The sequence below is a fragment of the Nyctereutes procyonoides genome, unplaced genomic scaffold, assembly GCF_905146905.1.
Source record: "Nyctereutes procyonoides isolate TBG_1078 unplaced genomic scaffold, NYPRO_anot_genome, whole genome shotgun sequence".
Lineage (NCBI taxonomy): Eukaryota > Metazoa > Chordata > Mammalia > Carnivora > Canidae > Nyctereutes > Nyctereutes procyonoides.
In genome coordinates, this window is record NW_026575035.1 from 8367960 (window position 1) to 8512138 (window position 144179).

The following is a 144179-nucleotide window of genomic DNA, read 5'->3' on the forward strand; positions in this document are numbered from 1 at the left end:
TTTTGAAATTTTATCCATTCTAGTGGATGTAGTGGTGTATCATTGTGGATTTACATAGCATGAAAAACTGTTCATCATCATTAGTCATTAGTAAAATGTCATTTAGGGTCATAGGTCCTTTGTAAGAAAAGGTTATTTGGCCACAGACTAATTCTAAGGACTGTAAGCTTAAGATATAGTTAATGAAACCTCACAATGGAGCACTGTGAATTTTTGGCACTGATGTATTATGATTGGTTATGTGTTAATTTAAATTATGTGTTGTGACTGGTTTTATATATGCTGTTTTAAAAAATTAGTGTTATTTTGCATGGATTCCTCGAGACCTTAATTGTCTGGCCTCCTTTTGTGTTGCTGGGTAGCTCTTCCCTGAAACTTGGTCCTACCCTTGGAGGCCTGGCACTGCAAGTAGGTGGCAGGACGATGCCTGGTGGGATTACAGAAAGGCCACTTTCTGTCTACAGAAAGGTGAGCCACTCATCACGATGGTAGGAGGCAAGAGGACACATGGCTAGCTCATGCTGTTGGAAACTTCTAATGTTCTATCCTCCTGGCCAGATAAAAACTATTGGTTATTTGAGGACCTATGGTTGTTGGGGAAATCTCCTTCCCTATTCTATTACCCTTCTCAATGCACTGAAACAGGCCCAAGATCAATTTCTCCCCTCCACCTAGGTATTATTCCCCTTCCTATAATTGGGTCTTGGGAGGCCAGGAGCCAAATAAAAGCTTGCCTCTGGTCTTATACAAACTATATAAATTATCTCTCCATATGGTCATTTGACCTACAATCTAGAGAAAATGAACATATTGTACTTTAAAATTTGTCTTTCATCAGATCGCTGCAGGTCAGTCAACTAATTGCTTTGGGTTTTAAAATTTTTCTATGAGGGCTTTATACTAGGTAGTGCCTCATCCCTCCCAGCTCTAAACTCTCCACATTTGTAAACATCAATTTATGGAGGCGTAAAATTTGTTATGGTTCACAAAGCTTAACTGTTAGTTCTTTCTTTCCCCTTCTCACTTCCTATGTAATGGAAACATCTGGCACGGAAACTAAACAATATTAGGAATGTTGATTGAATTTTTTTAATTTGTTGGGTCGTAATCCGTGACGTATTTTCTTAGATGTTTAAATTTATCAGGAAATTTCGGTTGGCACTATCGTATTACTTGCCATTGTTACATATAGATTATTATATTATTTATATTTTGAATTACTCATGTTTACTATTTGCTGTTCTCTCATATAAAGAAAATTTGCTGTGAGGAAGGACAGAGGATTTATAAGTCAACTGGGTGGCAACCATCCCTTGGCTCCAAGAATTGGTGGGCACATTTTTCTTCTAAAATGGAAAATAAGAATCACTTTTTTTTAAAAAAAAGATTTTATTTATTTATTCATGAGAGACACAGAAAAAGAGAGAGAGGCAGAGACACAGGCAGGGGGAGAAGCAAGGCTCCATGCAGGGAGCCCAACGTGGGACTTGATCCCGGATCTCCAGGATCACACCCTGGGCCGAAGGTGGGGCTAAACCACTGAGCCACCGAGCTGCCCTAAGGATCAATTTAATTACTAGAAGAGGGCTATCACTTTGTAGAAATCAATAGTACCATAAATATTCTAATATTTTAAAAAACCCTATTATTTTTTTACCAAAGTTGCACGTTTTAAACAATCAAATAGTTTTCTAAGACTTAACAAAAAACTCTTCACTTTGATATCTCAACAGAATAATATGCTTCTAGATTGGACACTTCTTAATTTTTCAATTTCAGTCCTCAACTGTTGGAAATGTAAAACAAGGCATAAGCTCTTTTTCAGTTTCTCACAATAATACACACACACACTTCCTAAAGCTTCAGTTTATCATACCTCTACCTTAGTATTACTATAGTATAAAAGCTCTTAAAAGCTGAATCTTTTAAATATACAGTGATTAGTTTTCCTTTTCTACACATCTTATTTTCACTGGAATTAATAATTGTCCTATATTTATTTGATAACCTTTTTATGTATTTATTACTTGGAATACATAAGAAGCTTTTGAGTTGAGTTTATGTATTATTTAACCTCCAACTCTCCTTCAGTTATTCAGATCTTGCAACATGTCCAAATGTTGTAGATATTCTAGCAATTTCATCTTGAACGTGTCTCTCTCAGAGCTTTTGGACTTGTTTCAGTCTGGACTGGTTTTATCTTACTCCTCCCACTCGGGGTCATGGCGGGGGGTCCCCTCTCACCATTGTCCTGGTGATTACTCTCTCCTTCCCTCCTGTATCCTGTTTTCTGGATTCCATGTCTTCTTTTTCTCTCTACTCCCTTGGTATGGGGTGGCACATCCTCTTTCAGCTTCTTTAAATAGAAAGCATAGGAGATAACTTTTTCAGCTTGCTATTTATTCCATCTGAACACTTAGTTGATAGTTCTGGGTTTAAAATTTCAGTTTGGAGATGAACTTTATTCAAAAATTTGAAAGCATGAATCCATTATCTCCAGTCTTTCAGTGTGGTTGTTAAGAAGTCTCATTTTTTAAAATTATTTTTTTTCCTTTTTATAAAAATCTTTTTCTTCTCTCTTTGAAAGCTTGTTTTTCTGCAATTTCACTACACTTTTATATATTGTGCAGAGCACTTGGTGGGTTCTTCTATCTGCAAACTCCTATCTTTCTGTTTTCAGAAATTTTCTTCAACGATTTATTCTATTTTTTAAAAAAGATTTTATGTATTCATGAGAGACACACAGAGGGAGACAGAGACATAGGCAGAGGGAGAAGCAGGCTTCCTGTGGGGAGCCCAATGGGAGATTCAGTCTCAGGACCCTGGGATCACGCCCTAAGCCAAAGGCAGACACTCAACCACTGAACCACCCAGATGCCCCTTCAACTATTTTTTATAATTATTTCCTTCCCACCACTCCACGTTGGTTCCATTTTCTCTTTTTCCTTTTTCTAGAATTCTAAATATCTGAATGTACTCTATATTATTTTCTTGCTATTTTTCACCTGCTTCTCTGGCACATTTTCTACAAGATTTTCACAATCTTATTTTCTAAACTTTCTATTGAATTTTTAAATTTTCTGAAATGATCTATTACATATTCCAGGAATTTTATTCTCTGAATATTCATGTTTCATGGACATGGTATCTTCCCTTCTGTCTTTTATGATATTAATGTTAGTTTTCTTTTTTTAATCCTTTCTTCCTTCTGTCTTATCTCTGTGCCACACTTATTTGCTTCTATCTGTTCATTTTGCCTTCTATCTTTTGTGACTGGAATATTTCATTTTGCAGGTGTTGTCTTCAAGGTTCATCCATATTGTAGCATGTGTCAGGATTCCTTTGCTTTTTAAAGAGGAATAACATTTCATTGGATGTACATGCCAAAATTTGTTTATGCATTCATCTTTCCATGGACACCTGGGTTGCTTCTACCTTTTGGCTATTGTGAAAAAATGAATCTTGGGTGTGAACATGAACATTGGGTGTACAATATAATCCTTTTCAATTAATGTTGCTTTTGCTCAGACTCTTCTTCAAATATCTCCAAATTTCTTCCCTTTGGTGTTTCATTAAAATTTTCTTTCTTCTTTATTCTCTTCTCATAATTTCTCAGTAGCCCTTTCCTGAACTTACAGGCTCAAGAAGGAGAGTAAAACCATGAAGGCTCAGTAGTCAGCAGGGTTTAGCTAAGCCTCAAAGGGACTTGTGTTCAAAGTAACTCAGGACTCTGCAGATTAAAGGATCTGGTCCACATAAATAAATTAATATGGCTTCAGCTATTTTATGATATAGTTTTATATGGCCTATCTTAGAAATATAACTAAAATTTGTATTGAATTTTCTGTAGGAATGTACTGAATAAAGATTTGGTATAAAGATTTGATATAATTTGCATTGACCTATGTATCATGGCTACAACTTGTATCTAATTTGTAACTTAGTGGTATTTGTAGAAACCCAATATTTTAGAAACAGTTTTAGATAGAAACAAAATAATATGGTCATGGAATTGAATGGTACCTACAAGTCTACAATTCAAGTCCATGAACATTTTAAAATAAGTACATTTGAGGCTCTGGATGTAATAAGAGTAGCTACCTATTAATACATGCTTTAAATATGCTGCCATGATATAATCAATGAAATTATGAGGTGAGCACTATTACTCCAAACCCCTTGGTGGGAAGGTCTAGACTACCAAACCACACAGATGGTTTGTATGAAAATCAACATAGTTCGACTCGCATGTCAGTGTTCTTACCGCTCTGGCACAGAAACAGAAAGCACAAAAAAAGGCAGAAAAACTCCAGTGAAAAAGGGAAGGAAGTCTTGGCCTTCTAAGATGGACAGGGAACCCCCTCATAAAGTTTTTCATTTTAACCTTTGATTCCATTAACTAATATTAAAAAAATAACATCTTTCAAGAAGAATCTTAAAATTCTTTACTTGTGATAGAGTCACCATAGTAGAAGTTAGTGTGGTTCATTTTCTAAGGACAATTAGAACACCTTGTTGGTCTGTTTCACATATAATATATCATCCCTCAGTTTATTTAGCATGACAATACGGCTTCTCTACACAAGCAGTAGTATAATACCTGAATACGGAAGACAATTGGAAATCACATATTTAATTCAGTTTTATAAAGATCTTTAATCTTTAAAACATAGACCTATTTCTTTCATTATGATATTCTTAAACTTCATGTCCCAAAAATATAGTTTTAACTTTTGCCCAAAAAATATTTTATTCTTAATGCTTTCTAACAGAACCTAATCTATGTGACTGCATGTCTAGATGAGGTGCCTCTCTAACTAAAATTCAATAAAACTGTAACTGAGAAAAGCTTAAATTGAGATTTCTATAGAGTTCACCTGAGATCCAGATGGTCTTAGAAAAGAATCTTTCTAATAGGCTTAATTTCAGGAACTCATTTGCTGATTCCCTTGTTACTGGTGCCACTCCCTGAAGAAAACTGTAAAGATGATCTGAATCCAAGGAAGAAGGGGGAATGCTCTTGGAAGGCTAATGGGTTTTAAAAGCCTCATCATCTTCATCTCTGAGTACCCTGATGGGCAGCATTAAGCATCTGGAAGATGAAAAGTGCTTTGTAAGAGCACAGTTTTAACATTATTAAGCTTCTCACAGTGAATTGAGGTTTCTTATTCAGAAAAGTGCTGAAGGAAACCTCAACCCTGTTGAGTAGTAATAATGTAGGAACCTAGGACAGCAACAATAATTGGAAGTGGATGCCACAGTGAAATAGAAAAATTCTCCTCATAGAGTTCAATGGCAGTAACAAAGGAGGGAGAAAAGGTTTCTCAAGGTCAGCTAAGATCAAATCCTCAAACATTATTTGACTAATTCCAGCTAAGAGCAATAATTGTGCCACTGTGAACCCACTGCTGGTACATTTTGTCATGTGAGGTAAATAAGGTCTTCTAAGACACTAGAAGCAAAACTTTCTTCTTGATATATTAAATCATATTCCAACACTTTAGAAGAATGTTTACTTTCATAAAAACCATACTGGGTAGGTTTTCTTTAATAATGTAAGATGAAGACATCCCTTATGCATGAATAAGGACTTTTGGAGTTGAGCAGGTCAGAGCAGTGCCAAGTCTCTGGCTGGAACATGGCAATCATAGGGGCAAACCAGGCCTCCTGCCCTGTCCTTTTTTATACCCACCCCAGGAAATTGTATCATGATTCCCAGAGTGCCTTCTAGGCCTGGCTCCCTCAATTTTATTCTCTCTCCTTTAAACTAGTAGCCCTGGAACACCAAATCCTTCTTCTTGTTTTCCCAAAGCCCAGTTAAAGCAGTTTAACCTTTTTACAAGGATTATACTTAAAGGAGGCTGGTAAAGGCATATTTAAAGATACATATCTTTATGTGAAATATTTCTATACAAGTTCAAGGCAGTCATAACTGGTATAGAGTCTTGATTTCTGACTCCCTGATTCTCTCTTTTTAAAAATTTTATTTGACAGAGAGAGAGAGATAGAGCACAAAGTAGGTAGAGCAGCAAGCAGAGGGAGAGGGAAAAGCAAGCTCCCCAATGAGCAGAAAGCAAACATCGGGCTTGATCCCAGGACCCTGGGATCATGACCTGAGCCCAAGGCAGATGCTTAACCAACTGAGCTGCCCAGGCACCCCTTGCCTCTTTTTTTTTCTTTTTAAGAGAGAGAGAGAGAGAAAGAAGTGGGGATGGGCAAAGGGAGAAGAAGAAACAGGATCCCAAGCAGACCCCATACCCAGTGTGGAGTCTGACATGGGGTTCCATCTCACAACCCTGTGATCATGACCTGAACCCAAATCAAGAGTCAAATGCCTAACTGACGCCATCCAGGCACCCCCATCTCTATGTTAGAGTTCTATGTTAGGAACTCTTAAAATTCTTATAATTTCCTAACTGATAGAGATGATAGGAACATCTTTTGTTCTAATATTTGGCCTCTGTCCTGATTCTTGATATAGAGCTCCTAAATCCTCTGGAATTTCCTGAGTGATCAAAGTATCTTTTATTTGAATGAGGCAACTTTTGGAAGGATCCTACGTAGCTATAGGATGGGAGCTAGTCACCAGACAGAGCAAGACATGGTTGGAGGTTGGAACTTTCAGCCCACCCCCAACTCTTTAGAGGGAAAGAGGCTGGAGATTAAGGTAATCACCAATGGTCAATGACTTAACCAATCATGCCTACATAATGAAACCTCTGTCAAAATCCCTAAACAATGAGGTTTAGAGAGCTTCCAGTTTGGTGAGAGGGTGGCATGTCATGAGAGAGTATAGAAGCCCCACACTCTGCCTGTCCTCCTCCCCCATTCCTTATACTATGCATCTCTTCCACTTGGTGTTCCTGAATTGTATCCTTTATAATATACTGGAGTAGTAAGTAAACTAATAAACTGGTAGTAATAAGTATGTTAATAGTAAAATTATTAAAAATAGTAAGTTTTGTGAGCCATTCTAGAAAATTACTCAATGTAGGGAAGTAATGAGAACCCCTGATTTATAACCAAGTTAGAAAGAAGTGTGTATAATGTGGAGACCTACTACTTGTGACATGCTTCTAAAGTGAGGTCAGTCTTTGGGAATGAGTCCTTAACTCTGTGGGATCTGTGCTAACTCCAAGTTATTACTGTCAGAATTGACCCGATTTGGAGGACACACAATTGGTATCTGGAGAGTTCAAGAACTGGTTGGTGTGAAAAAAACCCACATATTTTATGTCAGAAGTGTTTTAAGTGAAAAGAACTCATGGGATCGTTTCTAGTAATGGTACTTGGGTGCTTATAATAAAACAATTTTTAAAACAACAAATAATTGTTTAATTTTATTCACATCCAAGTCATGCTTTAGAATGAACACATACTAGGCTATGTGTTCTTTGTGGCAGAGAAGGAAAACCTCCAATAATATATTTTACCTAATCCAATATATCCACAATATTATTTCAATATCTAATCAATATAAAATTATTAATATCATTTTAATACTTGAAATTATATTTATTTATTTATGAAAGACACAGAGAGAGAGGCAGAGACATAGGCAGAGGGAGAAGCAGGCTTCCTATGAGGACTCCGAAGCAGGACTTGATCCCAGACTTCGGGATCACTGAACTAAGCCAAAGGTAGACACTCAACCACTGAGTCACCCAGGTGCCCCAATAACATTTTAACACTTATTGCACATCTCCATGCAGACTAGACACTGCTCAATAGCTGCAAATGGTCCTGGTATTATGTGGGTAGGTATAACTCTAATCTTTCAAGACAAACTCAGTTTTACCTTCTCCAAGGATGACAACAATTTCTCCCTCTACTAAATATCAGTAACATTTATTTTTACTACCATTGCTCTGGGTTAATATATTCTTCTATGAAGTCAAAGAGGGTTTGCCTGAAATACTTCTAGGCTTTTTCACAGTATATCTAGTAACGTGTTCTGCATGATAAAAAAAATTATGCATTTACTCACAGTGATTATTTGAAAGAAAAGTGATATTTTTTGAAGAATGAACTAAATTATAATTAAATATTTATGCCGGAGTACCTGGGTGGCTCAGTCAGTTAAGTGTCTTCCCTCAGCTCAAGTCATGATCCTGGGGTCCTGGTATCTAGCCCCACAGTCAGCAGAGTCAGGCCCCTTGCTGAATGAGGAGTCTGCTTCTTCCTCTCCCTCTGCCCCTCCCCCTGCTTATTCTCTCTCTCTCTCTCTCTCTCTCTCTCTCTGATGGGATTTATTCTTCTACACAGTAAAAACAGAATTGCTTTTAGGGAGGAAAAGATAACTTGAAGTCCCTAGGAGATAATTTAGTATAACACATATTATTACAGGAATCAAATGTCCTGAATAAATTATTCATGAAAGGTCAGAATTACCTCATTCTCATTATTATACAATTTGAAGAGTCATTGTCCCATGGATTCCTGGGACCATAATGGATTTCAGGGAGTGCAGGATCCACCTAAAATAGTATGATTTTATTCATGAATTAATGTGTATTTTTTCCCTAGAGAAATAGCGTATAGTTTTTATCAGACTCTCAAGGGAATCCATAACTCAAGTGAAATTCAAAAAACCTCTTTCACCATTGCTCAATTAAGCTTATGCATATGTCCTTTTTAAAAATTTTATTTATTCATGACAGAGAGAGAGCGAGAGAGAGCGAGAGAGAGAGAGAGAGAGAGGAAGAGACACAGGCAGAGGGAGAAGCAGGCTCCATGCAGGGAGGCTGATGTGGGACTCGATCCCGGGACCCCAGGACCCCAGGCTGAAGGCAGGTGCTAAACCGCTGAGCCACCCAGGGATCCCCTACATATGTCCATTTTTGGGGTGGACATTTGTGGCTAGCTTTCCCACCATCCACCCTCCTCTTTTTCAGAGATAGCTACAATTTTTATTTGAGGATTCACTTGCCCCTATTCTTCACCCATGCCCAAAAGTAGCTTCACCCATGGGCTAGAGCCAATATGTTGTCTTTTTGTCTAAGAGAATTGAGGTTGGAGTCCCTGGAACTTGCAACCAAAACCCTACATTGACTCAACTTATCAACCCTGTGTTCTTGTCGTCAATTACTTGGCTTTGCTTTTTTTGCAGAGAACACCAAAGCCTGGCCAAGAGAAGCTGTCTTTCATTTACTGGAGTGGATTATATATGGGGAAACACCAACCTTGTGCTAACAGTGAATCTCCATCAGTTGACTTTTTTTCTCATCAGCATTTCATATACATTTTATTCTACTTTTTTTTTTTTTGCTACTCTTACAACTGTGGCTCCTTCCTTTCCTCAGTGGCTGTGATTGCTATTTTGCTATTCTGCTATTAAGAGAGGTCACTTTTTACCTTCCTTCTCTAGTACATTCTTCTATATATCATCATTTTTGTCCCTGGCTTCTTGCCCTAGGAAGGGAAGATTTTTAAATAAAGGCTAACTCAACCTCTGTTGAAGAACCTTTGGTTTCTCACTAAGTCTTCTTCAAAGTGATAGAAAAGCCATTCCCAGGAATTATATGAAAGAAAAACTGGATGCTACCTCTTGATGATGTTACATAAACCTCCATGCGTACACTCCTAACCTAGAATGGACTTAGCCCAACACCTCTGTAGACAGTTTTTTTTTTTGTACTTAATTAGGAGAAGCTGTACACATTCTACAAAGTAGGTGGAATAGTAATAGCAGACTAACCTTCCTGCTGAAACAAATAGAAAAAGCCAGGTAAATTATGCAAACTCGATTTTTAAAAGTATTATCAACTTGTGGAAGCAACAGAATAAAATTAACTGAAATAAATCCATTATGAAGTATACTGAGGGCTGTCAGATGTATTTTCTCTGAGAATACTTGAAAATTCTGAGTATTGGCTGAAGACAGACTTGAAAACACACAGAGGGCCTTTGCAGGAGAAGGACCAGCAAAGCTTTTAGTGGTTACGTGGGGCTGGAGTGAGAAATTGGAGACACAAAGGGTTCCACTGAAAGGAAAATTTTCCCATGGGTTCTTTTCTGAGTTCTAGGTCTGTATAGGAGGCTGAGAAGGAATGAAAAAACACTTCTAAAAAGCAGAGTGGTATTCTGTATAATTTTACCACCTAAAAACAGCAGCTAGCATCCATGGAGCTCCTCAACAAAATGTAAAGCTATGTGGGATAAGATCTAAATAGATCACCTGAGAACCTCTGAAGGCAGAAATAAATCTACAATGTTTCAAGATTAAGGAGGCAAGCACTTGAAATATCTCAATTAAAATCCCAGAAGGATGTTTCTTTAATATAGATATGAATCTGACTGAGAACAGGTCTTACTAAAATGTAACCCGGACATGACTCAGCAAAATCCTTGACTTAATTGAGATGTTCATCCTTTCTCTCTCTCTTCCTAAGAAAGGAAATATAGAAACTTCAGCTGTAAACTTCGTGTTTTTTTTTTAAACAGTAGATTCCATATGGTTCTTTATGGTTCTTTTGGTGGGAATTATATCAACTGGAAACTTCGTGGGTTTTTTAAACAGTAGATTCCATATGGTTCTTTTTGTCTCACATAGAATCAGCAATTACTAGACAGAGAGCTGACCTATGAATGTATGATCCACATGTCGGAGTTAACAGACAAGGATTTTCAAATTCCATCAGCATCATTAAGATGGTGTTTCACTGGTGCAAAAGTGGACAAGCTGAACAGGAAGACTAAATAGACCTGCCAGAAATAAACCTACATATCTAGATACATACAAATAAACTTACAAATCTAGATACCTGCATAATGACAAAATGACCTAGAAGTACAATATACAGAAACAGCTTTTATTTATTTTTAAAGATTTTATTTTATTTATTCATGAGAGACACAGAATGAGAGAGAGAGAGAAAGAGAGAGAGAGAGAGAGAGAGAGAGAGAGAGGCAGAGACATAGGGAGAGGGAGAAGTAGGCTCCCTGCAAGAGCCCTGGACCGATCCGGTCCTGGGATCACGCCCTGAGCCGAAGGCAGATGCTCAACTGCTGAGCCATCCAGGTGTCCCCCAAAACAGCTTTTAAATAATGGTGCCAGATTAATGAGATTTTCTTATGGAAGATAAGTGTACTTTGACTTCCTACCTCACACCACATATAAAAATCAATTCTCTAGAAATTGTAGATCTCTCTGTGACAGATAAAATATCAAAGCATTTGGAAAGAAAGTTAAGACATCACTTCATGACTTAGAGTAGACAGGTTGTTTAAAATAATACACAAAAAGCACTAGAGATAAAAGGAAAAGTTGCCAAAGTGGACTATGTTAAAATTAAGAACGTTTGTATATCAAAAGATAGCCTGAAAGAGTATAAGGACAATTCACAGAATGGGGAAAGATGCCCTCTTATGTACAACTAAGGAAATGTAACCAGTACATATTAATAACTCTTACCAATCAGTAAGAAAAACATGTATGTTCCTAAAATATTGAAAAAATACTTCAATATATACATCACAAAGGTGAATATTCAAATAGTAAACGTATAATAAAATGTTGAATTTCATTGTCATTAGGGAATTGCACATTTAAACCACATGATACCAAAATACTCTTGCCAGATATAAAATATGAAAAAGATGGAAAATATTGAGTGTTGGCAAAGATGTGGATAAACTGGAACATTATACAATATAGATGTGAATATAAATTGGTATAACTGTTTTTGCAAAACAGAAGCATCTACTACAACTTAACATACACATAGCCCTATGACCCAATAATTCTACATATACACTCAACAGCAACAACAACAACAAAAAAACCATGAACATATATTTGCAAAAGGACATGAAAGATAATTTTCACAGTGGCACTAACTTCAACAGCAAAATCTTGAAAATTTTAAATGTCAAACAGAATGAATTAGTATATAGTGTTATAGTCACACATTGGAACATATGCAGTAATGATTGATTTACAGCTACATGAAACAATTCCAAAATATGTCAACCTAACATTGAATGAAAAATCAAGCCACGAAGGAGTGTTTAATTTACCTTAATTACAGAATTAGGCAAAAATAATGATGTGAGAAGCCAGAACAGTAGTTAAAGTGGAGTTACTATTAAAGGGGCATAGGGATCCCTGGGTGGTGCAGCGGTTTGGCGCCTGCCTTTGGCCCAGGGCGCGATCCTGGAGACCCAGGATCGAATCCCACGTCGGGCTCCCGGTGCATGGAGCCTGCTTCTCCCTCTGCCTGTGTCTCTGCCTCTCTCTCTCTCTGTATGACTATCGTAAATAAATTAAAAAAATAAAATAAAGGGGCACAAACGGGGTCTTCTGAGGTTCTGGTAATATTTTGTTTCTTTATATGGGTGTAAGTTACCCTGTTCAATTTGTGAAATATTCCCTGAACATTGCACACATGCTCAAAAAGACACACATTAAACTCTATGTTTAAAATACCCCTCTTTCCTGTGGATCTCTATGCTAGATTTTCTAGCTTCTTTGAAGTGTTTTTTATACATTCTATTTTTGGAATATACCATATGTTGGCAAATTGAATTTAAATAAAAAGTATGAAATAAAAATAAACATTTGAATTTAAAATTATAAGAAGGTTCATAAGAATTCAGGTGGCAGAAAATGGAAATTTATCTTTCTGTAGCAAATTATAGCTTTGAGGATTCAGGTGACACAATAATACACTGGCCATGTTTATCATTGTGGTTTGGATATTTATATAAAGGAATTACAGTGCTTCTTGGGCACAGGATGTTTAAACCAATGATTCTCTCTTTTATGATTGTAAAAGGAATTTATATCATCATGACCTAATTTTACTCAACATGTCTTGATGTTAGGAGCCTTAGTCATCACCAAAAAGTGGCCCTATGCCCTTGAAATACAATGGTGCTTTCCTGGGTAATTTTTCAATTAATAAACTTTTATGGTGACAAAAGCAGAGTACATTGACAAAGCTATCAATACTGATTCTTCCCTCATTGTAATTGGCTTCAGCAATAGAACATAAGCAGAAAGTAGAGAAACTCCTGCTAGTTTATTTTGTTCTTGAAAATATGAGTCCTCTTATAAAACATAATAAATCCCCTTAATAAAACATAAAGCCAAAATTTGGGGGACTAATCTCTCCTTAATTTTGATTGGTTTCTTCTTCTTCCATCATCCAAGTGACATCATCCAAATCTGTGCCATTTTTAATAAAGGGAAAAGAGGAATGATAAGGACAAAACTGTTGTGTTTCTAGAATGAGTTACTAGTACTTTTCCTGTGTCACCATTGGCATTTCAAAGGGAAATTGGGAGAGGCTAGGCCTTTGAAGGAATGTTTTTAAATGCAAGTAAAAGAAAGCCTTTATTTTATTAATAAAAATAAAGCCTTTTATTAATAAAAAGTATAGAGAAAAGGGGATCCAGGATTGGTTTTGTAGCTCTATGATTGTCTCATAGACATAGAATCTATTCAGCCTTCTGTGTGTTGCCCTTAATATGTCACCTTCCATTCAAGTAGTTGGCCTCATGCCACAAAATGATTGCTGTAGATCAAGGCATTAAATCCTCACATGGCAGGGCACCTGGGTGGCTCAGTGGTTAAGCACCTGCCTTTGCTTCAGGTTGTGATCCCAGGATCCTGGGATCGAGTCTCGCATCAGGCACCTTATAGGGAGCCTGCTTCTCCCTCTTCCTATGTCTCTGCCTCTCTCTGGGTCTCTTATGAATAAATAAATTCTTTTAAAAAATCCTCACATGACAATGTCCAAAGCTGAAGGAAGGAAGGAAGTAGAAGTAGGAAAAAACGGGCCTTTCATCATATAGTTCTCTTCTTTAATCAAGGAAAAAAATTATTCTCAGAAGTCCACTGTTCCCTAGCCAACCTCCTCACACCTCAAGTTCTACATTAATACCCATAGGGTTTACCATGATCAGTTTAGACCTATTATGGCTTAATCCCTGGGGCTCACTGGGCAAAACTCAGTACTTTAAAAGAAAAAAGTGGAATAGATATCAGATAGGCAAGAAACAACATCTATCCTGGGTTACATTGTGGCTGTTTGCCATGTACCATTTTGAACAAAAGTCTTTATCTGAATTTTCCAATATTGCATTCTCTTATAAGATGCCAAATGTGGGTTTTATATGCCAAATATAGGTCAACAGAAATCAACAAAAAAGCAGAAAAAATAAAACCAATTTATTTCTTAACATTTTTACTGCACAGACATAATACCTATATATATTTTAATAGTAGGCTCATAAATCAGATCATATATTGAAATGTAAACTTGCTCTAGCTAAATGAGTAAATTGAAATGATAATTTTTTAAAGTTTTATTTATTTATTCATGAGAACACAGAGAGAGAGAAAGAGAGGCAGAGACACAGGCAGAGGGAGAAGCAGGCTCCATGCAGGGAGCCCGACGTGGGACTCGATCCCAAGTCTCCAGGATGAGGCCCTGGGCAGAAGGCAGCTCTAAACCGCTGAGCCATCCAGGCTGCCCGATGATAATTTTTGAACAGATATTTTCAGTCCTACAGTAACACTACAAAGTCAGTAGAAAGAAATGCTAGTAGATGAATTCAAGTTCATCACCACCATGCAAAAATAATTACAAACATAGGAACCTCTGATATTTCACCTTGGTCCCCCAGATCACTAAGTTATTTCTTTGAAATCAAAATAACACTGTGAAATGTATCAAAGAACCCCAAAAGATAGCACAAAAGTCCACCAAAGGAAAAATCAACAAATGGAGATGGAGATTATATAGTGGTTACTATTCCGGAACAAACACATCTGAGTTTATCTTCTCCCCAAATATTTATTTCATGTGCTAAGACAGTTTTCCCGATGTTTAAAACTTTTCATGTGCCTAAACACCCCTGTGAATATGCAACAACACTGTAAAACAGTGATGAGGCAACATTGCAGAAAATCAGGCAACATTTGACAATATAAATATATGACCATAAGAGAAGATGAACATCTGGGTAGAAAGAAAATTTGCTGCTCAAAGAGTGCATCAGTCTTTGGTGTGTAGTGTACCCTTTGTACCTCTGGTTGGCCAAGTTAGCCAGCATCTTGCGGGAGCATGCTCTACAAAGGGAACGGATTTTCACTGTTTGAACAAATGGGTGGAATTGGATTAGATTATTTTCCTGAATGAGACTGGACTCCTCATTAAAGGACGCTCACCCAAGAGAACAAAATATTAATATGGAAATGCAGGAGAAAAAGTGGAAGGAAGATAGCACTGGGAAGCAATGGGAAGATGATAAGATAAGCAAGCTAGAGGATGATCCCCTTCTTGTGAAGATTCCTAGATGGATTAAGGGGCTCCTTCTTAGCCCAAACTATTACTTTGTGTCACATTCTTTCCCCTAACCCAACAGCACCACTTAAAGAGGCAACACATTGCACCCAAATGGTTGGCTGCAGGAGGCACTCCCCAGGACATCACTCTTGGCTCTTCTCTCTCTTCAGTCTAGATGCAGCCCCAAAAGTTTGTGGTTTGGCTATCACAGTCTTTCTTCTTTCCCCACCCCTTCTTGTCCTGCTTAGCTGCTCTGGGAGGTGATTTTGTAGGCTTCTTTAGGGCTTGCTGATGGCTGTGGACACCAGGGGAACATTGAAGGACAGGAGGAGAGAGAAATCAAGCAATTCTTTCCTCTTCCTCCCTCTCTCTGGCGGTGGTCTTGTTCCTGCCAGGAGGTCCTCCTCTAGCCCTCTGGGTCCCCGTGGGCTCTGGAAGCTCTAGTTCTTTTCCTTCAGCTCTAGCAGGCTGTTATGCTTCCTAGTGCATTCTTGCTAGATAGTGGAAACCTCACCATCCACTGTTGGTTCTCTCAATCCAACCTGCCTTTACAAGAATAATCTAGAGTAATTCTGCTTCCTTTTGGGACCTTGATCATACAGTTGCCATCTCCTAAAATTGGGAAATTAAGTCTTGAGAAATCAGACTTGACAGTACCAGTTCCATATTCTCACATCAAAAGAATTATTTAGGGGGATCCCTGGGTGGCTCAGTGGTTTAGCACCTGCCTTCGGACCAGGGCGCGATCCTGGAGTCCTGGGATCGAGTCTCACGTCCGGCTCCCAGCATGGAGCCTGCTTCTCCCTCCTGCTGTTTCTCTGCCTCTCTCTCTCTCTCTCTCTCTCTCTCTCATAAATAAATAAATAAATAAATCTTAAAAAAATAATTTGCAAAAGAATTATTTAGAACAGAAAAACAAATCAACCTTTTAAATCAGTGCTTCTCAGACTTTAGTGTGCCTGAGTATCAACTGGGAATCTTATTAAAAAATATCCAGTAATAGTAGCTCTGGGACTGAGCCTGGGATTCTACATTACTAACAAGCTTTCAGGTAATGTCAATGTTGATGGTCCATGAACCACACTTTTAGTAGCAGGGCTTTAGACAGGATATAGTCACCCACACTTGTCACCCTCATTTATCTTACTTGCTTTCACAATACTTTTATTTTTTCCACTACCAATCTTCGCTCATTTATGATACTAGTATGGCTTGCAGTCTTTGCTCTCTGTCTATTCATTTTGCTTGATTTTCTCTACTCTGATGATCTCAACTGTCCCTTGAGTTCAGACTTCTTTTTAATCTTTTGATGAATGATACCACTTACCACCCAGAAATGGAATCATCTTAGAAAGAGGTCCCCTTTCATCTACCCACATTCAACTGCTTAGAATTTTAGCTGTTTCTTGGGGTGGCTGGGTGGCTCAGTAGGTTAAGCATCTGCCTTCAGCTCAGGTCATGATCCCAGAGTCTTGGGATGGAGCACTCTACCTGGTCCTCTGCTTAGTGGAGAGCCTGCTTCTCCCTTTCCCTCTGCTGCTCCCCTGGCTTATGCTTTCTCATTCTGTCAAATAAATAAAATCTTTAAAAAATAATTTTTGCTGTTTCTGTCTCCTATAAATCTTACCCATCCACCAGGTTCTCCATTTGTATTTCTACTGCCCCCTAGCCAGACTTTTAGCACTACCTGTCTGTTAGGACCTTCTAACTGGGCCCCTATTCTTCCTAGAAGCAAATTGAATATTGTTCCATCTGTGTGTATGTGTGTATTTGGTGTTTCATACAATCTACAGGATAAGAAAGCCATTAGCAAACTCATTTCCCCTTTGTGATGCAGGCCCTTGCTATTAATTTTATACTCCAAGAACATTGAAAAATTTACATCAGACTTCCAGTCCCTCAAACCCTTGTCTATGCTGCTTTTTTTCTTCCTGAAATGCCTTATCTACCATCTCTTGACTCCTGCAAACACACCTATGTGTTTTTCCTCCCAGGAGGAGGTCTTCAGGCCAGAAAGCAAGTCTTTCTTTCCTTTTTGTTATCTCTCACATCTAGTCCAGAGGGTCTTCAGGAAATGTTAATTGAACAAATGCATCATTTAAAGTGGGAGATTAGGGGAAGGTAGGTGTCTCAGTGGTTGAGCGTCTGCCTCGGGCTCAGGTTGTGATCCCAGAATCCTGGGATCCAGTACAGCATCGGGTTCCCCACAGGGAGCCTGCTTCTCCCTCTGCCTATGTCTCTGCCTCTCTCTAGTTCTCTCATGAGTAAATAAATAAAATCTTTAAAAAAAGTAAAATGAGAGATTAATGTCTGACCATGTATTTATTACAATATTCTAGTTTAATTTCTACACTAAGATTTATTTTAAATGTCATTAGAAAGCAAAACTATGATATTTATCTTGATGTTTTCAATAGTGGGGAAGCAATTTTTAAAGAAAGAGCTTAATAATCTTCACCCTGGCACTCTATTTGGCCTTTATTAGCGATTAATTGGTTATCTTCCTTGGATCTGTGTTTGGAATCTCTCAATGAGGGTGACAAATGATTTGTCCAATGTAAACCCTAATTTGGATTAATATTGTATCTTACTGAGCAAGTAAGCAACTGTAATTTGTTTCTTTCTCTTTAGCCACAACACAGGAAATTTATATCTGGAAGGATTTCCTCTTGGGCAGGCAATCTGCTTGGAAGTATTTATTGAGCACAGCCAGGATGAATTAGACAATCAGATCTCAGTGTTTACAGATAAAAATAACTTACATGAGTAGAGCAATGAAGGGAGTATTTGACTTTTTGATGCATAAAAATCATTAAATGTTAGAAGTGACAACCAAAAATGCTACAGAATCTCTATCTGTAACAGACCTTAAAAGCCATATACATTGATTTGGGAAAGACACTCCACCATTCTATGCCTTAATTGTCTCATCTGTAAAATGAGCAAAATAAAGAATCTACTTCATAACCTGTCATGAGAATTCACTGATGTAATAAATGTGAAGCACTCAAATGAGATAATAAGTATAAAACCTGGCTCAGTGTGATCATTAATAAATGTAGTGAATGGTGTGCAGTAATTACTGTAGCTTGGTGACTTTAGAATAAAGAGGAAGCAAAAGCATTATTTCCCCCCCTTTTTTTTAAAGTGACTCAGTTTAAAAATTACTCTACAGTCATTTCCCCAAAGGCTCATCTCATTCCCAAGAACCTCAGTAACCTTTAACTTTAGAACAGTCCAAGATTTAATGTTTCCCCACCTGAAAGTTTCATAAATGTTGCCTTGCATTGTGCTCCTAATGCTTTCTCCTATTACTGATCATCAGCATAATAAATAAGCATTTTGTTATGGTGCTTGTAAAACACAGATGAGTATGCTGCACTTTACAGTTTAACATTTTCTCATACACTAACTTGCTTGTAACATAAGCCTAGGGAGGCTGTTTTTACTATTTCCATTTTGTGCATAAGGGATGAGAAATTACATGACCAACCTAAGGACACGAAATTGCCAGATGGCAAGTTATGGGACTCAGACCTTGGTCTTATTTCAAGTCCTATGTTATTGCATGAACTTTTGGTCTTTTAGCCTGGAAAAGACTGGTTTAACAGAGCATTTGTGGAATCCTCTGTGAGTGGATGGTACTTCGGGTATAGGTTTGCTGATTTCCTATGAGGTGACAGACCAACATTTGTAGTGTCCTCTATATTAGTCTATAGCTGTTTTACTTTTCAATATAGAATTATTGCATTTACCTCATCCCTGGGGAGTCCACAGAAAAACAAAACCCAAAATAACCAAATGTAAAAGGCAGGTTATTTAGGTTTTTTTTTATAAGAATTCATCATAAGTTTAAAATAAATGTAAATCATTTGCCACTTAAGTTTTTGAGCTTCTCATAGAATATATTATGAAAAAGGTGCTCCATCTCAGTTTTTAAGAGTACCTGTGATTGTGTAACCAAATATATTCAATAGGTCAATTTCTCCATCACTTTCACTTCTTAGAGATTTTGTTATTCCAGATAATGCAGTAGTACATTTTAAGCTTTGAGAGATTGTTTTCTTAGTAAAACCATACTTTTCCATTCTACCAATTCCAGTTTTGCTAATCTTTATAAGGTACTTCTTATTCTTTGGAGATTTGGTATTGGATATGAAATGTCTGTTATTAAAATGTTTATATTTGATAATAAATAATAACTAAAGCATATTATTTGGTATAAGGATTGAAAAAATAATTTTTGACTCTGCATACCTTTAAATTTTGTCATAAATTCCAGAGGTCATTTTTGCTAATAGCATGATCTTCTGTCATTTTGATATTGAACTTTAAAAAACATTAGTGAAATTTCAACACTCAGCATGATGTTTTAGTAACAATAATCATATGCATATCATAATCAAATTTCCCAACAAATTTAGGCAGAGATGAAAGTCTTCCATATGGAGATATGTCAGAGTTGGAACTCCACTAATTCTGTATAGAAATCATCTTTTTTAATATTCAAAGCATAATCATTCATTTAAAAATTTGCCCAATATCATTGTGATAAACATCAAAGCCTCTTCCTATCTATAAGTGAATCATGTAAACACTAAGGTAGGCTGTACTGTTAACTTATCATAACAAATATGATATCATTTCCAATGTTATTAAAGTGCTTAGTATTAAAGAACAAATTTAAATTCTCATACTGCTGTTAGTAATGTAATCAGTGAGATTCTAGTTTCCACATTGAAAAGTTGACTTTTGATTTTCATTTTATTTTTATCATTTTGCAGATATTGTAAAATTAAAAATTTCTCCCATTTTGGAACTTCTCATCTCATGGCCTTCTGGATGACAGGACTTTTTTCTCCCTCCTCTCTGAACACATCTTACTTTTTCCTTCCTTTGCTCTCCATCTCAAGGAAACCAGGAAAACTGAAGCCATTCTACACTCTACTTTCACTCATCTCACTTCAAGTTAGTTGTCCTTGAATTTCTGTAGTGTCTATGTCCTAGACATCTAATAAATCCCACCCCATTTTTACTTCCATTGCCATGGTTCAGGACTTCTTCCTTCTCAACTTTATGGCCACTGTGCCATCCTTACTGATTTTACTGACTCTACTCTTGTCCTGCTTGCTTCATCCCCACCATATTGTTAGGGGGACATACAAAATATGGAGTTTTATGCCCTACAAAGTGAACAACCATGCTACAAAACCATCCATCGCCCTTCATGCTCTCTTTTTCTCCTATTCCTTCATAGGAACCCATGTTCTTGAAATGCCTTAATTTTACCATCTTCTCTCACTCCTGTGATTTGCATATGGCTCTTCCTTCTATCTACAATGATCTTGCTCATGTGCATCTTCCTTCACCATGCCAGCAATTTTCTCCTAGTTAGCTGCTACTCATCAAATAGGATGGGCTTTGCTTCCTGTAGAGAGCCATTTTTGACCAACCTTGCACCCAAGCTGTAGTTCCAGAGCACCTGCAGAAGAGACTATCAAGAAATACTCTCATTCTTGCTGCTGCTTGGTACTGTTTCCCAGCCTCCTTGGCAGTTATAATTATCATGCAACCACAACAGACCTAGCCCAAAGCAATACCTCTGGAACTGCTCCATGCTTTTTTGTCTTCCATGGCTGGATACAAATAAACAAGGCAACATGGAAAGTCCTGAGATGAAGATGGCAGAGTCACTATATGGGAGTATCCATGATCTCTGAACCAACACTTGAAGAAAAGTTTCTGGCTGATTAGGAATACCTATTTCAGACTTTGTATGTTTTAAGTACAAATTTTATTTCCACAGATAGTCTACATTAGTATACTCTGTAAACTCTAGTACAAATGTCTACCTTCTTGTCTAATTAAGATGGTAGTTCTTTATTAGACCCTAATACACTACGTAGTATATAGTTATTGCTCAATCAGTATTTCTAAATAATAATTAAATGAGTGAATAAAATGCTTTAGGGACAGAAAACAGAGAATACATCAGATGGAGCATCTTCAATCAAGTTATCTTAGGTGATGTGCAAAGTTAACTTAATTTTTAATTATTATAGCTTTCATAAGGTAACTAGATAATTAGTGTCTTTAGAAATGTATTTTTCTTCAATTCATATCTATGGTAGACACAGATATATGTTTATGGTATGAGGCATCTATCATATTTTATTTTAATAATTCTCTCTCAGATAGGCCAGTTTCATCTCCAATTTTCTGGTATATAGCAGATTTTAACAAGTGATAATGCAACAATCCTTTACTTTTCTTAGTAATCTTTCATTCGGTAGGAAGGCGGCAATTCCTTTCCTAAAAAAGTTAGATGATTCTCCTAAGCCTACCATTGTTATCTATTTTGATTTGTAGTCATAGCAGGTGAGATAAACCTACAAGCAATAATTATATTAGGTGATTTTTTTCAGTAGCCAATAATAAAACTTAAAAGCTGAAATTACGCAATCTTTGTGTTTACCCATTATTTATATGATAGTCTAATAAAAAGGCATAATATTGACTCTTAGAATGAACCACCCCTTGGATAATTATATGGAACTATAAAAGTGGGTGCCACCTATTGACTCTGTCAGAAAAAGAACAGTTTTCTACTTGGACATTTATATTTGTGTAACAACAGAAACAGGATGTCAATTTCTATGAATGAAGGTAAGCATAATTTTTACTATCTTGCAACTTTCATATTTTTAAAGGATGAATAGATTCAGATGTTAGATGAGTCAAGTATTTGAATATACAAAATTAGTATAATTTATTTTATTTTATTTTTTTATTTCAAAATTAGTATAATTTTAATACTAATTATATACCTGAAAGGCTAGTTCAGGTTTAAACTGAAAGAAATGTAGCTCTCATTTTACATTTGATGTTATTTAGTTTATATAATTTGACCTACTTCCTGACATTAATTGGATAAAATAATTTATTTTACAATTAATTCTATTCTAATTAAGGTATTGCCCAGAATTCACTAAGAAGCTTAAGACTTGAGATCCTAAAATGTTTTTCTCTTCACAGACTGGGATAAGTTAATATATGTTCTTGAAACAGTAAACAAGAACATCTGTAAATACTGAAAACAGATTTTGAAGCTCAGACATTATTAGTGTTAGCTACCTAGGACAGATCCAATGAAATGTTTTCATATTTTAAATATTTTTAAATTGAAATAATTAAAATATCCTTAGACTAAAAAAGTTCCATATATAATAAAGTTGCTAAGGTAAATAGCAGAGGTGTTAAAGAGAAAAGAGCTTTCTTTTGTATTCTTACTGCTCCAGTCTGAATGATCTATGTATAAATTAGTTATATGCGTATCAAGTAAAGTTGCACTATACAGACATTCTATAATCAGTAAGAAGCCTCAATTGTAATTTCAAATCCTATAAAGAAATACTACTACTACAAGAAATCTGCCATTACCTCTTATTAACTGGCAGACAGTATTTTAAATTCTGTTGCTTCAGCTTAATTAGAAATAAAAATTCACAATGTAAAATTAATTCCATCATAAAATTTTGGCTATCACTTCAGGTTAAATAGTTAGAAATAAAAATTCACAATATAAAGATTAATTTCATCATCTGATTAAGTTAGGGAGTAAAAGTTTATAAGAATTTAATACAAACAAAATAAATTTATAGCTAATTTTATTCTAAATTTGAAATATATTTTGCATGACCCAATTAACTTTTAGCAAGGTTTTCCTTGTCTAGAAGGTCACCTTAATTAGCTTTTTAAATATCTCACATTTTAAAGAATCCTATCAGATTTGCATTTTTATTAATTGTTCAAATAATCTCTCTAGACTATGGTTGCCTAAAGACCCTGAGAATGGTGCTGGTTTGGACAATCTATGTATAGCAATTGGTCTTCTGGGAAGTAGATAGAGCAGAATTTGCTTCAGGTTTCTCTATTACAAAGTATACCGAGTTTCTCTGATTCTCCAGTAGAAAAGAAAAGAGCATTACATAGATGTCCACAGTAGTGTGTGTATGTGTGTGTAATTTATCCATTTATCAATATTAAACAGAATTATCCATCTGAGACTCAACTGTCACCAGACTAACAGAACATCCAGGTGAGTAGAAGAATCTCAAGAGCATTAGTTTCTTTCCTTCCTCCCTGACACAATCTTTTTCTAATGTAACTTATTTCAAGAAATGCTATATGAAAAATTTCTCCTTTCCACACAATTTGGCAGAAACGGTAGTATTTTTAAAAATTACATAAAAAATAAGGAAAGCAATTGAATTAAGATGGTTGTCTGAGTACATATATTTATCTTCCTTTCCATCTGAAAACCTATGAAATAAAGGTTTTAATAAAGAGTGTATACAAACAAGGTAGGAAACAAAGAACAATGTCATCTACAGTCTAGAAATGTTAAAGAATTCTGGAAAGATAGAAGGTAGATCACATCTATAGAGATATAAATAAAGGAAAACACAAGCATAGGCAAAAGTATACTGAGGTGGGAAGAATGAAAGTGAAGCCAGGGGCCACAGGATAAAAGAGGTGGTCTTCTGAGTGTCTGGGTGGCTCAGTTAGTTAAGCTTCTGCCTTTGGCTCAGGTCATGATCCCAGGGTCCTGGGAAGGAGCCCTGCATCAAGCTCTCTGCTCACTAGGGAGCCTGCTTCTCCCTCTCTCTCTGCAGCTCCCCCTCTTTGTGCTGTCATTCTCTATCAAATAAATAAATAAAATCTTTAAGAAAAAAAAGGTAGTCTTCGAACATTCCTCAGAGCAGTTAAGAGGGGAGAAATGGTTAGAGTAAGGCTAGTCAATACCACTCCCCTCTCTAATTTTTAGGCAGCAGTGGGCAGCAATATTTGCTCATCAGTTAAAGTGAAATGTGGGTAATGGGGCCCTGGAGGTGGAGAAATGTTCCACCGAGGACAAGAGCTACTGTACTCAGAAGGGAAGCTGAGGCACACTGCACAGCCTCCCTACAGCACATCACCAGAGACTAACCTTGAACAGAAGAGGCAAGTGCATAGAGATACCAAACACAAAAATGAGCAAACAGGGATTACTCAACATTTGAGGGAAATGACCACTATTGTAAAGAGAAAAGGAGATCAGGATTTTAAAATAAAATGCCAATGTGAGAATATGTTATTTTACAGAGACTCAAGCAGAGATTTTTGAAATAAAAATTTCTTCATGAAATTGAAAAAAAATACTTGAATGACAGACATTCCTGGAGAGCATCAAGTCAAAGAATTTTCCCTTGATACTGTGTAAAAGGAAAAATAAATTATATGTACACACATATGTGTATATATGGGTATGCATTCATACATATAAATGAGTGATAGTAAACTTAAGATGCAAAGAAATGGATCAGGAAATGTTAATATGTAACCAGAAAAATCAAACAGAAATAGGGTATATAAACATCTACACATCCAGCTGGAAACAGCCAGTCGTGCTTCAATTGATCTCAGGGTGATGGAAATTATCCTTTTCCCATTCTCAGTCCATGCAATTCATGCAAAGTTGACTCCAAGTATGACTTTGACAAAGGGCATATAACTCTGATTTGAATTATCAGATCATTGTTTTTCTGGCTATGGTGATTAAGGTATTGAATTTATAACCTAATTAGAGCCAGTGGTGCATCATGAAATTTTGTAGAGCTGTTAGAAAATTCAGTGATCATATTCATGGATATAAACTTGAGAGATTTTGGGACACCTCAGTGGCTCAGTGGTTGATCTGCCTTCAGCTCAGGGAGTGAATCTGGAGTCCCAGGATCAAGTCTCACATCAGGCTCCCTGTAGGGAGGCTGCTTCTCCCTCTGCCTATGTTTCTGACTCTCTCCCTCTGTCTCTCATGAATAAATAAATAAAATCTTAAAAAAAAACTTGAAAGATTTTAGCGAGGGGTTGCTGTTAATGAGCCTTCAGAAAAATGGGAGGTTTCTTGCTCTTGATATAACAGAGAAAGAGAGAAAACCTTTTTTAAAAAAAGATTTTATTGATTTATTTGAGAGAGAGTACTAGAGAGGGGCAGAGGGAGAGAGAGAAGGAGAAGCAGATGCCCCACCGAGAAGGGAGCCTGACTTGTGGCTTGATCCCAGGGCCCAGGGATCATGACTTGAGCCAAAGGCAGATGCTTAATTGAGCTACGCAGGTCCCCCAAGAAACAGCTTTGATGACAGTGAGTCCAGGATCCATCTGGGTCTTAAGCTAGTTCTACCACAAAGCTTTTCAATTTAATTCAGCCAATTAATTCTAGTTTGGGTTAAGCCAGTTCTGGTAGTGTTTTTCTATTACTTGCCATGAAAAGATGTCTAACCTATGTAGAAATAAATAATGATACTAAACAAAATAGAAGAAAATTTCCCAGAGCTCAAGAAAGATAATCACGAGATTAGAAGTGACCACAGAGTACACAACAGGGTAAACAACAAAAGATCCCCACTGAGTTGCATGATGGTGAAATTTCAGAATACCAAGAATATGATAAAAGTCCTAAAGGTTTCAGAGAAAAGAAATGAAATAAAGTACCAAGAAATGAATGAGAAATAGCTTGGCATAAGATACTTTATCTGCAAAAAAAGGATGATGAAAGGAAACAATAAAGTTTTCAAATTTATGATGGAAAATGAATTTGAAAGAGTTTTATATCTATTAAACTTTCTAATAGAAAGCCAAAATAAGGAGAATTTACATGTAAGGACCTAGATGTTTTACCACCAATCTACTTTTCCTGGCAGAATTACTTACATATAGACTCTAGAAGAACTAATATGAATTCAAGAAAAAGAATGATAAAGATTATAACAATACAATTTATAATTATCTAAATATTATATAAAGTTTAATATCTTAAAAATCAAAAATTAAAATACTGGATGTATTACTAATATGGATGGAAAAGACAATCAGGGAAAAGAGAAATGCAAACATGCTAAGCTAAATGAGGAAGATATAGACAATCATTAACTTTTGAGGTTAACAAAAATCTTAACTTTAAGTAGTAACAACACTATTTTGATGATTTCTTATCAGAAACAATGGAGATCAGGATAACATTTGAGGTGCTTTTAAAAAAAATCAATTGTTAAACAAAGGTTTTCTATCCAGCAAAAGTATGCCTTAACATATTTTTCAAGCAGAACTGCCTTACAAAAAATTCTGAAGAAAATCCTCCAGATAGAAAAGAGAGGACACCAGACAGTAACTCAAATCTACAGGAAGAAATGAATAGTGGATATGGTAACTATAACACTTTATTTTGGAGTGCATATAATAAGAAAATAGCATTTTAAAAATGTACTAATAAGTGAATCATTTTCTAAAAGAATTGTTGAACACAAAAGAAGTCAGTAAAGAAAGAACAGATGGCAGAAAAAGATATGAGACATAGAAAACAAATATCAAAACAGAAGTATCATAGCAACAGTTACATTAAGTGTCAATGACTAAACATTAATTAAAAGGCAGAGATGATCAAGCTGGAAAAAAGAGCAATATCTAATTCTATGTTATGTATAGGAAAAACATTTTAAAGACACAAATACGTTAAAAGTAAAAGGATGGAAAGAGATTCACCATGGAAACGATAAATAGAAGATCTTTGGAATAGCTATCTCAGACAAAATTGACTTTAACGAGAAATATTACTTAGGACAAAGAAAGAAATCTCATAATGATAAAGGAAAAATACAGTATAAAACCAACAATTAACAAATATGCTAAATCTAAGAATAGAGAATCCCCCAAAATGAGGGAAATCCTGAACAGAATGAAGAGACTAGACAATTCAACAATTATAATTGAAATATAAACACTCCTTTCTTAGTGGCTGATGGAAGAACAGGAATAAAATAGTAATAGGGTAGCCTAAGAATATAGAAAGCCTGAACAGGCACTATTACCAACTGGACCTAACAACATACTCAGAAACTTGACCAAACCACAGCAGAATACACTTTCTTTTCAAGTAACCATCTCCAGGATAGACCACATGCAAGCCATAAAACATGTTTCAACAAGTCTACATTTGAATTTAGACAGACTGAAATCATTCAAAGTATGTTACCTGACCACAACCAGATTGCATTAGAATTCAACAACTGAAAGAAATTTGGGGAAACTCCACATATTTGGAAATTAAACATTACACTTCCAAAAAACAACTTGTGAGTAAAAGAAGCAGCCACAAATGAAAAAAACAAATCAGAGTTTATGGGTTTCCACTAACGCAATGTAGCTTTAAATGCTTACATCAGAAGGAAGAAAGGTCTAAAAATCAATAAGCTAAGGTTACATATCAAGGAAGTAGAGAAAGAAGAGCAAATCAAACCCAAAGTAATCAGGAAGAAAAATCAGAGAGAGAGAGAGAGGAAAAAAAAAAAAACAACAATGAAAACAATGAAACCTAAAGTAAGAAGGCAACAGAGAAAAACCAATAAAATTAAAAATTGGTTCTTTGAAAAGATCAAGAAACTTGATAAACTACTAGCTAGAAAAGAGTGATGACACAAATTATCAAAATCAGGAATATAAGAGGGAACATTAGTGCAGACCCTACAGTAATTTAAAGGATTGTAAGGGAATTTTATGAATAAACTTACTTCAAAAATTGACAACCTAGATGAATAGATACATTTCTTGAAAGGTAAAAATTACCAAAATTTACTCAAGGAAAGTATAAATTCAGAAAAGACCTATAAAAGATAAGGAATGCAAATTGGTAATTAAATACATTCCCAGAAAGGAAACAAAAAGCCCAGATAACCCAATTCACAAGGCTACACTGATGACTGGTATCAGAAATTTTAGAAAGAAATAATACCAATACTGTATACACTACTTCAGGAAATAGAAGGGAACATTTCTCAACTCTATCAGTGAGGCAACTATTACACAGATACCAAAGCTATACAGAGACATTATACTAAAGAAAAGCTACGGACCGATATTCTTCATAAACATTAACACCAAAATCTTTAAAAAATATTAGCAAATTGAATTCAGCAGCATATAAAAGGTTGATTTAATATTAGAAAATCAATTAATGTAAAATACTGTAATAGACTGAGAAAAAGCATATAATCACTTTAATAGTTGTAGACAAAGCATCAGATAAAATGTAACACCCCATTATTAAAAACCCTCAATAAAGTCATCATGGAAGATACGTTTCTCAACCTAATAACAAGCAATTATGAAAATTCTAATATTAACATCATGTTCAATGGTGAATGACAATGAATTTCCACTCTCTGGACATCTATTCAAAGATGTCCTGGAGCTTCTAACCAATGCATTATGGCGGAAAAAAGAAGTAAGGCATACAGTTGGGAAAGGAAGCCCAGAGCTTGATCCTGGGTCCAGGCATCCAGTCCCGGGTTGGACTCCCCATAGGGGGCCTCCTTCTCCCTCTGCCTATGTCTCTGCCTCTCTATGTCTCTCGTGAATTAAAAAAAAAAAAAAGACGGCACTTTTGTCAAATTGGTCTATAGACTAAGTGCAATTCTTATCAAAATCCTAGCAAGCTTTACCATGGAAATTGACAAGCTGATCCTAAAATTTATAGTGCCAAGAACTTAGAAGAGCCAGAGCAATTTGGAAAAAGAACAAATTTGGAGGATTTATACTATCTGATTTCAAAATTTACTATGAAGCTACAAAATCAAGACTGTGGTGTTGACTTACTTATGCATAGACTTATGGAGCAATGGAATAGAATATAAAGTCTAGAAATAAACCCATGTATTTATGGCTATTTGAGTTTTGACCATGGTCCTGAGGCAATTCTATGAAGAAAGTATAGTTTTTTTTCAACAAATGGTTACAACTGAATATCCATATGCAGTAAAAATGAACTTACACCTCTACCTCACACCACATGCAAAAAGTATCCCAGAATGAACTAAAATCATAAGCCTTTTTAATGTGTTTTGCATTTCAAAAGACATCATTTAGAAGAGAGAAGCCACGACTCTGCAAAAATATTTGTGAATCATTTATCTGATACAAGACTTGTATGCAGAATAAAGAACTCCTACAATTCAATATTGACAACTCATTTTAAAAAATCAAGTGATTTAATAAGCATTCTGTTAAGAAGACATATGAATGGCTAATAAAGAATGAAAAACATGGACAATATCATTAGTCATTAGGGAAATACCAATTAAAACCATAATGGGATACCACAATATACACACTAGAATGATTATAATCAGAACGATCGCTGACACCAAGTTTTGGTGAGGATATGGAGAAACTAGAATCCAGTGCTGGTGAGCATGTAAAATGGCCCAGCCACTTTGGAAAATGGTTTGGCAGTTTCATATAAAGCCAAACACTTGTAGGACCCAGCAATTCACGAGTAGGTATTTAACCAAGCGAATTGAAAATATGAAAAGAAAAGAAAATATGTGTCCACAGAAAGATTTGTATGAAAGATTTCATAGCAGCATTACTTATGATAACTTAAAATTAGAAATAATCCAAATGCCCAACAACCGGTAAGTGATGATAACTTTAATATTATCTTCCTAAGGAATTCCATCCCAAGGGACAATTGATGGCAACCTGCAAAATCTATTGATAGCTCTGAAGGGGGGGGGCAGCTTCCGTAGTTCCTAAATATCACCATGCCACTTTACCTCCCCTTAAACTCAGCCCAATGTAGCCCCTGGGTCAAGTAGTCCACACACCTTTATTTAGCACAGGATCTATGCCAGGTCCTGGAGCCAAGAGGGTCTAGTGACAGGTGCTGGAGATGAATATGACAGTCCAGGGTGACAGGTGCTGGAGAGTGCCAGGTCAATATGACAATCCAGGGCCTCAGAGGAGCACACAGATTGTCCAAACAAGGGACAGCCAAAGCTGAAGTTTTGGTCTGTTGCAAAGTGTAACCAGTTTTTGAAAAAAGTCTTTCCCTTTTAACCTCGTAGACTAAACGTAGTTGCTACAGTTTCAAAGGCTCCACTGAATGAGCCAGAGAATTAGCCTTTTCAATTGAGGGGAGACACCTTCCACTCCACAACTTACACTCGTGCTGTTGATTAATAGACGCAGGGCCGGCCCATGGAGATAAGCCTTTCACAAACACAGCTGAGGGAAAACGAGCCCACAGCGGTCGATATGATTTACCTTTAGACTGACAGTCATTTTTTTTTTTTTAAGCCATTGTGAGACACTGAATCCTGAGCTTACTACTGCCATCCACAGGAAAGGGGACCTGAGCTTCCTAGATTGGCTCAAACCAGCGCTAGGATTTCCTCTTTCTCCCTGATCTCCAGGAAAAAGAAGTTTGCATAAAAACCTTACTTCCAAGTCAAAGAGCCTAAAGAGGGAAATTCAACCTCAGAAGCTTTCCTTGGGGGTGGGGGTGGGGGTGGGGGGAGTCCTAAAAAAGAAAAACCCTCCCAACACACTCAGCCTTCAGTTATTCTCAATCTCAACCACCACCATCCCCCGCCCCCCGCCTCGGTCCAGCCGGTGGGCGGTTCTTACTGTTTTTCCTTATAAAAGCTTCCAGATTCCTCGGATCCACCCAGCCCTGACACCCTGATCGGGGGTGCGCGGCCCGAGGTCGGCGTCCCTGCCTGCTTCCCCGGCGCCCCCTGGCTTCCTGCGCTGCAAGTAGCCCGGGACGCGAAGCCCTTCCCGAAGTTCCCGGGGCCGGCGGGGGAGCGGGTGGCGGGCGGCGGGCGGCGGGCTCCCGGCTCCCCGCGCTCCCTCGCCGCAGGTGCGGGCGCCCGCGCGGAGCAGCCGCGCAGCTGGCGCAGGTGGCGCAGGTGGCGCAGGTGGCGCCGGGGCGCGGTCGATGCGGCGCAGCCTGAGGAAGATGCTGAGCCCTGGGAAGCAGGAGGAGCCCCAGGGCGCAGTGTACCGGGGCGTGGAGAACCACACGGACGACTCCATGGACGCGCTTAAGGTACCCTGGGCGGCGGGCTGGGCCGGCGGCGCTTACCTGGGTGCTGGGTGCTCCGAAGTTCCTGGGGCTCCGGCCGCCAGCAGCCCCGGGATGCGAGGAGGCCGCGCACCGGGGGGGGGGGGGGCGTTAATGAGGCGCCGCAGCAGCGCCTGCAGTCCGGGGAGACTTACCCCAAAGGGCCGGGCTGGCGGGTTCCTCCAGGGGGCGGGGGGCAGGAAGGCGGGGAGGCCCTTTGCGGGGTAGGTGGTCTTCGCGAGGCGCCCAGGGCTAGGATGGGCGTCTGTCCCCCACACCCCGGCGTCAGGAGAGGTCAGGGGGCCGCGCTTGGGGGCTCAGCGAAGCAGTCCCTGGCTTTCCGAGCAGGGCCAGCAGGAGGGAGGGTCTCTCTCTCTCTCTCTCTCTCTTTTTAAATTTTTTTTTAAAGATTTATTTATTCATGAGAGGCAGAGACACAGGCAGAGGGAGAAGCAGGCTCCATGCAGGGAGCCCGACGTGGGACTCGATCCTGGGACTCCAGGATCACGCCCTGGGCTGAAGGCAGGCGCCAAACTGCTGCCCGGAAGGGTCTCTTTTTGAATGTTAAAATACCACGAGTCTCTTCTGCAAACTCCCCGCCCATCCCTTTCCAAAGTGGAATCTAGTTAAAGTTCCTCAGGTATTTTCCAGAGCACAGGGAGAGGGGGAGTTTGCACAAATTCACGCACGTGACTTATGAAATTGTATTTTAGAGCGCTTTAAAATTCAGCACCTGGAGACGTACCTCACTCCTTTTTGCAGCATTATAGTATTCCCTTGTGTGAACGCATCCTGATTTACTTCACTAGTGCAGCATGAGTGGGCACTTAGGTTGTTTTTGTTTTATTTTGCTATCACACATGTGATTGTGTCTGTGAGCGGGGATACGGCTTATTGTTTTAGTACATTAGTGAATAGTATGTATGTTAAAGTCTTAGCAGGGCCAAGTGGTATGCCTAGCTTTGATTTTGATGGAAATCATCAGATTGACCTCTAAATAGGTTGCACAAGTTGACACTGTTGCCATCGTGTGAGTCAGGCATGTGTAGTAAATCACATAAACGAACAAACCAGACTTCCCCTTTTTGCGCATCCAGATTAAACACTGATCTTTTTTTTTTTCTCCTCCTTAATGTTAGCATATTAACTAAGGGTCTTTTGGCTTAATCCAAAGAATTGATGACATGAGTTGATTTCAAGCACTAGGATAGTGTCTTTGGAATTAGTATTACAGATTGGAAGAAAATTTTATATTTCAAAAATCTCATCAGAAATATTTCATTTACCAGTGTGGTTTTGTTTTCAAGAGATAGTTGCTGAAGGATTTCTCTAGCACAGAGTCTCTAACTTCATGTTTTTGTCTTCATTTAGTTTTATTGCCTAAGTCAAGTAGAGCCATTTATATTATTTAAGGCTTTTAGAAGCCACAATAGAGCTTGTTAGTTTGAAGGGCTTATGTATTTTATTATCTACAGTAATGTCAGCCCTGAGACCAATTGCAAATCAGTATGTATAATATTGTGGAAAGTTCTGACTCTAAGGATTTACTGATTAAAAAGACACAGTATAGGGGCAGCACGGGTGGCTCAGCGGTTTAGCGCCGCCTTCAGCCCAGGGCCTGATCCTGGAGACCTGGGATCGAGTCCCATGTCGGGCTCCCTGAATGGGGCCTTCTGCCTGTATCTCTCTCTCTCTCTCTCTCTCTCTCTCTATGTGTCTCTCATGAATAAATATACTAAATATACTAAATATTAAGAAAAAAAAAGACACAGTGTATAGTATTTTCTCCAACATAGACATACCATCTCAGGAATACTAACAAAAATCAAAGGATGGAAGAAACCTTACAAGATGAGAAAGGTGGGAAAGAACCATCTGACTGAAGCCTTTACCTATTTCCATGTCTTTCTTTCAATAGAGTCAATACATTAGCATTTGACCCTTCATTTGCAGGTCTTTCACCTAGTTTCCCTCTTTTTTACCCCATTGCTGCTTGTGTGTATTTCATTAAAGCAACTTAGAACAAATGTATTTGACATCTCTGTTTTAAAGTGCTTAGAATGAGCTTCTTTAAAAAGTCATGTAGTCTGTTATGTTCTGTATCTGGTCATATAGTTCAGAATCCAAAAGAATCTGAAGTAACCCTGTGACAATAAAAAGCTATATTGAGTGAATATATAATAACTTTGTCTAAATGACATCCTGGGTTACTTCCAGTACTTTCTTTAAGAAGTCTCTTCAAAACCTGACTTATCATATTGTGTACTGAATTCAAACTGTTTAGCACTTCTGATGAACTTATATAAAGTACTTAGATGCTCTTTTGTCATTGTGAATTCAACAGTACCTTATGTGCGTCTGAACATAGTACTTGTTCTCAAGAGTGTGTAATGGGATTTGTATTGACAGCACATCAATGAACAGACCTGTAAATTGTTCTCTCTGGCACTGGGGGTGGGCAGTGTAATCCCTTTATTATCACTTGGGAGATCATCAAATTCAATACTTCCAAATGTAATTAGATACTTTCTTTGATATAGTGAGACATTGTGAAACAGCTCATTTCTGTAAGAAGCTTATTTTAAATTTATTGCTGAATCTGTTTAAGTTTAGAAATGTTTAAAAAAAAAGTTTAGAAATGTTTGCATGCTCATTGTTCTATCCTTCACTAAAATTGTGTGTTTTGTAGTTGAAAAGTGATACCTGTGTATTTAAAGGAGTCATAGAAAAGTGATTTCTTTGGTACTGTTGTGTGATAATAGCAAAAACCAAAATTCACAATTTAAAGGGATTTTGTCTTATTTATTTCAGCCTGGCATTTGTTGAATGAATGCTTTTGTTGTTGTTGAATAAATCTAATATGCTCCATGTTTATTAACTATTTTAAAATACATTAGGTGCTTTAATACTTTATTTCATGTAAGCAGATGTGATCGGTCACAACAAAGGTAGAATTAAAGCAAATATCTGGATCATTTATTTTAAGAAAGTTTCTGTATTTTCAGGAAGTAGTTATTTAAGGTGATTCCTATGGTAAGGTACTGTCTCGTAAGATGTTTTGGTTCGTGTGATGAGATATTTGTTAAGAAATACCTTCAGAAAATAAAACAGACAGATGTATTATTTGGTCACATATATGCAAAGCTGGGAGGGACATTGAGAAATAATTTTATTTTATTTTTTTAAAGATTTATTATTTATTTATTTATGATAGACATAGAGGGGGGGGGAGAGAGCGAGAGAGGCAGAGACACAGGCAGAGGGAGAAGCAGGCTCCATGCCAGGAGCCCGACGTGGGACTCGATCCCAGGACTCCAAGATCGTGCCCTGGGCCAAAGGCAGGCGCCAAACCGCTGAGCCACCAAGGGATCCCCGAGAAATAATTTTAGTTTATATATTACCATAGCAGTGGAATGAGGTTCCATTAATTTTTCTCATTGATTTCTAAAAATGTAGTCTGGGAGGGTCTCCCTTCATGGAGCCTGCTTCTCCCTCTGCCTGTGTCTCTGCCTCTCTCTCTCTCTCTGTGTGTGTGTGTCTCTCAAGAATAAATAAAAGGTAATCTGGAAAAATTGTAGGGTGTATAATAGTCTATATGGCTCCACCTGCTGCTCTGTAAGAGCTCTGGGTCTTCCTTTCTTTTCTCCTTCCTTCACTCTCTCTTTCTGGAAAACCTATTTGCATATATAGAATATCATCCAAAATAAGTATGCAAATGTGTAGTATACATACAGCATACATAGTGTGAGGAATGACTAGAGAGTATTTCTCAAACTTTTTTTTGTCTTAGAATCCCTTTACACATGAACAAAACTGAAGATTTTAAAGAATGCTTGTTTATGGGGTTAAAGCTACCAATATTTACCATATTAGAAATTAAAGTGGAGAAAAAATTCAAAACATGAGAATACATGGCACACATTCCAGTAACTGTCAGCACTGTAATGTCACCATACATTCTATGGCCTGTGTCTCACTGTGCAGTCGTGAGAGACATAAAGGCTAAGCTAGAGGAATGGCATCTTTTAGCTCTTGTGAAAGTGTCAAGAAGGAGGGAGAATTTAAGAGGGCATTAGGAAGGCGAAATGGAAAGGAAAGAGATAAGGGCCCACTTCGTTCAGGTGGACAATCTGGTATAGCTCAAGCTAAGCACAACATGAACACAGCATCGTGCTAGAAGAGACTGGCATCTGGAGTAGAACACTTGTATGCAATTCAGAGACATGCCGGGGTTTGGCTACAGCCTCAGTTTTAGGCCAAAATCTACAATTTGGCTTTGGCAGTCAAATAGCAAAATATGTAATTCAGTGCCATTTCTGATGTCTCTGGACTGATGTGTTATCAGTAATACCACCATACCTAAGCAATATGAAAATGTTATCAGTAGAGTAAGATCATATTTCTTGATAATACCTAAGTGCTTTCAAATATAAGGAATTCTAGAAGCAACTTTGAATAAAACTTGTCAATTGAAGCATAATAAATATAATTAAAATCTATTTTTTTGAAAATTCTTAATCTCTATAAAACAGACACTAAGAATTTTCAAGTAGGGAACTAGAATAGGGAATTAGAGATTGTCAGTTAAGAGAGGATGCATTAGACAATTTTTGGAAAACCAATATACTTTTGATCTAAAATATTTGTGAAAATTTAAATAATGCAAGGCAGGATAATAGAACCAAGTTTATCACATGAAGGCTTTTATAAAATTTTGTTTGTTACATTTATAACATCAAATAAAATTATTTTTAAAGATGTATTTAATTTTTAGTAAGTCCATTCTGTTTAGGCCATGAGATTTTCTAGAAAAAATTCTGTTTGGGAATTTGTGATATCTTGTGAGAACCAATCAAAAGCAGAATGTCAACACTGTCACCACAACTTCCTTCTTTTATAAGGAAGAAACACAATGTCATTTATGATAAATTATCCTGAGTCCAGTCATCATAAAGAATATAAAAAGCATGAGAAAGAAAAGAGAATGTTATAGAAAAATATTCAAAAAAAGCTCTTACTCCTCCCCTGATATCAGAGGAAGCGAACATGTGTTTAGAGTTACGCTTTCACAGGCCAGAGACCATAGCCAACTATGCCTAAAAACCTACTGAACTTGCTTTCTAATGTCTGTTCTTATGGTTTATAATATCTTAGTCTGTCACACAGCTCATTCTATGACAATGGTTTTTACCCCAGTTTCTATTGTATGTTGGTTTTTCCAGCATTCACCAGTCAGCCAAAATATATATTGGCTGTTGGCTATATTCCTGTTGAAATTATGACTTTGCCATTGACTGGGTACCTTTGGCCAAATTGTGTAACCTCTCAGTATCCTTGTATCTGCTCCTTAGTATTAGTGCACAATAATGCTTGCATTTTCAGTATGCAGAGAATGATGAGGAGGTTGAACAGACTTGGCCTGGTGCAGGAATCTGGTAGCCAAAAGAGGAGGAATTACTTAATCCTGGGGAGGGGGGGAAGGGGGGAGTGGATAGCCATCTAGACTACTGATAAAGTAAGTTACATGGCATTGCTTCAGTATGATTCTAGTGCTGCTATATAATGAAACATTGGTTGGGAATTGACTGTCAGGAGGAAGGTCAAAGAGAGGACCATAATTTAGATTCCTGGACTTAATCTTTTGCATTCATGAAAATCTTTTTATATGATCAAAATCTCTCATGCTATGATTTAAGTACATTTTCACCTGGCAAAGAAAATTTCTCTATATTTTCATATACTTATTATTTCTTAGATCACATCGCTTATAATTACTTCAACAAAACTTTTCTCAAGGGCTTTATTTCTACAGCATATACAAAGTTTATTATCAGAAAAGTAAGTCATTTATTTAATGCACTTATTAATGTTCAGGCATTTCCTTATACCTTCTATATGTCTTGTACTCATTTTGTGTTCTTCAAAAAATGTTTACTTTATCATAAGTGTGATAAATAGTTTTGAATGATGGTAACCTTTTAATAATTACTTGTATTGTGGTGCCTGGATGGCTCAATTGATTAAGCGTCTGACTCTGGATTTCATCTCAGGTCTTGATCTCAGGGTTGTGAGATTGAGCCCCAAATTGGGCTCCACCCTCAACAGATTCTCTCTCTCTCTCTCTCCCCTTCTTCCTCTGCCCCTCCCTCCTTTAAAAAATTAACTTGTATTAATAAGTTTTATGTTTGCTTGTTGGAGGTAACAATTTTTTTATATACTTCCAGGTGGTTTTTGATGGAAGTACATGTCGATATAAAAACTTTATGAAGAAACGAAAGAAATTAAACAAATATGATAATATGAACACATCCCCTTTGCACCATGCCGCAGAAGAAGGTCAAGTGGAGCTGATGGAGATGATCATCAGTGACTCCTCTTTTGAAGGTCACAGGATGTTACAATGAGTGCTGCATAAGTCCATCATCCCATTAGATTAATTGGGAAGAGTGGCATGAAGGAATTCTGAAGGGCAAATTACTTCCAGATTATAAAGGGCCTGAGTACCTCACTCAGTGTGGTTTTCCCTTCAGGCTGGTGCTCCTCAAATATTTCCACTGAAATACTGCAAAGGGTGGTACAGAGATCTGGGATACTACACAATATGCATACACATATATACACATATACATTTTATGTATTCTTCTTCATTATTTCCATTGAGATAATTTTGCACTTAAATTGCATATCACTGAATAAAACTGAGACTCTAAGAAGATGGAACATCTTCTCCTATCCGGCTTTGTGCACACTTAGCCTTGTTTGAGAAACTCAACTACAGTCACATAAGGAAGGGGAATGCCGCAGATTTAAGCAGTGAGATATTGTGATAAGACCTTTATTATCTAAAAATGATTCTATCAATATTGTAGAAGATGGATTATAAATGGAAGCCTAGTTGAAAAGCTACTCTAGTAGCAAAAAGAAGATGAGAATCCACCAGGGTTTTGGTATTGGAATAGGGAGAAAGGGAGAGAATCAGGAGCTATTTTGCATGTAGTGTGAACAGTGCTTGATAAGAGACTGAATGTGAGGAGTAAGTGGCAAGCAGTTAAAATGACTTTGAGATTCCTAATTTAGGAGATTCGGCTAATAGTATAGCTATCCAGAAAAGAAGGCATATAAAAAGAACAGAAGACAAATGAGAATGACGTGTGAAGAATAATGAGTTTGATTTGGGCATACTAAGTCTTAAAGGTCCAAAGGGCATCTTGGAAATGTCCAGTAGACTGGTAGCTAGTGTTATAGTAGACTAGAACTCTAGAAGGGGGAAAACTGCTCCCATAGGGCCATTGTTCAAAGAAAGTAGCTGAGGCTGTGGAAGTGCATGAAAATCCTGTAGGAGACCTCGAAATTGATAGCAAAGGTAGCTAAGGGGAGAGCACCGATATTAAGGATCAGATGGCAGAGGAAGAGCCAGCAAGAGGATGGTGAAGAGGATGGTGGATATGAGATTGATGGTAAAGAAGCTGAGGGAAGAGTTATTGGATAGATGCATTATAAAGATAACTGCACCAAAGAGATGCAAGTAGGAAGAAGATCACAGTAACTCTTGTGTTCAAAGGCCTCAGTTACCTTTATAAAAATGATTTCTGAGAACTGATAGAGATAAAAGTCAAATTCAAGTTATTTAATGAGTGAATGGGCATTTATCATTTTAGGCCCCTGTTTAAGTTTGGTGCTGAATGAATTGCTTGAATGGAGTATCTTGATCAAAAATAATGGTCAAAGAGAGAGAAAGAGGGGGGGGAGATAGAAGGAGGGAGAGTGTATATGTGTGGCTGAGAATGAGGTACTTGGATGAATGAAAGTGGAAAGATAAATTTTGGAAGGGAAAAAAATGGGAAATGTGGGTGCAGTGTAGTTGCTCATGGGCCCCAAATCATGACTGAAGACTGCTCCCCCCAGATGTAATAATATCCTGCCACTAATTAAAATGGTTGATAAAACAGTCAGTCATGTCTAGAAGACACTGTGGTATGAAAGGGCATGTTCTTATGCTGAGCTTCCAGGGTAAATAGTACAATATGTCATATTATAGAAACAAGTGGCAACGATGTGTAGCATCAGGGGCACAAGCTCTAATTCCAGTCTTATGTTTTATTCGTGGTGTGTCTTTTTTTTCTCATTAATATTTTTTGAACCATTGCTATGGGTCATGCTACTAAGAACTTTGAAGACATGATTTGATATTCTCCTCCCTGAAATGTTACAAAGTATATATATTTTAAATTTTTTCTTTCCCCCTTCCCTTCATCCCTCCTTCCTCCCACTTCCTCCTTTCCTTCCTGCCAAATTTGAATATGTTAACACTAGGTTAAAAGAGTAAGACAGTTTACAGAACTCCATATTGGTTGTGTAACATTGGCAAGATTTTGAATCTCTCTAGGCTTCATCTTTATTTTTCTGAAAAATGGTCATGGTTCCTTGTAGACTATTGGAGAATTGAGGGCAATAATGGTTGTATGGAACATAGTAGAGTTTTTGGCATATAGTTACTGTTTTTATATAAGCTCAACATTTTATAACTATCCCCAAATTCATACTGCAGATAAAAACACATAGCAAGAGGAGAATCTATTTCTTGTGGATGCTACAGATAGACCTCTAACTCATTTGACATTCAATGCCATACTTCAGCATACTGTAGGTGTCCATTAGATGTTTTTTGGTAACTGAAGCTATATTTTAATTTTTTAATAAAGAAGGGCCTATGTCAGTAGCACTTGGCAGTGAGTTTTGAGGTGAATAGGCATGAATACGTATTGAATATAGTTCAAGCAAAACCTAACTCTTATTTCGATGTCTTTTTTTTAGTGCTGAATGTGATGGATGATTATGGAAATACCCCTCTGCACTGGGCTGCAGAAAAAAACCAGGTTGAAAGTGTTAAATTTCTTCTTAGCAAAGGAGCTAACCCAAACCTCCGAAACAGCAACATGATGGCACCCCTTCACATAGCTGTGCAGGGCTTGCACAACGAGGTGATAAAGGTAAGGCTGCTGTTCGTGCCCCCTCAGAGCATGGGCCGAGACCCAGGTCCAGAGTCACTGCTGGAACCATAGTGGTCCATCTAGCCTGCCATTGTGAACAAAACAGAGTAATTATAACATTGGTTTTGCTTTTGACTAGCCGATAATGATTGATGATGATAGTCTTTATCGAAGAGTTACATATCAGTATTTTTTTTAAAAAAGCTTTGTATGTTTCAGTTTTTAAATCCTCCTTAAAAGAAACAAAACTATGTAGTAAGACTATTATTATGCCTATTTCGTACCTGAGGGAACTGAGGCAGAGAGAGAATGAAATAATTTGCCTAGTCTCATATAACTGGTTGAAAGCCAGAATTAGAAATTTTGTCCTCTTTGTGTTTGTGACTTAATAATGCTTTACTTTTTTTAATCTAATTAAACGATTAAAAGGAAGACAGTGATGAATTCCTCAACAAAGACAAAAAAAACATAGTTGTGATTTACCGTTTTTTGTTAGAGTAGATGACATGCCTTAGTGGATGGCATGTCTTAGCAGAAGACATAATGATACTTTTGAGGAATTTCTAATTTTTTTGTGAGTATTCAGAGTGAGTTTCGTCAAATAGAGAAAATACTGGCAAATGCCAAAAGAGTAAGGTTTAGTCCCAGGCTTTTAAATTGCATTGCAGAGTCTCACAGACCCACTTACTTAGATAGCAATGAATTTTACAAATGGATCACATTCCACATATTTATTTCTGAGAGAGGCAGTTTGGAACTTACAGTGTTTTCCTGAGATAATTACATTGCAGATAATTACTTGAATATTGTACTAAACCACATATCTTAATCAGTTCGAATTGCTATAACAAAATACCATAGATTGTGGGCCTTAAACAACAAGCATTTGTTTCTCACAGTTCTGAAGGTAGGGAAGTCCAGGATCAAGGCACTAGCTGACTTGGTGTCTGATGAGGGCCCGCTTCCTGTTTCCATAGATGGCTCTCATCTTACAAAGCAGAAGGGGGAGAGAGATTTCTGGGATTTCTTTTATAAGGGCACTTTCTGTCATTCTTAATCACCTTCTGAAGGCCACCCCCACCCCAATACCATCACAATGGGGATTAGAATTTCAACATATGAATTTTGGAGGGACAAAAATATCAGGCCCATCACAGCATACCAAAACCTACTTTGTCTATAAATCACCAAAGGAATCCCAAGGGTGTTCTTGAACTCCATGCTCCCATTAGCCCGGATACCTTCCTCTTAGCCCCCTGGGTGATTGGTTCCTTGAAGTCAGGCAAAGAGGGTGTGAGGAGCCTGCTTTCTGCTTTCCTACTGTAACTTGTGTATAGCTCAATCATAATACTTAGCACATGGTATTACAATCCAATGTTCATGTGGTTTTCTCTGGCCCTGGCTGGTTATCCTTGAAGGAAGGACTGTGTGCGACTCATCTAAATATCTCCAGTCCTCACCACTATGGCTCTTGAATAAATGAAGTTGTAAATGGGCATTTTGCTTGAAGGAGAAGGATTGAGCTTAAGTATCAGTCCTTAAGAAGGTGGTTCAGGATAGCCCCTTGAGGAGGTTTTTGAAGAGGCCTTTGGCAGTAGGCTGTTTTCAAAATGTCTGCATTATTTGTAAGCCAGCTGGTTATTCTATACCATTTACACTGGGCCACTAGTGACTGTGGGGACACCCCTCCTTCTCCCAGAGAGGCCACATATTTCCTCAAGGAACACTTATGCTTCCTCTGAAGGCTCTTTTTAGAAGCTAATACCCATCAGCTGAATTAATCTTGATCCTGAAAGTGTGATTTGGGAATTCAAAGGCAGGTAATGGTTTAAAAGCTATTGTTAATTAGAAATCAGAAATCTCAAGACTAACAAATATAGAGAGGTATCACACAGAAATAGAGAAGAAAATTTAGAAACAAGCCCATAACTGATTTATAAACTTAGATGGTAGATATAACAAAGAGTTTCACGGTGACACCAGAACAACAACAACAAAAAAAGTAGAGTTATAAGAGAATTGAAATTAGTTGTCTCTCTTTTGCTTGGTCTTTCTCACCATAACTTCATCTAAAACTATTTTCAAACCCCTCTACTTCACTGGAGATGAAGAGAATGGAAGGAGGAGAGAATTTTGGAGTGTTTCTCTCTGTGCTTGCAAGCAAATCCTGTGGGGGTGCCTCTCCCAGTTATGTCCATTGGCCTGTACTCCACTGGCCTTTGCTGAATGTAGAATGTTTCTCCATTGTTTACTTGGCCAGCCTTCCCCCAAACCCACCACATGCTTATAAAGTAAAATTTTACTTGCCCATCACCTCAAGTTCTTGGACAGACACCAGTAGTGTCTAGTGCTCCCTGGGAGACGTTGGCCTAGGGATAGTGGGTGGCCTTGTTTCTCATAGCCTGTAAGCCTTTAGTGCTTAGGACTTACTGCCCATGTATTCAGTGGTTTAACACCCCCCCTCCATGAGGTTTCCTGGATTTTTATCAAAGGAACCTCTGGGGGCCACACCTGCAAACTTCCAGACTTGCCTGGTCATGAGTAAATCTGAAATGGGCACAGTTTAGTTGCTCTCTCTGGGATCTCTGCCACATGTAATCTTATCCAGCTTTATGAAAAATTGTGCTTATGGTAGTAAGCAATACCATGCTAATACGTGCTATAAATCTATGATCTAGGTCCCCGCATCCCTGCCCCTGCCATTGGCCATGCTGCCCGGTGGCGCGGGCCCGGATTGGCTGGACCGCGAAGGGTGCGGGGGGGGGGGGGGGGTGCAGGGGAGGAGGGAGCAAGGCATGTGATCAGCGGCTGCTCCGGGCTGCGCAGGAAAAAAAAGAAAAAAACTATGATCTATGGTTCTAAGAGGGAAACAGAGAAAAATCTCTTACAGACTCAGTAGGTTATTTTACATGGGAATCTAGAGTTTTTTGAGAACAGAATATGTAAGTGCCTAAAGTTCAGAATGAACCTGTGCTCTCGTTTTCTTTCATCTATCAATAATTTCCTATGTATTCTTACATACTAAAATCTGAGTTTAATTTTGTTTTATGAGCAAAGGTAATTAGTAAGCCTAATTCATTTGCGGACATATCAGGGCATATTCTATTAACAAAGGGCTCTGTGCACCTTTTTTTTTTTTAAGTCAAAGTTTTTAGGAAACAGTTTAATAAATTATTTTTGAGGAATTTAGTTGTAAGCACATACTATAGTTTTATCATAATCTTCCTATAAGAAAAACACCTCTAGTAGTCCAAATCAAATGTTCTGTCTTGGGAGAGACATTTATATGAGATAATTATCATTAGATTTAATATAAAATGAAGACTGGTTAAAGATTTATATATAGATTCTTAGCCATGATCAGCTGGAAGTCAACCAGGTATGAGAGGGTGTCTTGAGTACACCATGAAGGTTCACAAATGAGTTGTGTCTTTCCACAATGTCCACTTTATTCAATCATAAAGCAGACTTAGTCAGAATTACAAAGCAGGTTTGGGATTTCAAACTCAGTGACATTTCACCATGTGATTAACCTTGGCTTCTTACACAGCACACAGCAGAACATAAGACAAGCTGCACAACAAACAAAATAACAGAGGGTGTAGGAAGTTAACGAACCAACAGTGAAGTCACTTTGTGGGTTCACAGTTGAGATGTGGCCTCAGTCCAGTTTGGGTCAGCTCTTACCACTTACTGCTTCTATGTTCAAACAGTGAAGGACCTCAGTTCTGTTTGGAGATCTACTGGGTAGGGCCTCCAACGGCAGCTGGCTGTCTTAAGTAGTCAAACATAGAGCAGTCATGTTTGAAGAGTCTGACAGTTTGCTACAAAACTCCTCCTCTCTTTAAAGGGATTTAATCAGTCTTGGGCTTCTGCAGACCTCCTCTGGTTCGCCTTGCTATCAGTTCTGGGGTGTCAGCTGATGCTGGTCCCAGCAAGATCTTCTAACTGCAGTACCTTAACTGCTGGCATCATTGCTTGACACAGGCCCCTGCTTGACATGAGAACTCCATTTTGCTCTCTACAGAGGGTAACAGATCATCAGATAAATTCCATCAGAAAAATTGCTTAACCATTTTATCAGAAATGTTATTACATCATAGAAAAAGTTTCTGTTCCAGACTAAGTTTGAATTAAGTCATACCAGTGTTACATGAACTCTCTTTTCTCTGATGAAGAAAATAGAGTTTTTAATTGACATTTCCCAGAACACTTAGAATAAAAGTACAGGAAAAAGACTGGAGGAGAAAAAGTAGCCCTTCCCTTCCCCTCTCTCCTTCCCTTCCCCCTCTCTCCTTCCTTTCCCCCTCTCTCCTTCCCTCTCTCCTATCACTTCCTTCTCTGTCTCTCCCTTCTTCTCCTCTCTTCTTTCTCCACACTCACATTCCAAATGGCTCCACAAGTTTATTTTCTTGAAGCTTTTAATTAACATAGTTCATTTAATACAAGTGAGAATTATTAAGTGAGCTGTTTACTTGTATCCACATGTGTTACTCTACTTCCAGTTTCATAACTCCATATTGCCTTAATTGATGTGATATAGAAATTTCCTTCCTTCCTTCCTTCCTTCCTTCCTTCCTTCCTTCCTTCCTTCCTTCCTTCCTCCTTCTTCAGTCTTTGGAGAGAGAGCAAGAGCATGTGTATGCATGTGAGGGGTGGGGAGAGAGAATATTAAGCTTCGTGCCCACCACAGAGCCTGATACATGGCTTGATCTCATGACCTTGAGGTCATGACTTGACCCCAAATCAGGAGTCAATAGTTTAACCAACTGAGTCACCCAGGTGCCCTGAAATCAACATTATTTCATCTTTTTGGGAAATTAATGTAGTACCAACTATGTACAAGGTTTGTGCCAGATTCTATGGGAGAGGGATGAAAAAAGATGAATAAGGACATGGTCCCTAGCATTCAGGAGCTTATAATCAAATGGAACACAAATATTCTGTTTGGAAACTTGAAAGCTAACTGACCATTATTCCCCTCTTTTGTGTAGGTCTTGACTGAGCACAACAGTACAGATATTAATTTGGAAGGAGAAAATGGAAACACAGCCGTGATAATCGCATGCTTGAAAGATAACAGTGAAGCACTGCAAATCTTGGTTTGTATTTTTCCATTCCCCCTCCCCATTTTCTTCCCTTTCATTAGAATAACATGAATCATTGTTATTTATAATAACTCCTAGTTTCTCTTCTTAGCAAAATATAAAATACAGAAAATGCCAGAAAAAATAGTTCTGTGTTGCTTCTGTATTTGTACACACTCTTTAAATCCTAAATTGAGGGGTCCCTGGGTGGCACAGCGGTTTAGCACCTGCCTTTGGCCCAGGGCGTGATCCTGGAGTCCCGGGATCGAATCCCACGTCGGGCTCCCGGTGCATGGAGCCTGCTTCTCCCTCTGCCTGTGTCTTTGCCTCCTCTCTCTCTCTCTCTCTCTCTCTCTCTCTTTGTGACTATCATAAATAAATTTAAAAAAATAAATAAAAATAAAAAAGAAATAAATCCTAAATTGATCTGAGGTTGCTTATAGAACACTAACAGGAAAACATTAAAGAAAATGTGAAGAGATCCAAGTGAAAAGAAAGTATAGACAGCAAAAATGAAGATGAACCTGGTGGTCAGGCTAGACTACAAAATAAAACCAAGATTTGTTACTAAAAGTGGACCATACTTTTGACTTTGAGCTTCTGAATAGTCTAAGAGACATACATAATCAGCTGTAAACTTACTGTTGGGCTCATGATATAAAAGTGAAGAGAAACAGCCATTCATGTTCCCAGGAAGTTGCTGCCATGGATTCTCAGAAAGGGAGCCCTGTGTAACATAATGACCAAGGTCCTTGGCTGCAGCCCTAAAAGTAGAGCCAGCCCTCTCTCTGGTGAGATTTCCTGGGGTGGTCCACTGAAACCCTGGAGATGCCCTTCTAAAATGACTGACTCCCACCATACATAGTATCCCTCTGAGTGTGGCACTAGAATTCCAGAAAATAGCTTTCTTTCAACTATCCCTTATTCACTTGTACGTTATTCGGGCCAGGGTATATATTTTTGAGTAGGAAAATGAAATAAAATAATTTTAGAACATCTTCCTGAATATTTAACTTTACAGGGCAACTCAGGTGGCTCAGTGGTTTAGTGCCTGCCTTCGGCCCAGGGTGTGATCTTGGAGACCCTGGATCAAGTCCCACGTCATGCAGTCCCTGCATGGAGCCTGCTTTTCCCTTTGCCTGTGTCTCTGCCTCTCTCTCTCTCTCTCTCTGGTCTCTCGTGAATAAATAAATAAAATCTTAAAAAAATAAATAAATTTACAAATATGTTCTAGCATGTTAATTAGGTGTTTTGGAGAAAAAAATACATATTCCTATAAACTGTCATGATTAGACCAAAAAGAGGATAAATATAAATTAACTAACACTCAAGCCAAGAACTTAGAAAAAGAGCCTCAAATTAAAGACAAATTCTAGGGATCCCTGGGTGGCGCAGCGGTTTAGCGCCTGCCTTTGGCCCAGGGCGTGATCTTAGAGACCCTGAATCGAATCCCACGTCGGGCTCCCGGTACATGGAGCCTGCTTCTCCCTCTGCCTATGTCTCTGCCTCTCTCTCTCTCTCTGTGTGACTATCATAAATAAATAAAAATTAAAAAAAAAGAAATTCTCTTAAAAATAAAGACAAATTCTAATAAAGAAACAAAAGAAAATTCTAATAAAGAAATAATAAAGTTGAAAACAAAGTGATTTTTGGAATTATTTGATAAGTTGTTTCTTTGAAAAAGATGATAAAATTAATCTGGAATGAGGCAAGTCTAAATAAAACAAAAAGATAAAGTGCAAATCACAGAGGACTTTGGATATGATGGGGGATTTTAAGGTAACAAAAGATCAGTGTGCATAATCCTATTCAAAAAAATTGGAAAATCTTTTTTAAATGGATAAATAGCTGAAAATAATTGAAATTTGGAAATTAAAAAGATTTTTAGAGAGCCATAAAAATTATTTAGAAATGCATTGTTATGCTCTGGAGCCAGCTAGTTTTACAAGCTTTTATAGATTTTACAAGTTCTTTCAAACTTTCAAGGAGAAAGTTTCCATTTTAGGTAACTTTTATAGCACAGGAAAAGAGTGAAAATATGCAGATTAATTTTAAGGAGAAAATGAAATAATTCCAAAATTTGACAGTTTTCCTCAAAAGAAAAATTGTTATACCAGTTTTACATATAAATAAACATAGATGTAAAATCTTAAAAATACTATCAAAATTGATTGAAATCATTGAAAGAGTAACACACAGTGCCACATTGGCCTTATCTAGGGAATGTACAAATAGTTCAGTATCAGAGTATAGCATATCAATTGACCTGAGTAGACCAAGTATATGATTATATCCAATTATTTACCTTTAAATGGATAAAAACTTAAGGTATTATTATAAATCTGTGAAGAAAAGGCAGTATTCTACAGAAAATTGGCCAGGGACACCTTGCTGATATTCAAGGTTAGAGAAATTTTGACAAATCAAAGAAGTTCATTCACTGTGGGTGTGAATACTTTCTGATTCACCATTCCCAATTTTTGGAATACATTCCAAGAAGATAATTAAAGCTATTACTGATATTAATGCTAGTTGTACATCTATTAGAAGGAGAAAACTGAAAAAAAAATAGAAGTTCAGTAATAGGGTTTTATTGTATAAAGTTTTATGTGTCCAAAAGTAGAGTATGTACTTAATAAAATCATCTTTTTAAAGACTGTCATTAAATAAAAACTTTTTGAATAATAATGATCACACAGTATATACATAATTACTTTTGCAAAGAAATAAGACAGAAATATTGTCTCCTAAAATGTAAACCAACACTGTCCCTGCAAGGTGAGATTATAGGTAGTATTTGCTTATTCACAGTTTTCTGCTTTTTCAAATGCTTTCCTTTTGTGAAAATAAAAGGCACTTAAAACTGAAGTTCAGTGATGTGTAAAAAGTGATAGTTGAAAATATAAACTCAGAGATCAGGGTCTTTAGATTCAGTTCTTCTAACATCCTTTTAGTAGAGGATTTCCATTAACAGAAATACCTGGTTTTCATAGTTAACAGAGTGCTGGTTTTACCATTTATTAATTTTACATAAATGAGAAGAAAAGAATCTGGGAAATATCATTTATATAAGGAATTTGAGCGTACTTATAGAAGTCATGATAATGTTTTTAAAACATTTCATTAATTCTATTGAAAAATGTGTTGACTTTAGTTGAAGTCAACAAGCTTGATATTTTTATGTCTACATTGTTATTTTATCTTTGGAAAATATAAAGTGGCTCTAGTTCATAAATCTATCCTACTTTCAAAATTACCTTCTTGCCTAGATTTCATATACTATGAAGCTTTTCTATGTAGTGTTTCCTAGGCACAGAATCATGAAATGGCCTAGGAGAAGTATTTAATTCTTATTTATCCTTGTAATTTGGGGTTTAACTTGTGTCAGTTGACTTTGTTTTTCTTTTGGTACTTTCTTTTCCTCCAGTTAAATAAAGGAGCTAAACCATGTAAATCAAATAAATGGGGATGTTTCCCTATTCACCAGGCTGCGTTCTCAGGTGCCAAAAAATGCATGGAAATAATATTGAAGTTTGGTGAGTAGGGGCCTTCATACATTATATTCTACAAAGAAGCCAATTCTGGTAGATGCTTATATTAATTTGAAAAATATTTAATAGAGTTTATACACAGGATTTTATATGAGTCTAAATATCCTTTCTTTTTAAAAAATTCCTTTTATTTATTTATAATATTTGTTCTCTTGAATTCTATTTTCCTCTAAAGGTGAAGAACATGGATATAGCAGACAGTCTCACATTAACTTTGTGAATAATGGGAAATCTAGCCCTCTTCATATGGCTGTTCAAAGTGGTGACTTGGAAATGATTAAAATGTGCTTGGACAATGGTGCACACTTGGAACTGATGGAAGTAATTGTTCATGTTGTACATGCTGCTTTTATTTAGGGTTTTTATAAATTAGTTTCCAAAATGCTTTATAGCTCTCTTACAGTTAATTTAGATTGAAAGAGGCATTATGTTTTGCTGTTCATGTAGAAGCAGAATAAGAGAATATCCTACCTAGATTTCAACCTAGCCAAAGAATTTTGAGAGCTATCTGAAACAATTGCAAAGACCAATACAGTACAGGTAACGATACTGATATTGATAGTAGAGGTACTGTCAGAACTGTCAAGAGCTATCAGATTGCAAGGAAACAAAATTGCTAGCTCTGATTCTTATATTAATGCTTGATTTTGTTGACTTTGGAAGAAAAAAACTCAACTGAATTTAGATTATAGCTAAATTTGGACTTCAATATTGATTCTGATATTAAAACTCTTTACAGAATGGGAAGTGTACACCCCTTCATTTTGCTGCCACCCAGGGAGCCACTGAAATTGTTAAATTGATGATATCCTCCTACTCCGGTAGCAGCGATATTGTCAATGCAGTGGATGGAAATCAGGAGACACTCCTTCACAGGCAAGTTTCCTATCATTTGTATACACATTTTTAGTTCCGTGTGTTAAATTAGACCCTGCAAGGAAAAGTTAGCACTTATAGGAGCAGAGATTCTATAGTTCAAAAGAAAAGAACAGAGATAAAGATCCTGTGTTTCAACTAGAATCTCTATATTCCTCTGAAATTAGAATGTTAAATAGATTTTCTTAGAATAAGATCTCCAGTGGCATGTTCTGGATCATTTCTTAGGCCAGTGGATATAGGGTCAAGATTAATTTCATATATGCTCAGGAGGTTAACATATATGTGTTTCTAAGCCTTTTCTGATTTGTTTCAATTCCTTATGTGTGTCTTCTCCTCATTTTTAGTAGAGATAATGGAGTAGAAACATCTGGATGTTCCACTTTTCCCACCCCATGCCACTTCCCTCTCTGTTTCTCCCCCTCTCTCACTCACAAATTGGCATTTGTAAATAAAAGATTGGTGATATGAAAATGGCTATTAAATCAGAACAAAAACAATAGACCTCCAGACTGGAGATTCCCAAACACCTGCATATTAGAACCATGGAGGGAGCTTATAAAACCCCAATGCCAGTTCATAACCCAGATTACATCAGCTTCTTTGGGATGGTCTCAGGAACTTTTTACAACTCTGTAAACTATTTCCAGGTTTTAGCCAATTCAGGAACCCGGTGATCTGGATATAGTTAAAATGCATCCATTTAGATCACAGCTTTAATATATAAATATGTATAAGAAGGAATTATTTTAGAAAAATAGGCCTATACATCTGACCTATAAGTGTCCTCAGCCTGCTGACTACTCTAATTGGACATACTCAACTTGAATTGGCTGTAGATTTTTTGGACCAGTTTAGTCCAATTCTGATTAACCTAATACTGACCTACAAACCTGGAATGTCTAATAACTAGTGACATTTGGAGTTTACCTTGAGCTTCAAAGGGAAGTTTGCTCTTTGGGCTAGAATTGTTTTTGTTACCATAGTGCAAAGATCCCAGTACATTGTTCTGGCTGAAACAGTAAGCTTTGGAGTAAGGGGAATGGGGTGTCAGCCTTAACTGGCTGTGTCACATTTGGCAGGTCATTAACCTCTCTGAGACTCAGTGTTGAGATTTACTGAGAATTTGCATTTTTAATGAACTCTCAGGTAGTCCAGTGCTGCTGGTGCACCACACTGAGTAGCAAAGCTCTAGAGTGAGGAGATAGAACAAGTCAAATGGGGTCCTGATGTTATTATTTCATTTCCTACAATTGCTAAACATATTTAATAGAATTTAAACGTAATGCAACCTCTTGCGAATTTGGGGTGAAAATTGACAGGCTGATTCTGAAATTTATATACCAAAGGCTAAGAATAGCTGAGATAATCTTAAATAGGAACAAAGAAAGAAGATTTGCAGTAGGAAACAAAGTTTTCTTTCTAAAATGTTAACTTTTGTTTATGGAAGTGCTTTAATATGGATTGGAAGTTTTTACTTGCTTTATTACTATCCTTATGGACTGGCTGTGAGATAATACCAAAGGACTTCATTTCTACCCATAATTTGTTTTTGGCTTCATCAAACCTTAGGAAACCTAATGCTGCCTAGTGAACTTTTGGCAAAGAGAGGGTATTTTGAACACTGCAGATGAATTTAGGTGCACCTTGCTTGCAACTGCTTTTACTCCCCATGGTCACAGTGATAACAACCAGTTTTTTTGTCTTTTGTTTTAAGCTCTTTGGACAGATGTTACTACTCACTTCACATCTTCATGATGATTTTATAAGGAGAAAGTCATTTTACTAAAAGATGAGGAGGAAAATCTTGTGATGTATTTGAACTTCTTCTATTACTGTTACTTTGAAAATATTATCCTCATCACAATCAATTATAAATTTTGAAAGGTTATTTGATTGCCTAGCATTTTATCATATTGTTAAACAGTTATTTAAATTGGCTTTTTTGAGCGCAGTATAGTAGCTTTATTTTGTATATTTATATCAGCAGTACCTTAACATGCATGTCACTTTCTTTTTACAGAGCCTCACTATTTGATCACCATGAACTAGCAGACTACTTAATTTCTGTGGTAACTATTCCATGGACAGTTTTTTTTATTTTATTACTATTTACAGTTGAAAAATCATATAATTACATAATACAGCTTTTCAAAAATAAGCCAAATTTTAATTTGATGCTTCACAGCAAAAAAGTTTACAAAAAGATGACTGACACATTTACAAATAGACTATATTGTATATGAATACACACTGGCCAAACGTCATTGCCATGAAGTTGGTCAGAAGTACTGACATGTACTTTTGATACCTGGATCCATGTTTTTAGTGTTGGGAGTTGGTGCGTACATGGGAAGGGCAGTTCTGTGAACCAGTCCTAAAAGAGGGTTAGGCTTCTCAACTCTGCTGACTCTTCAATGCATGAGAAGCTTTGAGGTGGAAGCAGGACAGGTAGCATGTGTCGCCTCCACCATTCACTGTAACCTTCTACCCAGCTACCTCCGTACCACCTTTCAAACAATGAAAAACTGAGATATTAAAAGTATTGTCCAAAAGTCTGGGACAAATGAAAGCACATAATCTTTTTCATTTTAAGAAGTGTACTCAGTTGGCTTTTGAGTTAAATTTTAACAAGTCATTTATACAGATGAATATATGATGTATTTATTTAAGCCCCACTGTATCAGCAATGAATGTAATTCCATTTGTAGTGTTTATTGTGGGTTGTTAATAGCAACTATTGAAACTGGATATTTACATAGAGGAATGCTGGAAGGATTCATTATATGCCATAGTTTTGTCATGCATGGTTTCCGACAAATGCAGCCATGTCTTCACCTGGCAAGAGAACTGTAGCAGAACCTTACTAACCAGCATGAGACTCTCAGAGGGGATGCTAGTGCTCTCCTTGTCTGTATTCACTGGGTCCCCAAAGAACAGGGAAATATCCATAGTTGGGGTTGAAGTTATTTTTATTACTCTATCCCCCCAAAAAAATTCTTTCCATGAACTTTTTAAAGCCTTTATTTCTGGTCATATAAAATATTATAACCATAACACATCATGATATATACTGACTTAGTCATTTAAAATATACATGATTTTTAAATATAGATTTTCTTAAATATTTGGCTATAATTTTAGGATCTGAATTAGTGCAGTTCATCTATTTCAGATGAAGTAGATCTTTAAAAAGTGAACAATGGGATGAGCACTGGGTGTTATGCTATATGTTGACAAATCGAACTCCAATAAAAAAATATATGCAAAAAAAGTGAACAACTTGTGAATGTTTTAAAAATCGCATATGTAATAAATTTGGAAGATTTTCTTTTATCATAGCTATTTAAAAGTGTTTCCTCACACTGTGAACTAACCTATTGCTATAGGTCAGAGGATTTTATTTTTATGATTTAGGTAGTAACATTGATCTATTGCCAGACGTCAATCAAAAAGTTAACATGTGATGATAATTTTTGTTGTTGGAAATGTAAAAGAATGCCTTGATTTCCAATGTTACAACATATGAATTACAGGGAAATTCCAAGTAGTTCTATAGTCATATGCTTGAGTGCTAGCCATATTATGGATACCCTATTCTAAAAACTTAACATTATTTGCAGATTACAATGAAAGTTTATGTGTTCATAAGCTCCTCATTGAATAATGTGTTTTATTTTAGGGAGCAGATATTAATAGCACTGATTCGGAAGGACGTTCTCCACTGATATTAGCAACTGCTTCTGCATCTTGGAATATTGTAAATTTGCTACTCTCTAAAGGTACTGTAAGGGGCCAAGCCAAGCTTTTAGAACTATGACTCAATTTGATATTTAACATTTATTGACTATTTATTGTGCACCAGGCTTTGGGCTAGGTGCTGTGAATACAAAGATAAATAGAATACTTTCCCTGTCTAGAAAATTTTTCAGTCCAGGAAGGGTGTGATACTTAAAAAAATAATTTCAGAGCAATAATAGACAACATTTATAAAGCAAGTATTATATTGCAGGCAAGATGCTGAACATCTTATCTATATTCTCTCAATGATTAATTCTCCGATGTAGGAACTATAACTGTCCCCATTGTGGGCACTAACCCGATGTGAAGATTACAAAGAAGAGAGCTACTGTCCCTTCTTTTTTCTTGATATCTAACCTCTCCATCCATCTTTATATTTTATGCTTTAAAAGGTACAATCTCATATGTTGATGTAACAATATATTCTCTACTTCCCCTACACACACATACTGTAAGATAAACCCATTTTAAATAATTTTCTTGTCTAAATAAAGTTTCCTGTAAGTTCATGGTTGACAAAATTTTAAGCAAAAAATTTATTTTCTTAAATTGAAAATCCACTATAGATCATGGTATAAATAAATAAGTAGAAGTTATTTTTATATTGTATTTTTTAGGTGCCCGTGTAGACATAAAAGATAATCTTGGACGTAACTTTTTGCATTTGACTGTACAGCAACCTTATGGATTAAAAAATCTGCGACCTGAGTTTATGCAGGTAATATATATATATATGTGGATTTCCACAAACTGAGTTGGGTTCCACAGAGAGTACACTGATTTTGCTTAATATGATTTTTATTATTATGATGGCTAATTCTGGAATTTAAAAATTGGTTTAAAATAAAGATGCATTATTTGAATATTTACAACACAGTAATGATGATATGATTATGATATGTTATGATATGTTATGATAATGGTAATACATTTCATTGGGATTGAATTTTCCAAATTACAAAGGGTTCCCATATAGCCCCATCTATAATGAGTCACTCTTTTAACCATTACAAATTGCGTATCAGTAGAAGAGCTAGGTGCATGAGTGAATTGGCAATATTTTATCATCAATTAAGAAAAATTATTCAACATATTTGTCTTGACAGGTTGAAATGTTATCTCCATATTTGTATATACAGCAGCTCATACTTACTGAGTGACTCTGAGGTTTATCATATTTTTGTAATAAATAGATATTAGTATTGTCAGTCTTTAATAAAGAATATAAATACTTTTATTAGAATATTTTAAACAAAAATAAAAATTAAATGCTCATTTGCTATTCACTTTGCTTTTATATTCATATAAAAATAAAGTAAATATAATTTGAACATCTCATTCCTTTTGCCTAACAGAACACATTAGCATTAAGCTCTTAAGTGTTATTTTGAGGAAAAATGTAAAAGGAAGGCTGAAGGGAGTGGACTGTAGCAAAATATGTTTAGAAAATGCTCAGTTGAACATGATAAGTACATTTCTTATTCTTAGGGTCTCTCAGAGCCCTTAATACAGTAATACACATTTTAGGGAGACAGAGCATATACCATCATCCATGTTTATTTCACTCTAGTACCTTTATTTATATTTTTGCCCTCAAGGTATACATATTGATCCTTATTGGGAAATACTGTCCTACAGAATAGTTTGAAAAATACTATATTCACATGAGAACTGAACTACATTTAGAATGTTGATTTTTTTCCCTAGATGCAACATATTAAAAATCTGGTAATGGATGAAGATGATGACGGGTGTACTCCTCTACATTATGCATGTAGACATGGGATTCCTGTCTCTGTAAATAACCTACTTGACTTTAATGTGTCCCTTCGTTCTAAAAGCAAAGATAAGAAATCACCCTTACATTTTGCAGCCAGGTAAGAGTCAGTTTATGCAACTTACAAGCATGTCTTCTTTCTGTTTAATATTTGCTTTGAAATCATGAAACCTAATTTTTACAAGTTATGGGCGAATCAACACCTGTCAGAGGCTTTTACAAGACATGAGTGATACGAGGCTTTTGAATGAAGGTGACCTTCATGGAATGACACCGCTCCACCTGGCTGCAAAAAATGGACATGATAAAGTAGTTCAACTTCTTCTGAAAAAAGGTGCATTATTTCTCAGGTAAGAATATGTGATCAGAATATTTACATATTTTTAATCAGCCATTTTCTGGCTGTTTTTCTGTCATATTTTTAATTATGATAGCTAACTTTCTATCCCACTAAGTACTTTTTATACACCTTATTTAATCCTCAAAGCATATATGACTTCTCAAATATTTAAAGGGATGTCAGTATATTTCTAATTGACAGATAAAGATGTCACGATTTACAAAGGTGAAGACTTCATTCGAAATCACAAAGTGGCTTTGTGCAAAGTAGTTCTCACAACCTTTGAAATATAGTTCTTCATATTTTGCTTCATCATGCTACCATCATTTTATGCAGATGCATGTACACAAACACTCCATACAAATTCAAAGACCTTTTCATTCAGTCTGACGATGATGGACATGAAAAGTTCCCTTCATGCTACAACACCAGACATGAAGAATTCCTAAATTTCGCTATATTCAAAGAAGTCTAACACAAGGAGCAAAGACAAATTAAAATAATTAAGCATTTTAAAAAGGTAGCATAATTAAATGACCTCTTTGTAAAAAGAAAAATGTTAGAGAGGTTAGGTGAGCTATCTTCTAATTTTGAAGCAAAGAGCTCATTAGGCTAATGTTCAGGAGCACATTTCTTTATCAGAGCACCAATCATGCAAAGTAGAATTGCAGCTGCAAAAGGAATGCTTTGATCATTTGCTTCCTGCCACCAAGGAAACACCAGGGAGGCACATGTAAAGGGGACCCCAAATGGATCCAGGCCAGAGACTTGTTGCTTAATTACATTATGATAACTGAAATGACAAGGTGGCCTTTATGCCCTAAAATAGTTGCTCACTGGCACTGAAATTGTATCAGGATCTCCAGCTTTTTTCTTTTTTCTATCTCTAATTTGGAAAAATGACAAGCCTTCATTGTATTTATATCTTGAATTTCTGTGAGAAAAGACAAACATTTTCCAAAAGGATTAAGAAAGCATCTTTGAGAGCACAGGAGGAATGATATCTTCAGACCTGAACAATTAGAAAAATAAGTAGCATTAAGCTAAGCATCTTAAGACCAAGTGTTGTAAGATAATATTATTATTATTAATTATTATCATCAGCAATACCTAGTGGACATGAAGACTAATACTACCATCACGGACATTTTTTTTTTAAGATTTTATTTTTGAGTAGCGTCTACACTCGCTGTGGGGCTCAAATTTACAATCCCAAGATCAAGAGTCATGTGCTCTACTGACTGAGCCAGCCAGGCACCCACCATCATGGAAAATTTTTGATACAATATTTAATGGAAGAATAAAACAAGATTTAAAATAATGTGGAGAAGTACATTACAGCCTTGAAAAAAATACATATGACACAGACATGCTAACTGTAGTTGTATTCATCCCTAGATGTTTGAAAATGTTTATATACTTTTATATGTTAATCTGCTAAATTAAAATATACATGTGAATCACATTACAGAAAGGTTATTTAAGACCATTAGGCTTGAAAAGCGCTTATTTATAAGAAATATGTAATATTAAGTTGCTAGAACTCAGATATATTTGTTTTTTGTAGTCATCTGACTCACCTTTCAGATGAGTAGCATCCCTTCCCACGATTTATCTGTGTGAAGTGAATGCACAGTCTTTTCTTAACTCCCCTAACAGTGACCACAATGGCTGGACTGCTTTGCATCATGCTTCCTTAGGCGGGTACACTCAGACCATGAAGGTCATTCTTGACACTAACTTGAAGTGCACAGATCGGCTAGATGAAGAAGGGGTATGTACCGTGTTCCTCGTACCTACCCAATGTCCTATTGGCATAGAAATGTCCAAAATTGCAAGAAAGCTCCTTCCTAGACACTCTCTTTCCTTCCTTGCCTGCATTAATACTCTTTTCTGGGTTCTTACTCTGCAGGGGGAAAGAATGAGGAGAATGCCAATAGGGTGGATGCATATTGAGGACACCTCTTAAGTCTCACAGAGACTCCATAGGCCCATGTAGATTGATGAAAACATTTTCAGTACTGCCTGGTGAACTGACAAAAATGAAAGGGTTAGGGATAAGTTTTCATAAAACTAATTGTATTGGATTTGAAGTACTGTATTTTGCTATGATGTTCTCCCTCATTTTTATGGAATGTATTAAAATAAATGCACATTCTTTAATGAAATGATAGAGGGTTGTTACTGCTTTTTAAAATGTCTCTATATCCCAAAATTAAAGACTGGCAACCTTCTAGCAATCTGATTTTTTTTTTTTGTAAGCCTGTGAAAACCCCAAATCCGGAAATCATTGGTCTAAGACAATAAATCTCTTAGAATTATTCTGCATTCACCACAATATCCTTCCCCTGGAAGTTTGTCATTCATTCTTGTGGAATTATCAGTGTAAAAACAAAATAAAATGAACCACTTGAGGGAAGCCCAGGTGGTTCAGCGATATAGCACCGCATTCTGCCCAGGGCGTGATCGTGGAGACCCGGGATTGAGTCCCACGTCGGGGACTCCCTTTTGGAGCCTGCTTCTCCCTCTGCCTGTGTCTCTGCCAGTCTCTCTCTCTCTCTGTGTCTCTCATGAATAAATAAATAAAATCTTAAAAAAAATGAACTGCTTGGAATTCCATATACACACACAACACCCTTCTACACACACGTGCGTGCATACACATACACAATGTTTGAACTATAAATTGATTATGTGAAGCCTGATTCTAAACACTGGTTTTAAATTTTATGTATTTAGGTATTAAATAGTTAAGTTTGTTAACTTATTTTAAGCAGTTCAACAATGAAAGCAGTAAAATAGCCAAAGGATGACCAGATATTGTTACTGGATTTTTTTGTATTCTATTTTTTCTAAAAGAACACTGCGCTTCACTTTGCTGCAAGAGAAGGCCATGCCAAAGCTGTTGCACTCCTTCTGAGCTACGATGCGGCCATTGTCCTGAACAAGCAGCAGGCTTCCTTTTTGCATGTTGCAATTCATAATAAGAGGAAGGAGGTGGTTCTTACGACCATCAAGAATAAAAGGTATGCCTACAGTCTTCCTGTCCCACCGTCATGTACTGTGCTCTGACATGAGGGATGACTTACAACTTGAGGGGATACAACTTCAGCAGTTAATCTACATTTCTTCAACATCAGTTGTTTACATAAAATTTTTAATGAACTCTTTGGGTAGCAACAGACATGTTACTTAACCTCTCTGGTTTTCAATTTCTATCTCTACATCATGGGAGGATAGATCACCTTCATAACACCCATGTAAGACGCATGTATAGCTTAGTCATTGTTTAGCACACTCTGCCCTACTCTACCTGAATCTGCCCAACACTCTCTTGCCAAGAGAAATGTCAAAACTGGATATTGGTAAAAATAACTTCCAGGGTATATCCATGCTGTTATTAGAGCCATCTATTGGAATTTCTCTTAACACCTGATCTTTTGTGGTTGTGACTTTTTAAAACATACTCAAAGGAGTTTTAATGGTGAATTTGTACGGTAGTTTGTGCTACTTTTCGTACATAAACTTTCTGTAGAGTCACAGATATGCTCAAGGGCCCAGTGTCACCTAGTCATGGACACAGATGTGAACCATGTCATATTCTGGAGAGATTGAGCCTGTGTTTTAGAGTATGAGCAATCTCAAGATCCCCCTGTTGGTCATTTATTTGAAACACTAATCAGTGCAAGTGTGCAACTGGAAGTTTTCTGATTATGCAGATATTATAGATGGATTTTACTGATAGGGTTAACAGGACATTTGGGTACTTTTTAGAAGTAGTCTCCTATGAAATAAATAGGATTTTGGAGGTAAATGTCTTCTCTTTGCTTCCTGTTGGGGATTTATTTCCCCCTTGGTATTGTAAGTATCTTCTTATTCTGTCCAACTGGAAGGTGATGAAGAAAGGAGCAGGCTGTGTGGTCTCCTGGAAGAATCCATGCTTATTAATGTGTTTGACAAATTATTTTCTAGTTTAATGCAACACATGATGTTTACGTGGGCTAAATGTTAAATATCATGTGTCCAGTACTATGTTGCTATCGTATATACGTGAATATGATAGATTTCACATCTACCCAACATGACCAGCTCATACTGTTTCATGATTTTAGGTTGAAAAGAAGGTAAAAGTCTACCTTTTTTTTTAGAAGGCATTTAGAGAAAGGGAACAGTGATTAATAACCGCCATCTTGGAATTTGCCCACATTCCTAATTTCCATTATGGACAAGGTCCCTATTAATGGAATAATACTGATTCACATGTTGGTTCCATTGGAACAAATGTGGGTTTCTTCTAAAGATATAATCTCGAATTTCGATTTAGAGCTTTGTTGTGTAGAACAGAAAGATCAAGACTTGTGTCTGTTTTACTATCATCACCATTGTCATTTTTTACAGGTGGGAAGAATGCCTTGAGGTCTTTAGTCATTATTCTCCAAGCAATGGATGCCCTGTCTTGGAAATGGTGGAATACCTTCCTGAATGCATGAAAGTAAGCTCTCCAGATAGAACTGCTTCTGGGTACAAGGGGATTTAGTGTCATAGTCACAGTATAAATAATAGTACTTTGCATTCTTAAAGTTTCTAGCTTCCCCTAGGCTATCATTCAGGGAAGTTGGCCAACAAGTATTTAATAAGGACCTACTTGGATTAAAAGAATGCTCTTAGTCGTTGTGCGGAAGGTAGGAAAATATAGTCAACAGGTGTTTTTCTTAAAATAGTCCAAGTCTAGAGCAGAGACTACTAACGGTAGTTGCTGGCTGAATAAAGTCTCTAGGTGGTTTCTTGGGGGCACACATGTTATTGTACGTTAGTTGTTAACACTCAAAACCAGGATGGCTCCCTTAAGGCTCTAGCTGTCTGGCTTCCTGTAACAATCAGAAGATCTGGTGGCTGGGCCTCCTCACAAGGAAGGAACTGCTCGGCTAGTAGCAGCTGCTTCCCTTAAATGGGGCAAGCACTCTCCCGTTTGGTACAACCCAACTCTTCTTTTTGTATACTCAGTCTAATGCCTACCATTAGTTGTCGTGTATTGTCATTCTGGTACCGTGACTGCTTTCCTTGTAGCAGAGAGATAGTTCTCTATATATGCCTCTCTGCAAACTGTGAAGATAGAAGCCAGCCCAAGGAGAGCCAACATTTCAAAAACAATGGGAAAGAACTCTTAAGGCTGGCACAGTTTTATTCATTTATACTATCTCCTGGCCTCTGAAAACCTTCAAATATGTGATTCTCTCCTGGATTAAATGTACACCCAGAATATGACTGGACTCCTACAACAACAGAAACATCCAGAAACTGTTGAGCATGTGAATGCTTAAGGCTGCAGATAGAGACCTCCCTGGGAAGGCTAAGTTTTGAAGATTGAGATAGATTCAGAATAATCAAAAAAAAAAAAAAAAAGGGAAGGACATCGAGTGTCATTTATAGGGAAACATATATTCAAATACTGGAGACGGTATGAGACAGAGTGGACATAGGACCAAATGTGGAGCCTGATGGTCCTGGCTCTGTGTCTTGCTGTGCTGCTTCAGACCAGTCATTTCGCCTCTCTGGGCTTCATTTTCTGCTTGCTTTCTTTAAAAAAAATTTTTTTTAAGATTTTATTTATTTATTTGAGAGACGAAGACAGAGAGGGAGATAGAGAGGTGTAAGCATAGGCAGGTGGAAGGGCAGAGGGAGAGGAAGAAGCTGACTTCCCACTAAGCCAGGAGCCCGATACAGGGCTCCATCCCAAGACCCCAGGATCATGACATGAGCTGAAGGCCGACGCTTAACTGACCAAGCCACCCAGGGGTCCCCATTTTGTGCTTTCTTTACCTCTAAAAAAGTGTTGCTGATACTCATCTTGCAAAGTGATTATAAAAATTAGAGGTAAAATATATGAAGTATTCAGGATGGTACTTGGCCTATATTATATATCCTACTATTTTTATACTGCCTGTGTGGTTATTAGTACTACAGCTATTCACACTTACTATTCTTATTTATTCAGTAAGCACTTAGTATGTGCTAAGTGCTTCACATGCATTATTTTCTTTATAATATCTAATAGAAATTGGAGCTAGTCCAGTCCATAAATTAGCATTTCAGGTGCTTAAATTTCATCAGAGTGCACATAATTATTCAGGATTGAAAATGATCTCAGAATTTCTTACTTAGTAATTCCAGTTGTGGGTGTCTGTCCTAATGAATAACCAGATGTACAGATAGCTTTATATACAGTAATGTTTCTGTAGCATTAGTAATAATAATAAAATATATATGTTAGAAATATTCACATATGGAAAACATGGGATAGAACTGGAGAAATTAGACCAAAATGTTAATAAGAATTATTACAGCTGTGGGATTATGATTAGTTTTTCTTTTCTTTTTTTACACTATATGTTTTCTAGTTAGTTTTCTATAATTTCTTTGTATTTTAGTATTGTGAATTTTTCCTTAAATAGGGAGACTTGAAGGTCTTTCAGTTTAGCCTCACATGACACATTTGAATGATTTACATAATCCCTTCCCATGTGTACCCCCTACCTCCACCTCCTTCAGCCTATCTTTATTTTGCCTATGCTGATTATTAAAAACTTCTCAATCTCAAACCTACTTCTCTAGTTTTGCCTTACATAGCACTACTGACTAGTTTTGTCTTTATTTTCTTATGATGCCTTTTATGACCTTTAGTATCACTGCCTGGTAACCAACAGAGATTGAACTTTTTAAAGTCCCTCCGGTATTTGAGACCAACCAGGACAGCAGTGCCCTCCCAGTGACTGGGGGTGGGAGATGTCTGGGTCCCTGTTTATCCCCTTCAGAGTGCTGTCCAGTTTTCCAAACTTGTGTCTTGCAGGTGGGGTTGACCAGATGCCCCAGTTTTGGGGGACTCACGGGTGGGGTCACCTGAGGCTTTGTGTCCATAGCCTGTCCCAGGAGGGCAGCCTATTGGGCAGTATTTTTTCCTCAGGATGATGAATTTGGGCCACTAGAAAGGTGTCAACATACAGATCAGGGGTGACTGAAACTGTTTATGTTAATAGGCACCCCATAAAAATATTTGTCCCTACATACCCTAGAGGTGTGGCCCTAATGATCTCTTAAGCATTCTCTCCTTTTCTTAAGCATCTAGAGGGCCTTCAGTATTTCTCCATCCTCCCACTCTGCTATCCATGCTGCTCTGGATGAAAACTCTCTCAATGTTGCTCAGCAAGTGAGGTACAGAAGCCAATGCAGTACTTCATGCTTGAGCAATATGAAAGATGACACGTAGACCAAAGAAAGACCCCAGTGCTCAGCCATAAGATCACAATTTGAGACAATAACTTATCACTGTAAGATGAGGAGCGAAGGAACCGTTTATAATCTAAATATTCTCTAGAAGCCCAGAAGGACATCAAATCTTAGACAAGATTAAAGAAATACTTCTTACTCAAATTTTAATAAATGTAATTTCATTCTTAAGCATGTGGTACTTTTTCTGAATCGCTTGGTATTTCTGAGGCATGCAGTGATAGTTGAAGCACTTTAAACTTTTCTCCTTAATGACATCGATTATAGTTTACCTTTGAGATACTGGAAATAACAGGAGGAGAAAGGAATACCTTGGGAATACCTTTTAGAATAGGAATCAAATCCTGTCTCTTATGTAATCTTCTGACTAATATCTTAGCCACTTTTTCTCCCTTAAAGGTCCTTTTAGATTGCTGCATAATACCCTCCACAAGAGACAAGTCCTGTGAAGACTACCATGTAAGTTTATTTTATCATGATAATTTGAAATTTATTCTAGTTCTTTAATGAATATTAAAAGCAATGTTACTGAGCTCCGCAATCTCAGAAGGTAGTAATTATTGCCTTTATTTGTCATATTATTATATGATGTGAGAGAATTTTTCTCCTGCCTTCTCCCAATATTTTAATTGTTTCTAATAGCATTATTCAGGGTTGTTTCTAGTCTTTATTTATTTTTTTTTGGTAGTACTGCCTAAAGAATGAATTTCCAGAGAAAGATCTAAGTAATCTTTTGAGAATTCATCTTCTTTCATGACTGTGGGTTATAGAAGGTTAAGTATCCCCTTTCTAAGATACTTATTTTTTTAAAGATTTTATTTATTTATTTGAGACAGTGGGAGAGAGAGCACAAGCAGGGAGGGAGAAGGGGAGGGTGGGGTGTGGGGAGAAGCAGACTCCTCAATGAGCAGGGAGCCTGACTTGGGGCTCCATCCCAGGACCCTGAGATCATGACCTGAGCCAAGGGCAGACACTTAACCAACTGAGCCACCTAGGTGCCCCTACGATATTTATTTTTTGAAATTAAGATGAAATAACTTTACATTTCTTCAGGAAAAAATGACTTAATTTTATTTGAACTACTTAATTTTCAACAGAATTATAGCCTTGCATATTTGATTTGTTAAGACCTATTTTGGGAGTATATGCTAAACTTTTAATTTTTTCAAAATTTTGTCTTCTGCAGATCGAGTATAATTTCACATACCTTCAGTGTCCATTAGAGTTTACCAAGAAGGTAACACCTACGCAGGATGTTACATATGAGCCTCTTACCACCCTCAATGTAAGTCCAGTGTTTTCATTATCCAGGTAATTTCTACATGGCTTCTATAATGTTGCTGTGTAGTAGTTCCAGGAGGGAGCCTGGAAGAATTCCACATTAATAGTTTTATGTCTCTACCTGCCATGTGTCCTAACCCTTTATTTTTTAGAAAAGAAAGTCCTTTTCTACAGTTGCTATGATTTGGTCACCTTAAAGTTTCACACTCTTGATCACTTTAGTCTGAATGGTCATGTGAAACCTGCCCCAACCCAGAATCCAATAAACTATGGACAACATAGGCTGACAGTCAGCACTTGTTCCCCACCTCCGTCCACCTAAATATAAACATATATATTTAAGTGTTTCCTCCATGCAAAATCATGGGAAAATCTAGGGTTGACAGAGCTTCCAGATCAGTTAACCACTGTTCTCCACAGCAAACTCTGAACATTCAGAACCCTTTAGATCCTTCTGGAGGAGTGATCCCAGGCTGAAAGTAGGCCCAACATGCATAGTATGATACCAAATTGCCCAGGAGACTTAAGACCAAACCAGCTCTTATTCCAAAAAGTACTTTTGTATTTCCAGCAGATAGGACAATAAAAACCAAACAAGATGATCCACTGCAACCTAAATCAGGGGTCCCAAACTCAAATAACTACAGAGGAAACACGTAACAGATGGTTTAAATTGAGATCAGCTACTAGCACCAACAAATTGGTGCCATATGGGAACAGCAGCCCAGCCTTATAAACACTGGCTACAAATTAACACTGTGTGAGCAAAAGAAAACCTATTTGAGGGTTGGATTTCCAAATGTGGTCTAGGGTCTACATCTAATGTGGTCTACTGCCTAATATGGTAACCACTAGCCACATACGACTACTTAAAACTAATTACAATTAAGTAAAGTTAAAAGTTCATTTCTTCATTTTCAGTAGCCACATTTCAAGCACTCACTAGACTGTGTCTTGTGACTCTCATATTGAACAGCACAAATATAGGACTTTTCCATCATTGCAGAAATTTCTGTTGAACAGCACTGGTCTAGACTAGTTGGAAATTTTCATTCACTTTAAATGAATTCATTTCCCTACATGGAAGCCTTTGGTACAGACTGTGGTACCAACCATCACCTTAAAGTGATATCTAGAAGTTTTACTGAGTCATTGGAGTGGGAAGGATGCAGAATGGACTTAATGCCCACAAGGCTGGCAGTGGAAACTGACTCTCACATTGGCTTTATGCAGAGCATTTTAGCTCTGCTGGAGTATGTTATGTTTTGCAGTTGTTGTTCTAGTTCAGACTCAATAGCTAAATGACCTAAATATAACTATACTATAGCTATACTTAGGAAAATTTTCATGTATGTATGGTTTTTAAATTGTAGTTTAAAAAATATGCAGTACATCTATCAGAGTTTATTGTTTCCAGTACCAGAATAAGAAGAGTTGGAAATAAAATCTCTGTAGTTTCTAAAAAGTAATAGACTTTATATAACATAGACTCAGAATAATTCATATAAAAAAGGTTTGCTTGAATAAACACACTTAGTGGATGACTTTTGGCATGATTGAATAGTACCTTAGTAACATGACAAACTTCTCCTTATTATAACTGAGTTGAGTGGGGTTCTTCTGGATGTATAGCTGGTCTGTCATGGGAAATTATTGCATACACTAGATGGACCTGTCAGTGCTTAGATTCAGGCAAGATGAAAACCAGTCCCTTGGGCAGCTCCCTACGAAGTTAGAACATTCCATGCCTCTCTTTCCTCCTCAGAGGGAAGCCAGGAGTTGGGCATTTTCTCTTGATCTCACTGCTCGGTGCTAGAGGAGGGGCTATGGCTAGTAAATGCCATGAATTTTCCTACTGTCTTTGATGTGGCTCTTTTTGGCTACAGGCTCACTTGGGGTGCAGGAACTTAACTAGTTTCTTTATTTCTCACAAAGGCAGTTGGTCCAGATATTAAGTTGATGTCTCTTCTCCCCATGGGTATGGAGAGCCCGGGACACCCCGTTCTCTTATCTTACTGACATCACTTACTCTGTATTGCTTGAATAATTAAAAATTAATTTGGGGACTCCTGGGTAGCTCAGTTGGTTGAACGTCCTTCTCTTGATTTTGGCTCAGGTCATGATCTCAGGATTGTGAGATCGATCCCTGCATTGGACTCCGCACTGGACATGGAGCCTGTTTAAGATTCTTTCTCTCCCTCTCTCTCTGTCCCTCTGAAAGTCCTAAAATTTTTTTGGGGAATAGAAACTATTAGTTCCCAGTAATATGTGAAAACTTAGTAATCTACAAACTAGATTAATGACTATGTGTATTCTACTATTTAAAATTTTTCTAGAAAGACAATCTTGAGTTTCTTCAAGGGAAGAATAAAGGTGTAGCTCTTGCTTATTTATCTTTAATATACCTTTTCTGGTTGTAACTTTGTATAAGAGAAAAATAATTCTTCTATCTCAATTAGTAAGAAATCGAAAGAGACAAATAACTGCATCTGTATAAAATGATTCTAATTTGTTTTAATATGCATTCTTAATATAATTTTTAAGTTTTCAGATTTTTTCATAGACAAATGTTACTTTTATAATATTAAAGTTATAAAACCAGAAAACAAAAAGCTTAGTTTGTACTTAGTAGTTTAATAGGTTTATTTTTATTGATCTTTCCTTATTTCTCAGGCAATGGTACAACATAACCGCATAGAGCTTCTCAACCATCCTGTGTGTAAAGAATACTTACTTATGAAATGGTAGGTATTAAGTAGTATTCTTTTTAATAATACCTCCATTGAGTTTGCTTAAAGTCTTCTAAATAATTATGTTTAGATTTTATTAATGTTTTATACTTTGAAAAAAAAATGTGTCAAAGGCAAATCTTGGTATTGAAAATGCTGTTGTTATGGGCAGCCTGAGTGGCCTAGCGGTTTAGCGCCACCTTCAGCCCAGGGCCTGATCCTGGAGTCCCAGGATCAAGTCCGCGTTGGGCTCCCTGCATGGAGCCTGCTTCTCCCTCTGCCTGTGTCTCTGCCTCTCTCTCTTGAATAAATAAATAAAATCTTAAAAAATGAAAAATGCTGTTGTTTGACATTAAATATTTTGGGGGTGGAAGCACTCCTAGGCCTTGCATCTTAGTGAAGTGAGAGAGGCACCTAGAAAGAGCAAATAATGTGGAAGTTAGAAAATATGAGCTTAAGTCCCTGTTCTTCCATTAGTTGGTGAGAGATTTCAGCAAGTCATGATTTTCTGGGAAGTTGAGATTCCTTTTATAAAAATGAAAAATGGTGAATTTGAAGATCTTGGTTCTAAAGATCAATGAATGTACCAAATAGATTTCTGAGAGAGATTACAACTACTTTTTCCACAGGTTATCTTATGTAAATATTTTTGGTTGAAATAAATTGGTTTATTTTTATAGGTTGGCTTATGGTTTTAGAGCCCATATTATGAACCTAGGATCTTACTGTCTTGGTCTCCTGCCTATGACCTTTCTTGTTGTCAGTATAAAGCCAGGTATGGCTTTCAACTCAACTGGAATCATCAATGAAACTACTGATCACTCAGAAATATTAGACACCAAGGTATTTCAACTTTTTAAAAGATGATCAAAAGTATGTTTTTTTCTTAGAAATGCTGCATAATCGGAAATATCAGGACTTTGATTATTATAAATGGACTGTAGAATTCATATATGAACAATTTCTCCTGATATCCTTCATGGAATGAGAGGGAATATAAATAAATAAGTCAATAATTGAGTTTGTAAATTAAAGAGACATGATATGTATGAGATACTAGCTTTAATGCTGAAGTATAAAGCTTTAAAATAGGTCTACAAAAAGCAGATTTGTGGCTGTCAGGGATTTAGGGAGAGGGAGTGGTTCTTAGTGGATATAGAGTTTGTGTTTGGGGGTGATGAAGAATTACGGAGCTAGAGGATGATGGGTGGTTGTGGTGGTTGCCTAACATAGTGACTGTACTTAATGCCTCAAAATTATACATTTTGAAATGTAAATGTACATGTAAAACTTTTAAAATGGTAAATTTTATGTGTATTTTACCATAGTAAAAAAATTTTTTTTACATAGGTCTACAGATTCATAGTCTTTTAAAATTTGTGTGGTAAGTTTTGAACCTCTCTTAAAAAAGGACATATGAAATGAGTATGAGTTGCCTTTATATTGGTATCACAGTAATTTTCTGCTTAAAGCAAATATGAACAGTATGTAGGAGTGAAGCAGATGAAAAAGTAAACATTTTATAGTGGAAATTATGAAGAAGCTTAAGCGTTGTTTTGATATCATTCATAATTGTTGGCTTTATACTTTTTTGTTTCAGAACTCATATTCTATAAAAGTTTGTATGATTTTAGTTTTTTTATCCAGTATATTTGGATACTGCAAAGAAGTGACCCAAATTTTCCAACAGGTACACAATACATTTTATATCTCTAAAGTTGCAAGTATTTTAATATGCAGAACATAAATTGCTAAACTATATATGAGGCAGTATATGTCAGAATAAAATCACATAACTTGACAAATGGGTAGATTAGAAATACCAAGCATAAACTTTTCAACTGTAGAAATCACATGATTTTAATAGACTCTTGCATTGGATGATGCCTATTTGATAAATCTGAAGTAAAGATGTTCTGGTTTTTAGTCCATAAGGGTCTGTTTAGTTACAAATGAACTTATGAATCCCTTTTCTGTATTTTCTCTGATAAGAGTTAGATATTTTACTAACATAAGAGATTTTGAATTTGATACTCTTGAATGTAACTATTTACTTGGTCCATGACTCCATTTCAAATGGGTTTTTCTTCGAATTCCTTTCTTAATAAGGCTTTTCTTTATTGGATAAAATTTCAAGTTATAATAAAATTTGGGAACTCTTTATAGCATAATTTTACTTCAGACCTTTTTTTTCAATGGGTGAACCAAGAATTATGTAAATTATTTACAGGACCTTACTTTGGTTAATAAATGGCATCAATCTTTTATTTCTCAGTTTAAAGTCTTATTATTTTTTATTTTTTGTGCATCTTTTTATAAGATATATCTTTTATACAATACCTCATATTATGTGAAAATTTACTTTGTTACATAAGGACGTTGATATCCATGTTAAAGAATGTTAATGATTCAGTGCTTCGTATCTGAAACACTACATTGAAGTACTCATATATATTTATAGATAGATGCATGTCTATTTAGGTGTAGTGTGTACTTGCAGTAAATTGTCACAATTCTGAGAAACTTTATTGTTTCATTTTAGCTTAAATGATCTAGGGCATATTATTCTTGTCATAATTTTCATTTTTTACAGATTACAGTCTAAAGTAAAACTGTAAAGTTATGTGATTTCTCTAACAGAGTTAGTTGGTCTCTACATTTTTTATTGATAATAAAATGGTCACCTCTATAGGATATTTGATGTCCAGAATATGAAATCTTTAAGAATAGGAAATGACATCCATAAGATGCCAGGTCTTAGTCTCTACATGTGGTAATTCTGAATTCTTTTCAAATCAGAAAAGGAATTATATGTTGGATCAGACCAATGCAGTTGAATGGATTATCTACACAACAAGCATCATTTTTGTGTTACCCTTATTCATTGGTATACCAGCTTATGTGCAGTGGCAATGTGGAGCAATTGCTATATACTTCTACTGGATGAACTTCTTATTGTATCTTCAGAGGTAAAGCCAGCTTGAATAACTTCTATATCCCTTAGGCATTTTTAATATTAAAAGTACTATTATCAGTGCCATAAATTTATAATTGGCTTATTCCTTTTCTAATTAAGACTGTGAAGATAGCTTTTATATACTATTAAGGAAAAGGGAAAGGAGGTTTGGAGTTCAGAGTGTAGATCAGGATTTCTTAACCTTGACACTACTGAAATTTGGGACTAGATATTTTTTTGTTGTGAGGGGGATGTCCTGTGTATTGTAGAATGTTTAGCAGCATCCCTGGCTTCTACCCACTAGATAATCTGTAGCACCCCCTCACCACGTGACAACAAAAAATGTATCTAAATATTGTCAGGTATCTTCTGAGTGGCAAAATCACCCCAGGTCAAAACTATTGGTCTTGACAAATCTATATTAAATATTGGGAGTAAATGGAAATAAAAGTATTAGCTATTTTTTGTTTTACTTGGTATTATTTGCTAAGCATTTACTTTAGATTAAAAAAATAAAAATGAAGTGATAGGTATGGGAATAATAGTGATAGAAGAGAAAAATCTCAAAAACATCTAATTCTAGAGGAGGGAAAAAAGGACTAAGTTCCCTTACTTCCCACACTTGCTGATGTTAACTGTTATTTCATAGAATCTTTACAATAATAAGAGGTACATGTTATTAAACTATATAAAAGATGGTGATAAGGGCTAAGTCAAGTAACTTTCCCAGGATCTCAGTTTAAGTCAAGATGTAGGCATTTTACCCAAGTAAAATGAGTACTAACCCTAGAGACCATGCTTTTCCTATCATATCGCCTGCATTGCTGTGTTCCAAGCACAGTGCTGTGGGGTTGAGCCCAGCCCTTTGGAAAGGACATGATATGGTGGGAAGAGCAGTGGCCTGGAAGTCAGGAGGCCTCAAGGCAAGTCCAGGTGCTGCCACTCTCTTGGCTTTGTCATTATGAGTGACCTTAGTGAATTACCGGACATCTTTGGGAACTTAGTTTCTGAGACCCCTAAAAGCTAAAGTCCCTATCAGCTTTAAAGTCTTGTGATTCCCCCTTTAACAAGTTGTCCTTGCCAAAGGAAATGTCCAAATTGGTGGCTAGATGACACATGCATTATCTACTCAAACATTTCACAATGTTTGTTTCTGAGAGAGAAAAAAAGGAAAGCTCAGGAGGCCCTGAACATGGTGAAAGTACATCACATGCATGTGCCCTTCAGGTACATCAGGTCATATAGAGTCTCCACTGGATGCATCATATAACTCATCTCTAGGATCCCTTTATCAAGCTTTGATGGCACTTGGGAAGATTTTCCACTCCTACTTTGTTTGAAGTGATGCCTAGTGGTCAAAGAGTCAAAGATAAACATTAACAAGAAACAAAAAGAAACAAAGCTGTTCGACAAACAGTTTGAAAATAAGACAACTATTCATGATTTCTCATGTCTCCTTTTTTGAAAGTAACTGGCCTCAGTTACTCATCTGTAGAACCTAGTGCATGATAATTATTGACACTGAATGAAATATGGTTTGACCAGAAAAGTGAATGTATAATTTTTAATTTTTCCTAGATTTGAAAATTGTGGCATTTTCATTGTTATGTTGGAGGTAATTATGAAAACTTTATTGAGGTCTACGGTCGTGTTTGTCTTCCTTCTTCTGGCTTTTGGCCTCAGCTTTTATGTTCTCCTGAGTTTGCAGGTGAGGCAGCTGTGTCAGGAGTTGGTTGTGCTAATGTCAATATTGGGAATACATATTTTTACTTAAATCTGAATGCCCTAGGAAATCAATAGTAACATAACAATTTTTTTATCTGATAAAATAGCCTTCAAATGATTTTTTTTGCAGGAAAAAATTTCGTCTAACTAAATGACTTTTTTCCATTGTCAAGAGGTTTATATATAATGCATGATGGTTTGTTATAGATGCAGAAAAGATCTTTTTTGATTACTTTATCACCAGTTTATTAGTAGTTCTTCTCACTTTCAGTAGCTATAGTCCTGTGACTTTAAAAAAAAGTATTTTAAATATGATTTTTATCATTATCCTTCAGGAAATAGTTTTTCATTATATACATTTTGCATTTCATTTTTATCTTACTTTTTATCTTTTCTCAGGATGCTTTCAGCTCTCCATTGCTTTCCATAATCCAGACCTTCACCATGATGCTAGGAGATATTAATTATCGTGATGCCTTCTTAGAGCCTTTTTTGAGAAATGAATTGGCATATCCAGTTCTTTCCTTTACACAACTTATTGCCTTCACAATGTTTGTCCCAATTGTGCTCATGAATTTACTTGTAAGTAATTTATTCTTGTATTTTCTGTTTGTTGATCATTTGGGGGCTTTTAGCCATGATAATTATTCTTAGCCTTCTTAATCTCCCTTCATGAAAGGAAAAAGGGACTATTATAAAATACATTCATTCAACATTCATTTAGTGCCTGGGGTGTGCCAGGCACAGCATGAGGCCCAGGGGATGCAAAGATGCATTCACTTAGCATATACTTAGGATGAATCCAGACGGTGATCCAGGTGCTGGGAAACAGTGGTGAATAGACCAATACCCAGTACTTACTTATAAACTGGTCATGAAGTAGTAAATAAATATAATGTCATGGGGATGATAAATGCTGTGAGGAACTACAAAGCAGAACAAGGAAACAAAGATGGTGTGTACTGCCCTGGGTTTGGAATGGGGGTCAGAGGTTGGGCAGAGACCTTGGTGGGATGAAGGATTATAACCTCATCTCTGCCTTTAAACTTCTCATTGACCAGAGTTTCAAATGGGGAAGAGGGCATCGGTGGCATTCAGGTGCCATCTCTAAACCAGTTACAGCCTGAAAATCCTCAGCAGACATGAGCATGCCCTTCACAAAGAACCTGCTCCAGCCATGAGCATGTTGGCCAATGAGGCAGAAGTACACACCAGGCCCATGGGATGCCCAAGCTGATATTACAGTACATGTTTTTTTTCCTTATTCATTTATGTATGCACACTTTCAATACACTTTTACTGAGTTGACTATGCACCAGGGATTGTGCTATTCAATGTTTTTAAAAAGAAAAAAAAACTACTTAATGTTTTGATTCACTTAATACAACTCCAGAGTTTTATTTTGATGACCTAGAAAAGTAAAGTATCCTTTACTAAGCACTAAGAATAATAAAGAATGACATAAAGCCCACATTCTTCTCTTAGCGTCACTTATGTTTTGGAAGATAATTATCTAGAAGTGGATTTAGCCAATGGGTACACATTGGTCCCATCTCCACCTGCACATCCCAGACCAACAGAGCTAGGACTGTCGATGTTTTCTTTCCTTTAAACTCGGCTGCTGCCTCTCAGTAGCACCTCCTAGTCATCTGACTCAGATCATTGGAAGATACTCTAGAATTCAGCCCTGTCCTCTCCTCACTTCTTACGGTAAATATTTGCCTCCTACGCCCTCATTAATGTAAGGTAAATATTTGCTTATGCCCTCGTAGTTCCTCATCCATATTACTGCAGTAGCCTGAACAGTCTGTCTTGTCTTACTTCTCTATCTAAACCTTCCTGAAAATTGTCACCACAGTGATGTTCTGATAAGGAAAAGCTGGACCTGTCAGTGGCTTTTTCATCTTTTTTTTGCCCCTAGGACTCTTCAATTCAGTCTAAATCCATCAGCATGGCATGCAAGGGTTCTCATGATCTGGATCTTACCCAGATTCTTACCTAGCTTCCCACTGTTGGCAGGATTTACCCAGACATGCACCATGAATGTTCACTGTGTGTGCCAGACTTTTCTTTGTGTCTTCTGGGCCCCACATAAACTGCTACTTTTCCTGCAAGGCCTCCCACTTTGGGCTCTTTCTAAGCTCTCAACACTCTGCTCAAGCAGCATCTCTCCTGGGTAGACTTTCTTAACCACACCCCCTACACCCCCGCCCCCTGCCATCACCCTAGTCTGAATTGGGCATCCAATTTAGGGTGTTTTCATACTTCTGAGGACACAAATCAGAAAAAAATCATAAAACCTACTTCCTAGGTTGTTGTGAGGATGAAATAAGCTAATACAAAAGCACTTAAAACAGGGTTTGGCATATGATAAGCATTAAGTATTAGCTACTATTAAATATTAGAAATGTATCTACTCTATGACTCATCAGATCGCATGTCTTCAGATCCTAGGGAAGTAACTTAAATGTGTGAAGCAGCAGGTATGATATAGCTGGTTTTGATGGAGGCTGATATAAACTACAGAATGTCAACATCAAGGCTTCTGAATTAAAAATCATTATCCTGCCAAGTAAAGCCTACTTACACACCATACATGGTTCTTAGTGCTAGTTGGCGTACCCCAGCATATACTCTTTCGCTGCTTATTCATGCACTCAGTTGCTACATTGTATACCTACTATGTGTTCCACATGGTTCTAAACTCTGGGCATACAGTGGTGACTTGGACAGACAGAGCCCTTCTCTCATGGAGTTTACTTGACTTCAAGCTTTTTGAGAGCATCACCATCCGGGAGGCTGGTTCAGCATAGACAGGTACTGCCTGCCTATCAAATAGGAGTCAGCTAATGTAAGTAAGCTGATTTAATTTGGATTGAGTAGAACTGAGCTGACAACTTCCCCCCACCTAATTCTATGAAGCTGTGGATTTCTAGACAGAGTTACTGTTTGTTTTTACCAAAACCCACCCACCCTTGTAGTGTACCTTTCGTGCCAAACATAAGTAAGGTATACATTCCTGCATTGCCCCGTTTACCATTTAACTTTTCCACGTTGTTAAGTCACTCTTGTTTACCCATGGCATTCAGGTAAACAAGATGCTAAATTCCTGGAGTTTGCAACCATGTTGCATGGCTACCCCAATGGCATTTGATATCATTATTACCCCTATCATCTCCAAAAAGAACATATTTTTATTTTAAATTAAGATGAATTTCAGATTAATTTGGGTACTTAATTTTTTATGATAACACTTAGGATTACTGAATCCACCAATGTGCCTACCATTGTTACCAAGGTATACAGGCTTTGCAGTTTTCTGCAAGATGTGTTAGCAATGTGTGTTGAGGCCACTATTATGCAATTACATGCTAACTCCCTCCATGTAGCCAGAGATCTTAGTGCATTTTTAGGTGAGCCATTACACTGGTAATGACTCAATGCTGTGTTTTACTTCAGATTGGTTTGGCAGTTGGTGACATTGCAGAGGTCCAGAAGCATGCATTATTGAAGAGGATTGCTATGCAGGTAAGTACTGTATTTATTTTAAAACAGAATGAAATTAGCCCCATCTTAATTATTCATGTATAAGAATAGCTGATTTCTGTGAACAATTATTTAAAACTGATATTTTGTCAGTGATGAGAAGCACCACAGCATATAGTACCTATTGTGCATGTTCTCTGGTATACCTGTTGTAGTCAAAGAATCAAAAATGATGAAGAAATTTTCTTAGAACAATCTTAGCAGAGAAACTGAGAAATTATCTGAGCCTCTTTTAATGTTAACATGTGGCCCACCAGGTGGCTAGCTGCTAAATAAGAATATCATAGGAATGTCACCAGTGTGAGGTATTGTCCTGTCACAGCCCATCTGTTCCAAGGAGCTCCTGATCTTCTGGCTATAGCATTGCAAGATTCACACATCATGGGTTATATTGAAGTGTTAACCACATCCATGAGGTTTTGTTCATTTGTTGCAACTCTTACATTTTTGTAGACCATTCAATGTAAAATTTGCTAGTCAGAGGCTTCTGGGTAGGTCCTTGGCTATTGAATCATATGAGGTACTCACCTGTTACACAATGAAAAACTTTCTATGCTCTTAACTGCATTATCTTTAAATTTCATATTTGAATGGGAATATTTGATGTTTTAAAAATATTGATGACTGGGCAGCCTGGGTGGCTCAGTGGTTTAGCACAGCCTTCAGCCCAGGGCCAGATCCTGGAGTCCCAGGATCGAGTCCCATGTCAGGCTCCCTGCGTGGAGCCTGCTTCTCCCTCTGCCTGTGTCTCTGCCTTTCTCTCTCTCTCTCTCATGAATAAATAAATAAAATCTTTTAAAAAATCGTAAAAAAATTTAAAAAAATTAAAAATACTGATGACCAGTTGAACATGCACATTTAGAAATTTAGGCCAGTTCAAGAAAAAGAAAAAGTCATGGTAAGATTTAACTTTATCCTCTTCACTTTTGTCATGCTGCTTTCTTCTCTCTTACTCATTCAGCTATACATTAACATATGTTTATCTCTAAAAAAAACTGTTCTAGTACATGATATGTGTGGAACACAGTACAATTTATACTGACTTTAATAAGTAAGATAAGTCTAATTAGAGACTATATCAACTAAACAGAATATAAAATATTAAAATCAGCTTAGAACCATCCTTAAACTCTTATTTTCTGTGACTAAGCCATATATTATACAGAGGGTTTGGCACATTTAAAGAACAAAAATATATAAATTAAATGGTTAAAATGTTAGGTACAGAAAATAAATGCCAACGCAGTTAAGGAAATGCTACATGAAAGAGTTGGCATGTGAGATGGACACTGAAAGATGGGATTTAGAAGAGCAGCAAGGCCAGTCCAAAAGGCAGGACCCAGCAGGAGCAAAGGGCTGAAGGCAGAATAAGAAGTGGCTAAGGAAGGGTGAAAGGCCACATGGCCTGGAAGGATGGCTCCTTAGAGAGTACTAAGGCTGCTCAAATTGGTAGAGAGATTTATTAAAAAGTAGCAAAGGAAAACCTTAGCTTTGTTGTTTTTAAAGATGTGTTTGAGTAATCTCTACACCCAACCTGAGATCTAGAGTCTCACTCTACAAACTCAACAACCCTGAGATCTAGAGTCTCACTCTACTGACCAAGCCATCCAGAAACCTTTTGCTTTGAAAGTAAGGTCAGTAAATGATGGAAGGGCTTCAAATTATGTTGTTAGTAAGTGGGAAGTTATTATCAGCTCTTCCAAATAATGGGAACAAAATGAAAGTGGTGTTTAAGGTGACCTGTTATGTTCTTGATTTAGTGGGGAAAGATAACAGGAAGGAAGAGCTAACTGACCAGTTATTACTGTAACAAAGATGGAGTGCAGGACCCTGGGTAGGTGGATGAGGAGAGGAAAAGAGATGTATAAACCTCTTTGCAGGCATGTCAGCAGTACTTCATAACTAATAATTCTTGGAGACATCAAGGAAAGTAAATAAATGAACAGAAGTAATAATACTACATAGACATCTGGGGGAAGCCCACTCAACTACAGGGTCAGTAGCGTTGATATGAAAAGCACAATTCAATATTAGATTTGATCTCTTCCCTGAAACACAACAGCGCAAAAGCCTGTAAAGGAAATGGGCAGAACAAGTGCTCCTATGTTATCTTCCTAGTTTTAGATTATGAAGAACATTGATGAGAAAATCAGGAAGTCATTCTCTTATTTCCCTCAAGTTATTTTTTAAGCAAATCTCTTCATCCATGTAAAACTCTCTATGTTAGACTTACAACCCTAATTGGAGGCCACATCAGAACCGGGGCCTGAGGAGACAGGCAGCAGCACATTTCACAGAGGGACATTTAGTCTTCTCCAAAATCATCTCAAACCTACGTCGGGGCAGAAAGGTTCCTGGGATGCTGCATGCTGGGAGATGTAACAGTTCCTCAAGGACAGGAGTTGTGAATGTTTGGGGGGGCTTGGAGCTGTTTAATACCTCCACTTCAAGTACAGGCTGGCAGCTATAGACACTATATACATTTATGTACATCATGCACACCACAAAATTACCTTCAATATGGAAAACCCACCAGTTAGAAAGGGTGAAGATGCTCCCTTAGTCCAGAGGAGCCACAGTCAGTGGGTCTACTAGACCAAGCTTGGACTTGAGGCTCTGCTGGCCATCCTTCCCAGGACCATATTTGAGAAGGAAAATCTGGCAAATCCTATGTAGACAGTGAACAAGGTTAAGACTTATCGTGTGCTTTGTCTGTTGGCAAACACTAGGCTTAAATAAATCTTTTTCAATCAAGTCTGAGTAAGCAAATGATAATGTGTGACCTCTGGAAAAAAATGTATATTGCAAGGGGAAAGGAATATTGTCCTTAAGACCTGAGGGAAAAAGGAAACTTGGAAATTATTTATTATAGAAACTCAAAGAAAATACCTAATTGGGGGATCCCTGGGTGGCGCAGCGGTTTAGCGCCTGCCTTTGGCCCAGGGCGCGATTCTGGAGACCGGGATCGAATCCCATGTCGGGCTCCCGGTGCATGGAGCCTGCTTCTCCCTCTGCCTATGTCTCTGCCTCTCTCTCTCTCTCTGTGTGTGACTATCATAAATAAAATTTAAAAAAAAACATTAAAAAAAAAGAAAATACCTAATTGGTGGTGTTAATAAAATACAAGAAAACATAGCTGCTCTTGAAACTGGAACTAATATATAGCACATGAAGTAGTGGTAAGTGCTATGAAAATAGGGAAGCAAGATACAGAGTATGTTATGTGGGAGATGGGTCAGAGTTCTAAACAGGTGGTCAGGGAAGTTGTTAACCATTTCACCATTTGTGGATATAAACCACTTACACGCCCATATATAAAAAAGCCTATGGTCTTAGAGAACTCACCTACATGGCAACAGAGACAAAGGACTATAAGAAAAAAAGAGTAGAAGATAAATTTGGCAAACAAAAAGAAAAGTTGAAAATTAAACTAAATATCAATTCAAGGTAAATCCATTAAATGAGACAAAAGATTGTCTCTGAAAATAGAAATTATATTCAAGATCTGTCATGAATAAACCATTTTGCCCGAGATAGCACAGCCATGAAAAATTGATAGAGTATTTGTAGATGTGTCGGTTGTAATCCTTTCACTGCTTCCTCTCCCGCACCAGTGCACATTCATACCAACCACACATCCCAGTTGTGTGCATTTTGTAGTGTAATGCCCCAGAATATGGACGAAGTTTTATTCCTATAGGCCCACTGTCAGTCACAGTCTATGACCAGTGAACATCTCACTTAAATTGAATTTCTTCTTTAAACAGTGTCCCCAACTGCAGATTGCTGCCACTGTCTTGTCAGTGGATGAGGTGGGAGACAGGGAGGCTGGCCAGCCCTGCTGCCTGTACATAAAGCAGAACACATGAGTCAGCTTTTAGTTTGCTCTACTAATGATTGCTTCTGTGTCATATAAAAATTCTAGATGCATATTAATGATTCCTCTCAATAAATCTAAACTGTCCCTTAGGTGGAACTTCATACCAGCTTAGAGAAGAAGCTGCCACTCTGGTTCCTCCGCAAAGTAGATCAGAAGTCCATCGTCGTGTACCCCAACAGACCCAGATGTACAGGGTTATTAGTAAGTACATGTGAAAAATATCAGCATAAATAACATGATACTCCTTGACATTCATTCATTGTGTTATCTGTAAGTGCACCCTTGTATAGACTTTGAGTCACTGTGCCTATGGAAAAGAATTAACTGTGATTTAAAAAACAAAGTGCATGATTAACCCACATGAGAAAGTGATAAAGTGAGAAAGCGAGAAAGTGAAAAAGTTATAGGCAGTGGGAGGGAGACATTAATTTTGTTCTTCCCAGTGGCTCATTCACAACCCTGGAGTTAAGTATGTACCACACCCCTGTGATAGCCCATGGGTGGATGGCTGGATCAGCCATGCCCTGTATCTTTTTTACAGTGTAGATATACCTTTTCTGTTTTTTATAGTCACATACCACTTACATATATGGAGCACATAGTTACATACACTTGGATACTTATATACACACATGCGGATATGTGGGAAATGTACACTATAGAAAATATAGTAGTTGTCAGAGACTAAACAAAGCTATTGCATTATAATGAGAAAGGGACTGTATTAAAAGTCAGAACTATTGGATGCCAGTCCTGACCATGCCTGGGCTCCCTCCTCTATGAATATTCTGAGTTCTTTGCACATTAATTTTATATTGTGTATTCATAAAATTATAAAGTCAATCTGAGTATCAGCCTAGGCTTTATTCTAACTCCATTATTTCTCTGTTTAATTTCACTCATATCCATGGTTGCAACTACTCCTAAAACACAGAAGACTGAGCAGTTGATTCTGTAGCCTAAAGCTCCCTTTGCATTCCAGGCTCCTATGTCCAACTATCTACTTGTATGTCTTAAAGGTATCTCAAATTCTGCAAATTCAAAACAAACTCATGCAAAAGAAACTCACAATTTTCACTCCTCCTGTGTTTCACTCCCCTTGTAGGGAAAGAATAAAGAAGCCTCTTTCCTCTCCAAAGTTTCTTATTTCAATTAATGTCAACACCATTCAGTTGCTTGTGCAAGATGTCATCCTTGACGTCTCTTTTCCCTTTCTTGGCCCCTCATATCCAGTCACTCCCATGTTTAGGGAGCCTCCCATAGGCCTCCTGGGTGGCCTGTGTGAGCTGTCCTCTTCTCTTGCCTGGACTCCTATAATTGGCTCATTCTTGGTCATTTCACATTTTTCCTTGGCCTTTTCCAGTCTACCAGTGGTTTAAAAGACAGTAAATTTTAAAAATATATATTAAAATAGCATTTCAGAAACTTCTCATGGGAAATTCAATTGTGTTGGATAATGGTGCAGGGAAGTTTTAAGAGAAAGAACAGCTAGTCCTCTATGGAATACTACCACTTATGATGGGCATTTTTCATGAGAAAATATACGATGATTCAATTACACGTTTGTATAAACGATCCTCTGCTCCAGTTTCCTCCTCCTTCTACACTATCCATACATCTTGTACTATTCTTTATTATTATATATATGATTTTGTTTTATAGCTCTTGATAATAGGTTTCTCTCAACAGATTGTGAGCTCCTTGAGGGCCATAGCTATGTCCTAGAATATTTGTGGTGCTAGCTAGCATACCTGACTCGGTAGCTGAATCGTGGCACACATTCAAGAAATAGTTCCTGAACTGAGTTCAACCTGAGTAACTATTAATCTCTTATCCTACAGCGTATATTTCATTTTATTTTTTACACCAAAGAAGCAAGACAGGAAATTCCAAATGTTGACACCTCTCTAGAAATAGAAATATCAAAACAGAAATATCGGTATGTATTTTTCATTTTATCTGTATTTGAAAAACCTAAAACTTTTAAATACTATATACTGTCAGGTCATATGATATATTTGTGTTTACTTCATATATTAAGTCATACTTTCATTGACTGATGTCATAGTATATTGAGAATCATGAGAAATTTTTTAGGCCCAACAGCTTATTTGGTACAATTCACCAATCCGAATTCATTCATCAAAGCTTTGAAAGATTTTGAGGATTCCTAGAGCTATATAGTGTAGAGTAGTTAAGCATGAGGGCTTTAGAATTAATTTAACTGAGTTTAAAGCCCTATTCAACTACTTACTCTAGGTCCTCGGGCAAGCCACTTAATCTTTCTGCATTTTAGTGCAGAAAGTGCAATAGCATTTTAATCTTTAAAATTTGAATAAAGATAAACTAACCAAGAATCAACAGTGCAACCTTAGGAAGAACACTTTAAAAATATGTATTGCTGAGAAAGATTATGACTACCATGAAGATATGACCTGAGCACAGCCCCTCTGCTATAGAACATTTCTAGTAATGTAGGTCTTTCTGCACTCATAGACTGAAAAATTAGTTGATGATAAATTCACAAGACTTGTATATCCTTTTAGGCTGAAGGATCTCACTTCTCTTCTGGAAAAACAGCATGAGCTTATTAAACTCATCATTCAGAAGATGGAAATCATCTCTGAGACAGAAGATGAAGATAACCATAGTTCTTTTCAAGATAGGTTTAAAAAAGAGCAGCTGGAACAAAGGAATAGCAGGTGGAATTCTGTGTTGAAAGCAGTAAAGGCAAAGACACACTGCCCTTAGCATTAGCCTGCAGTGGTGCTTCCTGTGGAGCATGGCTTGACTGACCCACTGAGTCTCGTTCCCAGTTTGGAAAGAGTGAGGAAAAAGTAGAAATATGATTATTTCACTACGTGTGAAATGATGGTTCCTACATTCTTTTAAACTATGTCTTTATTCATATTTTATGCCAGTTACTATGCTAATACGTTCAAGTTGCACTCCACTTCTCATTATTTGGGTATAAAACTAATTTGTTGGAACGTAAATTTTAACAAGGACTAGTAAATGTTAACTGTTAAACTACAATACAAATGTCAATACTGGATTCCTGCTTGATAATTATGTATAATGCATTAGACAATAAAGTATTATTTAAGTTTTACTATTTGGTATTTTTGTTTTTGCATTGGAAGGACTTGTAGGTAGAACACTGTGAACTCCACCCTAATTATAATAAATTGCCACACACTTCTTACTGCTCCTGACACACCTAAAGTCACTTTGAGTTGAGACCCAAATTAGTAGACCCTATGACATGCATGAATTTTAGTATAGCTACAGATAGTATATGTTATTTCTGTGTATATTGTGTGAGTTTTTTATTGCATTTAAGTTTTTTGAGATTTGTAAAAATGCTTCCATCAAATATGGAACCAGAAAAAGACACTACAGAAAAAAGAGAACTACAATCCAATATCTCTAATGAACATAAATCCTCAGCAAAATATTAGCAAACTGAATCCAGCAGCACATTTTAAAAAATCATACACCACAATCAAATGGGATTTATAGCCAGGATGCAAGGGTGGTTCAGTATTTGCCAAACAATCAACATGATACATCACATCAATAAAAGAAAGGATAAGAACCATATGATCATTTCAATAAGTCCCAAAAAAGTATTTCACAAAGTATAACATACATTCATAATAAAAACCCTCTGTAAAGTAGGTCTTATATGAAAAATCCACAGCAAATGTCATACTCCATGGTGAAAAACAGAGCCTTTCTCCTAAGGTCAGGAGCAAGACAAAGATATCCAACCTCACCGCTTTTATTCAACACAATACTGGAATCCTAGCCACAACAATTAGACTACAGACAAAAGTAAGAGGTGTCCACATTGATAAGGAAAAAATGCAACTCTCATTATTTGCAGATTCTATGATACTATATATAGAAAACCATAAAGATTCCACCAAAAAATTACTAGAACTGATAAATGAATTCAGTGAAGTCACAGGGTACAAAATTAATGTACAGAAATCTGTTGCATTTCTATACAATAATGAAGCAACAGAAAACGAAATTAAGAAAATCCCATTTACAATTGTACCAAAGCCAATAAATTTTATAGGAATAAATGTAACCAAAAAGATGAAAGACCTGTACTCTGAAGACTATAAAACATTGATGAAAGAAATTCAAGATGATGCAGGAAAAAAAAGGACACTCCATGCCCATGGGTTGGAAGAATATGTTAAAATGTCCATACTATCCAAAGCAATGTATGGATTCAATGCAATTCCTATCAAAATACCAATAGAATTTTTCACAGAACTAGAACATACAATTCTAAAATTTGTATGAAACCACAAGAGATAAGAGCCAAAACAACCTGGAGGTATAACTATTCCAGATTTCAAGTTATATTACAGAGGAGTGGTAATTAAAACAGTATGGTATTGGCACAAAACTAGACACAAAGATCGATATAATGGATCAGAAAACCCAGAAGTAAGCCCACAATAATATAGCCAATTAATCCTCAACAAAGGAAAAATGAATATACAATGGGAAAACATCTCTTTAGCAAATGGTACTGGGAAAACTAGACAATATGCAATAGAATGAAACCGGACCACTTTCTTTTACCATACACAAAAATTAAAAATTCATTAAAGATCTAAATGTGATACTTGAAACCATAAAAATGATATGAGAGAGCACAGGCAGTAATTTCTCTGCCATCAGCCCTAGCAAGATTTTCTAGATACATCTCCTGAGGCAAGAAAATAAGGCAAAAAATAAACTATTGGGACTGCATCAAAATAAAATGTTTCTGCAAAGTAAAGAATCAAGAAAACTAAAAGGTAGCCTACAGAATGGGAGGATATATTTGCAAATAACATATCCAATAAAGATTTAGTATCTGAAATATATAAGGAACTGATACAATGTAACACCCAAAAAGCAAATAATCCAGCTTAAAAATGGGCAGAAGTTATGAATGGACATATCTCTAAAGAAGACATACAAATGGCCAACTGACACATGAAAAGATTCTCAACATCACTCATCATTGGGGAAATGCAAATCAAAACCACAAGGAGATATCATCATACACCTGTCAGAATGACTAAAATGAAAAACACAATAAACAGCAAGTGTTGACAAGGATGTGGAGAAAACAGAACCTTTATGCACTATTAGTGAGAATGTAAATTGGTGCAACCACTGTGGAAAACAGTATGGAGGTTCCCCCCAAAATTAGAAATACCATATGATCCAATAATTTCACTACTGGGTATTCACCCAAAGACGGATGATGATAGTCTCAAGTGATACAAAGAATTATACCCGATTTTTTTCCATCCTTTCATCCTTTGTAGCTTCCAGCCCAGGCCCTTACACATAACAGATGTCAATGAATACAACATACAAGTTAATAATAAAAATCAGTGAAAACAATAAATATCACAGGCCTGAAAGATACTGCAAGAAAACTGGTTCAACCTGCCTCAGAAAAGTTTATTGTCCCTATTCTGTTGACCTTTATCCTTTAAAGGTTTGCCTCTATTTCGTGGAAGACACATTAAAATATCACTTTTTTTTTGCCTTTTCTACTATTTTCATCTCCTATTGTTGTTGATAATGATGATGATGATGATGATGATGATGATGATGGTTTTTTACTATGGCTAGCGTGGATGAAGTCTGTGCTTTGCAATTAGACAACTTGAACCTTTTTTTTTTTTTTGACAACCTGAACCTTAATAGTGATCCTAACTCTATTGGCTGAGGGAGTCTGGATAGGTTTCCACATGTCTAAAATGGTGATAAAGAGTATATATCCCTATGGTGTTGGTAGGATTGAAAATTATCATGCATGCAAAATACCTACCTCAATAAATGCTATTGCAGTGTGTTTAAGAAAACTGATTTACCTGAGGTAAAGAGGATCATGTCATACTGATTACTCATGGAATTTCCTCAGATATAAGCCAGTACTCCCCGGTACTTCTGGATCTTACCAGCCAAACAAATCCTGGAGTGTATACCACAGTAAAAACCTCACATGTCAAGAAAACTAATTAAAATATATATTACAGCACTTTGCCTTATTTTTGTTCTTGCCCCAGATTCAAGTAATCAAACATCAACAGAACACTAACTCTCCGTTAGTCAGGATAAACCACCACCATTGTGTATGTTTAAACCATTTTCACCATTTTGAGCCAGTTATGACAGTAACAAGAAGATGGCTTATGAATTATTTACTGTGTATCAGGTACTGCTCTAAGCACTATGTATTAACTCATTTGATTCTCAAAACAACCCTATGTAGTAGGGACTATTTTATTCATCATCCTTGCTTTATGAAAGAAATCACGACACTTCTAGATAGAATAGCTTATCCAAAGCCACAGTGCTGAGATGAGACCTCAGAGGTCTACTTCTGGATGCTTTGCTCTTATCATGAAGCTATCCTGTCTCTTAAATAAAAATTTGGGAAAAGGTAATTTTTTTTCCCTTGGGGACTCTATATTTGAAAGGTCACTGAGCAGATATTTGCAACATAACATTCACAGGTAAGTGCATTGAAGATTAGGAGACATAGGGCACTGCAGGCATAATGAAATTAGGTGTGCAGGCTCTGAAGCCTCTCCAAGTCAAAGGACTTTCTAGCTGTGTGATCTTGGTTAGGTGGGGATAACCCTTTAACTTAAATTCTTAGTTAGGTGGGTATAACCTCACAGGATTGTGCTGATGGTTAAGTGTGTTCCTGCAGGTAAAACGCTTGGAATAGTGAATTGGCACTATTCTGCGTATTAGCACTCAAAAAATACTAGCCACTATGGAAGAGTAAATCATTTGCAAAGTTCTGAAGAACAGCTATTAAAAGATTTTTTCTATTTTTATCTAAACTGAAAAATGTAAGAACTATACAAGAACGATCTTAACACTCAGCTATCATATCCTAGTTGAGATTTTTCCCCCCAGTTTGATTCCAAAATTTCTCAAATCTAATTACATTCATGTGCTTGATATGACATCACTATCTTCTCATATGAGTGACATTTTGTAAGCTGTAAAAACTCAAATGGGCCAATTGCTTTGTTTACTATGACTAAAACTGAGGGCACCATGTACTTAGAGCTTTCATGGGTCGAATATCTATTTCAAATGATAGCGATTTATAAGAAGACGGTGAAAATAAAGCATCATTTGAAGACTAGATATAAATGTTAGTGCATATAGGAATTGTCCAGGTTATCTTTCTATCTGCCAGATGCATTTGGACCACAGATTTATTTTAATGGCTGATTTTTAAGGGGAATGAGATTTTAAAAGGCTGCCTGGAAATGACTCGGGTCCTTCCAAAACAAATAATCATTGGCCAGGGTAGAGAGTGAGTTTTAAAAAACCTATCAAATACATCTAAGAAATGTGTAAACATTACTTAATGTATGCAGCATATGCACGCCCAGGGCTTGACAGTGGGGCCAGTAACTCCGTAATCCAATGTATCCCAGGTGCCAAGACTGCCACAGAAACCTCCAGAGCAACACCTGCTTGGCTGTGTTGCAATTATGGGGAAACTGCAAGAATCAGAGCTAGAACACCTCCTGATGACATTATGGAAATGGTCTCTAAAAAGCAGTCAGAGCCAAATGACAGAGGACTTGTCTCTGATTCTAAGGACTGTCACAGTTCCGTTTGTTGTGCAGCTTTATGATGGGTTAAACTTCATTCTATTACAACTGAACCTTCTAACTTGAGTCTCTTGCACTAATGTCTTTATTATTAACATGCTTTCAAGGGAGCACAGCTTCAGTGGGAGACAAGACAGGAAGCTGCAGGCCACCCTTTGCAATTTCCAACTGTAGATTCCCCACTAAAAGGCACTCAAGTCTTGCCACCAGTTCTCAGTAGGCGAAAGAAGAGTTAAGACAACTGAGCATCAATTCCACTAATGGCAACCATGAAATCAGTGCCCCCTAGAGGTGTGATTGATACTGAACCCAAAAGGAAGGCCTCATTGACAGAGACCTGTTTTGTGCAAAAGGGTTGTTTGTTTTTTTTAAATCTCAGGAAAATCAACAGTGGCGATTACATACAGTTTTGCCCATTCCTCTACTAAAATGTATTGGTCACTTGCAAGGGCTAAGGTGGATGTTGGTATTGATTTACAGAGACTCCAACTGCAGTTACAGCATTACATTATTTAGTCTGCCAATAAATAGTACACAGAATAACCAGGTGTATAAAATGCTACTTCTTTGTGAATCAGAGTATGTAGCAGCTTAAAGGAGATCTATTCCCTGTCTACAACTAAATCTGAAAAAAAATGAGTACATTGAAGAATAAAAGTCTCAGAAGAGAAACTTATTAGTGGTAAATTGATGGAGAAGAAAAGAAAGAACAGGGAGGGGAGGAGGGTTATTGTGGTTCATGGACAGAAAGACCTAAAAGACAATTTCACTTGCATCTTCCAAACCAGCTTCCAATAATCTAATTTTGAAACAACACTGAATACTGAAGCTCAGGAACCATCAACTCTCCCACAGCCGCACAGAAACCACTCTTCCAAAACAGCAGATTTCTTATCAGCATGTGCTGTAGGCATGGTTTCAGGGCAAAGCAGGAACCACAGCTTAAGTTCTGCTTAAGGACTTCCACAAAGAAAGGGAAGAGAGAGAGAGAGAGAGAGAGAGAGAGAGAGAGAGAGAGAGTTAGTTTTGGGTGGTAGAGAGGAATCAAGTGACTCAACAAAGGTGATTGTTTTTCTCTCTGCAAATTAACTCAGTAAAGACAAAACACTACAGGTCAGTTGAGAACCACATGCTGTATAGACTATAGAGCCTGGATTCTGAAGAAGCCAAAGCTGAGGAAATCGGAGTGGGAAGATTCAGGAGCTGGGGGTGAAGTGCACAGACATCTCTACTTTCAGAATGCTCGAGGCAGACACAAAATCTTTCACAACCAGATAAACTTGTCCTGAGTTTATACTGTGATGCTGGGAAGTGTCTCCCTGGAGACAAAGGCTAGGTCCTGCGAAGGAATGAAACCAGCAAGCCACACTGCAGTCTTCAAAGGGGGACTCGGAGTCAGGTCCCCCTCACCATGGGGACCCAGGCAGTTTTATCCTTCAAGTCCAGAGTGTGCTACAGGAACTAGAAATGTACCGGAGAACCACAGTATTAGGCTGCCTATAAACGTTTGCAATTACCAGCATCCAGTGTCACTTGGAAAACTTTCCCAATTATAAATTGGCCAAAAAGTTTGTCCATCCAAATTTAAATAGCATGGGAAACGTGAAGCCTAATTGTCTTTCTTCCCGGAGCAGAACCCCTGTGGGGTCCGTGGCAGTCAGAGCACCGCCATCTGGTGGTCAGCCCCCCATTCTTCTCAGCTTGTAAGAGAACGAAGTGGCCCTTCTCTCATCCAAATCACTGCAGACAGACCTACCACCCAGGGTGAACCCCTGACGGTGTGGTTTACCACCTGTAAGAGCTACACTGCCCCCTTCCTGCCTTGAAATGGATCTGACTCAAGCTGCTCGTGGTGACAGTGCCAGCAAACGACCAGCCAGCAGATCAGGGATTTTCAAGATTTCTATAAATTGGGGTAAATGACAGTCCACGGAATTTGTCAAGCCTTTGAAATGTGGAATATGTTAAGTCCATAATATGAAGTGTACTACCTATGTGGCACATCAAATTTTTCAAAATGTCAAGTTTTTAAAGTAGGTATGTGTGCATATGTTTTAACTATGAAGAAAAGACAGTGAGAGGAAAAGCTAAATGCTATGGAAATATTTTGAGGTATGTTTGACATTGACATTTTAAGTTCTAGAATTTATAATAAGAATCATCAATCAAAACACAGCGATTCCCTTGTTATTAAGATAATACCATGTTGGGAGCACCCAGCTGGCTTAGTTGGTAGAGTGTGGGACTCTTGATCTCAGGGCCACGAGTTCGAGGGCCTATACCCCACCTTGGGTATAGGGATTACTTAAGAAAAACAAAATCTTAAACAAAATAAAACAAAACATAACACCATGTTGGCTTTACTGAGGTTCTTTGCATGCAAACATTCAGGGAACTGCTGCTTTTAGTTTTTCCCAAGAGTGGTACACAATTACCATACCCCACCTTGAAAATAGAATAAAATTGGGCCAAAAAATTGATGAGTTGCTTAAAGTAGTCATTCTGTTCTACTTTTAGCTTTTAAGGTTGTTTACCTTGAGAAGCATGCTACTGGAGCAGAAACGTAGGGTAGGCCCTTCAGGCTGGAAACAAATTTGCTGGTTGGGTTAAGATGTTTCCTAAGATTCAGGTTCTTACCTGCTTGGAAAAGATGAGAGAGGGAAAAGTCAGGATGGGTGTTTTGATTAAACCATTCAGAATGGCAATTGCAAAAATAAATTGAATTTTAAATGTTTCCACTTATTGTTAATATTTGCTTTTAAATAAATGTTTTAAGAAATCATTATCATAGAAAAATATTACATGAATGTACATACAATATCTCAGAAAACAGTAATTAGCTGAGGTTTTAAGTTCCCAAGGCTATACACCTATATCTTCATATTCTGAAAAATGACAATAGTTCATTAGAACTATTTATGAGTAAATATATTGAGAGATACCACTGAAGATAATTTTTGAAGTGTAAAGTGATTTGAACAGTATATTTCAAATGATGAAAATCACAGGAGTAAATAGAACATTAGGACTATACATCTGGGATGTTATGTTAGTATACAGAATACTGTGTAACTTAAAAATTGGCATTAGGTAAGAAGCATCAGATGCCTGATGAATTTTTGTTTGAATTAAACAAAGAATGTATCACTGATAAAAGAAAAAATAACTCCTTAATCATAACCTTCAAAGGAGAAGATGTAAGGCACCACAAACAACCTTCCCATGTAAATATTCTAGAGTCAGTTCTAGACAGGGGCTTCAACTCTGCACTGCTAATGACACTTGTGACCCACAGAATTCCCAGATGGATTTAGCCTGTCTGCACTGCACTTTTAAAACAAGTTAGAAAAAGGCAAACTCTCTGTTCTTCTGGTGCCATGTGTATATATTTTGGCTATTTCAGGATATTAAGGTAATGGGGAAAAAGCACCTTTTGTTTCATTTTTCACCGTAATGAGGAACACCATTTGACATGTGCACCAATTCCGCTAGATAAGACAAGTGCAATAAAACACAGGGGTGAAACATGAAGAAAAGAATGTTTCTTAAGGTTCTCTTGGGCACCAGATAGTTGTTTTATGACATTTTGAAACTTAGTTATAACTGACCATGCCAGAGTCCAAACTTTGGAACAGAAATACCTATGAATTCTCACTAATCAACAAGTGTTCCAAGAGATCAGAAACATCATAGCATGGATGCATACGGCACAGGACACAGATGTTTATGGGGAAATGACTAACCCATTTATAAATTTCCACTGTATACATTTCAAAAACCGCCAGTGCTATGTAACTGTAGATTATGCCTCCAGTATTGATCAACGACAGCTCTGACAACCATAAAAAAGAGCCAAACTGTTTGCATTTCACAATTATGGGTGGTGAACAGGGGATGGTAAGTGTACTAAATCATTTTTCTTAGCAAGGCATCAATTCTATTCAAATCAATTAAAGATACTGTTTCATACCTGATGTTTGAAACTTAAGAAATATAGGCTTGACAATTTCTTTTGAAAATCGTTAAGTAACCACAAACATACTTTAAGCAGAATAAATACCTCTGAAAATAAATACCTCTGAATGCACTAAAAATAGAAAAAAAAAAACAGGCAATATCAGAAAAGCTTTCTTTAAAAGATGGAAAACAGCAAGACACACAAAAGCTCAAAAACAAATGAGACTACCCAAATAAAATCAAACCTATCAACTCTGACAAAAATATAAACATCAGCGAAAAGCAAGTATTCTCCGCTTGAGTTCAGAAATTTAATTACTAGGGAATAATATAAACTAGCATTATAGAAAGATAAACAAAGATAAATCTAAAAATGTAAACAACAGTAGTGATCAAATGAACTCACACAAAGAACTGAGGGGAGAAATTATGAAATTCAGCAAAAATAGTGCTTTACACTGATAAAGGTTTTGATCTATTAGGAAGTCATGAGTTATTAGCCTTTTTGTTTCAAATAAGTTACCAAAATATGTCAAGCCATAACTGGAAGAAATGAATCACCAGTAGAAATATTATGGGAGAACCTTATCACACCTCCATTAAACTAATCCCAAGCTCTGCATTTATGAACTGTGTGACCCACAGAGGTTATTAAAACACAGTTGTCAAGGGACCAGGAGAGAAGAGGCTGCCAGAGACTAGCAGCTGCCAGCAACACAGGTGTCAAAACTAGGTGCCCAGACTAGACCAGGGCCTCAGTGGAAAGATGGGTCTTTGGAGATACGAGGGTCTATGAACCCTTTAACCAACTGAATGTACTTTGTAGTGTTACTTCCTCGCTTGACTCGCAATACACCAACATTTCTTCTCAGTCCATTTCCCCCCTCCAATTTCTGACATTATTATCCCATTTTGAATAATGAATTAGTTTTCAAAACTTCATAACTCACAGAACTTGAGTCTGTAGGTGGAGAAAGAAAATAATAATTAAGTCTGCACTGATACTGGGTCTTTCTTTCCTCCTCCCCCTCACTTACCTGGGTTTTCATGACAAAATGAACCTACATTAGTCTGTATGCCAATTAAGGGGCTAGTTAACTGTCCTTGTGTCCCTTCCCCCCTTGTGTCCCTAACCTAAATGTTAGCTGGATGACAGTTCCCCTACTTAAGCTACTTAAGTGTAGTCTTGCTTGCTGCTTCTTCCAAAATTGCTCTTTATATGGGTGTATCCCCCATTCCCTCATCCCTTCAAACGGCATACTTGTTTAAACAGTTGGTTCTTACGGCAACTAGGATATATACTTCAGTGGTGTTATCTGCTCCTCTACTGAAGTGCCAAATATTTTTTTACCTGACTCTGATATGTTCTAATCCCTAGCTATTCAAAGCATGGCCGTGCGACCAGCAGTATGGGCACGTCTGGGAGCTTGCGAGAAACACAGAATCTCAGACCCTACCTTAAACCCACACAATCAGAATCTTCATTTTAACAAGATTGCCAGGTAATTCACATGCACATGACAATCTGAGAAGCACCGCTCTAGTGATTGTTTCACGCGAATACTGCTGGATACATCATTGAAGAACGTGTTGACCCATCCTCACTCCAGGTTCACCTTGTACGGTGGCTTAATAAAGTCTCTTAAAACTGTTTTGAATAAACCAATCTTTTAAAATTTCAGCATGCAGTATTTTTGAAACTTACTCTTCCATGGATCCCCCAATCACATGATAACTATTATCATCCTTCGGAATTCACAACCGGAACACATTTTGAGAAATCCTGGACTAATGGGCATAATAAAATGAATGAAAGCAAATCATTAATAAGGCACGTTTTTGGATTTCGGTTTCCTCACCTATTCAATGGGGATAAAACTGACCTGTTAATGTAAAATGTCTCCAAATGTTTGGAGAAAAAGATGAAACAGATCTGAAAACCCTTTGAAAATAGGGGTGTTGAGAAAAATCTCATTCATTTGTTTATTCACTGAACAGATATTTATGAGTGCCTACTCTGTCCTAGGTCTGTGTGGGGTATGGGGGCTACAGCAATGAGAAAAGCAGACATGGTTCCAATTTTCATGGAGCCGAAAATCAGTTCAATGAATTAAGGATTAAGATCTATAAAGCACAAAAGTATGCACTACTTTCCCTGAGGTAATCAATCCCATCAGTGGTATTTCAACTCAGAATTTACTTAACTAGCAGAATGCCTTCTCAAAACCACAAGGGAATTAGAGTACCTACTGAGGAATAATCATAATGGTGTTAACATTTATAGAGAATTTATAGCCTACAGACAAGCCAGCCCCTGATGTGTAATGTTTGATAACTTCCATGGTGTATATACTCACAGGACAAATTCTTTTCAAGCTACTGATAAGAAGTTACTGGATGGGGGATAGAAGGATTTGGAGAACCAGAAAAGGTGTATACTATCAGTTCTTGTGAGCCAGTGTAAACCAGTTGCAGCCCATTATGACATAAATCATGCCAAGTAGTTTGCATAAAATAAATCGTCACTACTTGATAAGAAAGTAACTATTATATTCCCCATTCTACAGGTGAGGAAATTGAGGCATAGAAAGACTACATAATTTCCAACATCATGCAACTAGCAAATGGTAAGTTGGGATTTGAATCTAGGGACATGTGATTCCAGAGGCCTTATCTCTAGACACTCTAACCCAGTACCTAGTGGAAAGCTCTGATGTAATTCTTTAGGTTAGTGTCAGCCAAATCCACCTCATTCATTCATGTAGTCACTCAGTAACTTACCAGGAGTAGCCAAGGATGAGGAATATACTTTGGCTAAGATGAGATGCTCACAGTTGCTTCACTGGAGTGAAAATATTCTATGTGGGGACTAAAATAAATCTACATTTGGATGTGGCTAACATAACCCTGTGTGTCAGAGCCACACTATCATAGGACAGCCACAAGATTTCCTTGCTTTGGCTTTCCAGATAAACTGAGATATGGCCCAAACCCTGATCAGGGATTGGGGTAAGAAATTATGATAGAAATTCAGGTAGGACATGGATATGTGTGTAGTTCCTGTGTTCTGAATGGTTAAGACTATTCCTCTGGAGTAAGCTAAGGTTATTCTAGCCAGACTTTAATTGGCTAGGACATAACAAGGTTTTACCTCAGATTCTAGAAGTTACATCAAAATCCAGTCTCAAGTGGTTAGAGCCAGAGTAGCCTTACAAATATGTCAGAAGAATGAAGGATAGCTTCAGGTCTTCAGGTATGGAGGTAGCCTTTCCCCAAAAAATAGTTTGGATGAATATCTCCATCTTCAGAAAAGCATAGAACTGCTTTATCAGGAAACTGAAATAGGAACGAAAAGGATGGATGAACTGAGTAAACAGGACAGACAGTCCTCTCTGACATACCTGTTAGCATAGTGAAAGGATCTACCAAACACTGAGCTTGTTTCTGTATCTCTATATCCTGAGAGCAGAATTAAACCTTCAGATAGGCTTAGTTCTAAAGATCTAGGAAGAACAGAAATAACTTTTCTCTCTCATAAAATGTGATTTTTAAATTTTCTATATTTCGGTTTCGCTGCTGTTAAGGATTATGCAAATGGCTTAAATGAATGTTGATAAAATTATAATTCTTAAAGATAGTGCTTCAAAAATATAGATGGCTTCAATTTGAATACTATGAATAAATTATATTCATCTTATTTTGATTCTAAATAGTTTAATTTTGTTGATTTTGCTGTTTAACAAATTCACAAAAGCAAATGGAACAGGGATTTTATATCAGCAATTAGAGACATTTGAGACAAATTGAAGACACTTGAACAAAGTAATTGGAGACCCTGAAACAAAGGCCACTTCTGTACATGCCCAGAGATGTAATTACTATAGCTATACAACAAACATGAAAGAAACTTAATGTTTATCCAAATAATTTAGTTGGCTTTTAGAAACTATTTCAGAGCCTCTGAAACGCAAGTATTTAACATAAAGTTCAGAGGCTTCTCTTGAGCTGGAGTTTTATTAAAGTGAAAATTTAGGTTCACAAATGTGGAGAAAGCCTTTTCTTGATTAAATCCCTAATTAATTTGTGAGTTACAGATTTTTTTTTTGCTATAAACTTTCTGCCCAGCAACTAATGCATAGTCCTACTAGGTAATGGTGCCAGAGGGAAAAGTCCATGGAATGCGGGCTGGTGATGGAGGTCTGGGGAGGATAAACAGAGGAAGTGGACAGTGAGCCATGGTAGACAGGGAACACAGTTTTTCAGGACACAGACGTCACAGCATAAGACTCGATGTTCAGGAGAGACAGTGTGTATGCCCCACCTCTGAATACAGGGGGCTGGGAAAGGAATTTAGGAAAACAATATGCAAAAATTTCATTTATCTGGTTAACACTAGATGGCAGTGAATGATAGTACTTACTGGGAAATAGGACTTGAGTGTCACTAATACTGACATTATGGACATACTAGATCTTGAGTTGACATAGAATAACATCACCACAACAAAAATCATACATGATATAGTATATATATGTATATATATATAGACTATATATGTGTGTGTATAGTCTCAAATATGTGTGTGTGTATATATATATGCCTATATATATACACACACACATATATATATCTTTAAAGAGCGCCTATATATATATATATAAAGAGCCTATATATATACATATAGGCTTATATATATAAGAGCCTTTATATATACAGATATCTTATATATAATATATATCTATATATAGATATCTATAGATAGATAGATATCTATATATATCTATATATAAGAGTCTGTATATATATAGGCTCTTTAAAGCCAGGGAACATACTTCATTCATATATATATATATATATATATATATATATATATGCAGCACCTGAATATAAGAGGCTTATATATATAAGAGCCTATATATATATATATATATATATATAGGCTCTTTAAAGCCAGGGAACATACTTCATTCCTAAAGGAAGAAATTGTGTTATATTTTTATATCCTTAGGAAGTAGAATTTTAGCACCTTGGACCTCTATTAGAGCTGAAAGGGGCCTTAACAGGCACATGGGCCAAGTTTTCAGATGAAGTAAGGAAGGTTCAGAGCAGTTTAGTAACTTGCCTGAGGTCACACAGCCCATCAGTGACAAAGTTAGCTGCAGAAGCAAGGCATCTTGGCCGGCACAGTGTCTTCCTTACTTTTGAAGCTCCCAGGCCAAAGGCGCTGAATGGAAGAATTAGGTTCTGTGCAGGCTGAGGTATGGGGTTGGGGTCATGTCCTGCCTGGGGTCCTGCAGCTGGCTCCTATGACCTGGAAGCCCAACGAGATGGGCCTGAAGTCCCATGCAGGCTCTATAAACTTGGGGGGAGGGGGCAGGACAGTCCCTCCCTGGGATACAAAATAGGTGGGATACAAAGACAGGCTCCCTTTAAGGCACTGAAGAAACCCCTGTCCCAAGGGGGGTGTGTGCGTCCCTAAATGTCACTGCTGTCAGGCAGGAAGGGGTGTCACCAGTCCTGCACTGAGGAGGATGGAGGCTCGGGGCTCTATCTGCGAGGCTGCGCGTCTGATGGCCAGGCAGGCAGAGCGCGGCACCCCGGAACCCCATGTGGGAACCCTCGCTCTGCAGCGTGGGCCCAGGCCTGAGCGGCACCACCTCCGGGTCCTGGTGTGACGCCGACCCAGCCCAGCCCAGCCGTCCCTTCCAAAGCCGGATGCCTCTCCTGACCTCCTCTGCCCCGTCCTTGTCCCCCCGGGGGTGGGGGGGCGCAGGCATGACTCTGTCCAGCTGTCAGTGGGCCGTGGCCAGTCTCACTCTCCTGCCTCCCTCCTGCCTGGGGGGGGGATACTTGCCCATGGTGTGGGGGGGGGGAGATGGGGGGATGGGGATGGGAAGGGGGGATTGGAAGGGAGAAGGGGGAGGGGGGAATGGAAGGGGGAGGGGGAGGGGGTTGGGGTTGCTCTCAGTGGCCTGGGGCAGGCGGGGGTAGGGACAGGAGCACTGGCAGCAGGGGACCCCACAAGGGGGTCAGCCCAGCTTGCTTCCTCCCCACCCCAGCTCATCTGGGGCTTGCATAAATAGACACTTGCTCTTTGAAACTGTGGAGTCCTGCTGGCCTGCTGCTCAAAGACAAAGAACACAAACAGGATAAAACCAAACAAAAAGCGCTCCAACTTTACTAAGCTTTAGAAAACTGCCCCATTTCAGGGGCTGGGGCCTTTGTGGGAACTCCTTGCAACCTCAGATCGCCTGCCAGTGAGGATTTGCGGGACATCTGCGGGGCCAGGACCCGAGGCCGGCAGTCGCTGCGGGGAGGCAGCCACGTGCGGTTCCCTCGAGGCAAAGACCCACGTGGAGGACACACAGTGGTTAGAGACCCACCGCTCAGCTGGCGACAGCTCCGCAGCCTGGGCCGAGGCCCCCAGGGGCAACCGCTCAATAGTCAGGCATTTTGTCAGCCAGTTGTCAAGCACAGCCATGAATGAAATGGGCTAAGTGGGAAGAACTCAGACCCCCGAAATCAGCCAACGTCACCCACCAGTCCTTCCCCCAGAGACCCTGTTGTCAGGCGTTTACCTGCACGACCTTGGAGACGTGCGCGTCCCCCGCGCAGCACCTTGCTCTACTAATCAGGACGCAGTATTTGCAACTACCAGCTGGGCTGGGGAACCTGAGAAGGGGGTCAAGGCATCTGACGTCAGCATATCAAGGCATCTGACGTCAGCGTAGTGGCGCCACCAGTGGAAGTGGTTTCCTTCTCTCCATTAGTAACCTGAGGAGGATTACTAACTAGGCCCCCTGTGCCAATCTGATGGCCAAGGAGTATAGACCGGGCACCTAAAGGTAGCATCTTTCTTGAACAGAAACATTTGGATTATGGAGGTTTGATGAGTTCAAGTAAGTGCCCCCAAAGCAGTCTCCCGAAGCTTAGACACAAGCCTTCCCATCAAGATTTTGCCCAATCTGTATACCTCCTCTCCTATCACTTATTTCACGATTTTCTTTAAATGGGCTTGCTTTATCCCCCCCAAACAAATATCTTTAAAGGAAACTTTAGATACCACCATTAATAAATCAATATTGTTTGTAATAAGTAATCATAAAAATAAGGGCAAAGAAAAAACAATGTGGAGCACCTGGGTGGTTCAGACCATGATCCCGGGTCCAGGATCGAGCCCCACATTGGTCTCCCAACTCCATGGGGAGCCTGCTTCTGGCTGCCTCTGACTCCTTCTCTATGTCTCTCATGAATAAATGAATAAAATCTTGTTCTCTCTAATAAAATCTTGTTCTCTCTAATAAAATCTCTAAAAACAAAACAATGCTGTTCAATTCCAGCTCTGAGCTTGAGGTCAGCTCAGATTAAACTGCAATCTGTATACAAGATACACTGGTGCTCCTTGGCCACATTCTTCTGCAGGTCATCAAAATAATTGAAATAAAAAATGAAATGACTTCATCAAGGTGTGATTTGACATTATTGAATGTCTTACTTGAATATCATTTAAAATCACCTTGTTATCACAGGGATGATGATGATGATGATGATGATGATGATGTCATCATAACATACTGATATTCATTGAGTGCTTCATGTGTGCCAGGCGCTGTCCTAAGTGACTTCTGTTCTTCTTTAAGAATTGGATATTAATGGAACTCTTCTTTATTCAGTTTCTGCCAGTTCTGTTGCGATTCTCCTTTGGTCTTTTTCTACCCATAATGCTTCAGCTGATTTTATTTCTCCAGAATCTGAAGGCAAGCACAATTCAATACTGTGATAGTCATCTTTTAATGGGCAGATAATCCTTCTAATTAACTGATGGACATCCTTTTAAAACATGTCTTCATTCTATTACTGTTATAAATGCAGAAAAATTATTTTCCCAGAAATAAAAATAAAATTAAGCTTTCTTGACTGATCATTCATTTAACAGATTTTTATAAAGATTTTACTTATTTGAGAGAGAGAGAAAGAGAGAGCGTGCATAAGTGGTGATCTCAGGACCCTGGGATCATGACCTGAGCCAAAGGCAAATGCTTAACCCACTGAGCCACCTGGGTGCACCTCAACAGATATTTATTGAGTACCTGTTATAGGGAACAGCAGGTAGACACAGAGGATGAGCCTCCCTGGCGGATGGTACAGCCAGAGTCCCTGAAGTCACTCTCTCAGAATGTGGACACAATAAATCATCATGTTGATATCATCAGTTATCTGAAAGAGTTTACTTCGGAGTAGAAGGAGAGCCAGGGGCTGAAGCTCATGATTGAGAGACTAGAATTCCAAAACGGGAGGATAAATAAAAAGAAGTACAGCATGGTGATTATATAGTTAGTGATGTGTGTTAGTTAGTTATATAGTTAGTGTATATGTGTGTATAGTTAGTTAGTGATGTGGTGATGTGTCATATACTTGAATGTTGCCAAGAAAGTAGAACTTAAATGTTCTCACCCCAAAAAAGAAATGGTAACAATGTGAAGAGATGAAGAAGGTAGCTAATATTATGGTGGTAACTGTTTTTGGAATTTATAAATGTATCAAATCAACATGTTCAACACCTTAGACTTAAATACACTTAAGCCTTAGAAAGATGGCCCATATTTTAACTTCAGACTTGCTAGCCCTTGTCCTAGTTAGCCTGGCTGGTTAGCACAAAATTTTTCCTTTATAATTCGATAAATTGAAAGACTGTTGGTGTATATTCTATTTCATTCTTTCCTTCTTTCTCTACACGAGCTCATTTCCCCCAGTATTTTTAATGAGATATTCTATCTAGACCTCTACACACCTTTGTTGTCTTCCTGTGGTCCTTTAAAAGGCTTGGATGTAGCCAGAGCTTTGCAACAATTCCCCCACCATTCCTAGAGGGGGAGGCTGGGTAGTAATGTGACTCATCCATCACTATGGGATACAGGATAAAGAAATGAAAAGAAACATAAGAAGCAAGAACATAATACCCAGGAAAGTTTATTATTCACAAGAAGGAAACCAAAACGGGGTGGACCTAGGATGACCTTCAGGCCACCTGTGAACAGAAGCCAGTATTTTTCTTCTTTAGTGTATTTTATTTTCCTATTGAACATCTGGTCCATTTCCTAATGGAAATAGAAATGCAAAATGTATGTTGTTTTCATTTAGTTTGAAGGATGGGGGACAGGGCCATTTTGGTTGTCACAATTGGGGTGCAGGGCATGCTACTTGCATCTAATGAGTATGATGCCAAGTGTTCTACAATGTTCAGGACAGCTCGCACAATAAAGACATTCCCCGAATGTCCACAGCCCGAGGTTGACAAACACAAGATTAGAGGAGCGATATTCGGGACTCTATAATATGACGTCTGTAATACCCTAGAGTTAAAACAATCAGAACAGAAACTGAGAAAGGCCATCACTTAACTGTTCTCTAGAATTTCCTGAAGACTTAGTCTTCTTATCTCCTGTCACTGTGCATGGATTCATTTATAGATTTAGTTGTAAGACTTTTAAGATACACTTAAATGGGTTCTAGCAACCCACATGGATGTCCCTCGATGCTAGATCAATTTCTCATTAAGAGACTTTTGCTAATTCTTAAACTACCTCTTTACTTTGCATTTCTGTAACTCCACTCTGCATCATATCTGAAAACAGGCAGATTAGTCAGCACTGTGTCTGAATATAGGATGATTAGTCAAAACCCCCAAATAACTTTTTTCTTGGTGTTCACTTCAAAGGCAAAGGCCTCAACCACCAATCACACAGCTGCATTCTGAAAGACATTATAGCAAGAAGCAGGATAAATGCACTGGTTGCTGGCCAGCCAGCCGGGCCCTGACCATGCTGGTAATGGTAAGGACATGCAGGAAGGGCATGCAGGGCTCGGCCTCATTGCTCACACTTCTGCTGGCAAGGCTGACGTTTCTTTCAGTTTAACTAAACAGATATGGGGGAATGAATCGCATATCAGAAGGCTGGGGCTTCAGAGAATTGTCCTACTTCTTGAATCTTTGTCAACTTCACGTTTTTTTCAGATATTATTCCGTAATTCACAGACGATGAACAGCAGAAGAGAATGGGTTTGGCAGTGTTATCAGTAGCAGTTGTAGCTTGTGATATATAAAGGAAATTTATCTTACAGTAATAATTATGCATAGTATATAATTATATTTATAGTATTTTTAAATATTATTAATGTAACTATTATATACAATTACATTTCCATTATAAGGGAAAGAAATCACAATTGTGCAGCTGCAATGATGGGGTTTTGGAAGAAATATGTAAATAGAGCAATGGAACATAAACATGATGAGGAAATGGGCAGGGCTAAGCCCTGTGGAGGGTAAACAGGGTTTGTTTAAAAAACAGAAATGGTCCTTGTGACTTGAGCTCTCATGGGTGCAAACAGCATAAGTCTGATTCCACTCTGTAGTAGCAAGACTCTCTCCTTCACGTTGGGTAAACAGGAAATTACAAGTAAAGAATGCTCCGTAACACGGAATAACCTGCTGTGCATCACCCTGCATACTATGGATTGCAGTGCTCCCGGATTTATCTATAAATACTTCAGAGCTTTAAATAGTAAAAGGCTAGATCTGTTTATGTCCACATTGTATACTTGGGAATTAAAAAAATTAAGGAAATAATTTACTGTCACAGTTAAAGCCTGAGTGCAATATTTATGACATAAAATTCCTTCCCTTAAAAAATGTGGGGAACTCTGTTGCAGGACCTTTTAAAACATACAGAACGGAATGCTTGTTTTGCTGATGAAAAACTAGGCACATCCTGTCCTTCCCCAACACCTATATCAAGCAAACCAATTTGAACCGATGCTGAGACCCTTCTCTCAGGCTCTCCATGCCTGGATTTTATCTGAGATTCCCTTTTTGTCTCTCATGAAGAATTTGCCTCATCAAACGACTGCCCTGCTCCTCTGTTCTGAACTTTTGATCAGGGAAGCAGTAGACCTCCTCATTACAGAATGCTTGGGTACTGTCCTTCATTGTCCTTCACTGGAATGCCAGAGGCAAAAGCTAGGAGTGCTCCCGAAAAGATCCTAAGATTTACTCAGGGCTGAGAAGATAGGAAGTGACAGCATTGGCCTCTGATTCTGGGTTCAGGGTTATATCTGCTCCTGAAATGCTGGTGGTCCCAGACATCTATACAGCCATGCTCATAGGCCCACACCAGTCTGAAGGGTTCTTACCAGTCAGTCTAATAACTGAGACCCATTTGCATGTGTAAAACAAACCTGAGGATATTTGATCTAAAGGAAAGAAAGTCCTCATGTACTCATTTTTCTAGAAGCTTCGGAGAGGTGGCCCAAGTGCCTCAAACGTACCCTTCAGGGCAGCCCAATATTATTTTTTAAATTTATTATTTTTTATTGGAGTTCAATTTGCCAACATATAGCATAACATCCAGTGCTCATCCCGCCAAGTACCCCCCTCAGTGTCCATCACCAGTCACCCCAACCCCCCCGCCCACTTCCCCTTCCACTACCCCTTGTTCATTTTCCAGAGTTAGGTGTCTCTCGTGTTTTGTCACCCTCACTGATATTTTCACTCATTTTCTCTCCTTTCCCTTTAATTCCCTTTCACTATTATTTATATTCCCCAAATGAATGAGACCATATGTTTGTCCTTCTCCGATTGACTTATTTCACTCAGCACAATACTCTCCAGTTCCAACCACGTTGAAGCAAATGGTGGTTATTTGTCATTTCGAATGGCTGAGGAATATTCCATTGACATAGACCACATCTTCTTTATCCATTCCTTGATGGACACCAAGGCTCCTTCCACAGTTTGGCAGCCCAATATTACTTTAGCCTTTAGTATTTGAGTACTTTGTACAAAGAAAGTACATTGTTCGTTATAGAAGCACACACAGCACTAAAGCCACCTACAGTACAATTCCACTATCTACTACAATTCCACTATCTACTATTAGTGTCAACTCCTGGTTGTTAAATTTTATGAGACTCAGTTACCTTTTCTGTGAAAGGGGAAAAATAATACTTTTCTTGCTGGAAATGCAGATACCTGAGTTCCATTCTTAAAGATTCTTAAAGCAGTGTATAGGGGTGAGGTGGAGAGGGGGGCCCAGGAACTAACATTTTTGGAAAGCTCCTCCTGCCATTCATTCTTCCGTACAGCCAGATATGGGAACCCCTGATTGATTACAGTGATTCCAAGAAAATAAAACTATTATCTCCAGAAAATAAAACACGTATTTACATTTGATGTTAACTCAGACCAGGCATGAACCTGGAGGATACAATTCTAATTCAAGAAAGGCTTAAATTTAGCATTTATAATTTTAGAGGCTGTGACATTAATAGGGGAAAAAAGCAGCAGGCCATGTGATTGCTGGCAGCATTTCCTCAGCTAATTTGTGTAGAGTGCTTAAACAGTGCTGGGTACGTGGTAAATGCTCAATAAGAGTTAGCAATCATTTTTAGTATTGAATAGAAATTGTATTGTTTAATTTAGGAAAATTGTAAGTGATCATTAAAGCAGAGGGTTATCAGCTCTTTATGTGAGCAAAGTGCCTTTTAGAAATTATATATAAATATCAAAACATGTTAAAACTTCACCGACATGTCAATTTCTTACATTTTCCCACCAATATTGGATAGACCTCTTCTTACTCTCGCCTTACTTTTTCCTCTTTAAAGCTAGTATCAATCTCTTTCTTTCTGAAAAATAAACACTAAAAATTACACGGAAAAAGCATATGTTCTTGTTCGAAGAAACTGGAGCTGGACAAATTTTTTAGACCATCATGTCTACCGTAAAAGGTGTGATCAGGGATGCCTAGGTGGCTCAGCAGTTGAGCGTCTGCTTTTGGCTCAGGGCATAATCCCAGGGTCCTGGGATCGAGTTCCGCATTGGGCTTCCTGCATGGAGCCTGCTTCTCCCTCTGCTTGTGTCTCTGCCTCTGTGTGTCTCTCATAAATAAATAAATAAAATCTTAAAAAAAAAATGAGAGGCATGATCAATTTCATCTGAAAGGGTATATTGTAACACACACCAATTAAACAGACAGATCTTTAATAAAATTCCACATAATTCTCGTACCTTGTATTTTATTATCATACAAAATGTATCTGAAACAGCCACCATGCTTTGAAGGTATAAAATGTTTGGTCTTAGTTGCTGCATTTCCCCAATTGACTTGCAAGGGAGCTCTTGGTCTCTTCCATAAGTTTTCTGCACCTTGTAGGCACCAGCACACTCCTTGCCTGTTCTTAGCTAGGGCGGGTGGTACTAATGACTAAGTAACTCGTAGTAATGTCAATCCTGTGCTGGGTTCTTACTGCCAGACCACTTTGTGACCCTGCTTGATTATTTTAACTCTTTCTTCTCTCCAAGGTGTCCCTTAACCTAAGCACGATCCACTACTAAAACATGATTATAAATCATGGTTATTTGCCCACTGATCTTTCTTACAACACCAGAAAAAGAAGCTGTGAGCTCTGAGGGCTCAGGCCTGACTTAGACAGTGTCCCTCCCGTTGATGAATCTTTATGGAAGCCTTATCTTATATTTTTAACAGCAAAGCTTGGGCTCTGTTTTACTGAAGCTGTTTATATACCTAATCAGAGTAGATCAGGAAATGTGGTTGACAGCATAGGGCTGCCTGAGAAACATAATATTTGCTGGCCAGCTTTAAGGCGACCTCTCAGCTAAGAGCCATGATCAATGAAGTGTGCCTGAGGCCCTGTTTAGATTAAGGGAAATGGCACATTGGTGGCCACATTCATCCCAAGCAAATCGTTTCCCCTCACGCAAGCTGCAGCGAAAAGCTTTCCAATAAACCGATGACAGGATTAAAGACAAGCAACTCCTCATGTGCCCCTCATGTGGCTGTTGGCCACAGGCTGGGAGGAACATGGGCTCTCTCGTTTGAACAGAAGGAGGACGGCCCTGCAAGAAAGAGCAGCCCACACTCTACCCAGTCACCACTCGGCTGCGTGGCCTATGGCAAATTAATTTCTATCTCTGGGACCTTGCTTCGTCATTTTTTTTTTTTTTTTTTTGCTCCATCATTTGTAAAAGAGAAATGTATTAGGGTTCTTCAGGGTTAAAACACACACCGACACACAAACACACACACAATGAGAGAGGCAGAGATGTACTTTAAGGAATCGGTACACAGGATTGTGAGGGCTGACAAATAAAATCTATGGTTGGAGACCCAGGAGGGAGCTGATATGGCTTGGCTTGTCAGCGTTCCAGAGACAGAATTCCTTCCTCCTCAGGGGAATTCAGTCTTTTTTTTTAAGGCCCTCCACTGACTGGATGAACTCAACCACATTGTAGAAGGTAATCTGCTTTACTCAAAGGCTACTGATTTATTTATTTTAAAGATTTTATTTATTTTTGAGATGAGAGCGAGCGAGAGCATAGAAGCAGGAGGAGGGGCACAGGGAGAGGGAGAAGCAGGCCCCCAGTGAGCACAGAGCCTGATGCTGGGCTCCATCCCAGGACCCCAAGGTCATGACCTGAACCGAAGGCAGCTGCTTAACCAACTGAGCCACCCAGGAGTCCCAAAGGCTACTGATTTAAATGTTAATGGCATCTGAAAGAAACTTTCACAGTCACATCTAGACTGGTGTTTGGCCAATAACTGGGAACCACAGGTACCATGGCTGAGCCAAGTTGACACATAAAATTAATCATCAGAGGTCATCATGGTAATACTTCACTCAGGTTTGAGGGGAAAAAATTTTTTTAAGATTTTATTTATTTTTTTCATTCATGAGAAACACACAGAAAGAGAGGCAGGGACATAGGCAGAAAGAGAAGCAGGCTCCCTGCAGACACCTCATGCGGGACTTGATCCCAGGACCCTGGGATCACGATCTGAGCCAAAGGCAGAGGGTCAACCACTGAGCCACCCAGTTTTGAGAAAAACTGAGTGCCAATGCCAACAGAACACTTGGTGCAAGGGCCTCAACAACTGACGCTTGGTGTCGCAAGATGTTAGGTGGATTGGTGAGTAGTTAGATTTTAAACCAGGAGCAACCCTAAATTCGCATTGGGTATAATCCAGCATTCCCACCTCACGGGACCTGCGTCAGCCCCACCAGTGAGTCTCTGGCAGCCAGCTTCAGTTGCTGTCCTTGGAGCCTCAAGGATGACACCTTTGTAGCAAAGGCAAGTTGACAGGCTCCTAGACTTTGTTTTAAAGACTTACCTTCTGTTCTTGAAAAACAATAAAGAAACACCATGGGTACAATCAACTTTTCACAGATGTTTTCATACCATGCGGCCCTGGCACTGTGGAACACGGAGGAGGGGGTTAAGGGTCAGTGTTACTGTCTCACAAAGTGCTTTCCCCGCAGCGTTGGAAGAGGGTGCTTAGGGATGTGGCTTCCTTGGAGGGACATCTTGTTCTCAGGGGGATGAAATACGGCCCCAAAGCCAACTGTGTTGTTTCCATTCAAGGTCCTTTTGCGAGGGGGGTAACTGGGCAGTTACTGGTGGAATGCTACCTTTCTAAGATTTATTAGGAGTCGTAGAGGGCTCAGCAAACTCGGAAGGTACCTTTGTATCCTACGGCACTCAAGACTGATTTAATTTCATGTCAGTCCTGGAACTGCAACCACAATATGAACTGCCACTTTATAAATTGCTCCTTGGAGCAGCTGCCCTTGCAGGTGGGGAAGTCAAATGGGTGGAAGAGTGGAGAAAGCTGGACTGAGAATCGGCACACTGAGCGAGCAGATACATTCCTCCAAACTCTGCGGTTCTCATCTGTCCCCCATTTCACCCCCAAAGCCCTTTCTTTCCCTTGTGCTTGTCTCCTGCCTCAAATATTCTTTTTTTCCCCAGGAGGATGTCAGATGAGATGTGAGGGAGAAACTGAATTTGCTATCATAGTGCATAAGGCTTTTGGATTTCCAAAGATTATTCATCAAAATTCTGCTTGTGAGAAACACAGAATAAACAGAGTCAAACCTAATTTATGTCTCCTCTCACAACAGAATCCCTGATGAGAATGTTAAAACAAACTGATGTCACTAAGAAAACAAAGCTAATACGCAGAAGCACTGACTTCTTACAGGAGCTAGAAAATGTGGTTTGGTTTCATAGCATCGATGAAGCCTTAAAATGAGTGTGCAGCACACGACGTTACTGGAAGGGAACCACATACTGAGCATCAGGGCAAATCTCCTAACAGTCTGTCAGTTCTGTTGTCTATGCGGGCAGTGGCAGCTTGTTCTCCTTTGTCACTTGAAATTATCCGGGACCAAGTATTTGTGGACAATGTGAGAACAGACTTACCTTGGGGATGGGAGGGGCATAGTAGCATAGTAGCATAAGAGGGATTTCATGCCTTAGAAGCCATACCTGTGGTTAATTCTAATATATATATATTAGAATTATATATATAATATATGTAAATATAAAATATAAAATTTTACAATTATAATAATAATATATAACTTTATAAATATATAAATATGTTTAATAATATATTTAATTATATATAAAATTATATATAAATATAAAATTTTATATATAAAATTAAAATATTATAATTATAATTTTATAATTATAAAATTATAAAAATATTTAAAATTCTAATATATATTAAAAATATTTTTTTAGAAGAAATCTAAGTACATTCTCATATCATTCCTGTACTCATTATAATTTGTCAGCTAGGGGCAGCCCCGGTGGTGCAGCAGTTTAGCGGCACCTGCAGCCCAGGGCGTGATCCTGGAGACCTGGGATCAAGTCCCACGTCAGGCTCCCTGCATGGAGCCTGCTTCTCCCACTGCCTGTGTCTCTGCTCTCTCTCTCTCTCTGTCTCTATGAATAAATAAAATAAAATCTTAAAAAAAATAATTTGTGAGCTAACACAGATCCCTAGTCACATGGTCTCAGTGTTTTACAGAGAACTATGTTCTTTGTGCTAATCATATTTCAGATATTTAGACAGATTTCTAGAATGAAATTAAATGCTTATATTCACTCTGGCCAACACTGGTCTCTTCATGGTCCTGCGTTGGGTATTTTAACAATGAGAGAACGGAAAGATAGAATCATAACTACACATTTACAAATCAAGACTTACCAACATCTACCACCCTTCTGAAGAGAGCACACTGATCTACATCTTAGCGCACACATACATACATACATACACACACACGCACACACACACACACACACACACACACACACACCCCTCCTAGGAGCCCTGCTGGAGGTTCATCTGGCACATTCTTCCACTACTCATGTGCTGTGCGCCCACTGCTCCTCTCTTTAATCGGGGAATTTCCTTGTGTGTTACCTCTCACCTGAAATCAAACCTAGAAGAGCCATGATAAATCTATTTCTTGTCCCAAACTTCAAAGCAGAAATGTGGGTTTTAGTCTAGGTCCCATGTCATCCACCTGATTTGCATTTCCAGCTCCTTGCACAACATCACCCACTCATACCAGAATTAAAACAGGTAGGATTCAAATCTCCAGGTGTTTGGACACATTTCTCATACCTAAGCTGTACATCTGCTTCAAGATGGAGAGGGAGCATAGCTGTCAAGTGTATTCATTTACTGAAGGGATGTTGTGCACAACAGTGGTAGGAGGGAAGGATGAAAAATATGTATTTATCTGGTTCCAAAACATTTCTATCACTTCAGGCAGGGTGCCATTGTGAATGCCCTAATGCCACAGACTTTTTCATTTTAAAGTGGTTACTTTTATATCAATTTCACCTCAATAAATTTTTTTTTCAAAATATATTTATCTATGAAACCGTCACCTAAGTGATCTGAATGCCCACCAATATCCCTTCCTCCTTCCCTCCTCTTTCTTTGGGTTGTATTTTAATCCTTCCAGTCTGGTCACATTGACCAGGCCTGGTCCTGGCCCACTGTGAGGTAGGTGAAGTGTGGCCCCTGCTGATCTCTCAGCTGCTCCATCACTGTCCCCAAGCCCCTGTGTCCCCTTACTACTCACTACTTTCAAACCCAGAGAAATGTACCTACGGATCATTTTGGGAGGTAGCAGGCTGATGTTTTACTCTCAAATGTTGGAGTTCCATTCAGCCAGTTCTTCACCAGACATGTTTTGAGCATCTACTGTATGCCAGGTACATTGTGTGCAACGTCACAGTGCTGCGTAGTGTGGCCATGTGAGTGACGTGGATGAGTTAAGAAGTCATCCCTGCTCTCAGGAAGCTTGGTCTAATCGGGGAGGGGAGGGGAATAGTTTGAAATATATATACCACAATATGGTCTGTGCTGGAAGAGACATGCTTCACAGAGTTGGTGGCATTGGAGGTGAATATTGACTGCTAAGTAGTGTTTTCCTAGGTTAAGCAGAAGCAAAGTACAGTGGGGAAGAGAAAGTCATGGGATTGTGGAAGAGCCACAAGTGTTCCAGGAAAGCTGAGAACTAGGTGTGTCTGAAGCAAAGACACATGATTGGTAGCTGAGGAGCTCAGGGAGAGATGGGTGGAGGAGCAGCCTTTTAACAGACTGGGAGTGAAGATGGGATTCTCAGAGGCTCCAGGAAATAGCTATTAAAAGCAGAAAAGGACAGAATCCAGGAGGTATGGGTGATCAATTGATTGTGGGGGCTGTAAAAGAGAGAGGGGGCGGTAAGTATTCACAAGTTGCCAGCTACAGAGGCCAGACAGCAAGTCACACTGTCGAGCAAAGTCATTGCTTAAAGTAATGAGAAAGATCTGGAAGGGCAGATACCAAATGCAGTGGCAACTTGAATCAGAGGCAGATTAGGGGCAGAAAGTTTCCCCCGAGACCTTTCAAAATCTCCTTTCAAATTAATGACAACTGCAACAATGCAAGAAGCCTGTCCAACAATACGCAAAAGGAGAATTTGTGTCAAATTCCACAAGCTGAGTTAATCTTGAAAGAGAATTTTAATAATAGTCACATGTTCTTCTCCACATTCAATTATATAATTGCATTTCAATCCCCAAATAAGCTTCAGTCTTTAACCCATAGTAAGTTCACCTTCAGTTAAACTTTAAAATATGCAATTTCATTTTAGTCTGATGGAGAATTGTTTTGTTTGATAAGGACCTCAGCAAAAACAGTCTGGTCAAAATCAAAATAGCAGAGAACCTTCATCTAAGAAATTCTTTATAGGAGGTGCTACAATTTTTCCTGGAATACTTTTATGAAGTCAAATGAGTCAAATATGCAATAAATTATTTCTTTCAATATGAAATTCCATCTAGATCAAGTTACAGTTGTCGTGTGCATATATCTACCTGTGAAAACACCCAGCCACTTCCACAGCCAACACCTGATACATCGCCAGCATCATAAACTTAGTCACTAATATTGTAAGGCAGAGGGCAAATTGCATATAGGGTGATTTTCATTTGGCTTTCCTTTTTGTTATATCTTAATAGCCTTTCCATTATAAACATCTCATTTTAAAAGTGGGAAGAAGGGGTTTTAGAGTATTACATAAAACAATAAATGAACCATAACTAAATGAGTGTTGATATAAATTAATTTAAATGCATTTATTTGTGTGAGTGATGCTACAAATGATCCCATTCAGGGGTAAAAGAATATTTGGAAAAAATACTAGTAGCGAAAATAACCAAATAAGAACATTTGCATACTTTGGCATTTAAAAAACCTGAGTATCATAAAATTTAGCAAGTTTCTTAAAATAAGCTCTCTCCTATTGTGAAAGAAATGGTAAATTTAAAGTATTTGATTATACTTTATATATAAAGTATAAATAAAATGAATAATAAAATAAAATGAATGTTGTTAAGTTGTTCCTAAATATCAATAATTTTAAACTGCTAAGTGAAAGAATATTTGGACATTTGTAAATGTATTTGAAATTTTGTTCTCAATTTCCAGTTATACACATAACATAGTAAAAGGAAAAGAATAACTAGCAAAATTCCAACCTAACATGATGAGGAAGGTTGGAAACTAAGCTTTGTTTTTTAGGAAGTGAAAACATCTAAATAAACATTCAATTTCATTACTGCAAGCATTATTGAGTTGACCTTATAATTAACAAGCATAATTGAGTGTAGAATGCAAATAACATGAAAGCTTTCCATATACCCTTTAGAAATCTTGAAATTTCACACATAAAATTTAGGTTAAAAGTAAATAATTACAGAAAAATATGTTTGGAAAGGATTTGAAGCCTTTCAGAGAAAGAGCTTTCTTTTTTTTTTTTTTTTTTTGGTAACAGTTTAGATTCTAATGGTTTATGGTTTAACATATGTTTCCGGGATTTACTGAACAATTTCCAGTAATATGCTTTTATAAACATGATATTAAAGATTTTAAGGTTAACCTTGAAAATAAGTTAATATACTAATAAAGGATAAAAACCTACTATCTGGGGGGCAGCCCTGGTGGCTCAGCGGTTTAGCACCACCTTCAGCCCAGGGCGTGATCCTGGAGTTCCGGGATCGATCCACGTTGAGTGCCCTGTATGGAGACTGCTTCTCCCTCTGCCTGTGTCTCTGCCTCTCTCTCTCTCTCTCTCTCTCTTTCATGAAAAAATAAAATCTTAAAAAAAAACCCTACTATCCTAATTTTGTAAATGTCATAAATCACTAATCAAGTATTTTTAAAGTGTTACTTTTTATATGATAAAATATGTTTCTGTAGTTTATTGAATAAAAACTTGGAAGCTTATATCAGATGCTATTCACTGTTAGGTACCAGTGAGAAATCAGGTTTTATTCTTAGAGTATAAATTACTTGTGTGTAGAAAAATTTTAAAAATTCTATGAATGTTTGAGTTTTCCTGACATATCTACTGAGATAGAGGGGAGGAAAAATACTTTTAACTATTTTTAATTGACTTCTTTTATATTCCAGACTCTGTGATAGGACTTTATATCTATTTTGTCATTTAATCCTAAAGTTGTGGGGTAGCTGTTTTTACTCCCTCAATACCATAGCTGATAAATGGAGATACTATCTTTAAAAAGAAGGTGTGCTAAACATTTTAACAAGAATTAATGCAAATCTTTTTCAAACTCTTCCAAAAAATTGAAAAGGAACATTTCCAAAGTCATTTTATATCTAGAAGTGTGTTTGCTAGTTCACAGGATATTAACTCTTACGAAAGTGATGCCTTTAATCATTGAGATTGTGCTGAATTTATCAAAGTGCTGGAATTCTGAAGGTAGAGAATGATCAAACAACCAAAGACACTGAGAAAATCAGGAGGCCAACTTTGCTTCCTTAGTATGCATGTGAGAAAAGTCAGTACTGTTAGTTTCCAAAAGAGCGAGATGGTACTTATTGGGCATAGAGATCAACCTCAAGAGAGGCCAGAAGGGGGAAGGCTGTGAGTTAGACAATGGTCTCAAAGGCTACCTTGTCCAAAATGGCCTGGAGATTCGAGGGGCTGAGAAGAGAGTAAAACAAATGAGAATGAGGGTGTCCTTTGTGGGGCTATTGGACTGGTGTAAGATTAATAGTCATGCAGGGCAGCCGGCTGGGAGGTTGACTCAGCAGGTAGGGTATTTCTAGAATGTGCTTTTATCTTCTCAATTCATAGCACTGTCCCCCAATTCAGCTTATCATCTATTCCCAGGTTAACGCAATGTTTCTGTCCTAGTCATGGGCCCCTCCAAAGTGACAGTTTTCTTTCATTAGAGAGTCAAAAATAGCAAAGGTCATTAATATTCAGAATCAGTCAATATGTTGAGAAATCAGTGTGCTTTCAGTATAAGGAGAAAAAATTACTTCTGCTGTGAATATTTTGATAAAGAACATCTGCTTACTTTTAGGTGTTTAGTGTCCACTTTGCTCTTTTCACCATCTATATCTTGAACTGTCTTTGAGGAGAGTTCCCCATTGCATGGAGTCTTGGCAGCACCTCCTGAGAGTCTGTCTGTTATAATGGTCAAGGGCATGGACTTTGATGTCAGACCACCCTGAGCTTGATACTTGACTCTGCCATTAACTCTATCATCCTAGGAGAGTTTCATAACTCTCCTGAAACTCAATTTCTTTAGTTATGGATATCTATATGTAGATCTTTGTTATATTTGTTCCAATGCGATAGCCACCAGAGTTCAGCTTTGAGTTGAACCAGGGAAAATCAAACAGAAGAAATGGGTCTAGATGTGGAGAACAGCAGGGAACTGTGTACTGAGTTCCTAGGATGGGCGTATTCCCAGGTAATTCAAATACATGGTCTCATTTTAATGCCAAACCATTTTATAAGATAGGATGCTCATTAGGATGACCATTTTACAGATGAATAAATAGAGTTGTTCCCTATGTCATATAACATTTGAATAGCAGAACCGAGATTTAAACTGAGGTCTGAAACCAGAGGCCATACTTTCAACCACTGTTAAAAGTTGTTAAACTTAACACTGTTCCTGAGCGCTTAGGAAGCAATGAGGGGAAGTCACAGAAACACTAGATAACTAAGGGGATGGAGGCTTGTGTAGAAGAGGAGAGGCTAAAGTCTAACCGATCTTGATGGTTGGATCATAGACCCAACCACCTTGTTCCACAAAGAACCACAGTTCCAGACAGCAGGTCCGTGGATCCCATCATCAATGGTTGAATAGTTTCCCAGTGCTCCAGAGGATGAATATAATTAGTAACAAAAATCTTTTTAAGAAGATAATGGGGGGGGGGCACATGGGTGGCTCAGTCAGTTAAGTGTCTGCCTTTGGCTAAGGTCATGATTCCAGGGTCATGGGATCAAGACCTGCAATGGGCTCCCTGCTCAGCAGGAAGCCTGCTTCTCCCTCTCCCTCTGCTGCTCCCCCTGCTTGTATGCTCCTGCTCTGTCAAATAAATAGAATCTTAAAAGAAAGAAAGTAATGGATTATCTTAAGTGGCCTCCTTTCTTTCTAAGAAAGAATCAGAGGGATATGTCACTAAAGAAAAATAACAAAATAAAAATGAAAACTAATCTCAGAAGGAATGGCCATTAGAAAATATTACTAGTCTCAAAAGAACTTTATTGCTTACCTGACAATTATTTAAAATCAGAGTTGCAACACTTTGCTATATTTGAAAGAGATGAATATAAATTATTCACAGTATGAATCTACTCAATATTTAGAATCTCTCTCCCAGGTCAGTTTTCTATTCAAAAACAAGAAAGAATATCCAAGGAGCAAAGACAAGACTTCAACCATTGAATCAATATCACATATTCTTACAAGAACACATTTTAAATATCTTACATTTTTTATTCATCAAGGAAAATACTAGATCTATTTATTAGGTAAAGATATTAAAGATCCACAAGCCTTAAGTATTACACATTAGATAGGAATTCTCTAGATTACTGCATTATCACCTGGATATTCCAGTGAGGCTACTAATTGCTGGTAAGTTGTGAACTATATAGTACAAATAATGACTTGAAATATATAACTGAGAAGATTCAGCTACAATGAAACAATTGATATATCTGGAAACCTATAATCTATAAATAGATTCAGTAATTAGTAAAAAAAAGGACTCATTTACTGTAGTAAATTAATAAAGTTTATATTAAAGATGCCCTTTTGGTCAGCTTGGGCTGTTATTACAAAGCATAACAGACTGGCTGATTTAAATGACAGATATTTATTTCTCACAGTTATGAAGACTGGGAAGTCCAAGATCATGAGGTGGTTGATACAGTACCTGTCTCACAGATGGCTGCCTTCTTGCTGTGTCCTCGTAAGACAGAAAAAGAAATAGAGAGAAAAAGAGCTCTGGTGTCCTTTTCTCTTCTTATAGGGTTGCTAATCCCATTATGATGCTTCACCCTCATGACCTCATCTAAACCTAATTAACCTTCCAAAGGTCCCACCTCCCAATACCATATTAGCAATTAGTGCTTCAACCTATGAATTCTGTGGGAACACAAATACGGTCTAACATATTTACCACGTATGAACTCCAGAGGTTTTATCCCTTAAAATTTAAAGCTAGCCAAGATTAGTTTCTGATTTCAACCAATTCTCTGAATGCCAGCTGCTAAACATTTAAAGTTCTTACACTAAGTTTTCTCCCTTAGTTCCTGCTTCCCTAATTTATAAGCTTAGGACTTCTTAATTAAAACTAAATTTTGCCTAATGAGAGCTGTCATTTATTTCATCCATTCTAGCATGCAAAATTGAGCCATTCTCTTTTAACAAATGAAAACCCACTAATGGGCTATACTCATGCTTTCTTAACAGAAATGTACATAAAAGATCTTTTAAAAAATCACAATATACTTAACTAAACTTGGATTTCTCAACACAAGCCTATCAAAAAGTGAACCTGCCTTCTTACAGTTTCAAGTGCTCTCCACGAGGACTGCTCAAACCTTCCTTGATGAAGAGGTGCTCCCAAATGGTCTAACACCTTGTCAAAGCTCACAGAGTTGTGGGAGAGGCTTTAAAGTATGTTGGACCCGGGGTGGTAGGTGCAGAGCTGTGGCTGCCAACCTGAGAGCCTCTCAGGTAATGTTTAGGGATTGCTGCCTATTTGTTGGGGATCCAGCTATGGTGTGAATATTTGTGCTCCCCACAAATTCGTTATGTTGAAATCCTAATCCCCAATGTGATAGTGTTTGGAAGCAGAGCCTTTGGGAGGTGATTATGTCATGAGAGTGGAGACTTTATGAATGGGATTAGTGCCTTTATGAAGGAGACTCCAGAGAACTCCCTCTTATCCCTTCCACCCTGTGAGGTTATGGCAAGAAGGCTTGTATGAGGAAGTGAACTCTCACTTGACACAGAATCTGTGGGCACCGTGCTCTTGGACTTCCTGGCCTTCAGAACTGTTAGAAATAAATGTTTGCTGTTTATAAGCCAGTAACTCTACAGTACTTTGTTATAGCAGCCTGAGCAGACTAAGACAATCCTGCTCAACATGCTTGGCTTTTACATATTTTCAAGATTCTAAGTGAAAGAACCACAGCTTTTGTCCTCAGAATAATTAAATATAGGAGGGGAATTAAAAATGTGTAGGGAAAGCTTAGAGGAGACTCATCCCTGATCTCTTCAGTAAACTTAATTTTTTCACCTTTTTATCATGCATTAGCAGTCTTACACTCTTCAAGGACACATGTGTTTCTCATGCAAAGCTTCAATTCCCATGTACAAAGGGACATTTGTGTGTAACAAGTGAGATAAGGGCACCCAAATCTCCAACATCCATGTGCACACAAGGGTCGATGTTTTAATGGAGAGTCACTGAAGAGCACACTTAACATGTCACAGGTCATAGAACTTTCTCCCATCCAAAGACATAAAACTTTGGCTGGATGTATTCCTGAAACTAAAATTGCTCTCAGGGAGGCTTCTCTCAGGTTCCCAAGGCAACCAAAACAAATCTGGAATTTGAAGGATATGACACCACGGCTCTTCTTTTTAAAAATATCCTTTTAATGCTGAAAAGGTGGCTTTGGAACCCAGGACAGCCTCAGAGACATTCATTTCACATAAGCTGCCTCCAAATTCAGTTCCAGGTCCAAACCTTCTGACCTGGGCTCGCAGCCCACCGAATTGGTAGCTCAGATGTTAGCAATGCCTCTTGGGGACCAAGTGGGCAATGCTGTCTGAAGTCCCATCCCAGCCCTGTTTGTCCTCCATGCTCAATGTTTGCCATGAACCAGGGAGCAGAGAGAGGGCAAGGAACCTTCATCAGAGGACTCGGTTCTCCCAACCCCTCACCCATGCCACAGTCACATCACCCGTGTCACCCCCCACTTGGGAAGACTCTTCATGAAGACAGTGAGTTCACGATCGCCCATGAAACAAAAGTGTGCAGGGTGTGCAGTCAGCTCTGCTCCTGCCCTCCCCTTGGCAGTGTGGCTGCTTGTATATCATTCACACAATCAAATCCATCCCTGCACCTTGGGGTGCTGCTTGGGTTTCCCTGCTAATGCATTCCTGCAGCGCCTGCCTTTCATGTTCTGACTCTACTCAGAATAAAAACGACTGGGCGCCCTCACTCTGTATATTCTGAAACTAAAAAGAATCAATTAAACCAGCCATATTTCCATCAGGGGGGCTACTGCTGTTCCCCAAACAGCTTAGGCTGTCTTCTCATAGTTTATGATGTCAGCAGGATCTCCCGACTGAAATACAGCCTTGAAATCTCACCCCACCCCTCTCCGGCCCTCTGTCTGCGGTATATATTATTCTTGTAGTTTTCAGAGACAGCTGTGTGAATTAATGAACTGATGTGAGAATCAGAGTTGGCCTGGAGCCCCATTTAAAAGTCATGTCGATGACCTCATAAAAACAGCAAAGAATGCTTACAGCTTGCTTGTAAAAGAAAGCCATTTCTTAATAACTTGGAATGCCCTCATAATTCGGCACATATTTTAACCCAAAATGATTATTTCATAAGAGAATGAAAATTTCCCATGAAAAAGACATTTAGCCAACCCAGGCAACTATAAACTTTAATTGACATTTCACAGTATGTACCAGCGTGCCCTCTTGGGAGTGTAGAGTATCATTCTTGCACCTGCGCTTTACCTCCAGAGTTATAGTATTTCAACCATTAAACATTTTTCATTAAAGCACTTCATATAGAATTAGTCTAATCTGATTTTAACAAAAGTATTCTATATTTAGTTTTTCACACCGTATTAGTCCAAGCCATCAGAACTGGAAAGGCTGGGCTTTTGTTCACTGGCAAAGGCAGAAGGGTGGTCTGTGCCCACTGACTCCAGGGATGGCCCTTCCTGCGCTTGCTGTCCTTTGACACGAACACAGCATTTGTAAACTAAGTCATTCGTGGGTAAATCGCAGGTCTTAACGAAGCCGAGACACAGGGCAAGCTCCAGGGCTCTGCAGGACCTTCTTCGTTTCCCTGAGAATAGTCGTAACCGCCACCCCATCATTGAAATGAATGGGCACAGACCACCCTTCTGCTTTTGCTTTTGTTTCTTAGGAAGCAGGGTAGGATGCAGAATATTCGTGCTAGGGCAGAACTGAGAAAATGTGCAAAAATTTGCATCTTACGGTTTGAGTTTTATAGCTGTTATCTTGCTGGCAATCTTGGGTGAACAGCTGCAGGATTTTAGGATGTGTGACTTGAACAACAAGGAAGGGGCCTTTCTAAATGCTCCCAGTCAGAATCGGAGAGGGCCGAGCAGTTTAGGAGCTCCCCTGGAATCTGAAGCTAAGGAACATTTAAAGAGAACGACACTACTGCTACTCCGGAGAACTCGTTTCCCCTGAAAGGCTTAACTCCCTCTCACTGAGAACACTAATTTCTCAGAATTGAGAACACCTGAAGTGGGTAGAAGTCACTCTTTTTTGGACAGTGGTTCTAAGTTTGTTTCAAATAAACAAGTCCAGGAAATGCTTTTTTTTTTAATTCAACTTCTCCGGATTTAGCATTTACTTAAGACAGCTTCATATTATTTATTTTATTGATCTTTCAACTTGACAGGCAATCAGATTTAATGTGATATATGAAGGTTTCGATAGAGGACACTTAACTAGTAGATGATGGTTGATTCTGCTAAACAGACACTGCTGTGCTTGACTTTAGCCAAAACAAAACATACTTGTGTGGCAAACAAAGATGGGCCGGGCCACAGGTATTGGTGTTATAAAAGGAAACTTGGAAGTCATAAAAAGATTTGCATTGTGTACAATATTCAATCTTCTTTTTTAAAGATTTTATTTATTCATGAGAGACACAGAGAGAGAGGCAGAGACACAGGCAGAGGGAGAAGCAGGCCCCATGCAGGGAGCCTGATGTGGGACTTGATCCTGGGACTCCAGGATCAGCCCTCAGCCAAAGGCAGGTGCACTAAGCCGCTGAGCCACCCAGGGATTCCCAATATTCAATCTTCTAACACAAATTCTGATAAAATATAGAGCAGTTGACTTCGTACAACAAAGTCTCTGCTACGCATTGCTTGGGTTATGTGTGAGGTGCTAGGTTAAAGCATACAAACATCATGCCAATATTTGACTTTATGACTTACAAACATGGCTAGTTCATACGATGCCATCTAGCAGTTCCGAAGCCTCTGTGAGGGTCACCTGAGGTGGGGACCAGCCAGGAAGGTGAGCCCCTGGGGAGAAGGGAGGCAGTGCATCTTGAAAGCTGCCAAGGATAGGTTAATAGAGGCAGGGAGCAAAAAAGCCACCAAAACAGAAGCCCTCTTGCCCACACAGTAGGGAATCAGTCTTACCTTTTGCTGAAGAAATAATCTGCTTGCTGTTGTCAACAGACTATCTGCCTGTCATTGTGAACCACTGTAACTGGTTCTGGAAAATTCCTTACCCTCTGACCCTGCTCTGGCAAGTGCTGCTGGTAAAGTGCCCTGATTTCGCACATGGGGTGTGGCTGTGAAGGCTGCTAGCTTCCCCAGCCTCCCACCCCCACCAGGGGCCCAAGGTCAAAAAAGGAAATATGAGAGCTCTGGCACTGGATGGGAGAGACTCCGTGTCTGTCAGATGGGCGATAAGGCTCTGAGCTGCAGGGAGACATCAATGACAAAAGAGCAGGCAAAGCACCTGGTGCAGAGCAGTCATCTTAGCAGGATTTTGTTATCATTAAAGGCGAAGTCCAAGCCACGAGGTCAAGCCAAGTGGCTGGCTGGGCAGCTGAGCAGCAGTGTGGGTGAGCTACACTCACATGACTTACCTATTTCAAACAGGCCAGTATGAGGGGCAGAGGAAGTGCTGCTTGTTTTCCTGGAATTAACTACTACAGCCTAGAGATGAGGATCCAGGCGCTTAGTTCCTCCCACTCCAGGTGTAAAGATATCCAAGGCACCTTTTAGGAGAATTGGAACAAGCAACACCCTTCCCCTGCCCCACTGCCCCACATTGGTATGTGCACCTGTGTGTGCATAAACACACACACACACGGAGGACAGTCTGGGGAAGGAGGCTTTATGAGGAACTCAGTATGTGGAGTATCAATTTATCTCTTCCTAAATGGACTCAGACACCTGGCTTTTCTTCCCATAAGACTGAAGGACACCTGATGAGATGATCTCTTGTCTGAAAGTAACTGGTCCGTGAAATGAGGAGAGTCCTTGGTGGGTAGAGTGGGGCGGGGTGGGGCAGGGTGGGTGGGAAGGGATGGCAAAGAAATGTGTGGCAGAGACATGCAAGGGGAGGCCGTCCTCCCATGATCAGCCAAAGAAATAGTCATCTGTTTTTCTCTTCTTCCTCCCCATCCCAACTCTCTTGTTTGGTAAGTTGAGGAAGCTGGTTTGGTAAGCAGTTTCAGCTGGCTGTGAGATTAAGCGCTAAATAGTTTTATTTTTCCAATATCTATTCTCAACTGTGCTCTGTATTCCAGCTGGCTTTCCAGTTTCCTTAATGATACCATTATGAGTCCATCTTTGTGAGTTACTTCAATTTATTAAATGTTTTCTTTTAGTTCTTCAAATGTGCTCCAGTTGCTCTTTAAAAAAAAACAAAAACTTGAATCTCATATCTATTTCAACATTTATTCATCCCCGAGCCAGCTCAGGTGGGAGAGGCCTGGTGTGGAGGTGGCATGTGGTCCCATCTACTCTTTTGCTGCTGAGTGGGGAGGAGAGAAAAGGAGACCAAATTGTGTCACCCTGCTTGAAGACCCATGATGAGGTTGCCATCCTTTTCATGCCTTCTCCACAGCCAAGTGGCTCGTCATTCCCTCCATGTATCCTGTCCACATATTGACTAGCTCGGCACCAGAATGTACACTGCTGGTTCCTCAGCAGTGTTGATAATCTAGGACCAGTCCCAACATCCCAAGTCTCTGAGAGAAGTGGTTCAGAGCCCTCTCTGGATGAAGTTAGTTCTGAGTCCTCCAACTCCACAAAAACCCTACCTGTTTTGGCATGAGACAGGGGAACAGTGACTGAGTTTGCTGCCCTGAGCCTGGCTGGTCAGTGTAGTCAGATACTGGTTATAAAGACATTGGAGTCTTCATAAACCAGAGGATGGATGGCACATGAGATGAACATCTATTGGGGTAAAAATGTAGTGAGATAGCCCTGTGCTAAATCGAGTTGGTCCAGAGGAGTGGTCCTTGGAAAAAAACTCACTAGAATTGCTGGCCCTTTGTGTTGTTTCACTGTCATAGTAAAGAAAACTATAGATGAAGAAAAAAGCAGGGGGGGGGGTTGGGGGGGGCAGAAACAGGGAAAGAAGAAGGGAGATAAATTGGAGCATGAAAAGCTGAAAAATAACAGTGACTTCTTTGACAAGGATTATATTGTTGACAAATTTCCTTACTCATGACTAAAAGGAAAAGCAAAGGAAAAATCCCAGGCAAAGCAAATAAATGAGGTGAGTTGACCCAGTGGCCTTGCAATCTCTTTATCTGGACTACAGATTTCAAAGTGTTTAAGATCTCCTTGTCTAAGGAGACAACATAAAGAAGGAAGCCATGAGAATGAGCATTATTGCACCTGTTTAGCATGGAGGAGACATCTGTCTCCTTCTACTCTGCAATTATTCTGGACACTCCTTGTTTGAATCACATGTGTGGGTTTTCCTTGTAATAATATTTTACAATTGTAGAGCTATTGTAGAGCTATTGTAGAGCTATCGCTACAATAACGTATTACAATCAACCACAAAAATCTCAGACAAAGATGTGCAGGGAGGCAGGGCTCAGCTGGGCTCAGCTCTGCTTGGCTCTGCTTTGCTCTGCTCCATGCGTGTTTCATCCTGCTCCTGGGACCAGCAGGCCAGCTTAGGCCAGTCTCCTCATGGAGATGGCAGAGATGCCAAAGGGCAAGCCCAACCACAAAACCACTTTTCAGGCCTTTGCTCATCACACACTTGCTAACATTCTGTTGACAAAGCAAGTCATAAGTGTGAACTCAAATATAAGGGATGGTGAAAATATTCCTTGTTATTGGGGGAGCTACAAAATTATGTGATTGTGAGACTATAGAGATGGATGAATAATTGAGGAATATTAATACAATCTGGCAAAAACAGGAGTTGAAATTTTTAAAAATACAAGTAAGAATAAATAGGAAATGAAAACTTATCTCCTAATCCCAACATCCACAAATAACCATGACTAATAATGACATTATTGTTCTATTAGTTTTCCTAGGGATGTAAAAATCATTTTACTTCTTTCAAACTTGAGAGCAAACTATAGTCATGAAAGCTTAACACACCTGATCAAAGCATCTTTTGATGTCATTAAATATTCATAGATAATTTGTTTTTGCTGTCTATATAGTAGCCCATCATAGAGATATGGTATATTTTTAAAATCATCTTACTGTTGTTGGCCATTTAATTTGTGGACATCATTTTTCTTAACAAGTTGTAGGGATGCCCCCCATGATAAAAATGACACTTTGTGGCATAGAGGCATGTAGGGACATACGGAATAGGCAGGTTGCACAATGGACAGAGAAGAGAAATTCAGGGCTGAAAAAAATTATAATACATTTACCTGGATGTATTCTCAGGAAATTTGTTTCTTCAAAAAAGGCACCAGCTGTCTCTTTGCTTTTAGTAAGCTCTATTTTGGAGATAAAGCGACAACAAAAAGTCATGGTATCGCTTAAGAAAAAAAAAAAAAACACGTGACAACAATTTGTATCAACCTAACTCTGTAGTGTTTTGCTTTATATGTACTGCTCTCTTAAACAATAGGAAAGTATTAGGAGCCAGCAATTTTAATGCCTTTGTGATGTTTCCAAGTGATTTTCTAATGGCCATGCTATCCAATTGGAAAAACATTTATGCTATAAATAGTTGGTCAGGGACGCCTGGGTGGCTCAGCCATTGAGCATCTGTCTTCAGCTCAGGGCATGATCCTGGAGTCCCGGAATCGAGTCCCACATGGGGCTCCCCACAGGGAGCCTGCTTCTCCCTCTATCTATGTCTCTGCCTCTCTCTCTGTGTCTCTCATGAATAAATAAATAAAATCTTAAAAAATATAGTGGGACGCCTGGGTGGGTCAGTGGTTGAGCATCTGCCTTTGGCATGATCCCAGGATCCGGGATGGAGTCCCACATCGGGGTCCCTGCGAGGAGCCTGCTTCTCCCTCTGCCTATGTCTCTGCCTCTCTCTGTGTGTGTGTCTCTTATGAATAAAAAGAAAAAAATAGTTGGCCAATTATTTTAAGTGGTTGAAGAATTTTCCTTTATCAAAAAGAGCTAAAGACCTACTAATCTATATGATTTTTTTTTATTGAGACATAATCAACATATAGCATATTAGTTGCAGGTGTACAACATGATTTGATCACTATAGTAAGTCTCATTAATACCCAAGATCCCTCTATTCTTCACAGAGTGTTGTATTTTATAATTTAAACACATCTTGGGGGGAGAAGAGCTGAGGTCAGTTATTAGTCATTTACAACTTAATATAATTATCAGGTCATTTTGAAACAGCCAATACTGAAAGGGGGACAATGCATAAAAACATTAAACCCTAATAATTCACTGAAAGGAGATAAAGATAGGGGCTGAAGCTAATTACAGATTATTAATTTATTTTCATTGATAACAACACTGACATTAGTAGAAGAGTGAACACAAAGGAGCCAGTTACTACGCCAGGTTGCTTTAATGGTTCTTGCCCTTATTATTGTGTCCACGCAGTTACTCACTCTGGTCACTAGATGGTGCTTTTGCGCATAATAGCTCCTGGCTCCGCAACCTTTGTTCCTTCCTTCCCCAAAAAGTGATTGGAAATTTAAGATAGACTTCCACCTTCTTAACTAATTAGCTTTTCCTTAACAAAAATTATAGCTTTAGTAACTTCTTCATGAAAAAATTATAAATTGATTTTAATCAAATATGTCAAAAATTTTTTAAAAATTTCAAATATGCAATCTACTCAAATTGTCCCTTTAATAATATAGTTGGAAAACTCTTTCCAAATAAAAGGGTAATTTGCCATCAACTTCTGCTTCTCTAAACCAACAGATCTGCTAAAAACAGTGCAGTTTGTCAGGGGGAACAACTTATTAGTAAGAGCTTTGGCTGAAGTTAACCAATGTATCAAAAATGTAGTTCTTAACCTTATAACAACGTTTTAACTGAAAATTTAACCAATTTGCTCTTCCTTTTTGCACTCAACTTTTTCAGTCCAATTGTTTTTAGAAACTTTGAGCTACTGTTAAACAGCCCTTAAAAGAATATTTTGAAAAAAAATAAATAAAAGAATATTTTGAAGCTCTCACAAGTTCTATCTCGTCTGACCCCTCCTCCTACCCTTTTCAAGATCACCCGCATACAGTGCTTTAGTTGGGAACTGACACAGCTCTTGGGTAGGCAAGTAGAATGGATGCACAGTCATTCCCTAGTAGGGTTGGAACTCAACTATAATACATTATCATCAGCATTCACGTGGCTTTCTACACATGGAAGCTTTCTAAGAATATATAAATTAGAACATCTTCCTGACAAAAATGATATTCCAAACATCGTAACTCTCCGTAAAGTTTTCAGTCATTCACTAGCTAATAAGACATCTCTTCAGTAGAAAGATAACTGAAATAGTAACTCAAACAACCAAAACTCCACAGGATATCCACAGAGACAGGGCTAGCTCTGTGGGTCTCCAAAAAAAATCTCAGCTTTTGTCCTTTCCTTTGTGCTTAAATAAATAAATAAATATATGTGATTTTCTGTGGTATTTCTGTTAAGTTTATCCTCAAACTGTTAAAATTTCCAATCTGAATGTATTGTCATGTCATGTATTGTCCATACATCTGTTAATTCAAGGTGGTTCTTTGAGACTTAAGAAACAGGAAAAATATGAAACACCAACCAGAAGAAATTGTCTCTTTGAGGATAGAAGAGTTGGTGAATAAAAATCAAGAGCAATAATCAATAGTATGATAAGCTAGGTTTAGCACAAATTTGCTGCTAGATGAATGAATTCTTAATTATTTAAAAAGTTTAAAAAAATTTAAAAATAAAAAAGATAAAAAGTTTTATTGTGCAAGGATAGCTGTTGGGTCAGAGTGTGAAGAAGGAGAGTAAGGTATGAACCCTACTCTTATCTGCAGACATCAAATCCCTATGAGCAAAGCTTTATCATTTACCTTGCTCCTTAGACAACCCCCTCCTCCCTCAACAAAGAATGTAGTGAAATCAGTGGCCACTTCTTTAATGGTGATCTACCCAATAAGCAGTAAGTAAAAAAATTCTAGTAAGGAAATTTACCTCCTATTTTCATTGAGAAAGAATAAAGTGCATGAAATAGAAAGTATCTAGGCAAAATAAAGCATGTAGGTATTGCTTCAGTTTCTTGAATAAAGCCCAGATCCTGGAGCCTTCCAGAGTCTGACCTCAACCTGTCTCCTGCATTTTCTCCAATCATGGCTTGCCTTCGGCTTTAGAGAAGTAGCCAAAGCCCCTCTGCCTCACACCTGCCCTGTGCCTGGGTGGCCCCGTGACTTTGTTCTTCTCTTCAGTCTCCCAGGGATGCCCATTTCCCACCAGTTTCTATGTCCAAACATATCCGTCCTCCAAAATCCAACTCAAATTCCACTTCCTCATAAAAGATTTCCTGATTCCCCAATGGGATGATCTTTGTCAAGTATCAATCTCTAGAGCAATGTATATGTCCCCAAACAACTGTGACTGTCTGACCATAAAACTAACTGTGCTCTACCTTGGGTACTGGGTATTTGTGTGTCTTATTGGATTTCTAGGGATTTTTCTCTCTTATTCTACTGGAAGCTCTTGGTCGGCAGAGGAGGTGACGACTTCCTAATAACTTTGTATTTATTCAACAAACACATGCTCAGCCACTATTGGCTGAATAAAAAGAAATAAATGTTTACTACTGCCCTCAGCATATTCATCAGTGGGCAATAAGTCACACAGGAGTGCCTCATGAGAGAAGGAGATAATGTTGCTGATTCTTCATTCCCTCATTGTGGTTCTAATATCCCTCCAGCTTTTCTTTGGACAGTGAGGACTTATCCTATGGATTGGAAGCTGAAGTTGATTAGTAAAAGCCATTTAATGTTTCTTCTGATCCTGGGATTCTATGACCCTGTGAGTTTTAAATTATAATCAAGTTATAAGAGGTTCTGACATTAGGAACTCCATTAGTATTCTTGAATGAATGAAGTTGGTAGACAGTATTCGCAAGGATGTTTGCATCCTACATAATGTACCGGTGTAGGGTAGACCTAACCTCCACCATCTAAGGGCAAATGCTTCATTTAAAAGTATATTTCTATCTATTACTTGGTAGTTTATTTTTCTAGAATTCATATATTAGAAATATATGAATATATAATATTCTAATATACGTACAGAAACCAAAATTGATCTTGCCGGAAGAATTTTTTACTACCTTCGATCATTTCTTACAGTGCTAAGAAGATAAACATTACATAGTTATCTATGTACACAAAAGTATCTATTTCAAAATACTTTTTATATGTAAGGGATGATGTTCAGAAAGGGCAGAATTATAGTTAATATTTTGATTTAAAAAATTTGAAGCTGTTGATTTGAACTTCCTCAAAATCATTCCAATCCTCCTTCCCCACAATCCTGAGTTTCTGCGTACTCCTCTCAACTTCCACTCCTCAGAAAGGCTCCCACCTTCCACCAAAGATTTGTTTCCACCTTCCTTCTCCTGACCCCAGCACCATTAGTCTTCTCCTCTCACCCACATCTCTTCAACCTCTCCTCTTTGTTATATTTTTCCTCTTTCAGATAAGCAGTATCAAGTTTCCCTAGTCTTAAAGATAATAACCACCTTCCTTAAACCTATATTCTTCTCTAGGTACTAACCATCTATTTCTTCCCTTTTATGGTCAAGCTTCTGGAAACAGATGGAATTGCGGTCACCTCTTCTTCACCTTCCACTCATTTTCTCAACCAACTGCTGTATGACTTCCACTCATACCACTGTGCTGAAATCATCCATGTTGAGGCCACCAAAGACCTGCTGAATCACAAAATGATTCAACCCTGTTAGTTCCCATCTTGATCCTCCTGACAATTCTTCTCGAACCTTCGTATCCTTGGTTTTACACTCATCACACTCCACTGGCACCCACACATCTCTGGCCACTGCTCTTACACACAAACACACTTTTTTACTTATAAGGAGAGAATTATTTTTTCAAGTTCAGAAAAATATAATGCAGTTTAACAAACACCCAGAATTCATACCCATTAAACTCTGAATCATTAAGTACCCATTAAAACTCAGAATTAGTACATATAACACTGTGTGATATTTGCTATATCTTTTCCCCCTAACTGTACCCTTATAAAAATTACATAAGTAATAATATCCTATATTCTCCTTTAAAAACAAAAAAGGAAATACTGCACTTCAGATAAAGTTAAAGCTTTTTTTTATTCACCACTCTTACTCAACACTATTTCCTTCCCTGCCCTTCTCTTCAGGCAACCATCATCATGACATTGGCATATAGCTCTCCAGTTTAAGATTTTTTTTTATTCATGAGAAACACAGAGAGAAAGGCAGAGACATAGGCAGAGGGAGAAGCAGGCTCCACGCAGGGTGCCCAATGTGGGACTCTATCTCAGAACCCCAGGATCACGACCTGAGCCAAAGGCAGATGCTCAACCACTGAGCCACCCTCATTTTAAAGTTTTTCCTCAGACATATAGGTAGTCATATGTTATTTGGTTCCTGTGTGTTTTCTAAAGTACATAAGTGATGGGGATCTCTGGGTGGTTCAGCAGTTTAGCGCCGCCTTCAGCCCAGGGCATGATCCTGGAGTCCCAGGATCAAGTCCCACATCGGGCTCCCTGCATGGAGCCTACTTCTCCCTCTGCCTGTGTCTCTGCCTCTCTCTCTCTGTATGTCTCTCATGAATGAATAAATAAAATCTTTTTTAAAAAAAGTACATAAATGATAACATGCTAAAATTTTAAATTTTTGCCCCTTTTTGGGGTGGACCAACATTATTATTTTAAGGCCAGTCTATGTTGTCATATAAAAATCAAATTCATACTATTTAATTGTGTTAATACACCTATTCATGTGACTATTTGATACATTCAGTCCTTCAGTAATGAGCATTTAGATTGTTTCTGATTCCTTGCTATTGCAAAGAAGGCTGTACAGAGCCCCTTTGTCCCTGTCCCTTATCCACATGTGAAGGATCTTCTCAGGTCTTCTCAGGCCTGGCTTCCATTAGATATGTGCCCCCACTCCATTTCCAGAGTTATTTTTCAATAATAAAAAAAACCTAACGATGTGAGTCTCCTGCTTCAACTCTTCAACTGTCTCCTACCTCACTATAAAATAGATTGCATAGTCTGTGGAACTCATATAAAGCCCTCCCTTATCTTATCTGTCTTCTGCCCACCTCTCCAAATTCATCTCCTACTCCCTTGCAGTATACTCTAGTCCTACTGAACTACTTTTGGTGGTTTAGCACGTTAAAAAGACTTTCCGGAATGTGATACCCTGGTCTCTCATTTCTCTGCATTTGCATGTGCTGTGCCCTGTATTTAGAATACACCCCCCCTACACACACACACACACACACACACACACACACACACACGCATCTTTGCCTGCTAATTCCTTCCCGAGCTTCAAAATTCAACTTAGCTGCCAACCCCTGGGTTACCCACTGTTTCTCTCCTTCTAAGATGATTTAGACATTCAAAACAAAACATGCATCTTCTAATAATGAACTGCCAAGGTGACTAGTTAGCATCTCTTTCCCTTGTGTCCATACGTCCGGGCAAAGAACCTACAGTTTCTGCCCACAACAGGTAGCAGATCAGGCATGAATGGCCTGGGATACACCCCGTGGTCAATGTTCCTTTTTCGCTGAGAACACTGGGGTTGGAGGCAAACCCTCTACATTTGGCTAAATTAAAGAGGGGGTAAGTGCCCTCCCTTTTTCAAGAGAATGAAGGATTATGTTCTTGTCTCTGAAACGTCTGGACTCTGTTCCACCCTTTCTCTTTTCTCACATATGCAAAGAATGATTTTTAAGGTTACAACTCAAAAACTCCTTTTCTCCGTGGGGCTACACTTACTATTGAAACATCTGTGCCCTGTTTCACACAATCTCCATGAACAAAAGACACAGAAAGCTCACTTGGGCTAAAATGATTTCACAGATTATGAACTTCACTGTGTCTTACTTACCAGAGTTTCCTCCTGCAGATGTGAACTGTGGGCACAGTCATAACTGATCCAGGCCTCCACAGATAAGCGTATTTCACACATAATCAAGAAAAATTATCATTTGAAATATGGGAATAGGAGTACAGTCTTGATCCTCTGTGAAGGTAATCGAGCATATGCTCCATAAGGATTGCATTTCCAAGGCCTACAGTGAGGCGTTCTGACTATGAGGAGAAAAGAGAAGAAAGAAGAAAAGTTTGGTTAATAATCCCAGGGAGAGAAAGTTACATGTTAAGTAAATAAGCTTCCCTTTTTCTTGTATACTACTGCTCTCAAGTAGAAACTTTAATGAGTGTTTACTATGTCCTGGGCATTGTTCTGGGCTCACTTGATGCGGAGATAAGGGGCTGGGAGCAGGACAAAGAGACCCCAGTCCAGGGGGAGGAGATGAATAATCAAACAGATAATTAAATCTATGTGATAATGCTGGGATGCCGACACAGGGCACTTGCTATGAAAGCATAAGGGAAAGTTTCCTAAATGGGACTTGAGGGACTGAGGCCCCAGGCAGGACCAGGGGAGAATATGCCATTGAATGTGCAAGGTGGCTTGCAAGGGACAACAAGCTGCTCAATAAATTCGATCTGTCCTCAGTGGCAGGCCCATGGGTGCATAGCTCTGTGAGAGACATAGCTCCTAGAGAGGGTGTGGAAACAGGGCCCACTAGTGTCCACCAGTCCCTGCAAAGGGGTATCTTCTTGGTAGGGATCACACCAGTGTGTAAAATGCCATCCTGGTGACAGCTGCCACCAATGCATGTTCAGTGCAGAGCAGAATCTCCAGTTGAGACAGAAGCTCCTCTGGGCCTGGCCAGCACATCAGCTCAGGCCTTAGGTTCCTTCGTGGCTCCTTAAAGCTCACCAGCGGCGTCCCATATCCCCATGGGTGCATGCTTCCAAGGTATGACCATATTTGGGTAGTGACTAACTGTAGGACTCAGGAGCATAGTTTTTGCTAATCTGCAGAGATGAGAGGTTCCTAGACCTGCAGATGCCCTTTCCAACGTGGCTGCTGCTTATCCTTCCAGCTTCAGCTCCCCACCCTCCCTGCCATTCCCCTGCCCAAAGGTCACTGCGTCCTGGTCCTGGAACTCGCCCTGCTTTCCTGACACCATGCTTGTGCACTGTGTTCCTCATGCCTCCAATGACCTTTCTTGCCTTTTGCAGCTGGGGAAAATCTACACAAGCTTCAAGGTCCAGCTGACTTCTCTGAGTCGTCTTCAAGCAGAAAGGGTCACTTCTCTGTATTCATAAGTCTGAATGCAGCACTTCGCCAAACTGTTCAATATTAGTAGCTTCACAAGCTGAATCCCACTTCATGCTCAAACTTCCCTCTCCGCCCAGTATCCTCTGTTCCTGTCTTTGCAATGAACCCTTCCACCTGCCCATGGAGAATACCCAACATCACCTTCTCCCTGATCTCTTATGAGTCACTGGAACTAATTAATTGTATCTCCTAAGTATCTCTTACATTTACCTCTGCATTTGCCTTGTCACTGGCATAGATGATTACTTCTGTCCCACAATGATGCTTTCGCTTTTTCGCTAAGCTCTTTACCTCTGGTTTCCAATCCCTCATGCTTCTGAGGAGGCGCTATGGCCAAGTGATTAAACACACGGACTCCCCTGCCTGCTGACCTTGGTTCCAGCTTCAGTTCTGCTACTCACTCTATGTGGCTCTAGTAAAAGAAGAAACCCTCGTAATCCCCTCTTAGGTTGCCTTGAAAATGCAAAATGTAATAACAAGTGTAAAGTGCCTAGACTAGATCCCAGCAGGAAAAAGGACTCCTCTAGTCCTTTTATTTTGTGCCACTAGTTATAAAATAAATAAATAAATAGATAGATAAATAAATAAAAATATAATAATAATTAATAATAATAATAATAATAATAATAATGTAGGGCCACTAGTTATTACTATTCTTTCAGCATTTATGCCACTCCTAGAATTATTTTCAGGTCTTCTTCTTTTTGCATGTCTGAGAACATCCTTCTCCTGGAAACAAACAAACAAACAAACAAACCACACTTCTGGGATTCTCTGTGGTCTTTGAAATCTATGGGGTTTGTAAGGACCTCCACGATCTACTCCTGTGTCCCCTTCTAGTCTTCTCTCTTCTACTTCTGCAAACACTCTGTGCTTCAGGCAAGGGTGGCCCCACCCTTCCCTGGACTCTCTTAGCCTCCTTTCCTGGTGAGTTCTTTCTCTACAGGGCATTTTCCCTTCACTCACCCCTCACCCACCTATTTTGAACTCATTCCTCAAAATCAATGCACAAGCTAAGTCCACTGAGGAGCCCAAGAACAAATAAAACCAAACATAATAGTTTTCAAACATGGTAATAAATATTTTTGATTTGTATATACAATTATATAGCATTATCTATAGATTATATATAGATTATAGTTATTTGGGGCTTTGCTTTTCTCCATCATTGTCAATAGTTCTGAACTGACCACCAAATAGCTACATGACCTTTACATTCCACAACTAAAAATGACTTTTGGCTTTGAGTGTTTAGAATAATATTTTTGTTGAATGATGAATATCCAGAGCCACTCACTAAAATTATTAATGTTTATAATTTCAGTAGATTTGGATCAAACAAGGATTAAAGAAACTTGGGGCTGTGAGACTTTCAATGATTAATCTTAATTAAACACACATTTAACACCATCAGCATAAATTTGCTCTTTTAAAAACATAAATATAGGGACACCTGGGGTGGCTCAGCCCATTGAATGTCGACTCTTGGATTCTGGTCAGGTCATGATCTAATGGTCGTGACATTGACCCCCAAGTTGGGCTCTGTGCTCAGAGCAAAGTCTGCTTCAGATTCTCTCTCCCCCTCTCTCTCCCTGTCTCTCAAAAATAAATAAATAAATAAGTAAAATCTATTTTAAAAAGTTTAAAAATAACATAAAAACATAAATTGGTCCTGTTTGCATATCTTAAAATTTTTCAATGGAATACGATTATCCACAGCATAAATTTCAGAATTTTAAACATGGGATGCAAAATCCTTCCTCTCTGGCTTCCACACCCTTCTCTAAAATTCCCTCTGTCACTCACCCATGGTTCTTGTGCATGAGAGTGGGCTACTTGGTAGGTTCTTTGAATCTGTTTGTCAAGTTGATCCTTAGCTAAAATGCAATGCCGTGTAGAATGAAGACATATTCAGATGGAGACTTGATGGGAGTGGCATGTGCCTTGGTGGGGCTCTGGCAGAGTGATCTGATCTCTTCAACAGAAATCTCAAGGTCAACACCCTTCCTTAGCCCTCTGGCACATGTAGCGATGCCCCCAGTACACTGAAGTCAGACCCACCTCTGCTGAACTAAGAAAACTTCTCCAGGGACGCCTGGGTGGTTCAGTAGTTGAGTGCCTCCCTTTGGCCCAGGGCATGATCCTGGAGTCCTGGGATCGAGTCCCACGTCGGGCTCCCTGCATGGAGCCTGCTTCTCCCTCTGCCTGTGTTTCTGCCTCTCTGTCTCTCTCATGAATAAATAAAATCTAAAAAAAAAAGAGAAACTTCTCCATACTCACCAGCTAAGTAATCTATCAGTTGTCTTTGATTATCTCAAACCTGGGACCTCTTTTTCTATGTGCTCTGACACTAATCTTGGACATTATTTTCTTAAATAAGTAAGCTTTCTTCCCATGTCTAATCTCTTTGTTAGTTCTCTTAGGATAACAGTTCTTAAGACACATAGTTTGGTCTATCTATTATCTATCTGTCACCTATCTATCTATCTATCTATCTATCTATCTATCTATCTTATTCCAAAGCTGTTTTATGTGACTAGTCAAGTGACACTTGAAGTACTCAGAAAAAAAAAATCTTCCTCACTTTTCAATGTTGGGGTCTACAACTCTACCCTAAAAAATTTGCATCTACCTTCTTTTGCATGTCCTCCTGGGAGGAGTGCCTATTCTGTACAGAGAATTCATGCATGAGCCCATGATTGTTTGTGAAAAATGCAAACTCAGGAGCCCACTGGGAGAGGGGAAGAGATGAGAGCTACAGGAGAAAGGGAAGCAGAAAGAAAGCCAGCAACGAAGTCATGAAAACTCAACATTGTAGAGATGCCTTAACTACATGTTTTGTTCAATATTATCTGTGAAAAGGAATACAAGTTCTTTCTCAAGGCCCTCTCTCCCATCTGAAGACAAACTAACACATTTCCCGTAGCGAAATATTTATCTGATAGAGTCTGAGTCATTCAAAAGAAACTAGTACAGTGGAAAAGAGTGAGTTGAAGATTTAATTGTAAATTCCTGATCATCCCACAATCCAGCAGGTGGGGGGCCCATGGAGATTAGATCAGTTTAGAAAGGTAAAGATGTATCATTTCATTGCACAGTTGAGCAGTGTATAAGTAAATGAACATGCCTATTATGCCTAGAATCATAGCCCTAGGGCTAATGAGATCCCAGCAAATACACACCTTAGTGGTCCTGGCACTGGGCAACTGGGACTCATCTGCTGTTGCAAGCCTGTGGTCCAGCTTGTCCTAGGTGAAATCCTGGGCATCTTCTTGCCCTTTGGGCTTAGCATTTCCCCTTACTTCCCAGATTTATGTTATTTTCCTTTCATGCTTGCTCCCTACCATCACTGAAGACCTGCTCTGAATCCCTCAACCTAGTTCCCTATCTGCTTCCTAAGTATGCCTTCTCCCCAAAGGACTGATCTTACTCCGTGTATTCTCAAATGATGTCTCAGATATTTGGTTTTTTTTCCAGGCAACCAAGAGATTGACTCAAGCCTAAGAAAATATTGCTGTTTCCTGGGCAACCTCACTACCCCACCTTGTGGCAGCCCAGATACAGCTAACATTAGCAGCGCCCCCCCTGAATGCTATAAAATGGCTTACTGAACTCTTGGAGGCTTCATGTTAGTTCCAGTTAGCCACACACCCATCTTGTCCCAGTTTACAATTGCTACATGCACCACGGGCCCAATACTGAGGATTATGACTCCTTAAATAGAAAGACCAACAGTAATCCAAGAGTCTAGATTCAATGGAGATCATATAAATTAGGGCTTTAGGGAAAAGGTGCTTAGTTGTATGTGGGTGTTTATTTCTTTAAAAGCTCAAAAGGTTAATTTGCTTTATTATTCAATGTGTTTTGATTTACACAGATCCATGACTGGGGAACTTGATCAGAACAGCAATTCATAACCATCGATAAATCACAATCACTTATGAGTTTTGTTGCAAGTGATTTATTAGTAATAGTATGGTTCTGGAGTTCAGAAATTGCCTCTTGAATTAATTTGAGGAGATTTAGATTTATTTCTGCAACAAGACTATTTTCCCTTGCACTCTGAGATGCTTGCTTGAATTGAATAGGAAGCAGGGGAGTTATAGCTATTACTTAGAAGTGATGCGTGGGTGTAGACAGGCTAGATGTGAAAGTCAGCAGTCACAAGTAGCACAGGGAAAATGCTAAAGACAGTTTGGAACATGCAGCCAGAGGACTTCTGCATGGTTGTGATGTTTTGGCAAACCACTAAAGTAATAACAAAGATCCACCACTCTGAACTTGCCTTCATACAGGCAAACTTCAAGAGCGTTAGTCATCATGATGCTGTAGCAGATACCACTACTCAATTACTCGGAGAAATTATTATTTTAAATTTTACCATCATGTGTTAGGAGAGCCGAAAAGGAGTCATAGAATTCCTATTATTGTACTCCCTGCAAAAGCTTTATTAGATAATTTTTTTTAATATCCAATTCCATTTGAGGTCTCTAGAGGGCCTCTTCTTGATTTTTGTCAGAGTAAGTGGCTCTTTCCAACTCCAGATCAGGGAGCTCATTGATGTTAAACATTAGCTATGGTTTCTTTGTTCTGTGCCAAATCTTGTCTACATAATCTCATTTAATCTTCACAAAGCTGTAGGATCTAAATATACTATTGTCTCCATCATGAGGATGAGAAAACTGAGGCTTAGAGAGGTTAAGGAACTTGTGATGGTTGTTCTGCTGGTAAGTGATGGTGAAACTGAACATTGAACGTTTCTGTCTGCCTCCAAAGCCTGAACCTATAACCATAGTACTTAGCTGCCTTTTGGTGGCCCTGAGTTCCAGTGGTGTTGGGAGGCACTCTGCCTGCAGAAGCTGGTCTCATCCCAGGATTAAGGAGCAGAATTTATGTGAGCTCCGACTAGGCCTGGTAACTCTGCATGCCCTGCAGACATCTTCCTGGAAGGAAGAACATGAGCCACTGTGACTACATTGCTTGCTTCAAAGGGCTCAGTAATGATTGAGGTAGTCCTGGGCCCTACTTGCATAGGAGGCCCAATGGGGCCTAACATGCCTTATGAAGGTTATAAAGGTGCCCACATTGCAACCCCCAGGAAAATCTGAGTGCACCAGACACCTGCCACTCAATTAGGTATCTATTTGCTGTTTCCCTCACTAGGATGTGAAGCCCATGAATACAATGATTCTGTGGTGTCCCAGGGACTGAGAATTGTGTCTTTCAGTGAATAGATATTTCAGTTGATATTCTCAAAAAGTGAATCCTTAAAAAAAAAAAAAAAAAAAAAAGTGAATCCTTGGCTTTCCTCCAGAGAAGGGGAATTTGATTCAAGTCCTTTAAAATTGCAGAAAGATCCTTTTGGCCATATACATACAATTTACACTGCCCATGGTAGAGCAAGTGATGGTATCTATAGGCATGTGGGTGGAGCTGTGGGTTGGTGTCCAGACTGGGAGCCAGGAGCAGGGATGGGCAGGACACAGCATGGAGAGGATCCCAGAGGGGAGAGTCAGAGCCAGGCTTGGCAGGCAGAATGGGGAGAAGACCTGATGTCAAAGAAGGACCCTCATGCTCCTCATAGCACCACATTCTGAATCACCAGAGCAAAGGAAAAGTTCTCCAGGTCCCTTTGGCTTTCACCTCATTCCCTGAGTATAAGTAGAAGGAAAGAGTTTACTAGAGAACTCAGCAGTAAAATGGGATAATTGATATGTAGTGGGTATGTAGTATGCATTGGGCATTGCTCTAGGCATATCATGTGGACCAACTCGTTTAATTCTCACACCAACAACTGGTTTAGAGAGAGGCCAAAAATCATCGAGGTTAGCCAGTGAGAAGCAGAGCCTGGATGTGAACCCAGGCTGACTGGTTCAAAGATCACTGATCTTCATGATGACATCTCAGGATGCAAATGGCTTCTACCCACACAATCCTAGAAAGGGGCCTGAATCAGATGAGATGGTGGCATAATTCAGACTAATACTGTCTCAATAATGGGTAGGGGATGAGAAAACAAGGATTTTATACACATGATAAAAAATTAAGTGTTCCTAAAGCACTCACACAAAGTCTCAAGGCCATGACTGCCCTGTGGGGTTTCTTCCCCTTGTGGAATAAGGTACACAGAAACATTTACACAGGGTTCTCAGGCCACCTGCCTGGATGTCCCGGGACACACGCCTGGGGCAGGGGTGTGCCTTTGTTGAACACATGAGCACCCACAGTGTAACAGGTGCCATTCTAGGTAAAGGGACACTCAAGGAGAATAAGACGGCCTGGGTCTCAGCATCCTTTCAGGACAGTGGCTCAGGCTTGCCCCTCACACATACTGACTCAGGGCAATAGAAAAGTGGCATGTTCACCAAGATGACACTTTGTTTCCAAGAGGCTCCTATCACAGCAAACACAGGAAAAGAAAAAGTTAACTCAGAAACAATAGTCCTTACCAAAACCTGCCTGAAGGGTTTTTTTTTTCTATCTCAAATACACACTAGACCACACACACACCACACACGCTCATACCACCATCTCCATCTACATGCACAAAACTCACTGGGCCTGATATCTATTTTAGCCTGAGAAAAGAACCAGACCAGGGTAGATTTAGAAATCAGATAACCTGGTAACAAATACAAAAAAAATTTTTTTTTCTTTTTATAAAAAACATGAAGTTAAACTTTACAGCTCACTAATACATAGTTAAAATCAAAACCTGTTAGAACCACTATTTTTCCTTACAAGGCACTGTTCAGAATCCTCTGCCAGCTGGCTGGGGGATGTGTGTGAAAAACTGTAATATTTCGGGAGTTGTCACTGCACCAGACATTTTTCTCAGCACTGCAGGCTGCTCTCGCCACGCTGCCTGGGCACCTGCAGGATCAGTTTGCACAAGCAGCTTCCCAAGCGAATGACGTAGCTACCCTTCTGTTGTTCCCAAAGACCAACATCTGTCAGAGATCAGCATATGCATCCGTGTATTAAAGCGCTCACTGTTCTAAGGCCCTGCACTTAATTTTCCCTTGGGTAAACAGAGCCAATAATGGATAAATACTCAAGGATCAAATATCCTCAAACTATTGGAGAGAGCTGTGAGCACAGACTTTAATCCACATCAGAAGTGAGAAAAAACAGAGAGTGAAAAAATATGACAGACGCTCTCCAAATCATGAGTGAGGGGCCCAGTATGGAGTTTATGCCACTGGTCATGCAATGTCTTGGGAAGCATGTTGATGACTGTGGGTGAGGAAAGGGCATTTAGGAGCTCTATGGTTAAGTGTATTTAAATGTGTCTGAATGTTGAAATATGGCATGATCCAAACAAACGATCTTTGCTCTCTTCAGAAAATAGTGTAGGGTCCTCTTGCTGATGTCCTCTACCCTTGGCTGATCCCACACTCTTTGTAACATACACATACACCGAAAAGAAGTCTAGCAATGTCCTACTAATTGCAGTTTGAGGCAAGTCCCAATAGGAAGGTGAACTTCAGACAGGCTGATAGTCTTGGTCTTTGAGTCTACAGTTGGCCTTCTAATGGCTGAGCCAGTCCCGCAGGGAAAACACACAGCTTGAGTTTATCTTTCAAGTATAAACTTCTGAGGATGAACACTTCAGACTCTCAGGAATTCCAGCCTAATACACGGGCGTGATGTATTTCATAATTTCCATGCAACTCTTTTCCTTTAAAAGAAATGCTCTAACCTTGGGGATAATTTTGCCTCAAGAGATCATCTTATCCAAACTTTATCACCATGTGCAGCACACCATTATTTTCTGATTTGCTTTGAAGAAAAGAAGACCATTCAGCATTCCAGATTAGAAATGTTCTCTTTGTTACTTCAAAAAGTCGGAGATGTTTTCTTGTTAAAGAACAGTCTATAAATCTATCTTGTCATGCGCTGATGATACTCGTCACAATTTTGTATCTATCTTGCCTAAACCATCTGAGTCTACTTTTGAATTATTCATATTCAGAAACCTCAAAAAGAGGTTAAATATATGGCTGATGGCTACAGTGGTAAATTGCCAGTAGGAAAGCAGAAAGAGAAGTTCCAGTAAGATGCTCCTCAGAAAGCAGGCTGACACTACCTGCAGAGGAGCCTTACTGAGGTCTGCACTGGATTGTTCTCTGCCTCCAAAATTGCTGCTGTACACAAGCAGCTCCCATATGCCCTTTCTAGAAGCTGAGGCTTCTGCTCTTACTCAGCCTTGCCAGAATAGTACCTGGATAACCTTCTGGGTGGATGAATCAAAATATTACTATACTTACTTGAGTAAGAGAAGCAGCAAAGTACCAAAGGAATTTGTCCAACACAGGCCTGGGTTCCCAGCTACCTCCTCTCCTCCATGAGCCATTACCATTGTACCAAAAGAAAATGGGAAACACAGAAAGCAGAGCCTAAGAACTCCATCACACTTGTTTTCCAATTGGTTAAATAATGTCTAAGACTTGAGAAATCAATGAGGGAATACAACACATAGACTCTATAAATAATAAATGAGGGGTACCTGGGTGGCTCAGTGGTTGAGCATCTGCCTTCAGCTCAGGTCTTGATCCCAGGGTTCTGGGAGCTCCCCTGCAGGGAGCCCGCTTCTCCCTCTGCCTGTGTCTCTGCTGATCTGTGTCTCTCATGAATAAATAAATAATATCTTTTATAAATAATAATAATAATAATAATAAATGAGCTGGATATATAATCAACTGCATTAAAACTGCATTAATAAAATTACCAATAACTGAGAAGGTGGTTAGACCAACAAAATTTTAAAGTAAATTAAAAGTAAATAAAATAAAAAATAAATAAATTGCCATCACTCTTAAACACTCTTAAAAATTCCTCATTCTTACTGCTTGTGTTTTTGCAAATGCGTCTTTTCCACCTTTCCAAGTATGCAGTGAAGATAAGCAAAAAGACACGTGTGCACAAGAGGCAACAGTGAGACGACTATGTTATTTTAAGTCCACAAAACAAAATTCTCCATCTTTAATTATATGGCTCCACAAATTTGTTGATTTCCCTCCTGGAATATTTCTTTCTGTGCTTCCATCTTCCTCAGAACTGGAGATCTTTTCATCCAAGTTTGTCTGTATTTCCTCATGTAATATTCATACTATAAGTCTACTATTATTATTATTTTAGGATGAGCAAAGAAAGGCTTAGAGGGGCTAGGAAAAAATGAGTGTGCATGTTATGTAGAGATAGCCCTCTTACCCAGAGGTATCTGAACCCTACATCTACTGTCTTAACACATCCTGTTTTCCCTTCCAAAGAAATGGACTCCTGCTTTCTCATCACCAAGAGCCTCTTATTAATTTATTCTTTGTCTCCCATTGGACCCAAGTTCTGATAGAATTTTGACAAGCAAGCAAGTGATAAAAATTAAATGAGAACTAATTCTTCATTTTCAGGACTAGAAAACATTTATGAAAATACAAGTGTCAGACCAACATGAGATACTCCTGAGCTGATACAATTTCAGTCAAAGGGTTTTCCAAAAGACATTCTTATTAGTCTTTTCAACTCCTAGTGCTTAAATGTTTCATCTATATTGTTAGGCTTTTTGAAATATTGTTTTAAAGATTTTATTTATTTATTCATGAGAGACAGAGAGAGAGAAAGAGAGAGAGAGAGGCAGAGGGAGAAACAGGCTCCATGCAAGGAGCCCACTGTGGGACTTGATCCCAGATCCTGGGATCACCCCCTGAGCCAAAGGCAGATGCATCCCAGGCTTTTTGAAATATTAAAAGGAGGCATCCTGTGGCTCTGGGCCCCTGGGAACCACTTGTCTCTAACCTGCCATTGGAAGACACCAGATTCCGTGCTTTTAAATAACAGGAGAGGGAGATGTGATTGTTCTATTCATGAGAAAGCATTATCTTGAGTCAGAAATCCTTTCATATGCCAGTCTAAATCCCTCCCACTCCAGTGTAAACCCATTTCCTCCCCTGGCCTCATGAGAAATGGGAACAGCTGCTGGTCGTCTTTTAACAACCCTTGTGACCCAAGGCCGGTTCGTCTTTATTGTCCGTACACCACACAGTAAGCCATGTTGGGCAAATTCCTGGTGAACTGTAGGTTTGTTATCTCAGTTCCCATTTCCCAAGACGTTTTCAGGTTCACTTTTTGTTATGAAAGTAGGGGTTTCGATTCTGGGGATCCAGATGCTCAAACTCCAGGCTTGGGAAGGATCTCACAGGATGGACGGCTCATATCCTTCATGTAGCACCAGCCTGGGGAAGAATGAAAGTCTGACATCAGGGTAACTGACACTAGTATCTGTTGCTGCATATTCTAGTCGCATTTAGTACTTCTGCAAATGCTTGCCTCGGGTCACAGTCCTATTACCAGCTGGGGTCAAAATACACTAGATGAAGGATTCATATTTCCATCTAATTCATTATTATGATGGCTTTTACGAAGCATCTGGAATTGGGCATACTAGGGAAATTCCTAGAAAATCCATTCCATGTAATGACAAAACTGTTTTCGGTTGATCAATCATATTGCACTCAATCAAGGAATTACAGTTCTCATCAATTCCACTTTTAATTTCCCACTAACAAAAATATAGATATAAAAATAACATTTGACCCTATTCTTACAGAATCCCAGGGGGAACTCCAGAAAGGGATTTGAACTATCTCCCTATACCCCAAATAATCCCAAATCCATGTTTTCCAGACAAAATCCTTTTTCTTTCTTGTGTTGCTTTGGATCTCCAGGTTTCAAACATCAAATAATGGTTTTAACAAGACAGAGAATAAATTTTGATCTTTTATGAAACTACTTAATAGAATCAACATCCCAAATCTATTTGCTCTCTCCTTAGGGAAACCAAAACAAAATAAGTACTCCCCAAATGCATACATTCTAATTTCTAGGAAAAAAGAAAATAAAAAAAAAAGAAAATAAAAAAAGAAATAAATCACCCAGAGTTAACATCAGTGGCATTAACTTCAGTCAACCCAGATTCTTTAAAGTCAAGTTTCTGATAAGAGCTATATACATCCAAGGGCAGCTGATAAATCAGTTCTTTTAAAAAGCTTTTAGAACAAAGCTGCCCTTTGTTCCACAACCTTAAATTTTCATGACAATTCTCAATATTTTTTGCCACTTTTTATTTCCCTTTGGCTTCTGAGCCTCCACAAAAAGCTTTCTATAATCATTATCTTTTACTATTAGAATAAATATCAACTGGAAGACATCTGCAGAAAACAGAAGCTAAAAGTTGGCTTTCCTATTGGGAAAAGTGACTTCCTGAAAACCAGAATTCAGAATGGAAATCCAGTGAATTCAACTTGACTGAATTTTCTAAACCACCTACACACCTCCCACAAACATTTTTTTAAATTTCATTTTTAAAATTTAAATTCTAGTTTAAATATATGGTAAAATTGGTTTCAGGTGTAGAATTTAGTGATTCATCACTTACATATAACAGCCAGTGCTCATCACAAGTGCCCTCCCTCATCCCCATCACTCATTTAACCTATTCTGTCCCCCCCACCTCCCTCTAGCAACACTCAGCCTGTTCTCTAGAGTTAAGAGTGTCCTATGGTTTGCTTCCATCTCTCATTTTTCCTTCTTTTATTCTATGTTCATCTATTTTGTTTCTTAAATTCCACATGAGTGAAATCATGTGGTATTTTCCTTTTCTGACTTATTTCACTTAGCATAATACACTCTAGTTCCATCCACATCATTGCAAATGACAAAATGCCATTTTTTTGATAGCTAAGTAATATTCCATTGTATATATACACCACATCTTATTTATCCATTCATCAGTCAATGGACATTTGTAGTCTCTCCATAGTTTGGCTATTGTTGATAATGCTGCTGTAAACATCAGAGTACATGTGTCCCTTCAAATCAGTATTTTCGTGGCCTTCCCACAAACATTTTAAAGGGGTAAAACACAAGTCTGTTTACATTGCTAATTCCATCTAATCACAAGAAGAAAGTTTATGTTACGAGTGTTTTTATTGAAAATTAGTAACTTCACTTCCGCTACCAAGTAAAATGAAACAAGGTTAACTACCTTCATTCATATATAATTTTCAGATGCCACAGTGAGATAAGCCCCAGAGAATGGGTACTTGAAATAGGAAACTTTCTCCTTTCATGACAGTGGTGGATTGAATGATGCCTCTTCATCCCAAATATATCCATGTCATATCCAGGGAATCTGTAAATGTGAACTTATTTGTAAAGAGTCTTTGTAGATGTAGTTAAGAGGAAGTCAACCTGGATTATTTGGGTGGGCCCTAAATCCAATGACGAGTGTCTTTAGAAGACATATGCAGAGGGAAGGCACATGGACAGAAGAGAAGGTGGCCATATGAAGACAGAAGCAGAGATTGGAGTTATGTAGCCCAAAGCCAGACACTTAGAGGAGAAGGTGATGTGACTATGGAGGCAAAAGAGAAGGTGATGTGACTATGGTGATGTGGTCACAAGCCAAGAAACACTTGGAGCTACCAGAAATGAGAAGAGGCAAGAAACTGAATCTCTCATAGAGCCTTCAGAAGAAACTCATCCCTGCTGACACTTGATTTTGGACTTCTGGCTTCCAGAACTGTGAGAGGAAAATTTTCTGTTGTTTTAAGCTACCAAGTTTATGGTCATTTGTTGCAGCAGCCACAGGAAATTAATAAGATGATTTTTTAAAACTGACCATTGTAATAACCAAATTTAATTGTACAGCCAAATCTATACAAATTTGTCCATCAATCAGGTAAGTGAATAGGTGACAGGTAAAAATAAAAAGATTCAGTTACAGTTTAGTCATTCATAAAACAAATATTTATTCAACTCTTATGAGCCAATCTTCAGGGATAAAATTGTGAGTGAAAATTAATATAGTCCCTGGGAAGCCCGGGGTGGCTTGGTGGTTTAGCACCGCCTTCAGCCCAGGGTGTGATCCTGGAGACCCAGGATCGAGACCCACGTTGGGCTCTCTGCATGGAGCCTGCTTCTGTCTCTGCCTCTCTCTCTCTCTCTCTCTCTCTCTCTCTCTGTGTGTGTGTGTGTGTGTCTCATGGATGAATAAATAAAATCTTTTAAAAAAAGAAAATTAATATAGTCCCTGCCCTCCCCAACTTAACAGACCAGTGTGGAGAGACACAGACATCCAATGAATAATCACATAATCAAATTGGAAACTCAGACCATGGAGAGTATTTCAGAGAGACATCACATGGTTGGCTGTATCATTACTGTGCTTATTACATCCTTGTTGGGCAACTACATCCTGGTTACTACCATTTGTGCACTCTCTCAACTGCAAAGTATCTTTACCAGTGAGAGAAATTGCCTTACACATAAATCCTCAAGTTTCTTGAAAGAACTGTCTCCACTCATTGTCTCCAAACTTGCCCCTGCCACTCCATGGACTGCTATCAGAAGTACTGTTTATCTAAAGATTTTTTTAAGGTTTTATTTATTCATGAAAGACACACGCACACACACACAGAGAGAGAGAGAGAGAGAGAGAGGCAGAGACATAGGCAGAGGGAGAAGGAGACTCCCTACAAGGAGCTCAATGTGGGACTCAATCCCACAACCCTGGGATCTTGACCTGAGCCAAAGGCAGACACTCAACCACTGAGCTACCCAGGTGCCCAGAACTACTGTCTATCTAGGTCACTCTACAGAAACTGCTCTCTGGGGCAATGTGATAGGCACTTCCTGGAGATAATACAATGCCATCAAGAGAGCCTGAGCTTTGATTTCGGTTCACATCCAAGTTCTACCACTTCATAAACTCTTGTGCTACTGGGCACGTCACTTGATCTTACAGAATCTGTTTTCTTCTCAGTGAAGTTTTCTTCAGGTTGTAAGAATGAAGGGCCATCACAGATACAAAGGACGCCATATAGTTTCCGACACTTAGTAGTAACACAGTGAATAGAATGGTCTCATTTGCCATGTGTGTAGCATTGACCAACGTGGATCTCTCCTTCTTCCAGGCTCAAGGGAGCCTTTCCCTGGGACTCCTCCACTATTTCATGTCACTGTCTCCTGCTCAGTTTTTCTCAGTCACTTTTGGGGGAATCTCTTCTCCCCATACTTCCAATATTGGGTTCTCTAGGATTGCAGTCTTATTCACACTTTTTTCCTCTTCTTGTAAAAATATTTTATTTATT

General features: G+C 38.4%; 1 protein-coding gene across 1 annotated transcript; it reads left to right on the forward strand.

The window, feature by feature from the left end:
* Nucleotides 1-31104: 31104 nt before the first annotated feature.
* On the forward strand, nucleotides 31105-82028 carry TRPA1 (transient receptor potential cation channel subfamily A member 1). The gene is made up of 27 exons (XM_055318376.1): nucleotides 31105-31215; nucleotides 37455-37614; nucleotides 40045-40220; nucleotides 45215-45322; nucleotides 48735-48843; nucleotides 49034-49179; nucleotides 49598-49734; nucleotides 51758-51806; nucleotides 53417-53516; nucleotides 54153-54253; nucleotides 55243-55412; nucleotides 55498-55662; nucleotides 57312-57426; nucleotides 58512-58678; nucleotides 60051-60144; nucleotides 63336-63395; nucleotides 64123-64221; nucleotides 66891-66961; nucleotides 67627-67789; nucleotides 68547-68636; nucleotides 69746-69915; nucleotides 71481-71610; nucleotides 72027-72209; nucleotides 75087-75155; nucleotides 79144-79254; nucleotides 80895-80992; nucleotides 81600-82028. Exons 1-27 carry the CDS (start codon nucleotides 31105-31107, stop codon nucleotides 81802-81804), a joined length of 3357 nt encoding a protein of 1118 aa, XP_055174351.1. The 3' UTR covers nucleotides 81805-82028.
* Nucleotides 82029-144179: the final 62151 nt, after the last annotated feature.

Bases quoted from the DNA above. Each gene is read 5' to 3' on its own strand.
- TRPA1 (XM_055318376.1), top strand. From the start codon at position 31,105: ATGCGGCGCAGCCTGAGGAAGATGCTGAGCCCTGGGAAGCAGGAGGAG. The intron at 63,396-64,122 runs GTAAGTTTATTT...TGTCTTCTGCAG, and splicing joins AGTCCTGTGAAGACTACCAT to ATCGAGTATAATTTCACATA. The intron at 69,916-71,480 runs GTAAAGCCAGCT...AATTTTTCCTAG, and splicing joins TTCTTATTGTATCTTCAGAG to ATTTGAAAATTGTGGCATTT.